The sequence below is a fragment of the Antechinus flavipes genome, chromosome 1, assembly GCF_016432865.1.
Source record: "Antechinus flavipes isolate AdamAnt ecotype Samford, QLD, Australia chromosome 1, AdamAnt_v2, whole genome shotgun sequence".
NCBI classification, from domain to species: Eukaryota; Metazoa; Chordata; class Mammalia; order Dasyuromorphia; family Dasyuridae; genus Antechinus; species Antechinus flavipes.
The window spans coordinates 309,527,949-309,672,127 of record NC_067398.1 but is presented as its reverse complement, the minus strand read 5'-3'; the positions used below and the strand labels follow the sequence as shown (position 1 = coordinate 309,672,127).

General features: G+C 37.2%; 1 protein-coding gene across 1 annotated transcript; it reads left to right on the top strand.

The window, feature by feature from the left end:
- Window positions 1-24,223: 24,223 nt before the first annotated feature.
- Window positions 24,224-120,203, top strand: SCNN1B (sodium channel epithelial 1 subunit beta). Its single transcript, XM_051964806.1, has 13 exons — window positions 24,224-24,351; window positions 81,485-81,827; window positions 83,661-83,943; window positions 89,166-89,356; window positions 94,379-94,482; window positions 96,668-96,831; window positions 99,406-99,513; window positions 109,328-109,445; window positions 110,850-110,925; window positions 111,302-111,359; window positions 113,968-114,029; window positions 115,350-115,425; window positions 115,915-120,203. Exons 2-13 carry the CDS (start codon window positions 81,517-81,519, stop codon window positions 116,302-116,304), a joined length of 1,941 nt encoding a protein of 646 aa, XP_051820766.1. The 5' UTR covers window positions 24,224-24,351; window positions 81,485-81,516; the 3' UTR covers window positions 116,305-120,203.
- Window positions 120,204-144,179: the final 23,976 nt, after the last annotated feature.

Genomic DNA, 144,179 nt, shown 5'->3' with positions numbered 1-144,179 from the left:
TCTCCTAATTCCACTCCAATTCTCTTTCCCCTATATAATTTCCAAAGGACAGCCCATCATCATTACACTGAACATGAAGATGAAGCACTGAACATAACACAAATAAAATCCAGCCTCTCTCTCCTTTTGCCATATTGGCAAACTCCCATATAAAAATTAGACCCTTACCTGTTGTCAATAATATAAAGGTCCTTTTCAGTCTGAACCACTGGTTGTTAGGGTAAAGGTATTCCAAATCTATATCATATCTATCAGAAAGGGGGAAAGATCTGATAATTAAGTGGGAACCAATGAAAAAACAATCTTAAAAAGAAGTCTAGTGGAGAAAGTACTGAGTTATGAGCCAGAACACTGGTTTTCTAAGCCCAGTTCTGGTAATGATTGTGCGACCTTGGGCTCCTTACTTAATCTTCACAAGCTCTATTTTATGTATGAAGGTATATAGGAGTCAAGAAGACTGGGTTCAAGTCCCAGATCTCTTACTTTCTGTATCATCTTGAGCAAATTACCATCTATGAGCCTCAGTTTCCTCCTATGTAAAACAAAAAGATGGATTTTATCACTTCTAAGATCTTTCCTAGCTCAAAATCTATAATCCTATCAGTATTGTTTCTATTTCTATCTGGGGAAAAAAGAAAACAGCTCAGGCCACATGAAGGGATAGTAACTCAGTTCTTTGAGCCAGATTCTCATCAATGGAACACAGAAAATAAATGGAGTTAGAGTGAGTAATATAACTAAGCTCTTCAAAGAGAGTCTTGGGACTGAGACTGAAACAAAATCTAGAAGTTTCTCAATTTTTGTTGCTCCTCTTCTTGAGAATTGCTTTTGGGTTTGTTTGTTGTTGTTATTTTTAATATTTTTCGATCCTTCGGTAACTCTATTCAGGGGAGAATATTGCAAATTCAGAAAGGTCATGAATTTTGGCAATTAGGAGAACAATTTTAGTTGGATCATGAGTCAAGGATAACACAAAGGTTGAGAACCTGGAAAACTAAAAGGATAGTAGTATCCTCAAGAGAAAAAGGAAATTTTAGAAAGATTTATGAGAAAAGATAATGAAATAATCATGGAGGTTACAACCCATTCATGTCTGATTATGTTGTGCAATTTACTCTAACTCATTGAAAACAGATCAGGCTCTATTTCACTCACTAGCCATTGCTCCCACTTACAAAGGATGGCCCACTGAGGGGCTCCTGTTGTATCTGTAAGTAATCAATAAGAAAATGTATGGGCAAATTGAATTAGAGCACATCAGGGGTTTCCCATGACACCACTAAAGATGTTACAGCCAAGGGCTGATGTCCAGACTAGAAGAGGAAAGGTTTGGGACCTGCTTGAGGGGAAGAGTGAAACATGGTTGCACAATAATAGTTAAGGCACATTCCATAACTGTTGGAGGCAAATAACAAGAAAGGTAGGTGCAACCCATTTTCATAGCACAGGTCACTAGGGACACACAATCCCAGTTTTAGAGACCAATGTCCTAAGCAATTTTCTTAGACTAAAAGTTGCAGAGAAGATACTAATTTGCACCTGTAGATGAAGATCTCTCTTTGGGAATTTTCTACACCAAAAAAAAATCATGCTTTTAAACACATCTCCAAATGTTTAATATCAAAGATGGATAAGGAATGAATACAAATATACAAGACTAAAAGCTTTAACAATGATTAACAACCAAATGAAATACAAAGCATTTCAAAATTCTTAGTGCCATCTTAAGCTTTAATAAAACTGTATGAAGACCTTTGAAATACTCTACAAACTTTAAATCACTAATGAGTAATAATAAAAATACAAATTAAAACAACTAGTTTTTATTTTGCACTCAACAAATTTGCAAAGATGACAAAAGATAGGAACAATTTATATGGAAGGATAAAAATAGTGAATTAAGATAGAATTAGAGTTGGTCCAACTATTCTAGAAAGTCATTTGAAATTATGTGAAAAAAAAGTGACTAAAATCTCTCTACCTTTGGACAGCAAGATTCTATTGTTAGGTATATCCCCAAGGAAGTCTATGGCAAAAAGGAAAGTCCCTACAAACAAAATATTTATAGTAGCACTTTTTTGTAGTGGAAAATATCTAGAAATAATGTTAATGTCTATCAATTGTGGAATGGCTAAAAAAAATGTGGTGCATGAATGTAATGAAATATCATTTCTCTATAAGAAATTATGACTTTAAAGAATATAGAGAAACATGGGAAAACACATGAATCGATGTAAAGTACACAGAACCAGGAAAGCAATGTACATACACATCAATTATATCAATATAAATAAAAACCAATAATTTAAAAAGTAAAAAGTAGATGCTGCATAATTATAGTGACCAAGCTTGAACTCCAAAGAAGAAATATAGGAATGTGCCTCCTCTTTTTTTTCAGGGACAGGGATCTATACTTATAGAAAAGTATATTTAATGTCAGAATTGATTGATATGATGATTGACTTTACTGACATCCCCCCTTTTTTAAATTCTTTTTTTTAATTTTAATTTTATTTTATTTAATAATAACTTTGTATTGACAGAATCCATGCCAGGGTAATTTTTTACAACATTATCCCTTGCACTCGCTTATGTTTCGTTTTTTCCCCTCCCTCCCTCCACCCCCCCCCAAGATGACAAGCAGTCCTATATATGTTAAATATGTTGCAGTATATCCTAGATACAATACATATTTGCAGAACCGAACAGTTCTCCTGTTGCACAGGGAGAATTGGATTCAGAAGGTAAAAATAACTCGAGAAGAAAATAAAAAATGCAAATAGTTCACATTCGTTTCCCAATGTTCCTTCTTTGGGTGTAGCTGTTTCTGTCCATCATTTATCCATTGAAACTCAGTTAGGCCTCTTTGTCATAGAAATCCACTTCCATCAGAATACATCCTCATACAATATCGTTGTCGAAGTGTATAATGATCTCCTGGTTCTGCTCATCTCACTTAGCATCAGTCCATGTAGGTCTCTCCAAGCCTCTCTGTATTCATCCTGCTGGTCATTCCTTACAGAGCAATAATATTCCATAACATTCATATACCACAATACTTTTTAAAATTCTTGTAAATAAATGATGGTAGTCTAGGTGGAGAGAAAGAAATATATTGAAAAATAAAGTGACATAAAAACAAAAAAATTAACTTTAAAAATTCAGTTGTCTATCAACACTGGTACAAAGTTTCCATTCTTTCATTGTCAATCAGTCAATAAATATTTATTATGTGCATATAAATGCAAAGAAAAGCAAAAAAAATTTTTTCGCATCTTTAAGGAGCTCACCTCACAATGGAAGAGAAGTGCAAAAACAAACAAAACAAAACAAAAAAATCCACTCCTCAATCATACACACACATACACACACACACACACACACATACATACATACACACACAATATATATATACAGCAATACATAATCTCAGAGGGAAGTCACTAGCAAAACTCCTTAGTGTCTGGCATATAGTAAGTTCTTAATAAATGTATATTTTCTAAATGATTAACATGAGGGGAAGGAGAACAAGAAATGGGAAAAAGCTTCTTGAAGTAGGTAGAATTTGAGCCGAATTTTAAAGATAGCCAAAGAAGCCAGGAAGGATAAAAAAAGAAAGAACAATCCAGCTATGAGGAATATCCAGTGGGAAAAAACACAAAGTCACAATCCATAGATGGATTGCAGCTGGAAGAACAAAAAGTAGGTGGATCATGCAATTTGTAGGCAGGAGTAAAGCTACATGCAGATCTCCGAAGGCTGGAGCCAGAAGGCAAGAAGCAGGAGACCATGGAGCAGTCAGACCAGAAAGTAGGGCTGTCGGCGATCAGTTTAAGATTATCAATCATGCTTTTTTCTATTAGAATGGGGATATAATAAATCCACATCCACATGTACATCCAGAGAGAGAACTATGAACACTGAATAAAGATCTATGGATCAAAGCATAATACTTTCACCTTTGTTTGTCTGTTTGCTTGTTTTCTTTCTCATGTTTTTTTTTTCTTTTTGTTCTGATTTTTCTTGTACAACCTGACAAATATGGAAATATGTTTAAAAGAACTGCATATATTTAACCTATATCAGATTACTTGCTGCTTTGGGGAAGGGAGAGGTTAAAAATAAGGGAGGGAGAAAAATTTGGAACACAAAGTTTTGCAAAAATGAAGGTTGAAAACTATCTTTACATATATTTGGAAAAATAAAATACTATTGAAAAAAATTTTTACAACAAGAATTGTCATGCCTCCTAAGCAGCCAAAAACTCTTAGAAGGAGAAGATTCTTCAAATTTCCATAACTCAAGTCCTTTCCCACCAACCCAATGAATTCCTTGAGATCAGGGACCATGTCTTTTCCATTGCTGGCTCACTCAAGCATAGCCACAGGGCTGGGCACTCAATGTGTTGATTGATGAATGAACTTCTGGGTTCTCTGTCTTTCTGACCACAATCTTGGGCAGATAGCAACATGTTTGCAAGCAAACATAACAAAAGGCAGGAGAAAGGCAAGTGCAAAGTTATTTGTACTATGAATCTAGAACCAAGGTTGTGTAAGTGCCAACACCTGCATACTCAGTTCCTTTGGGGAACCAGCATGGATGGATCATAGGATTTAGTGGTAAAAAGGGACTTCAAAAATTTTCTTTCAGCCAGATGAAGAAACTGAGTTCCAGAGAGATGAAATGGCTGTCATCTAGGGATTTATCTAAACCTTTTTTTAAACCTATTGAAATTTTCAATTCAATTTTCAATGATCAAATTGATCAATTCAATATTGATAAATTCAATTTTCAATTTCAATTTCTTCTTTGGAGGAACAAGGGCATTCTTTTTAATATTCCAAATCTTTGGTTCCAGGAAGTAATTGGTGTAGGAGGGAGATGGGATCAGGAAGCATATGTGGCACTAATTGAGACTTGTGACAGATAATTATGATGCTGACCTCATTAGGGCCCAATTCTTTTTGGAACTCATCATGAAAGTGTCATCTAGCCAGGTTGCAGTTACTTTGGAGTAAGGGTAACCCCTTCGTCAAAGTCCTCCAGGATGTATTCGAGGCTGAGTAGGGAATTGTCAGTTCCCCAAATCTGAATCGAGTCTAATATTGTAAACTCAGAATTCAGAGCTTGGCGTTCTCACCATTGGGCCAGTGGGAGCCAAATCCAGACTGCTGTCTGAGGCAAGTTCTTGGAGTCAACCTCCCATTAAATTGTTAATTAGTAACTCAGTCAAGTGGAGAGAAAAAAGGCAGGGAACTTCAGTTGAAATCTCACCTTTTCCATTCACTTCCTGCGTGACCTTAGTTCTTAATCACTTATCATTTCTGGTGGTGGGCTTAGTGACCTCTAAATTTGTTTCCAGCTCAGAATCTATAAACATATAAAATTGGATGATGTCTCATGGATTGGATTTTAGTGAGGCAAAGTTACACAAAGTCATTAGCCTCCCTCTGTCTTCCAGAGACGTTGAATTCCAATGGCAAGACAAAGGGCAGGATGACCCTCGATGTCTCTGACCAAGCTCTAAGCACTCCACAGTCCCGTTTAGTCACCTTCATAGCCATCTGAACAAATTGTCTTCATCTGCCTATTCCACATAAAGAAGTCTTTCTGTACTTGGGAAAGACCCCTGCCTAACTCACAGATGGGTGTTAGGTCTGTAAGTTACCCTCAGTATAGTTTAGCCCCTTGGATAAGATGATAACTGGAATGTGGCCACTGTGCATGGTACAGCTTCTTGGAATGATGGGTGAGAGTTGGGTGACTGGTGTGATACCAAAGATGAATAAGCAACCCTGAAAAGAGTTTCACAAGCCTTCATACCAGACATGTGAGTCCTTTTGAACACCCCATTCACCCCAGGAGATTGACTATCAGGGCAAGATTCAACAAATAGACTCATTTAATAGGAAATGTAGATATTAGAGGAAATAATATGTAATCTGTCTGGAGAGCTAGGCTGGACCCAGTTTGTGAAAGGCTTTAAATGCTACAGAAAAGTTTGTATTTTGTCATAGAAAAAATAGGGAGCCATTGAAATTTCTCGAGTGGGGTAGTAACATGAATAGACTCATGCAAGAATACAATATAGAAACAATTAGGGAAAGCTCCAGAAATAGTTAAATGATCTGTTCTCAAGGAGGAATCCATTTAGCTGTTATTCGATCTGTAGTCAAGAAAGGATTCTCTATTTAATTTTAATGGATGATAAAAATGTTTTATTGTTTTTTAATTACCTTGAACTGCTATACTTTAATAGAAGATCCAACAAAAAAGTCCTGAGAAGATGAGAAAGAGATATTGTTATTATCTTAAATAAGAGGTGTGATCTCTAAAAGACCTTCTACCTCCAAAATCTATTATCTTAGTATTCATAAAAAAAATAGATTGCAAAAGGAAAAGATGGTCTTACGTGAAATGTGAGAGGGGACTTGGCATTGGATTGGGTCATTCTGTTTCCTGGTTAATGAGGGGAAATCCATTGTAGAAAATACTTTTTATCTTGAATATTGAATGAAGCATGGATTTTCACACATGACATATATATATATGTGTGTGTGTGTGTATATATATATATATATATATTTGTTTCACATTACTTCACTTAAGTTATAAAGGAGAGTCCTATTGAAGTAATAGTGATATATAAAGATGTCATGGTTTCTTTGAGAAAAGACAATGAGGCATTATTATGCTGTGGAGAAGAAGAGGCAGCCTTCAGAGCTCTAAAGAGTGAGATTTTTTTGTAGTGGCTAGAAACTGAAAACTGAGTGGATGCCCATCAGTTGGAGAATGACTGAATAAATTGTATATGAATATTATGGAATATTAGTGTTCTGGAGGAAATGACCAGCAGGATGATTCAGAAAAATCTGGAGAGACTTGTGTGAACTGATGCTGAGTGAAATGAGCAGACCCAGGAAATCATAATACACTTCAACAATACTATATGATGATCAATTCTGATGGACGTGACTCTCTTCAATAATGAGATGATCCAAACCAGTTCCAATTATTCAGTAATGAAGAGAATCAGCTACACCCAGAGAGAGAACTACGGGAAATGAGTGGGGACCACAACATAGCATTTCCATTTTTTCTGTTATTGTTTTTGCTTGCATTTTTGTTTTCCTTCTCAGGTTATTTTCACCTTCTTTCTAAATCCAATTTTTCTTGTGCAGCAAGCTAACTGTATAAATATGTATACATATATTGTATTTCACATATACTTTAACATATTTAACATGTATTAGACTACCTGCCATCTAGGGGAAGAGGTGGGGGGAAGGAAGGGAAAAATTGGAAGAGGAAGGTTTTGCAAGTGTCAGTGTTGAAAAACTACCCATGCATATGTTTTGTAAATAAAAAGCTATAATAAACAATTTTTTAAAAAGAGTGAGATTCTGCCCTCCTGAAGCTCTGTGTCCCAAGAAGACTCCTAAGGACAAGAAAATTCACTTTAAGGTGAAAATGATGACATCTCAAGAAACCCAAAATTCATAAGGTCAAATACAAGAGGCAACAAACTCATTCAGATTTATCTTAGAAAGTCAGAGAATTGGTGATAATCCTACTCCAGAAAAGTTGGGCATGAAAGAAGAAGATGGAATTGAAGTTTATCACAAACAGAGAGGAGGTCATTCAACAGTTTAACTTTCCTGTTTTTTTTCTTCTCCATTAAGCCTTTTCTATTTTTAAACAATAGTTCTTTTGTAATGTGGTATTTGAAACTGGTATTCTATCTCTGTGCGGCTCACTTTCAAAGTCTGGTATTTTGAATTCTGGTATTTATCTTAAACTATCATGTTTTCATTCTAGTGAACCCTTGTGAACCTTCAGCTCTCTTTCCTATATCCTTATCATCTTTGTTTTTAATATGCATATGTGCCACATTCATTAAGTAGACTTGATGGTGTTAAAATCTGCTTGAGTGAGTGTTCTAAATGACTTGCATATTGACCTGGACTTCAGTTCTATCATTGCTTCACTTCTGGATTATAAATTTCAGCAAGTGATGAAAGCTTTTCAGAGAACTGAACTATTGGGGGGGGGGGGAGGAAAGGGGGAGGAGGGAAAAGTACCTTTTATATAAATCTGGTAGTCTGGACCAGAAAGAAGTATCAGGCTGGAAATGACTGGAAATGACAATGATTCAAGAAGTTATTAAATGCCTACTCTGTGCCAGGCACTAAACATTAGGGATTTAAAGAAAAGCAAAAATTCCTGTCCTAAAAAGATCACAGCCTCGTGTGGGAGTCATCATAAAAACAACTAACTCAAACAAGATGTGTGCAGGATAAATTGGAGATCATCTTCCAGAAGGAAAGCACTAAAATTAGGGGGAAAAGAGAGAGGTGGGACTTTAGCTGAGCCAGGAGGTGGAGGTGGGGAGAAAGGAAGTTTCAGTCATGGGGAGCCAGTGAAAATGTAGAAAGGCAGAGATGGAGTGTCCTATAGGAGGTATGTGGAACGGAGTAAGACATAAGAAGGCTAGACAGTTAGGAAGGGGCTGGGACATTAAAGGCTTTAAAAAACAAATAGAGGATTTTATATTTCATACTAGAATAGGAAGCCACTAGACTTCATTAAATAGAGGAGCAACATGGTCAGGCCTGAGCTTTAGGAAGATTCACTTTGAGATTTGAATAGTGGATGGAGCAGAGTAGTTACAGACTTGAGTCAAAAAGACTCATAAGGCAATTGCATTAGGACAGGGGTGAGGTGATGATCACCAGGGTGGTGGCAGTGTCCAAGGAGAGAAAGGAGCATCAAGGGATATTTTTGAACATAGAATCCACTAGGCCTGGCAACAAGTTGCATATTAAGGATGAGAGAATGAGGAGTTAAGGAAGAAGTCCAGTTTGGAAGCCTGGGTGACTGGAAGGATGATGGTACCCTGGATAGTAATAGGGAAAATACGAAGAGGAGAGGACTTGGGAGGAAAGATAATGAATTCCATTTGGGATATGTTGAATTTAAGATATTCTATAAAACATCTAGTTCTAGATATTCAATAGATGGAAATGTGAAATTGGAAGTCAAGGAGAAAAGTTGGGGCTCGATAAATAGATCTGAGTTATCTGCACTGTGATGAAAATTGACTGCATAGGAGCTGATGAGATCAGTAAATATGTCCAAATGGGTGAGGTTCATATGTGACTTGGGGAGGGGAGGTTCTATTATAGAATAGCACCATTTTGAGGGGAGCAGAGATTGGGCCATAATGGAAGCAGGCATTATGAACCCTAGACAACAATGAGTCAGAAGAATCAAGTGAGACTTGATTAAAATAGACTGAATGTTTAACTACTATTTAACCTGTGAAGGCAACTAGAATTTTTAATGTATATTTCATCATTTTACATTAGCATATTATTTCTTTTTTTTCTTTTAAATAATATTTTATTTTTCCAATTACACAGAAAAAGTTTCTAGCATTCATTCTCTAAATAAAATTTAAATTCCAAATTTTCTTCTTCTTTTTCTCCTCTGCCTCTTTCCTTTTCTCCTTCCTCCCTAAGAAATAATGTAATTTGATATAGGTTATATATGTACAATTATGTAAAACATATTTCCATATTAGTTTTGTGGAAGAAGAAACATATGAAAAATAAAGAAAATGAAAATAGTATGCTTCAATCCACATTCAGACTCCATCAGTTTTTTCTAGGGATGTGGATAGAATTTTCCATCATGAGTCTTTTGAAATTTTCTTGGATCTCCAATTGGATCATCAATTGATGATTAATCATCATCAAATGTCTTAGAAGAGCTAAGAAGAATAATTGATGATTGTGCAATGTTGTGTTATTATGTACAATGTTCTCTTGGTTCTGCTCACTTCACTCAACATCAGTTCATGTAAGGCTTTCCAGATTTTTCTAAAATTAGTATGCTCATCATTTCTTATTATACAATAGGACTCTCTATTGCATTCATTTACCACAACTTTTCAATTATTCTCTAATCAATGGACAACATATTATTTCTGAATCAGATAACTGATTCTGGAATCCGAGGATATGGCTTCAAATTTGCCTTTGTTCTTTTTGAAAGGTCATACAGCACATGCTCCAAGTGAGAGCATGTGTCACTTAACCCACTTGGGCTTCAGTTTTCTTTTGTGTAAAATATGGAATTTGAATTAGATGATATATAGCTCTAGATCTAAAATTCTATGAGCTGATAGTGGGTTTTTTTTTCCCAATCTGAATAAATCCTAGAAAATATACCATTATGGTTTAGAATGGTTGGCGCCAGGAGTAAGAAAGGAAATGAGTGGATACTAAACTAAGCACCAAGGAATCAGTATCAGAAGAATGGGGGAAAATATCTAGAGAATGAATGTGACAAATCTCCAATTCAATTGGCTCCAATTCAAAAGGCATTTTTTGAGGCATAGCTTTTACAAAGGTCTTCATAGGCTAGAGATGGCATATCCAGCTCAAAAATCAACAAGAACACCAGTCTGTCTAAAACACAGAATTCATGAAAGAAGAAGGATATGAAATTAATTTGGGGAACTAGGCTGAAACCAGGCTGTCAATGACTTTAATCCTCTTCTTATATTTTATTTTAGAGGCAATAGAGAGACATTAAACTTTCTTTAAGCAAAGAAAAACAAACACAGGAAAAGAGAAAAATGATTAACACTTTTTGCAGGTAACGATAGTTTGCTCAGAGAACCCTAAAAAATAATCTTAAAATAGGCTCAAAACAAGTAACAATATCAGCAAAGTTGCACTATATAAAATAAATCCAATAAAATAAAATAAAATAAAAACTGATGGAGTCTGAATGTGGATCATCAGCATTTCTATGTAATATTCAAAAAACTGCCTTAAGCAAAGAAGTAACTGGATCAGATTCATTCATTCAGTCAGTCTTTATGAAGACTATTTTGGGTAGAAATAGTAAAGAATGGTTGAAGAAGGAAGATACTGGATGCAAAGATAATAATCAGAAGACCTTTGCAATAGTCCTATCTTGGAATAATAAGGGCCTGAATTAATGGTGATGTGGTGGCAGTAGAGGGAAGAAGGAAACCTATGAGAGAAAAAATTTGGAGAAAGAATTGATGACTTAACAAATGATTGAATATGGAGATTAAGGGAGGGGAGAAAGTTAAGGATGACTCAAAGATGGAAAATCCAGGTGACTAGAACAATGACGTTCTCAACAGAAACAGGAATATTTTGAGGAGGACTGGATTTAAAATGAGAAGATAATGACTTCTGCACCAAGGGAATCAGGAAAAATCCAAAGCTATAGTCAAGAGACTTGCCCCATACCTGGAATTGAGAGATCAGTGATTAATGAGATTTAGAAAGCTTCATTTGGGTCAAGGTCATGGTCCCTTATACCAGTTACAAAAAGGATTTGATGCCTCAAAAAGAAAATCATGCTTCAGCTAGAACTGAGGCTGGATCCTTCCAGTTTGACAGTTCTGGTCTGATGTTTCTCCCACCTTATGCTAAGTCCTTTTACTGAACATGGTTTGTGATGTTAATCCACTATTTCGGAGTCAACAAAATATAAAGAAAACAAAGCTTAAAGAAAACAGGTGGGTTTGGGAACACCTGGTGTTTGGGGCTAGGAGTCAGATTCAAGGTGAAGTGGTTTTGAGGACTGAGGTTTTTACTTTTTCCCACCATCAATTGTTACATGAGTAGCATACTCACGGTCCTATGAGCAAAGTCAGAAAGAAATGGCATTTTCTGAGACAAGGTTGAGGTGGAATTAAGAGAGTGGGGGAAGGGAAGGGGAAAACCACAGGTAGGCTTCTCTCTAATCCATATCCTTCAGCTGTATTTTTAGCAGGAGGCTTCTGCTTAGGCAATAAGCAACTCTAAATGGAAGGACAAGACAGGAGGATGCCATGTCAGCTTAAGGTCACTTTCAGGGTCCACTGACTCCAAATTACCTGCTAAGCTGCTTTATCCATCTTCTCGTCACTAGCAATTCAGAGAAAGGACTCTATAGAAGCCTAAAGAATTCTTATGAGAGGAAGGTGGAGTTAACTGTTTCTCATAAATACTGTTCTCTTGGGTGATTACTGTTTAAAGGGAGGATCAGAGAGAAATGTGCTGGTCTTTGCAGCATGTCACTAGAATATGCTTCACATTCCTAATGCTACCTACTATACCTGACCCTCAATACCAGTACAGCAAAGGACTATCCTAGCCCTTCCCCCTCCTAATAGGTCTTTTGCCAAGAGCCAGTCCAATATGTGTAGTGAGAGAAAAAGGATGAGCAGAAGACCTCACTGGTGTGGGAAGGGCGATTCACAGTGATTCAGGACATCAGTGAAGAAAGGGGTCAGTTCAGCTGTCCATCTCTCTTTCCATTCAAAGAGCATTTATTAAGTGTTTTATGTTAGGTGCTAGGGATTAAAGAAAAATATGGAAAAAATGTCCTTACTTCAGGGCCCTTAAGGTGTTGTTATTATTCATCCTTCATTTTTGAACAGAACCAGTAACATCAGAAGTGAAATCTCTTCTTACAAGTGAATTGGATTTAGGGGAGGCAGAGTTGCTCAAAGTTATCAGCCTCATTCTCTTGCACAGACAATGAAGTCCAGTGGCAGGACAAAAGTTCAATGACTGGCAATGCCCTGGGGTGCAGTGGATGGCTTTGGCATCTTTGAAAAAGATCAAGCTCTCAGAGCCTGCTTCTGCCATCTTTGTGCCATTGAAACAATTGTTCTCATCTGCCCATTCTGCCTGGGCAAATCTCTATGTGCTTGGGGACAACTCTATGTGCTGCCTAACTCATACCTGGATTTGAGGTCTGTTGGCTACCCTTAATCCCTGCACATGCTACAACTTCTTGGAACCAAAGGGGAGAGCATTTGTATCCAGCCAGCCACAATCCTACCATCTGGAAATATAAATATAAAGAATAAAAGGTTCTACTCCCAAGGTTGGACAATAAAACACTAGGCCCAGCCTCAGCAACTTACTAGCTATGTGACCCTAGGCAGGTCACTTAATCCTGTTTGCCTTAACCAGTTTCCTCATTTTCTGTCAAGAAAACCCCAAATTGGATCACAAAGAATCAGATACAACTGAACAGGTTTCAAGGAACGTAAGGGAGAGGCATCAAGTACAAAAATAAATAAAAAGTTAATAAATATAAATGGGGGAGGCCATTAGCAAAGAGGATTTTATTATATATGTATAATATGTACTACATATTACACATACATCTACACATATATTATATACCCATATAATACACATGCATATTACATGTACATATGTATTACATGCACACATATTATATATTACATAAATGCAAATATGTAATGTATTCTAATGTGTTTGTGTGTATATATACAAATATATACACATATATACATACAGACATACGTTACTTGGTCCATTTCACAGGTGAGGAATTAAGGAACCCAAGATCAAAATTAGTGCGTGTCAAAGCTGGGACTCCCCAAATTCAGATGTTCTGACTCAAAGGTTAAATAGTTACTTAATGGTTCATTTAAAAATTACTCCTAGGTTTACAAAGCACTTTAGAATACATTATCTCTTTTGTTCCTGGGTGAGCTGTTCAAGTGTTATTGTTATCCTAATTTTACATAGGAGGTAACTAAGTCCCATGATGCTCAGTGACTTGATCAACATTCCACAGATAATAACTAAAGGAAACTTCTCTGAGATCAAACCCTGCCGGACATAGGCCATTTAGGTGCCATTTAAGTCTCCAGAGAATAGAATTCTCAGTAATGTTTCTCCATGTCAACTGGGACTTGCTGTTAAACATGCGGTTTTGCTAGATGCCTGTCAGTTTTGTTTCAAACCTGCTGAGACTTGTCTGCTAAGAAAATCACAAAGAGTTCGTTGGTTACCACCAGAAGGAGTTTTGCCTAACAGAGGGTTATAATATTTTTTTTTTTGGGGGGGGGGGGAATCTTCCACTCTTGGAGGTCAAGAGTTACAAAAGATAATTATAAGTTATAACAAAGAATGCAAACAGGAAGTGTCACAAGATGCAAAGGGCTTCCTCCCACGTGGACTTAAGAGCCTGTGCTCTAAATAGAAAAAGGTGGAGAGACAATTCCATTAATAATACCACCTACAAAATGTAGTAGCAGTATCAGGAAATCCCTGATTTGCTGGACAGGGGAACTTCCCATGAAACTGAATATGTATTCTGGATCCTTGAGAGATGTCTCAGTCTAGCCAATCACAGGTTCCCCAAATTCATAATTTTTGATGCAGAATATTCCTTACTCCTCTCAAGAAGAGGAATAAAGGAGAAAGGGGGATTTGTTAGAGAGAATTCTAGAGGGAAAAGTTCTGAGGGAATATAAGTTCTTCTTGCCCAAGGTAGAATAACTCCTCGAGGATGCTGAAAAGAGGATTCATACTCCAGGTATGACTTGGGATAGAATAATACTTGAAGGTCATGTTTTAGTCCTGATATTCCCTGATTTCATAAGAGTAGTTATTGTTGAGCATCCTTCATTTTTAGAGAGGATCAATGACATCACAGGGTGATGTTTTGACTTGCTTGTGAATTGGGTTTAAATGAGACAGAGCTCATTTAAATCCAATTCACAAGCAAGTCAAAAGACTAGAGATAGATAGCAGGACAAAAATCAAGATGACTAGCAATGGCCTCAGGATGCAGTGGACAGCCTTGAAATTGATATCTGATGCAGTGTCTACTTCCTTCAGTAGCCTTCATCGCCCTTGGAACAAATTGTTCTCATCCTCCCATTCTGCCAGGGAAAGACTAAGTAAATTAGCATTCACTCAGGGTCCTGCAATGGCCTATCTCCATCTGTTCTTCAGATCTTTAGTAACCATCCACTAGAGACACAGTCGAGCCTTGAGCTCCCCTTCTTCATCAAACAACTTTCTTGATCTTTCCCATTTCAGTCTTGACCCAGGAAATCAAGGAACTGGGCTTCTGGGACTCTAGGAAATCCCCATAGAACACTATGAAATTTTACTTTTGGAAGTCTGCTGACAATTACAAAATCTCTATTGTATAGCATCTCTAAAGCATGCTCTACTCTTTTACAAATGTTCATAACCATATTCCTATTGCATTAAAATGGCATTATTGTTATGCTAAATAACAAGGCATCCATCAAGTTGGCAAAAATGACAAATCAAGAAAGAATCATAAATAGGCACATATAAACAGGGCTGGTAGAATTGCATAATGGTCAGGAGTTTGGGGTCTTTTTTTTGAGGGGGGAGGTTAAAGAAGACCTGAGTTCAACTCTGACTTCATATAATTACTAGTTATGTGACCTTGGATAAGTCACTTAACTCATTTTTACTTCAATTTCCTCATGTGTAAAATGGGGCTAGAAATAGCACCTACCTCCCAAGACTGTTGTCAGAATCAAATGAGATAATAACTGTAAAGTCCTTAGTACAATGCCTGGCACATAGTAGGCATCGTGTAAATATTAACTATTATTAAATGCCTCCCCCATGACCACACAGATAATAAAAACAAAACTGTGATGTAAAGCCAGCTGATCTCACTCCCAATACAGATTTCTTTTCATCAAGCCACAAAAGCTCTGGGTTAACATTATAGGATTTAGAACTTACAGTAGAATAAGATCATAGGATTTAGAATTGAAAAAGAACTTAGAAATCACCTAAACCAAGGGTTCTTAACCCAGAAATTCACAAAGAGATTTCAGAGGGTCTGTGAACTTGAAGTATATTCTCCAGTTATTTAAAAGTATCATTCTTAAAGGATCCATGACACAAAAGAAGTTTAAAAACCTCTGATCTAGACCAGCTTTTTATTTTATAGATAAGAAAACTGATCTCCAGAGCATGGAAATGATTTTCCCAGGTGACAGTAGCAAAGTTGGGATTCTGACCTAACCCTTTTAACTCGAAATATAAAAAGATATAAAATAATACAAAGCAAAGAAATAATACAAACAAGAATAACAGCAAACATACTGATTATGACTATATAAAAAGGTAAAATGCACACACAAATTTAGGAATAAATAGACAAAAAAGAATGGAAGGGGATCATATGTTCTACAGTAATTTACATATTAAAATTCATTTTCAAAAAGTTGTTCAATCGTGTTCAACTTTCTGGGACACTATTTCAGGTTTTCTTGCCAGAGATAGTGTAATGATTTGCCATTTCCTTCTCCAGCTCATTTTACAGATGAGGAAACTGAGGCAAACAGGATTACATGATTTCCCCACAGTCATATTGCTAATAAGTATCTGAGAACAAATTTGAACTCAGGTCCTGGTGCTCCTAACTCCAGGTCTGGCACTCTGTTCATTGAGCTATTTAGCTGCCCTCCAAAAATATAGCTTAAAATATATGATTAACTGATTTTATGGTCATGTAAAGTTAAGTTCAGAAAAAAAATAAAATTATTTTCATTCAAAGAACAAAAAAGAAACCCAGATACCTTGAAGGCAGATTCTTCCCCACAAATCTACCCACTCCCTTGACAAGGTCAACAACCACTGGACTTTCTTCAAACTGCCTAGTTGAGTCTCTGAGGCAGACTTAATCATAGTTATGAGGTTTCAGGTCAGAAATCTGGCCAGATCTAGTTAGGTGAAAGATAATACAGTTCTAAAAAGAGGACTATGGGGAATGTGGATCACAAAGTGGTATTTTTGCCTTTTATGTTGTTGTTTGCTTGCTTTTTTTTTCTTTCTCATTTTTCCTTTTTGATCTGATTTTTCTTGTGCAGCATGATAAATGTGAAAATATATAGAGAAGAATTGTACATGTTTAACATATATTGGATTACTTGTTGTCTAGGGGAAGGGGGAAAGGGAGAAAGAAAAATTTGGAACACATGGTTGAATGTTTCCATGAATTTTGAAAATAAAAGCTATTATTAAAAAGTATGAAACAAATAAACTTAATTTCATTTAAAAAAAGAAAGATAATGCAGCTAAAAGAAAAAACTCAACTTCCCTCAGCATTCAGCTATCTCAGAGAGACCTGGGCCTTGGGCCCTGGGCCCTGGGTGAAAGTGAACCACACCTACATTCTTTAAGTCTCCACCACAGACAGCAAACTAAGAAGGAAACAGAAAATCACTCAGTAGAACTAGGGACCCAGATTCTACCTCCCATTTTCACTGTAAGGAAACCTTAAGAATAACAAACCTGCCACATTCATTAATACTGCAGTAAAAAATAGCACTACCTTTAAAGCTAGAAATGAAGATTGGAATCCTGGCTCTGCTACTTTGTGTCTTCTTTAGTCATAGTTTAGTCAAATTTCTTTGTGCCTTATTTTCTCAACTATAAAAAGGAAACATTAAATCAGTGGAGTCAAATCTTACAAAAAGATCACTGTGAGCTTTATATATTGACTTTGTTTTAAAATGTAGCATTATATGTGTTTTATATACATGTTTATATATATATTGAATATGTGTGTATATTAATAGTATAAATATGTATATCTTTTACTATTGTATAAATATGTATATATTATACTATACAATATATATGAGTATATATACGGTGTATATTTATGTATATATAGTATATATATCTACATTTTATTGTATCTTAATTATATTATCTATTGTTTTATTTTGTTGATTTGATTAAATATGTCCCAATAATATTTTAATGCTGTTCAGTAGCATTTAGATATATTGTGGGTCACCTTTCTAGCTTTATATCTCACACTTCTCAAATTCTTCCATTTACATAGCATTTCTATAATTGCCCTAAGATTTACAAAGGATTATACTAAACTCATCTCATTTGATCCTCACAAAGACCCTGTGAGGTAAAGGTGAATGCTATTATTATCCTTATTATAGAGATGAGGAAACTGAGGCTAAAGCAGATTAAATGATTGTCCAGAGTCACAAAGCTAATAATTCATCTGAGGCTAGATTTTTAACTTGAGTCTTCCTGACCCCAAGTCCAACACTCTATCTACTGTACTACCTCAAGTCAAGAATTCAGGACAGTGGAGGTAGGATAATAGATCCAGATCTGGAAGGGACCTCATCTCTCCCCCACATTTTTTTCTTTAAAGCCATATCTTACACATTAGCATCCTTTCATCTGTACATTGAGGATTTCTGTTGTAAACATTTTTCTTTAAAAAGTATTTTTTCTCCAAATACATGTAAAGATAGTTTTCAGCATTCACCTTTGCAAAATCTTGTTTTCCAAATTTTCCTCCCTCTCCCTCCCTTCCCTCTCCCCAAGACAGCAAGCAACCCAAGATAAGTTAAACATGTGCAATTCTTCTAAATGTATTTCCATATTTGTCATATTGCAAAGGAAATTAAGCTCAAAAGCAAAAAATTAAAATAAAAAAAACACAAGAAAGAAAAAACAGGCAAACCAACAACAACAACCCAAAAAAGGGGAAAATACTTTACTTTGATCCCCATTCAGTCTCCATAGTTCTCTCTCTGGATGCAGATGGCACTTACTATTGGAATTGCCTTGAATCATCATGTTGTTGAGAAGAGCCAAGACCATCACAGTTAATCGTCACATAATCTTATTGCTATTACATATAACATTCTCTTGGTTCTGCTCACTTCACTTAGCATGAGTTTATATAAGTCTTTTCAGGCTTTTCTGAAATCACTTTCATTTCTTTTCATCATTTCTTATAGAACAATAATATTCAATTACATTCATATACAACAACTTATTCAGTCATTCCCCAATTTATGTGCATATGCTCATTTCCCAGTTCCTTGTCACTCTAAAATCGTTACCACCTTTTACAGATGAGGTGGGAAAATGATGTCCACCATCATACAGGAAGCTTCCAAGGCCTTATTTTAATCTAAGTCCTCTGACTCCAAAGTCAATGATCTTTGAAAGAAGTGGGAAAGTATAGATGAGTTCTTGTCCTTTGAGCTAAAAGCGATAGTGGTTTGTTCTCTGGAGGGTCTGGACCCATATAGTTTTCTTCCTGAGAATGAAAGTTAAATTTGGCCAGTGTTTGAGAGGAGTTTACAACTCAGGCCAGACTCTCAGGGAAATAGAAAGTAGAAACCAGTTGAAAGGAGAAGAATAATGGGGAAGTAGAGAGGGAAATGTTTAATAAAGCAATTGGGTACTCCAGAGGTTTTATAAAACCTAGAATATGAAACTTTGACCTCAATTTTAAGCTGGCAGTAGTTTCAGTAGAAGACCATAAGGCTGGGCTGCTTGCATTAATCGCAGGGAAGACTTTGATATAGGGCAAGATGCCAGGAATTTGGTTGGGAAGACAGATGACAGTCCTTAGAATCAAGAGGAGACACTCAGACTGAGGGCTCTATGCCAGCAGTTCTGGCTATAGCTAGTACAAGGATCTACTTATTGTGTGTCCATGGGTTGGTAGATGAGGCAGAGATGATGGGGAAAAGGTAGAGGTGGAAAAGACTGTGACCAACATGATTATCTGAACGATAATCTTCCTGAAGATTTCTTTTTTTTTTTTTTTCTGGAAGAAGTAAATTCAGAAAGCTTCCAAAACCTACCCCAATCTTCTTTTTGCTAATACCCAATCTAAATTCCATTGTTCCATTCACTTTGCTTACAACTCCCAGCACAATTGGCTTCTTTTATGTAGCCAACAAGGAGGATGAACAACAACCTCCACCCAAAATTAGGAAATCCCAGCTAGTTTTCCATCTAGTCTGACATCTTTGGGAGGCTCACTCCCAGGGAAGGTATAGTCCCATTGACTGAGCACACCACCTACTGAAAATGTGAGAACAGGAATTGCATTATGACTTAGCAACATGCAACATGACATATAGAGTATTAATCAATTGATCCCTCAGTAAATATTTATTATACATGATACTGTGCTAAAGTGCTAAGAATCCAAAGAAAGGCAAAATCAGTCCCCACCCTTAAGACACTTCTATTCTAATAAAGGAAATGACATAAAACTAGGTACACACAAAAGTCATAGAGTATGTTCAGGGTCTACAGTATGTTTAGTATTTACAAGGAAGGAAGATGATCTTAAAGGGAAGGCTCTGGGAGTTGGGAACATTTGAGTTACTCTTGAAAGAAGCCAGGGATTCTAAAAGGAGAAGGAAGAAAAATATTTCAGAAGTGTAATACAGTCAATATAAAAGCATGGAAAACAACCTGTTATGAGAACAGCATTGGATAGAAATAATAGAATACAGGAAGACTGATAACGGTAGAATAGGGTCAGCTTGTGAAGGACTTCAATGCCAATCAAAGTACTTAATATCCTGGGGATTAGAAAAAGCCACTGGAATTTAGTTGGGTAACATGAGTAGAGTTCTGTTTTAGGAAAATCTCTTTGGGAACTGTGGAAGATCAATTGGAGTGGGCAGAAAAGAGACAAGGAGACCAAACAAAGCTATCAGAGTAGTTCACAAAGGAAACGAAAGGTCTTAACAAGAATGGTGTCTGAATAAATGGAAAGAATCAGGATCTTAACAAAGATATGTTTTGGAGTACAAACAAGATTTGTTTGCTGATTATGTCAAGTGAATTGAAAGTGAGGAGTCGAAGTTGACAACAAGATGGCACAGAATATCACACTTAGAAATGAATGACCTTAGAAGTCTCTTAGTCCAATCCCTCAATTAATAGAGGAATACCTTCTAGAGAACCCCCTCCCAAGTCTTTGGATACTTCCAATGCCAGATTAAAATTTACAAGGCATCACCACTTTTGAACAGCTCTAAATATTAGCAGGTTCATATGCATGCATGTATGCATGCAAACACACATGGGCATGCAACCCACATACACAAATACATGTGTGTACATGCATGTATGCATCCACATATATACACATCTTACACATACATATTAGAGAGATACTGTTATATAAATAATACACATGGTGTATGAAATCTGCCTCCTTGTAGCTCCATTGATGCTAGTGCCCTTTGGAATGACAGAATTCTAATCTATTCAATTCTAATCTCTTTTCTACATGATAACCCTTTAAATATTTGAAGAAAGCTAGTAGTTCCCCATTACTTCTTATCTTTTCCAGGTTAAATATCTCCAGGTCCTGCATCTCTTTGCTGTAATTCATAATTTTCAGATTTCTTTCCCATTCCAAGCATGCTTCAATTTTTTCAAGTGTGACTCTCAAAAATGAACACCATATTAAAGATGAGGTCAACCCAGGGCAATTAGTTCATTTTAAGATTGTTGAAAGAGGGGAAACTACCAAATAATTTTTATACTTATTTAAAAAAAACTCACAGACATTATCATGACCACCACCACCTCCCCCCCAAAAAAAGCCCAATTAATAGGATTGGCTAATTTCTTTTAGAAACTGGTGGGATAAATTGCCAAATTATTATTCCTAGAAGACAATGCAGCCACGTTACTCTCCTAGTTTAAAAAATCTTCAGTGGCAACCTATTTTCCCTAGGATAAAAAACAGAATCTTCAGATTGGCATTTTAAAAACTGTCGCAGTGCTATTCCTGCCTTACCAATATTTACTATTATTCCTCTTCACACACTCCATTCTCATCAAATTGATTCACTATTTATTGTATATGACATCCAAATTCCTATTTCTTTGTCTTTACTGAGCTTTTCCCCATGGTTGGAATGTCCTCCCTCTTCACCTCTGCTTATTAGAATCCTTCAGGTGCCACCTTTGGTCTTTGCTAATTACATCAGGTGAAATGAAAGTGAGGAGTCAAGAATGACATCAAGGTGGCACAAAATATTACACTTGGAAATTAATGACTTAAAGATCAATTAGTCCAATCTCTCAATTAGTAGAGGAATTCTTTCTATAGAACCTATCACCACCCCAAATTTTTGACTACTTCCAATGTCAAGGAATTATTTTACAAGGCTAATTTTTTTACATTTGTTTTTAAATTTTAAGTTCCACATTCTCTCCCTTCCTCCCCACAGGCAGCCCCCTTTAAGAAGATATATGTGAAGTTAGACAAAATATTTCCATGAAAATCATATTGTGAAAGAAAACATAGATCTTCACCCCCCCCCAAAAAAAAACCCTCAAGAAAAAAAAAAAAAGCATGCTTCAAACTGCATAACTGTATTCAGGCACAATTAGTTCTTTCTGTGGGTATGGATAACATTTTTCAACATAAGTCTGTTGAGGTCTAGATTTGGGGTACCTAAATGAGATTAGGGTTTAGTTGAGGTCTAGTGGCAGGTTCAGGGTATAGGGCGCCAAATGGAGCTCCCCTGCAATCCCCCTGGATTCGGCACAAGGATACAGCAGTAAATGGGGTCTAGTAGCAGCGCAAGTCCCCAATAAAAGCATTTATTGGCCTGAGAGCTAGATTGATAAAAGAGGTTTATTATTGGGAAAGCAAGGTTAAACTATAGGCGAAGATAGAGATAAGGAGGGCACCGGACAGAGGGTCCAGTGGACAGAGGGTCCTCACATGGCTAGTATGTTTGGAATCACTGCAAAGCGTCTCCCTTTTACAATGGGAGATTTTAGCTCGAAAGGCTTTTGGGTGTAGCCCCAAAGTTGGCTCAGATCTGGGTGGGCTGGGACAGGTCTGGATCTTCTATTGGAATTCAAAGGGACCAGGATTTGTGAGTTAAAGGGTAATTCACATTAACTGGGGTGGGGGTGGGGGTAGGAATCAAAAATAGGAATCTTTCCCACATCAAGTCCTTCAGAACAGTCACAAATGATTGTATTGTTGAGAATAGCAAAGCCATTCACAGCTGCTCATTCCACAACATTGCTTTTACTTTGTACACAGTACATTTCACTTTGCTTGACTTCATGGAGGACTTTCCAGGTTTTTCTGAGAGCATCCTGCTCTTCATTTCCCATTGAACAAGAATATTCCATCATAATCACATACAATTTATTTTCCATTTCCCAAATGATGCATATCCCCTCAGTTTCTAATTCTTTTGCCTTGAGAAGAGAGCTGCTATAGCTATTTTTTATACATATAGGTTCTTTTCCTTTTTTAAAAAAAAAAATCTCTTTTGGGATTCATGCCCAGTAGTAATTACCCCAATTGTTAATTCTTTCTCTAGGCTTCAATTTTCCCTGCATTCTATTTATTTATGTATATATTGTATCCCCTCAGCAAAATGTAAACTTGTTTGAGGACAGGAAGTGGTTTGCCTTGCCTTCTGTACCCTATACAATGCCTTGTGTGTAATAGTTGCCCCAAAAAATGATTATTGAATTGAAAAACCCAAGTTCCATGTAGCCTGTGTTCTTTCTGGTAAAGACAGCTACCTCAGTTCTTAATGATGTTTGTTCCACTCTTTCCAGATGAAAGATAAATTCTTCATGAAGCCAACCAGAAATGGGTTTGTATTGCTTTTTGTCTTACTTTTGTCAGTTCTGCCTTCAAGCACCCACCCGGCCTTCTCTTCCTATAGACCCAAGCTGCTAAAACCACCCTCCCTCTCCCCCCCCCCCCAAACCTTGCCCTAAACAAGCACGGTGTCCCGAAGTGCTCCTTCACGGAACTGACACACCCTGCAAAGGGACAGGTCTGCTGGGCACGGTAGAAATGGGAAAGTAGGTGAAGACAACAGCCAAGTCCAGAGGGCCCAGAAATAATGTAAAGGACACAGTACTTCGCAAGTTCTAGGGAACGGGCCAAAACAAAGTTATATAAAATGGCCAGTCCCGGGCCACTCCTCGCTTCTCACCCCAAGCTGGAACCCTAGTGTGAGTTATGAAGCCCAGGCTCCCACTCCACATCTCCTTTGGCTGAGATAGGACCATTAGAAAGTTAGGAACTGAAATTTTGCGGGAAAGTTATATGCAAAACAGCCTCTGGCCATTCTAACCCGACCTGACTGGCCTATACCCCAAGTGCCGAGCCCCGGAGGTCCGATCTTGGGTTGCAAAGGCCACAGGGTGGATCGTTCTCGGGTTAGGGGAGCAGAGCCAAAACCTCAGTTTGCAGGCGGGCCGAGCCCAGGCAGGGCCAGGGCGGAGTGGGCTGAGCAGGGGAGGAAGAATGGCCCGCCATCCGGGTCCAGAACTCCCTTAGGCAATCTTCTGGGATCCCACGGCCAGATCAGGAATTCCCAGTCCCGGCCAGAAGACAACACGCAGCTGACCCGCGGCGAGGTGAGTTGTGAAGCGAGCTTTAGCTACACGGCTCCCCAGCTCCCTCCCTCCCAGGGTTTCCTCGCGTGGCCGCTGCCGGGCGCACACGCGCCCACGCCCTCCTCGGTCTCCCCCGCCCCCGCGCTCCCCGCCTCCGCCTCCTTTTCTGCCTTCCCCTGTCTGTCCCGGGACAGCTGTGGAGCCGGCTAAGGTTGCAGGTAGGGTGCCGAGCTAGCCCAGCCTGCCGCCTGCCGTCTGACACCCGCCCAGGCGCATCCTCTCCCGAGCTGCCGCCGCTGCCGCACAGGTAAGGTGGATCTCAGTCTGACGGATACCCAACTAGACTCTGGCACCCTTGTAGCTTCCAGGGAACGTTGGGGACTGGGACATCTAAATCCCGACCGGGTGCGAAGAGAGGAAGTGAGGGACGAAGGAGGAACTCAAGCCTTCCCGAAGGGAATCTGTCCCTGGGAAAGCTCAGGCACCAGAGTGCAGTGAAGCGCAGGGAAGGGAGTATGGGTGCTCCGAAGGGAGAAAGTCAGTGGAAAGGAAGTCATATCTGTGTTCCAATACCATTTCAACCCTAATTACCTGGCTCAGCCCCTGCCCTATTCTATGCCTCAGTTTCCCTAGTTGTGAATAGCGTGTGATCACTTGCCTGACGGTTTGCCTTATTGATATCTTGTGAAGTTAACCAAATTTCATGGAGAAAAACGCAAGAGAGAAATGGGAGTGAAAAGAATTCTACCCATCCGAATAATCTGCCCTCTGGACTTCACTTAACCCAGTCAATTCAAGTGTCCACAATGTCTGGGGTGGAGAGGCGGGGAAGGTGGGGAGAGTACAAGAGTTCCATTCTGTTGAAATTCACCAATTGCCTTTGCCCAACTATCCTTGGAAATCATAAATTCTTGCATTAAATAGTCAGTAGTAAAATTCAAGAGGTAGGATACAGGAGACAGCTATGAACATATATTTCCGGAGATGCTTAGAAGAGCATACCCCACTCCACTCGAACGCGTGCGCGTGCTTGCGCGGGCACACACACACACACACACACACACACACATACACACAACTTAGATTGTATGTGTGTGAGTCTGATGTTCTAGCTTGGGAGAGGTAGAGAATTGCCTCAATATTCTGTTTGGGTTCCTGAAATTGGATATTTTTTTAAATATAGATATAGATATTGTAGATTAAACCAAGGTCGTGGGGGTAGTTTTGACCATAAGACATAGCCTTGACTTGAAAAAATAACAGGATGTGTTGTACTTTTATAACTTCTTGGAAGTCACTTCAAAGACCACTAGCACAGAGCTTCTTATGCTTTTTCTTACTAACGATCCCTTTTTGCCAAAGAAATTTTTATATGGCCTCTAGATATGTAAGTATATAAAATAGATATATGAATCAAACATTTACTGATAATAAATCATAAATAAATCAGTTACCAGACTTCTTATGGGATCAGGAATCACAACTTAAGAAGCTGGGAATTTTGATAAGTACCCCAATTCCAGCCTCTCACATTAATTCTTTTATTTGTCCACACATCATTTCTATATAGAGCATTCTCCTTTAAAAAAAGATGAGGGAGGGAGGGTAAATTGAGACAGAAAATTTATCAAGTGAGCAGCAAAATAAGTTCTTCAGCCCAAATATTAAAACATCAGAAATGCTATTCTGGTTCATCCATATGAGCCATCATACTGTCTAGAATTCTGCTTGACCTGGAAGTAGAACTCTTTGGAGAGAGCAGGTCAAATGGGCCTTAGTTTCCTCTACTGGAAAATGATTGGATTAGTCTAGAATCCTAGACTAATAATATAAATTTATAATAATATAAATAATATAAATTTTTATTTATAAGGGCTCCTACATGTCTGAAAAACTAGGATTTTGTGTATTGTTTGTTCTTATCATTAAACTCTAATTGGAAGAATGGGGTATAGGCATAGGGACCAAATCTGTTATTTTTTTAGTAAAAAGGATCCTGAAATTCAACAAGGCTTTACTAAACACTTACTGTGTATTAGGCACTGTGCTAAGCCTTGAGAATACAAAGAAAACCTCCTTCCCCCCCCCCCCAAAAAAAAAGGCCTCAAGGAACTCACATTTTAATAGTGAGTAGAAAGCGTAGAAAAAAATTCTGTATGTGCAAGATATAGACAGTGTAAATCAGAGGTAATCTCAGGGGGAAGATACTAGTATCAAGAACTGAGGAAAGTGTTTTATTGCTGAAGGTGGGACTTCAGCTGAGATATGAAGGAAGCCAGGAGGTGGAGCTGAGGAAAGAGGATTCCACAACTGTCAGTGAAAATGCAAAATCAGGAGATAGAATACCTTGTGTAAGGAACAGCAGAGGTAGCCAGTGTCATTGTTTTGTAGAGTTAGTATGTAAAAAGGAGCAAAGTATAAGAAGATTGGAGAAGAAAGGTGCAAGTTGTAAAAAGCTTTAAAAGCCAAACAGAGAGTTTTATCTTGGAGGTAATAGGGAACCACTAGAATTTACTGGCTAAGAAAATGACTTGTGTTAAAGGAAAAAATTACTTGTCAGCTGTGGAGAAGATGAATTGTTGGGGAGGGACTTGAGGAAGAAAGCTATTACAGTTGTCTAGGCAAGAAGTGATTCGGCTCTGTGCCAGTATGATAGTAGTTGTCAAAGACAAGGAGTCACAAGTAAAAAAAACTCCATCCATCAATGTAGTTCAGCACCTTCTTGGGCAGCTTATTGCCAGAGTACTAGTTGCCTAGAGCATTGAGAGATTAAGTCATGATGATAGTCAATATGTGCCAGTCTTCCTAGTTTCAAAGATTGCCTCTTTCCACTATTCTGGATCATTCATGACATTTAACTTTGCCAATTGACCCATTACAAAACCTGCCATTCATTTTCAAAACTATTTCTGTTACTAGTTATCTTTCAGCCTACCAACATGTCATGGGATAACAAGTTCTACAAATTTACCATTTACTGGGTGAACTAGGATTATTTTTGGTCTTAAATTCATCTGTCTCTCAAACTACTAGGGTTTCTTGCACTCTGACTCTTCCCCTTCCCAAAGTGCTAGGCACTGCATCTTCTTCATGCATATCTCTGCTTATTTGTAAAACTCAAAGCAAATCCAGCTTTTCCTCTTCTTTAGACTCACACATCCTAAAAGTAAGGGAAGGTATGGAAATTTAAACATACCTAGAAACATAAATAATAACCAGTGCTTTTTCCAAGGACCAGAACCACTGTTTCTGTTCTAAGGATTAATGTCTCCCTTGTGGAAACAAGCTTCTGAAAAAAAAAAGTATCTGAGTAGGTCTTTTTGATGAAGGTTTTTATAGATATAAGAAGTTGGAGTTGGGGAACTATGGAATAGGAAGTTTTAAATTCCTTTACCTTAATTGTGCAATCTGTTTTTAAAAGACAAAAGGTTTATTTTATCATTTGTTTTTATACCATCGTCATCCCCCCACAATGTAGCAAAGAAAAATATTTAAGAAGCTTAGGAATGTGTCTTCCTCCATGTTAATTGCTAAAAACTCTTTTCTTTGCTTAAAAAGCCTTTATGGATTTAGCCCACTGTTAATAGAGTAGTAAAATCTTTGCCCCTTATCTTAAGGAAAGACATTTAAACAAAATAATCAATCAATAAACTTTTACTAACATGCCAGATATCATGCTAAATGCTGAAGATACAAAAAAGGCAAAAGAAAGTCAATATGTCATATTTCACATCCAAAGCCCACTCCCTCTTTAATAAGGATAGAGAGATATTGTCTTCAATTCTCCTGACCAAAACTGAGCTTGCTATAAATGCATTTTATAATCCTTATGCATGTTATTTTCTTGATTCTGTCCATCTCACTCTTCATCAATTTATATAAGTTTTGCTATACTCAATCCATCATTTCCTAATGATATTCTATTCATTTATCTACCACATTTGGTTTAACTATTCTCCAATTCACTTACATTCTCTTCAAGCATTTTTAAGTGTTAACTGCGGGCCAGATACTGTGCAACAAAACTGTAATAATCTCTGCTCTCAAAGACTCTTATGTTCTCTTGGAGATCTGTCATCAATGGATACCTAGTTTATAATTCTTTTTCTGCCACCATGAAAGAAAATGTGCGGCCAGACTAGCACAGTGATCTTTAGGCTCAGCCCAACAGTCTAATTATCTGTGCCAGACCTTTAGAGAGTAAATTAGTTTGTCCCAAGGTGGGATGAATGGAACAACCAAGGCTCATTTGAAAATCTTGGTCAGCTGAGACCTGAGTTCATCTTTGTACTGGTACCATCTATAAAAAAATATTATTCTTTGGAGTGGTCCCTTTCCTGAAAACAGAACTCTTTAGACTCAAAGGCTAGGGTGTTGGGTATTATCTTTAACAGGGAATGACACACCCCAGCATTTGCTAGCTGGAAAAACCTGTGCTCCTGGGTTGGAGAGAAGGGATGATACTATTTAGGGAAGAGATTCACACAAGTTGATTGTCATCTTCCATATATATATATATCTACAGTCCTTCCCCCTTCTTTCTTTTTGCTGCACATTATGTCTTAATTTTTGTCTTGCCACTGGACTTCCATGACTGGAAGAGAGTGAGACTGATAATTTTGTGCATCTCTAGGTCACTTACATCCAGTTCACACGCCCCTTTAGATATTACCCTGTGGTCTTTGAATGTCTTTGAAACACCACTCAATGAGGACATGAGTGAATGTGTGTCTGCTTTGAAAAGAATAGGTTTTATACATCGCAAGCCTTTGTTTACTTTCTGAACTCTTATAAGTATAGCTCTGCTTAGTAATAGGCCTCCTCCCAAAAATATCCCCAGGCTTATTATCACCTTGACTTTATTATGCTAATAATTTACACCACAGAGATGTTCCAGTAGGGAAACATTTGGTTCTGACAAATTCCAACCCGCTGATCTTGAGAAGCTGGGGCAAAAATTTGTCTCCTCTTCTCTTCTAGTCACTGAGATGCTCCCTTGGGTTTCTAAAGATAATTGTGGTTTCTAAATTGTTTATTTCTTCTTCGTAGCCCCATCACTTTGCCCAGTGCTTTGCATTAGGCACAGCAAGCAATCAACAAGCATTTATTTAACACTTAGCAAGTATTCAGTACTATCCTAGGCACAAAGAAAAAGAATTCTGATTAACTTTGCCTTCTCAACCTCTAAGATGCCTCATTCTCAGTGACTCTATAACATGATGAGTTCTTTTTAGAACCTCCACTTTAAGGTTCTGTTTTGAGTCAGCCCAGGTCAGCCCTCTGTTCACTCCTTTACTCCTCTCCTATCATGCTCAGTTCTGACTCTCCAGACTTCTCCTCCATTCCCCTTTACTGGTACATTCTGCTTTTCACTTCTTTGTCTTCCCTCATTTGAATGTAAGCTTCTTAAAGGCAGGAACTTTGTTTTTTGCCATCTCCAGGACTTAGAACAGTACCTGACACATAGCAAGCATTTAAAATATTGATTGATTGAAATAGGTCTGCCTTTCAGAATCTTATATTTTCTCACACATTTAATAACCCTTAGTTGAATCTAAATAAATTGAATTATGGGTTTATTTAAATTTGTCATTTTAATGGACACAAGAGAGTCTAGAGCCAGGAATGGCTTTAGTCAAAAATCTGATGATAAGCTGCATGATGGATATGAAACTAAGTTTCTTTTTTCCTTCACCTTCCTTCATCTTGACACTCCACACTCTCAGAGACAGCCAAGCCAACAGCCCTCTGAGTAACAATTATCATTTTTAAATTTCCTATATGCAAAATTCTGGAAGGTTCACAAAGATAATTTTTTTTCAAAAATCCTAGCCTTCCATGAGTTTAGATTTTAATCCACTGGTATCAAACTCAAATAGAAATGGAGGCCACTAATTTATATATAAGGATCCCCATGGGCCACATGATAACTTAGTTTTAAATGCAATATTATCTATGTTTATTGTATTTTTACTCATTTTGTCAATATTTCCCAATTCCATTTAATCTGGCTTGGTTGTACTCAATATAGTAGGCTGTGTGTTTCCTATCTTTAATCTATTAGCATATATGATACATATAAAATAGATAAAATTTCCAATTTAACTTCTATATAGCTTATTTGTATATAGTTATTTGCATGTTGTCTCCCCCATTAGATGGTGATATCCTTAAGAAGATTTTTACCTTTCTTTATATCGCCAGGACTTAATATAGTATCTGGTATATAGTAGGTACAATATTGATTTAGTATTAAATGCGTAAGAGTACAAAATCCTGAGAGTTTCAGGAAGGAAAGATAATTTCCAGTTGTGAGGGCAGGGGAGGCTTGATAAAAGAAGTGGTAGTATAGCTGGGATTTGAAGGATGGGTAAGATTTCAACAAGTTTGGAAACATTCCAAGAGGAGTAGGAGCATGAACAAAAACTCAGGTGGAAATTTTCAGACAGTCACTGATCCAGTTTAGCTAGAGCCTAGATATAAAAAGTAAGGCTAGAAAGATAAATTAGAGTCAAATTATGGAGAACCTTTAATACTGGGCTAAGGATTTTGGATTTTACTACTTTTTTACTTTCTACTGAAGACACTGGAAGCCACTAGAAGTTGGTTAGTTTTTTTCTATTTTTTAACATTTTTATTTGAAGTTTTAAGTTCCAAATTCTCTCTCTCCCTCTCTCCCTTCCCACCTCCCCTTGTGGGTAGACAATCAGGTTATACATGTTCAATTATGTAAAATGTATCCATATTAGTCATTTTGTACAAGAATACACACACACAAAAATGTAAAAATGTGAAAATGGTGAAAAATAACATGCTTCAGTCTGTATGCAATCAATATCAGTTCTTTCTCTGGAGGCAGATAGTATGATTTATCATTAGTCCTTTATGATTGTCTTGGATCATTGTATTGCTAAAAATAGCTAGGTCATTCACAATTCTTCATTAAAAATACTGTTATTACTGCATCCAATGTTTTCCTGTTTCTTTTCATCAGTTCATATAAATCTTTCAAAAATCACCCTGCTTGTCATTTCTTATAACAATACTATTCTGTTACAATCATAAACATACAGCTTGTTTAGCTATTCTCCAATTGATGGGCATTTCTTCAATTTTCAGTTTTTAACTACCACAAAAAGAACTACTATAAATAGTTTTGTATACATTGGAATTTTTCCCTTTTTAAGGATGTCTTTGAGATATAGAATTAGTGCATTTTTAGCATTTTTTTGTGTGTCCCAGTTTTCCCATATCTCCTTCAACACCCAACATTTTCCTTTTTTATCATATTAGTCAATCTGATAGATGTGATGTGATATCTCAGAGTTGTTTTAATTTGCATTTTTCTAATCAATAATGATTTGAAGCATTTTTGCATGTGACTGTAGATACAGACTATAGATAGATATGTATGTATATACATTTATATTTTAAATATTTTTATTTCCCCCAGTTACATATAAGACAATTTTACATTTGTTTTTTAAAATCTTGCATTCCAGATTCTCTCCCTTCCTTTCTACTCTTACCTCCCATTAAAAAGGCACATATGAAGTTATGCAAAACATTTCCAGAAAAGTCATATTGTGAAAGAAAACATAAATTCCATCCTCTCAAAAAATAACCCTCCAGAAAAATAAATTTAAAAGAAATATGTTTCAATCTTCATTCAGACACAATCACTTCTTTCTCTGGGTATAGATAGCATTTTTCATCAAAAGTCCTTCAGAGTAGTTATAGATCATTGTGTTGCTGAGAATAGTAAAGTCATTCACAGCTGATCATCCCCCAACATTGCTATTACTTTGTGCACAGTACATTTTGCTTTGTTTGACTTCATGGAGGACTTTCCAGATTTTTCTGAGAGCATCCTGCTCATCATTTCCCATAGAACAAGAATATTCCATCATAATCATACGACACAATTTATTCATCCTTTCCCAGTTAATGGGCATACCTCCCGTTTTCAATTATTTGCTCTGAGAAGAGAGCTGCTATAAATATTTTTGTATATATTGGTTCTTTTCCTTTTTTTATTTCCTTTGAGATTCATGCCTAGTAGTGATAGTATTAGATCAAAGGATAGGTATTATTTTATAGTCCTTTGGGCATAGTTCATATCTTTTAATCATTTATCAATTGGGGAATGGCTTTTATATATATATAAAATGTGAATTGTCTTCTGTTTTTTTCATTCTTTTTATTTTGTTTTATTGTTTCTGGATTTCTCATAAAGTTATGAGTTTTCACTTGCTCAATTCTAATTTTCAAGGCATTATTTTCCTCAGTGAGTCTTTGTACCTCCTTTTCCACTTGGACAACTTTGCTTTTTAAGGCATTCTTCTCATTAGCTTTTTATATTTCCTTTTGTACCACTCTCAATTCTTTTCCCAATTTTTCCTTTATCTTTCTTACTTGATTTTCAAAATCCTTTTTTAACACTCTCATTCTTATTTTTTTTTTGGGGGGGGGGGCTTTGTATGTAGGAACTTTGACTTTGTTATCTTCTTCTGAGTGTGTGTTTTGATCTCTCTTGTATTCATAGTAACTTTCTATTGTCAGAGTCTTTTCCTGTTTGCTTATTTTCCTAGCCTATTACTTGGCTTGTTAAAGTAGGCTCCATTTCCAGGGCAGAGGATGTGATGTCCCAAGCTTCAGGGGTTTGATGCAACTGTTTTCAGAGATTCTTCTAGGGAACTGACCACAAATACTCTTTTCACCCTGGAACTATGAGGAGGGTCCCCCCTCCATTGTAACTGTAAGATCTAGTGTGCTAAAGCAACATAGTTGTTCCTCAGTGCTGGTAGAGAGACCTCCTGTGAGCTAAGGGCTCTAGAATCTGTAGTCACCACTATTGCTTGTACCCACTCCTGGTTTGTTGGTTTCCCAGTTTCCCAAGGCCCTCTCACCCTACTGACAAATACTTTCCAAGTAATCTTTTTTTGTCTCTGAGTTAAGAGCTGTAGAAATTGCCAATACTCCTGCTAATTCAGGAGCTCCAAGGCCCATTTCTGCTTTGCTGGTGCCCAGGTGGGGCTGGACCTGAGCTGCCCTGCACTCAGACAACACACTAGTCTTCCACCTTAGTGCTACACATCTTTTCTGCTGACATTGTAAGTTGTTTTCAACTGGAAAATCATTCACCATCTTGATTCCTTGTGAAAACTGCCTGTTCAGATCCTTTGACCATTTATCAATTGGGAAATGATTTGTATTTTTATAAATTCCAGAAAACTAATAAAAAAACTCTGCAACAAGTATCTCTAATAAAGGCCCCAAACCCTCTAAATTTTTCCAGTATTCTGCTTTCCTTATGATTTCAATTACATTGGTTTTGTTTGTTCAAAACTTTAATTTTATATAAGCAAAATGATCAATTTTACATTTTGTGATGCTTTCTATCTCTTCTTTGATCATAAATTCTTTTCTCACCCATAAATTTGACAGATAGGCTATTCCATACTCTCTTAATTGCTTATGGTATCATCTTTTAGATATAAATTATGTGCCCATTTTGATCTTATCTTGGTATGGGGTATAATATGTTCATCTATACCTAGTTTCTGCCACAGTGAGATTCTAATTTTCCCAGAAGTTTTTGTCAAATAATGAGTTTTTGTTCCAGAAGCATGGATCTTTGTGTTTATTATATACCAAATTACTTTGGTCATTTACTATAAAGTACTTTGTACCTAATCTATTCCTGTGATTCACCACTCTATTTTTTAGCCAGTTCTAGATTATTTTGGTAATTATCACTTTATAATACAATTTGAGATCAAGTATGGCTAGACTACAGAGATTTAATCTCTTAATAATAATAATAATAATAATAGAGATCATAGTGGGTATCCTTGGTTCACTCCTGATTTTATTGTAAAGGCTTCTAGCTTATCCTCATTACAGAGAATGATTAATGATGTTTTTAAATAAGTAGTATTTATCATTTTAAGGTAAGATCCATTTATTCCTATGTTTTCTAGCATTTTTTAATAAGAATGGGTGTTATATTTTGTCAAAGGCTTTTAAAAAAATATCCTTGAGCTTTTGTTCTTCCAGATCAATTTTGTTGTTATTTTTTCTAGCTCTATAAAATAATTTTTGATAGTTTGATTGATATGGAACTGAAAAAATAGATGCATTTAGGTAGAATTATCACTTTTATTATATTGGCTTAGCCTATCCATAAATAATTAATATTTTTTCAATTGTTTAGATTTGACTTTATTCATATTAAAAGTGTTTTATAGTTGTATTCATTTACTTCCTGGGTTTGTTTTGACAGGTAGGCTTCCAAGTGTTTTACATTGTCTACCATTATTTTAAATAGACTTTATTTAACTCTTGCTCCTGGACTTGGTTGGCAATATGTAGAAATGCTGATTTATGTGAGCTTATTTTTTATCTTTCAACTTTGTTAAAATTGTTAATAAGTTCAAGTAGTTTTTTCAGTTGATTCTCTAGGATTTTCTAAGTATAACATTATATCATCTTCAAATAGTGATAATTTTATTTCTTCATTGCTTATTCTAGTTCTTTTAATTTCCTTTTCTTATTGCTGTAGCTAACATTTCTAGCACAATATTAAATAATAGAGATGATAGTGGGCATCTTTGCTTTACTCCTGATTGAATTGTAAAGGCTTCTAGCTTATCCCCATTACAGAGAATGTTTGCTAATGCTTTTAGATAAATAATACTTATCATTTTAAGGCAAGCTCCATTTATTCGTATGTTTTCTAGCATTTTTAATAGGAATGAGTGCTGTATTTTGTCAGAGGTTTTTTCTGCATCTGTTGATATAATCATATGATTTTTGTTGGTTTTGTTATTGATATGTCCATTATATTGATGATTGTCCTAATATTGAACAAGCCCTACATTCCTGGTATGAATCCTTCCTGGTCATACTATATGTTGTAATCTCTTTGCTGGAATTTTATTTAAAAATTTTGCATCAATATGCATTAGAGAAATTGATATATAATTTTCATTTTATATATTGATTCTTTCTGGGTTAGGTATCAGCACTATATTTGTGTTATACAAGGAATTTTGTAGGACTCCTTTACTATTTTTCCAAATATTTTATATACTATTGGGATTAATTGTTCTTTAAATATTTGATAGAATTTCTTTATGAAACCATCTGGTGCTGGGGATTTTTTTCTTAGAAAGTTCATTGATGACTTTTTCAGTTTCTTTTTTTTTAAGATTCAATTATTTAAATATTTTTAATAATTTATATTTTAGATTGTCAAATTTATTTGGCATATTATTGAGCAAAACAGTTCCTAAGGAGTATCTTTATTTTTTCTTCACTGGTGGTGAATTCATCCTTTTCATTTTTGATACTAGTAATTTGGTTTTCTTTTTTCCTTTTTAATCAAATTAACCAATATTTTATATATATATTTTTCATAAAGCCAGTTTCTACTTTTATTAGTTCAATGGTTTTCTTTCAATTTTATAATCCTTTTATTTTCAGGATTTCTAATTTGATATTTAAATAGGTATTTTTTTCTAGTTTTTTTTTGTTGTTGTTGTTACATGCCCAATTCATTGATCTGCCTTTTCTCTGTTTTATTAATGAACAATTAGAGGTATAAATTTTCCCCTAAGTACCACTTTGGTTGCACTCATAAATTTTGATGTTTTCTCACTGTTGTCATTTTCTTTAATGAAATTATTGATTGTCCAATTTGTTCTTTGACCCACTTGGTTTTATAGGATTATTTAATTTCCATTTAATTTTTATCTCTTTCCATTGTCCATTTTGTGATTTTTATTGCAATAATTTTGCATTATGATCTGAAAAGACTTGGTAATATATGTTTATTATTGATAGGATTTCATTGTCTATGGTATCTTTCAGCAAGATATAGTTTCTTTATCTCTTTTTAGATCTATTTTTGCTGTGTTTTGACTGAGATCATTACTACCCTGCTTTTGTTGCTTTGGCAAAAGCATAATGGATTCTGTTTCAGCCCCTTACCTCTATCCTGTGTGCATCTCTCTGTTTTAAATGTGTTCCTTCTTAATAACATATTGTAGGTTTTGATTTTCAATCTATTCTGCCATCCACTTTTGTTTTATGAATGAGTTTATCCTATTCACATTTATAGTTATGATAACTGTGTATTTCCCTCCACATTATTTTTCACTTGTTTATCCCCCTCTGTCTCTTTCTACTTCTGATCACTGTTTTCTCCAATATACCCTCTCTTTTATCAGTACTCTCCCCTCTTCTATTATTCCTATCCCTTTTTTACTTCCTTATAGATTAAGATGGGTTTTCATTTCCAACTAAGTGTGTATATTATTCCTACCAATTTTGATGAAAGAAAGATTTAAGTTTTGTTCACTTCCCTCCATCTTCCCTTTATTATAATAGTTCTTTCATGCCAATTTATATGGGATAATTTACTCCATTCAATCTTTCCCCTCCTTTTTCTTTCTCAATCCCTTATTTTGTTTTTTTGGAGTATCATACTTTCAAAGTCCCCCTATATCTACACCCTCTGTCTACATATACTCCTGCTAATTGCTCTTATAGTAATATAGTATAGTAAGAAATATAAATATTACCATATAGAACTATAAACAGTTGAGCCTAATTTAATATTTTATCTTTTCTTTCTTGTTTCTTTTTATGTTTCCCTTGAGACTTGTATTTAGAGGTCAAAATTTTATTCAGTATGGAATTTAATTAGAAATGCTTGAAAGTCTTCTGTTTCTTTAAATACCCATTTTTCCCCATGAAAGATTATATTCACTTTTTCTTTATAGGTGATTCTTGGTTGTAATCCTTATTCCCTTGCCTTCCAGGATATTGCATTCCAAGCCCTCTGCTTCTTTAATGTAGAAGTTGCCAAACCTTTGTAGTCCTGACTACTTCTACAATTTTTGTATTGTGTCTTTTTGGCTTCTTGCAATGCTTTCTCCTTGATCTGTAAACTCTGGAATTTGGTTATGCTGCACCTAGGAGTTTTCAGTTTAGGATCTCTTTCAGGCATTTACTAATAGATTCTTTCAATTTCTATTTTGTCCTCAGGTTCTAATATATCAGGGCAGTTTTCTTCAATAATTTTTTGAAAGATGTCCAGGATCTTTTTTTATCATGGCTTTCAGGTAGTCCAGTAATTTTTATATTATCTCTTTTAGATTTGTTTTCTAGGTGAGTTGCTTTTTCAATGAAAAATTTCACATTTTTTCCTTTTTTAAATTTTGTTTTATTATATCTTGATGTCTCATAGAGTCATTAGTTGCTATTTGTTCGATTCTAATTTTTAAGAAATGATTTTCTCCAGCGAGCTATTGTATTTTCTTTTTTCATTTGACCAATTCTATTTTTAGGAGTTATTTTCCATTTTTTATATTTTATTAAATTTTATTAAAATTATATATATAATTTTTATATATCTTTTCCCATGCTATTGACTCTTTGTTCATGATTCCCTTGCATTACTCTCATTTCTTTTCCCAGTTTTTCCTCTACTTTTCTAATTTACTTCTTAAAATTCTTTTTAAGCTTTTCCAAGAATTCTTTTTGGGCTTGCAACCAGATTAGATATTTCTTTGAGATTTCACATGTAGCCATTTTGATACTGTTGTCCTCTTCTTAGTTTATGCCTTTGTCCTTCTTATCATCATAAGTAACTTTCTATAGAGAAGCTCTATTTTGTTGTTTTTTTTTGCTCTTTTTTTTTTGTCTTTTTGGGTGATTTGGTATTTTTATGTGAGAGCTGGGCTCTGGTCCTGCATTGCCCCAAACTTTTTGTGCTGAAGCTCTGTATCTTACTGGAGGACTTAACTACTTGTTTTCTCTGGAGAACAGGCTTCTTTCTGGCTTACAGTAAGAAGTGGGGTGTCCTTATTATCCTCCCCTGGGTGGAGGATTTAGCTGCTGGCTTGGTTCATGTATGGGGCTTTGCTGCTAGATTGCTACAGTTAAAAAAAAAAAAAAAAAAAAAAAAAAGGCCTTTCCCTTGGAGGAAGGATCTTGTTGCTGGTCTTCATCAGGAGTGGGGACCTTGCTTCTGGGTTGCTATAAAATAGGGTCTCTCTGCTAGAAGGCTCCAGGGATGCAGTCTTATTGATGGCCATCCCTGAAGCATACTGGTCAACAATAGGGTCAAGTTCTCAATAGTGGCTTCTGCTGGAAGTGGAGTTGCTGGGGAAGGGCCTTGCTATGCTTCACGGAGTACACACTTGTCAAGGTTTGAAGGAGGGCAGGGTTTCATTGATGGATTATCCAAGGATTGGAGCCTTATTGCAGGCTCCTCCCATCACAGTGCGACAGACCTTTCCTCCAGGGCTGATAAGTTATTTCCCTGTTCCTAGACTAATTCTGAGGAGGTTTTCTAGTTGTTTGGAGGGGAATTTGAGAGGATTTCAAAGGTTCCTTTCTTGCTCCACCATCATGGTACTAAAACTCCCATTAAAGATTTTTAAGTAAGGAAATGACATGATCAGACTTGGGCATTAGGAAAATTAATCTGTCAGCAATGTATAAGATGGATTAGATGGAGGTAGTGAGACCAGTTAGCCCAGATGAATGATAATGAGGGCATGAACTAAGATCATGTCAGTGAAAATGTGAAGGAGGAAATGGATGGAATCAACAAGACTTAGGAACCAAAAACAGCACTGGAATCGGAGTTTGGGTTCCTGAGAAGATGGTGATATCAGTAGCAGAAAGAAGGAAGTCAAGCAAGTTTCAGAGGAAAGAGGAGCACAAATTTAGTAGTACATGTTGAGCTTGAGGAGATTCAGATGAATGTGGTGGAAGGATGGAAAGCATGGTCAAGGCTGTGTGTGGGTCAGAAATCATTTAATAAAAAAGCTGGAGAGATCTCTAGAAGCAAAGCAAAGTTTATTATATGTTCTAGCAAGAGTCGGGCGTCCCATCCATTGAGCAGACAATTGAAGGGAGGAAGCACCATAAGGGGCAGGGTCAATACTTTTTTAATCCCTAACGCAAATTCTCCCTCTCACCACTGACCCTCATCCTTATTGGCTGAGGATCTTACATTCTAAACGCGGGAACTATCCAAGAAATTGAACTTGACCAATAAGTACATAGTTGCCCATATTTGGCTGAAACAGGGAGGATAACAAGAAGGGGGCTTAAATATGCCCTTAGGGGAATGACAGGGAAGGGATAGCAGGGAGGAGACTTTAAGTATGCCCTTAGGGGGATAACAGGGAGGAGACTTTTAAGTATGCCCTTAGGGGGATAACAGGGAGGAGACTTTAAGTATGCCCTTGATGTTTAAAGTCCTTCAGGCCTACTCAAACTTTGAAATAGATGAAGCCTTACTCGATTTTCACAACTGTCTTGAAAGATCTCACTTTTTCTCGTTCAGTCCCCCCTCTTATTTATACACTGAGATCTCTTCAAATTCTTGTAGCATAACTTCACATTCTCTATCGAATTCCTCATCCCCTTCTGGTTCCTGTCGGTCTCCTTGGACCACTGGCTCCCACTCTTGTCCTTTTAACACTATCAACCTAACAGACCCTTCAGCTTTCTCTTCCAACCTAATCATTCTAGATAATGAGGTTTGGACTATTCTGGTTATCAATCGGATCAAACAAGGTATGCAGATAGGGAGTAATATAACACTACTGATCACTGTGAGGCCAAACCAAAGGAGCTGCTTCTACCAGCTTCCCTCGAACCAGGACTACCAAGAAGTATTGAACGGTGAGATCCAAGTCTGTACAGGAACATGAGCAAGTTTCCTGATGTTCTTAATGACTTCTTTTACTAGATTTCCATTGTCATCAATCTTTATACAACATGTTGATAAATTCAGTTTCGCACAAACTCCCCCTTCCTCAAATAATCCAGCACAAGTCTATGTTGTAAAACAGTTTCTCTAGTTTGAGTAGCTTGGTCAGCCAAAAGATCTAGTGCCTCAGCTGCTGGTGATAATTTCTACAACTGCTTGAAGCCTAATTATCCTGTTCAACATATATATTGGGGTTCTATATCCCCAACTTCCATCTTGAGCCCAGGTGACTGGCCCATACTCTTTAACTATTCTTTCTGGAGGCCAGGTGTCACTCCAACCATTTGCATCTCCAGTCTGAGTAATGGAGGTATCTAAACCCCATTTCTCTCTTGCCAAATCATCATACAACTGAATCCCTAAATATTGGTTTGCCTGTTCTGGAAGAAAGAAAAATTTTGGTCTTATTAGTCCAATATAGCAAATCTCTGTCCAATTAAGAGGTAGGTGATTATAAGCAGTTAAACCACAGATCCAATAATGACCCATTAGAATAGATTGTTCCCTCGAAAATATGTCTGAACTATTCCTTGTAAAAGGGTAATATTGCTGGTCTCTCATCCCTAGGGGACCTTCCCTTATAAAGGTGACATACTGACATTTCCATAAACCCTGCTCCTTCCTCCAACTACAATTGGCAACTGGTCATTGACCTATTAGGTTAGAGGTACTCCAAAATGTGGGAAACAAGAGTCCCCCAGGTGTCCCTGGGGTGACATTGTACCAACCCCATTGATGTCTAGACAGGTAAAAACTTAGTTTTCCAAATCCTTGCCGCCTCCCTCGTATCTCCTAGAGACAGAGCAGACAAAAGAAAGCCTTTTGTCAATCTGCAGCAATTCCTAAGGAATTGTCCAAACCGACAACTGCAATATCCACTTGACAACTGCAGTGTCCACTACAAGATAAGGAAAGAAAAAGTCTTTTACCTTGTCCAGAGTTAAGTCCACTCACAGCTTCAAACTTTGCCCTGTTTAACAAATCTTATCTTCTGTCAATGGCCACTGATATTTCTCTTCTAAGTTCCAGAAATCAGTCCCATTATAAATTTGGGATCAGTTACTAAGGATCCAGGATGAGCTTAAGGAGATAGGTACCCATGGCCATTAGTTCAATTGTTGGGATCCACCACAGAACCAACAATTTGATAAGTTAAAAGTTTTCCCTATATTCTGCATGAGTAGGAGGAGCTGGTTCTCATCTCTGGAAGGTAAAGGTCTGGTTTCTATGGTTTCTATGGCTATCATGAGGAAATAGGCAAACCCAAAGCTCAGGGAAAGCCCCATGAGGGTCAACTATTATTTCACTGTGGGGGTTAAAGTGAAATTCCTAAAGGAAAATATATCAGCTCCCAAGCAGGCAAAGAGACCCAAAGTAACTAGGGTAAGAAAGGAAAAGTCATACAATTACAACGCACTGGATTCAGAATTTGTGTCCCATTCAGTGGAGGTCCCCTCCTCAAATGTAATTTGAGGTCTCCCCATCTTCAACTGTCCACTCGGATAAAAGTGGCATCACAAGTCCTTTCGTTATGGTGTGATGTGTCCAGCCTCGCTCCGGGTGCGAATTGCAGTGTCCGAGGTTAGTATCACCTGGTAGGGTCTGTCCCAGCACCGAGTCAGCTTCTCATCCTTCCAGGAAGGGATCAACAGCCAATCTCCACCTGAATTCTATGAACAGGGAAACCTAGAGGAGTCTGAGCTATTAACCTTTTTGTTGAAGTTCTTGTAAATGTCATAGCAATGACTTAACATATCTCTTAAGAAATAAATCCTTTGTCTCTAAGATAGGTCCCAGTTTCCCATAGGATAAGCCTGGAGAGGATGACTGTACAATAATTCATAAGGTGAAAGCCCAATTTCTCTACATGGCTTGATTCTGATTCTGATCAGAGCAAGAGGAAGACATTTAGTCCAAGGTAGTTGGGTCTCTAAACATAATCTAGTCCTTTCTACTTTCCCAGAAGAGGGAGGATGCCAAGGGATGTGGCGATCCCAAGTGATTTCTAAAGTCCCAATCACATTCTGCAACACCTGGGCAGAAAAATGTGTTCCCTGATCCGAGTCTATCCTTTTCACTATTCCATATCTAGGAATAATTTGTTCTAATAAGACCTTACTGTCGAGGCAGTTGCTCGGGCTGAGGGGAATGCCTCCACCCATGGGGTCAGATGGTCCACTATGACCAGCAAGTATTTGAGGCGACCCACTGGTGGCAGCTCAGTGAAGTCCACCTTGATGCTTTGGAATGGTCTGATTCCCAGAGGTCGACCCCCTTTTGGGATCTGGCGTTGAGCAGCCTTGTTAGTTCTTCGACAAAAGAGACAGCCGTCCACCAGTTGTCGGGCCATAGTATAGGCCAGGGGTAACATACCTTGTCAGCACAGCATCACACAGGTTTTGGATATCCCAGAGACTGCCCTGGTGCAGTTGCTGAAGGACCTGCCTCATACTTGCTTTGGTCAGTACCTGTCTGCCATCAGGTAAGAGCCATCGTCCTTCCGAGTTCCTAACTGCTCCGAGAGTCGGCTTTCTCTTTTTCCTTCTGGGTAAAACTGGGAGAGGGTAGACTCTGGGGAAGTACAGGTATCAGAGCCATCATATGAGAAATCTCCTGGTCTCCAGCTCCCTTGGCCTCCTCATCTGCTAATCTATTTCCCCTTGCCTCAAAAGAATTTCCCATCTGATATCCCTTTATATGTATTACTGCTACATTCCTAGGGGCCAGAATGTTTTCCAGTACCTCTCTAACTTTACTATTCTTCACCTTTACTATTTACAAATCCTCTTTCCTCCCAAATTCTTCCAAATACATGCACCACACCCCAAGCATATTTCGAATCAGCATATATATTCCCATCTTGGTCCCTCAATAACTTCAAGGCTTGATTTAAGGCATACAATTCACAGGTTTTGGCCGACCAATGGGCAGGCAGACTGCCCCTGGTAACAGTGGAAGTCCTATCTCCATCCACAATAGCAAACCCATTTTTCCTTTTCCCATCTACCACTCTAGAGGATCCATCTATAAACCAATTTACTCCCCCAAGTATTGGTGATTATTGTAAATCCTCTTACTTTCATTTGAAAATCAATTAACTCTAAACAACAATATTCCTCTGCAGGGGTGGTTCTGTTCCAGGGGACAGGAGGCAGGATTAAGATTATCAACATTCTGAAATCTGTGACCTATTTCTCAGCCCTCTGATTTAATAGAGTTCTTACTTGGTGTGGGACACTTACTATAACACTGCCTCCAAAAGTGAGCTTCCTACTCTCTTCTACCAAGAGAGTGGTAACAGTTACTGCTTGTACACAGGTCAGCCATCCTTCGGCTATTGGATCTAATACTTTAGAAAGTAAAGCCACTGGTCAGGAGCCTTTGCTCCAGCAATGCAACATGGGCAGCTGACCCTATAAGCCTTCTTCCCTTCACTTAGAGTGAATTCCCCTTCATTTCATTTTCTCCGCATATTTAATGGGGAATTGTTTGGGTGTCAAAAGTTCTCTTCCCATATAGCCCCCCCATGATCATGCAAAACATGAAAAAGGCATCTAATGACAATATAGACAATGGACAATATGATAAGTAAGTCAGGGGCCTAGGATTGGGGTTCCAGAGATAGCCCTGCCTTCCATCAACACACAATGTAAAAGGCTCTAGGCCTAAACCTTAGCCTAATCAGGACGATGAGATTCCCAGCTTTCTCAAAAGGCAAGGTGGGAGTGGCCCCAAGTACTTGGGCAAAGTAAACCTTTAGATAAAGAAACTCTAGCCCCAGGAAGTAAAAAGGTTAAAAGATTAATAGCAGCATCCAAAGTCTGGCTGCAAATCAAAACATCTATTTAAGGCAGTTTTACTTCAGGTAACTATCCTTAAGTTTTAACCTTTCCACCTTATGACCTATGCAGTTATACCTGAATTCAAAACTCCCAGCAAATATTAGCTGCAGTCCCAAAAGATTTTATCTCCTACAGCAATTATCATTAATCAAGGACTTCAGATGAACCTAGTTCTCACAGTAAAGGGTTTACAGCTTATACAGCTATCTTTCTTATCTAAGTAGATAGTTCTAAGTTTAACATTACACAGATCATTTTCCCTTTGAAATACTAAAATACAAAGAAAAAAATTCTAAATTGCATGTTGTCTATCCCGTTTCCACATAAAAGAAACTTTTAGATCTTTCAAATTTAACATTAATACTCTCTTCATTCTAAAACAAAATTAAATTTTTGGAAACAGCCCTATCAAATTATCAGATCAGATTAAAATCCTGCTCTAGATTTTTTATTATATCCCTTAAACAAGGAGACTATTATGCATGTAAATAACCATTATAATTTGCTTTAGACAGATGGAATCTTAGTAGAAATAAATCACTTTCAGATAACTTACAGTTACAACAAACTTCTTAGAGCAGACTTGAAAAATAAAAATAAAACATTCAGTTATTAACACCATATAAATGTAGATTGTTCCTTTAAACAGTAGAAGCAATTGCTATCCGAACCAGCAAGGTGTTACAGCCACCATACTTAATGGGGAAGGGGGATTAAATCACCTGACAAGGTCTCTCTGCACGTAGCCACTCTTCCCCCATTCCACCATGCTTCCCAACCCTAACTTATCACAGCTAACTTTTTTAGGGTGCCATTTCCCCAGGATCCAATCTGCCAACTCAAGACAGGCCCCAGCCTCATGGGATATATATATCTCCTTTTCCCTTGGGAAATGGCAGATTCACTAGGGAATTGTGCCTTTTTCTTTGCCATTTCTGGAGAGCTATTTTCCTTTCTTTTTCTCTCACACCATCTCTTCCTGTCCCATCTCTCTCTCTCCTTCCAAGGCTTAAACCTTCTCCGACATATGTTAAACACTCCCAAACCAATACTAGATGCTCCATTTAAACTATTAATTGCTTTTGCAAATCAATCTTTCTTGTCCCTCGTCTTTAATCAAAACATATATATATATTTTAAACTTAAAACTTCAAGGTTCACAAATAACTGAACCAAATTTCATAAAACTTATACATGCCCAACAGAGATGATAATTTTTTTTTTAAAGGCATAGCTCAGTTACAAATTACCCAATACCTCTAGAAAACAACACAGCATCTAATTAGGGAGATACAACTCCAACCTCCCCTAAGGTAAACTACCTGCATTTTGTTTTAATAACCTATATTTTAACTTAAAATCCCAAACACGGCTTTAAATTCCCAATAATATAAAACTACTTTCACCATCATATTTAAAATAATGAATTTCACCAAACATCAGTTTCTTTCCCTTGGTCCAACGTGGCCCTGTTTGGGGCAATTGCACCTACCCAAACTGATTACTCAGGAGTCACTCCAAATGATGTACAGAAAGAATTTATTAGAATCTCGAGAAGCGGACTGTCCTGGCCTGTGGGCCCGAAAGAATAGCAAAGATACCCACAGGAGGAGAGTCATTCACGTGAAGATGCTTACGACTTTTATACATTTCAGACAAAGAACTCCCCAAATCCCACCCTTTACAGGCTGTGATTGGTTACATAAACCTTTATCCCCCTATTTGGTCAGTGGAATGCAGTGAAAAAGGTGATATATAGCTTTGGCCACTTAATTCCTTCTTTGGACAATGGAATGCAGTCCAGGTCTCATCTAAAATCACGTGACTGGGCCTATAGGCCTGATCTACTTCAGTTAACAGATCAATATATGCTTAATCTGTAAGTTCTTCACCTTTCCACACAGCCCTACTACAGATCAGGACACGTGGGAGGGAAAGGAAAGAAGCCACCTTTTTCACTCTCTCGATCCCACATACTTGCCAGATGTATAGGGTAATTGTGCTTCTAATTGGGATCTGTATTTCTGGTCAGCTGAAACTACTCTTGCAGCTGGAGGGTTTCTCCTGTCCCACTCCTTCATAGCTGCACCTCTAATTAGTCCCCTCTCCTCTTGTGAGAAGAGAGAATTCAAAATAGATTTAAGTTCTCCTCCCGGCCCTGAGGGCCCTTGGAGAGGCTGATGGAATTAAATCCTGTCCTTCTCTTTCAGGTACAAATTCAGTCGTTGGCACACCCAGTCTTCAATAGTGCCTTCACCAATATCTTTGTCACCCCAGACAAAACAACAATACCTTATCATCTTTTTCTTTTTCCTTATATATTTTGGCAGTTCATTCCATTTACTTAATTTATCTCCCAAGGGACTATCTACTGGTATTTTCTGATCATTTTTCTCATTTCTCTCCACGAGGGCTGGCTGGGACTGGGCCACACCCATTGAATTTGGATGGAATCTAAATTCCAAAATGCCCAAACAAGCCAATTGTCGCCAGTTGACTCCAGTCACCCTAGAAGGTCTAGCCAAGCCTATCCTGTCCAGAGACCCCTCCAGAGTTTATGATTCAAGGGCCTCACAGAGGGCTTATCTTATCCTGTCCAGAGACCCAGAGGTTAAGACTCCAGATCTCACAGGGTCCTGTCCAGAGACTCCTCCAGAGTTTAAGACTCAAGGGTCTCACGGGGGGCTTACCTCTGGGTTGTTGCACAGCAAATTGCTTGTCCTCCACTGACTGGTTGGGATGTTTACTGCTGAGTTTCTCTCGCTTTGTTTTGCTCTGAGTTTCTCCACTTCGGGCCCACTTTACCTTGGGGAGTAAGGAGAAGCCTTGGACGCTGGTGGGCTGCCTAAATCACGGCAGAGCAGCACACCGCTAGCACCCCAAAGGTTCACCTACTCACCACAAGTAGTGTTATCCCAGACAAGCCCCCAAAACTGTGTGGGTCAGAAATCATTTAATAAAAAAGACTGGAGAGATCTCTAGAAGCAAAGCAAAGTTTATTATAGGTTCTCCTGAGAATCGGGCTTCCCACCCATTGAGCAGACAATCGAAGGGAGGAAGCACCATAAGGGGCAAGGTCAATGCTTTTTTAATCCCTAACGCAAATTCCCCCTCCCACCACTGACCCTCATCCTTATTGGCTGAGGATCTTACATTCTAAACGAGGGAACTACCCAAGAAATTGAACTTGACCAATAAGTACATAGTTGCCCATATTTGGCTGAAATAGGAAGGATAACAAGAAGGGGACTTAAGTATGCCCTTAGGGGGATAACAGGGAGGAGACTTTAAGTATGTCCTTAGGAGGATGGCAGGGAGGAGACACTTTAAGTATGCCTTTGACTTAATGCTTAAAGTCTTTCAGGCCTACTCAAGCTTTGAAATAGATGAAGCCTTATTTGATTTTCACAACTGTCTTGAAAGATCTCACCTTATCTCCTTCAGCTGGGACTGGAGATTCTGGAGCCATAGTCGTAGAAGTGAGGATTGAAGCTGTGGAAGTGATGAGATCATCAAGAGTGGGAATCTCAGAGAGGAGGAACAAACAACCTTAAGGAAAACTTGTACTAAGGCATGAGGCACTGAAGTGGTGGTGGGGATGGTCCAAAAGGCAAGAGAAAAACAACAACAACAACAACAAAATGGTATCTTGGAAACTAAAAGAGAAGGAGGTGTCAGTTGACAAAGAAATTGAGGAAGATGAGGACTTTGAAAAGTCCACTAGACTTGTTTGTTTAATCATTGGAATGATAGCTGCAGAAACTAGACTTATCTGGACCAAGTGGATAGATGGTGAGGAAATAGATGCATAACCTACCCTTTCAAGAAATTGGCCTTGAAAGAAAGGCAGATGGAAAGAGAGCAATTTAAAAGATAACAGGATCAAAAAATGGGGTTTTGGGGGGTTTTTTTGTTTTGTTTTGCTTTGCTTTATTTGCTTTATTTTGGTTTAGGAGAGATTTGAATATAGAGGTAAGAGAGAAAATACTGTACAAGGAAAAGAGAGGATGTAAATACAGGTGGATAATAGAATTGGGTCCCCAAGGATACAGGAGGATGGACATAGAATCTATGGCACCAGAAAAGGGGTTAACCTTTGCCAAAAAGAAGGTCACCTCTTCCTCTGAGAAACGAGGGGAAAAGAAGCTTTGAGGAGAGGACAAGAGAAATTGAAGAAGCCATGATTTTACTAAATCTTATCTATCTATTGTGAGGAATATTGGGATTGGGAGTGAGGGAAATTAAAAGCTGGGAACAGATACCATGGGGAATGTGATGAGTTCCTTACAAGAGTCAATCATTAAATAGTCATTAGAGATTTATTATGTACTTGTTATAATATAAGCACTATGCTGAGAGCTGGGGATGAATAAAAGGATTCTAAAGCATTGGAGAAGATTTGCTGAGAACAAACTGATCAAGACAGTTGGGACCATTTAAAAACACATCTGGGTTAGGATCTCTGGGCTCTACTTTGGAATTATGTACTTGGTCTGTCCTAGCCCACACCTGTCCTCAAATGGAATTGTACTAGTTTCTTTAGTATGGGAGGATTTTTACATAGGTTTCACCTTATTGTAGGACTTCTGGAGTAGAAAAAAACATGAAGAAAAAGGAAACAAAGTACAGTTATCCCTTCTACATTACAACTTTCCCCATCACAGTTTTGACATACCATAGGTCAGCATAAGAAATTAAATGTGAATTTGGGGGGAGGGGGAGAATGGGGAGTTTTGCTGAAGTTACAGATTATGTATAAAGGCCAGCATACCACACAGAGCCTATGACCAAATTTTACAATAAGGTATTGTAAACATCACATAAAAGAAAAAAGAAAAAATTATTTGGTATGAAGGGAAGGCCAAAAAAATTTTATGCAAATTTTCTAGATTGGAGGGGATGCCATGCCCCTAACTTTTGAGATGTGGAAGGGATAATTGTCCAATCAATCTTCAACAATTCTTTCATTTAACTTTTATGATTTTATTGTTAACTTTATTTTCACACACATTTGTGACTGTGCACAATAAAGGGGAAAATGAGAGGTAGGATACATTGGAAGTTTGTGGAAAGGTTGCTATCTTATTAGATGCTTCCCTGGTCTTGTTTACCCTCCAATGGGAGAATAAAAAGCTCTCCTGTGAATTCATTACATATTTTCATTGCCTTAAAACCCAAATTTTGTATTGTAGTGTGCTATCAAAGCATACTACACTACATCATGCTATATTGTAGCATATATATACATACATATATGGTGCAAGTCCTTTAGGTTCTAAGTCCAAGTGTACAAAGTTACTGATGAAGCTTAGGGGGAAATAAAAGTGTTAGATAAACTTTATGCTGAAATGTCTGTTGCTATTGTCAGTCTTGAGTTTGGTATTAACTAAATGATAATTTATTATATAGTACAATGTTCTGACATTACCATCTGACACAATAGAAAGGTAAGGTTCAGGGTTAAAAATTTTACACATTGTGTTTGCTGTATAGTATTTATGTTACTATAGTTTTCATGTGTTCTTGGACAGACTTCAAGATAGAAGGATCTGTCAGACACAACAAAATATTTTGCGTTATAAAAAGTGAATATCGTCTGAAATCGATGTTTATTTTTTATTGAGATGTTAGCACAAAAGTAACAATTCTAGGGAATTATTAATCAAAAAAGTTTTCCATGTTAGCAATTTTATTTTATAAATTACATTTTATGGGTTATTTCGTAGTTAACTGTTAGAAAAAGTGCATATTATCAGAACTGATGTTTTGTTATAAAGAATTGTATGTAGAAAAGGATATTTTCAGCAAGCTCTAGTGAAAGATGGTCGGTTTTGATGGTTGCAGGAACCTAACATACTATTTCTCATGGGTTCAATGTCAACATTTGCTTTTTAAAATTTTGTGCCACTTTTTAAAAACATTACCCCCCAACCCTCGAAAATTGGGATTTGTATCATCAGCAAACATATCACCAAAATGTCAGGAGTAGAGAGAGAGAGAGAGGATCCTCCTAATGTTTTGATGGACCTTCATAGCAAATTTATAGTAGGAAGTGGATGAAAGAGAATAGGCTGGGCAGACATAAATTCCATCCAATTCAACATGTTCCTGCTGTTTGCCAGGTATTGTGCTAAATGTTGGGATTAAATACAAAGACAAAAAAGAAATAGTCTTTGCTCTCAAAAGAACTTGCATTCTTCTGGTGGCTGGGGAATAACAAATGCAAGGGTAAGGAAACCCAAAATATGTACAAAGTAAATACAAAGTAATTTGGTGCCTTCCCTTCCTCAATTATGAAAAGGTTTGTGTATAGGAGTCTATACACAAAGCATTAGAAATAAATTTTAAAGGGAGCTAAAGATTCTTAAGTGAGGAGGCAGAGCATTCCAGACATAGAGGACAGACTATGCAAAGAGTCAAAGAAAAAATATTAACACCATCCTCTGAGTTACAGCCACAGATCTGCCCAAAACATTTTGAAATTAAACATTATTCTAAATGCAAGCATTTCTAGCTTAAGAATCTTAGTCCCCCAAAGACATCTCCACCCCAAGACAATTTGAGGTTACATAGGAATCTTGAAGGGGAAGAAACATAATATGTTAAAATACCATTGAGGGGTCAACATTTTAGATCAACAATCCCTTAATCTTCTGGTAAAACTCTTTGATTCCTTCCTTGACCACTCCCCTCAAGAACTAAAAGGGTTTCCTTCCTATGATCAAAATCCTAATCCTTTCTGAATGGAGAAGAAGGCAGTGCCCTTAGATGGATAGAGGCACTAACCCTTTTAGGGAATGAGGAAGGCCACCAGATGAACTAGATGAGCAGTACTTTTTTTTTTTCTCCTGTTAGGTTATGAAGTCATTTTCACTATTATAAATGCACAAATTAAAAATAAAGGACATATAAAGGAAGATACTATCTTTATCCAGAGAAAGAATTGATAAATAGAAGAAAACACACACACACATTTCTACATGTATCTAATGGTAGCCATTTCTAGGGTGGAAAAGGGAAGGACAAAAGGGGAAAAAAAGAAATTTACATGTTAACTTTGTTACATATTTGGAGGGAATTGCAAATTATACAGGGCAGATTTACAGTTAGACATGGACAATCATCTTTTTATTAAACTGCCTTGTGGAAATACTTGTTTTGTTCCATGAACTGAAAATAAATTAATTTTTAAAATTATTTTTTAAAGTTAGTTTACCAACCTAAATCCACATTATCTGGGACTTTTGATTTTGTTCTTGACCTCCTAAACAACCTTGACCTCCTTCCCTTTTCCTAAAGGGAAAAGTCTGAAAAAGGACTTTAATCCAGAGAAATATATAATTCTGGGACAAGTAGGTGGTACTGGAATCAGAAGGACCTAAGTTCAAATATTCCCTCAGACTCTTGACACTTTACCAGCTTCATTATCCTGGACAAGTCACTTAACCATAAGTGCCTTGCCAAAAAAAAAAATAATAATAATTAAATACTTTAAAAAGAAATTTATATTTCTTATCATTGATTGAACTAAAAAAGTGGTTTTTAGTATATTTCCACAAAAGGCACAAAGTCAGAAAATGGAATGTTGTATTTAATAGCTTCTAGGCCAGTTTGAATGAAGCATTTGAGCCAAAGAAGTTCAGGAAGGGAAACAATATGAGATGAATCTGGAAAGCTGGGTTTAAAGTAGGTTGTGAAGGACGTTAATAGTACACGGAAGAGTTGTGTCTTATTCTAGAACTCTTGAAATTTCATAAGCAGGCAACAGACAAAGTCAGGCCTATATTTTAAGAAAATCAATATGGCAACTTGTGGCAGGATGGCTAAGAGAAAAAAATAAATAAAAAGGAAGGAAACCAATTAAGAGGCTATTGTAATAGTCCTGTTGAGGGGTCCAGATGAAGACCTGAATTAGGGTGATCTGCTGGGAGAGTATGAAAAGGAATTAGATGTGACTGGTGAAAAGGGTTGAAGCAGAGTGTAGGATGTCTCTGATTGTTACAAATCAGGGAGCTTGGAAATAATGTGTTATCCTCAAAAGGGAGGGGGAAAAAAGAAAGAAAGAAGGAAGGAAGCAAGAAAGGAAGGAAGGAAGGAAGGGAGAGAGGGAAGAAAGAAGTTTTAGTTGGAAAACAGCCAATTCACTGAAGAGCTGACCATGGCAGTTAACCTGGAGTATAGTCATTGTTGTCACAGACAACATGTCTGTGAAGCTGTAACTGTCTAAAAGGAGTCCAGCAGTTAAAAGGTGGAGTGGTGAACAATACTGGGTGAAGATAATAGTGTGTAGACAAACTGATGATTTGGCTATCAAGAAGAAAATGGACTTCTTCCTTCCTTCCTTCTTCACTCCCTTTCTTCCTTCTTTCTTTTCTTCCTTTCTTTTCCTTCCTTCTCTAGATCTTTGATCCTATGAATTCAGTATTAAAAAGAAATTTCCTCCCTGGGCATCCTGTCTGGTCCACTGAATGTGGCTTAGATTTAACCCTGGCAGTAAGCCCTCCTTCTCTTACCTAGGCTTCTTGGTGTGCCTATCCCATACCTATAATTCAAGGGCTAAGCTAGAATTGTACCAGTTTTCTACTTTGGGATACTTGAGGAGTCACACATAGCATTTACCTTATATTTGGACTCCCAGGAAAGAAGAGGATTTGGGGAAGGTTTTGGGGAAGGAAAGGAGTTACCTATCTGTCATGGTCACATTCTGACCCTAGTATCTTCATGGCTCCTACCTCTTCCTCCCATCCTCTTCACACAGAATTTCTCCTATCTGCTAACTAAAGACCTAAGTTCCACTTCCAAGCTTACCTCTTTTACTAGGGGTGTTCTGTAATGACAGATAAGTTTGTTGATTTATTATTTTCTGGAGGCTTTGGTTCACCCTTAAAATGCAAATAACCTCCTCTACCTTCTCTACAACTGAGACCTTGATAGGAGAGTAAATGTTACTGTCCTCTCAACCTTTCTTCTTTCTTTTCCTGATTTCATTGAGTTGACCTTTTGGAAAGAGATCTTGGCCAACATTTCCCCAGGGGATATATTAGAACAAAAGTGTTACCAGGGCTCTGTATTGTTCTGGGCTTCTATTGTAAGAGGGTAAACACACAACCTTACTGCTGGAGCAGATCTGAGGAAGATTAAGCTGATTTTACTCAGCTCTAAAGATTTACAAGTTTCTAGTCCAAGCAATAAGGTTTCTCTTCCATTGTATTTCCTTAGATGCAATACCTTGACTCAGAAGAGAAATTTTATGACTTTAACCCTTCTTTTTCCATCCTGAATAAGCTAGAACCAATAAATAGATGTGTGTGAAAGTAGCCTTGTAGCAGAACAGTGGACCTGAGGGTAGTAAAACCTGAGTTCAAATGTGACTTCAGATACTTATTAGCTATATGGCATTAAGTAAGTCACTTAATTTTTGTCTGCCTCAGTTTCCTCAACTGTAAATTGAAGATAATAACAGGACAGAGTTGGTGTGAGGATAAAATGAGGTAATATTCATAAAATACTTTACAAAACATTACATAAATGCTAGTTATTATTATTAAACCCATGAGTTAGAATAGAGAAAGAGAACTAGGGTACATCTTAAGAGCTATCATTCTCAAAGACTTAACAAACAATCATCAGTCCTCTCCAATGACTCTGAAGGAGAGAATGAGACTGCTGATTTTGCACAGCTCTGCCTCACTTAAATCCAATTCACTTGCAAGTCAAGACATCCCCCTCCTGATGTCATTGGTCTCTTCAAGAGCAAAGGACAAACAACAATAATCTGGGAAACCCTAGATCCCTGGATTTCAAGGTTCTATTCTTCCTAAATTATCCTGTTTTCCCCTTTGGTTCAGTTGGTTAGGCTTATATAAACTCTTACACTGAGTTCTGACATAGAATTTTTACAAAGCTCAGAGGTTATAGATAGGAGAGAGAATGTGCTTGGTTTTTTTTGTTTGTTTGTTTGTTTGTTTTTTTAGTCATGGACCTCTGTACCAGATACTTTTCAGGCACATCAAGAAATAGATTTTCCCCGGTGCCAAAGTACAAGATTGTAGGGACACAGAACTATCTCTTAACAAGAATTATGACATAAGTGTGGAACTTGAAACAGGCTGCTCTGGAGGAAATTTCTTGTCCTTAGAAAAACTAAGATCAGGAATTCATTTTGTTTTTGTTTTTGTTTTATTGACTACCTTCCCTTCATAAAAAGACCTTCTGATAACCACTGGAAATTTCGGGTTAGTTGGAGAGTAGGAGATGGGAGGAAGGACAAAGTTGGAAAGACAAAACGTAAACCTTCAGATTTTAGTTCAATTTGAAGACTTGGTGTTTGGGTGGGAGAGCTTTCTGAATGAAGGAATCCCCTGAGTTAGATGAGATAAGAATTTATGTGTAATGGTGCAATTCATATGTTAAGGTCCCCATCCTCTCCCTCAAAAGGGCAGAGTAAAACTGCCAATTGGCAACCTCCCAACAGAATGATTCAACCTGGTTTGTTTGTTTCTTGGTGAGAACGGTGTCTCACCTCAGAGAGGGGTACCTAGATCATAACAACATAAAGTAAGTGTAAATAGGAGGTGAGGGCGAAGGGAAGAGAAAAAATACAGATACTTACTTTAGGTCTAACAATAATCTTGATAAAAGTTAACATTTTAAAAATACCACACCTGTAAGACAGGTATTAGGTATTATGATGGCCCTTTTACAGATGGGAAAATTGAGGCTCAGAGAGTGAAGTGACTTAGCTGTGGTCACATAATTAGAAGTCATAAAGTTTTAATAGCTCTATAGATGTAAATGACCTTAAAGATCCTCAAGTCCAACTCCCTCATTTTATGGATGAGAAAACTGATGCTCAGTGATATGAGGTAACATGGCTTTGGCCATACAACTAGTCATCTTTAATTTTCGGAGTTAACCTTGGAAGGAACAGTAGATACCATCTGGTTTGAGTCCTTCCCTTTATAGGTACAAAAACTAAGAGAATTTAAGGGACTTGCCCAAGCTCACTTTGGGGAAAAGTAGCAGGATCCAGATTTGAACACTCCAAATTCTATAGTCCTGCTTGTCCTATGTGTCTCTCTGTGTGTCTTTCTGTCTCTATCTTTCTTTGTGTCTCTCTCCATGTCTCTTTCTCTGCCTCTGTCTCTCTGTCTCTGACCTCTGTCCCTCTGTGTGTATCTCTCTCTGTCTCTGTCTCTCTCTCTGCCCTCTTTCTTTGTGTGTCTCTATCTTTCTCTCTGTTTCTCATCTCTCTGTCCCTTTTATATGTCTGTCTGTTTTTCTGTCTCTATCTCTCTCTGTCTCTCTCTATGTCTCTAACTCTCTGTGTCTCTGTCTCTCTCTCTGTCTCTGTCTCTGTCTCTCTGCGTGTGTGTGTGTGTGTGTGTGTGTGTGTGTGTGTGTGTGTCTTTATTCTCTTCTACTTTCCTCCCTTCTTTCCTTCCTCTCAGGAAATATTAGATGTAGGACTCAAATCTTATTTCCAAGTCTAGTGCCTATCCACTGTAGCAGAGCTTCTTAAACTTTTTCCACTCAATCCTTTTTCACCTGAGAAATTTTCATATGACCTCAGGTATATAGACATATAAAATAAGTATACAAAGCAAACATTTACTGATAATAAATCATAATTTGGCAACACCCCACATTCAGTGATGAATTCCCATCTGGGGTCATGAACCACAGTTTAAAAAGCTGGGCACTGTACTGCATTTTCCTTTGTGGTCTCTAAAAGGAAAAGTGCATATACAACATTGATAGTCAACAGAATTTTTAAATTTTCAATCAAGAAGAATACAAATTCAGTTTCAGTTTCCTATAAGTCTTTTTTCAGAAAAGCAACAAAATCAAAGAAAATTCATACTCTGTTCTTATTGGTTATACATGGAAGTAAAGTAGTTCTCATTCTTAAGAATTATCTGCTTTTACAACATGTAAATGATATTAATAAACATTAAAAACAGGATATGAGTGATAAATGGTAGAGAGAATTAGAATAGTATATGTATGTGTGTACAGATACATACATGTGTATTTATATATACATATGTATTCAATTAAATATTAAAAAATATATTTAACATGTTATATAAATATAAAAAGAATTCAAACAGGATGTAAACAATTTTCTTTTTGTGCATTCCAGCAAATTACAAGAACCCTATTAAAACCAAGATGGAGTTACTTTGGTTCAAAATGAGTTGATTCTATTTTATTCTTAGAGGTCAAAAAGAGACTCAAGGGCTTCGCACAAAGGAGAAAAGAATTAGTACTAAAAGCCCTTTGGGACAATGATAGGTAAAAGGCAGGTATAGCTTTATCTATAAAAAAGCCTTAAAACTTTTTCTACTCATAACCCCTTTTTGCCCAAGAGGTTTTTATGCAACCTTGAGGATATAGGTATGAATAATAGGTATACAAATCAAACATTTACTGATGACAAATCATAAAGAAATTTATTTTAAAACAATTCTTTGGTAGACATATACTTTTACCATTTATTAAAGATAAAATACATTTGCATACTAATAAAATGGATGTATTTATTTATTTTTACATATGGAATTAAATCTTGGTGAAACATTTGATATCTTTTACCATTGCCAAATTTTTCACAACCCTCACATTCATATGGGATTACATTCCACATTTAAGAAGCTTTGGTCTCCAGTATGCTCCACTCTGCAGGCCCTATTGAGGACTTTCTTATGATAGTTTCTGTCACAAGCCAACTAGATACCTAAAGTGATCTCTGGCTTGAGGGAATCCCCTCAGGTGCTGCACGTTGATTTTGAAAGTGCTCCTACTGAAATTACCTCTGCTCCTATACTCAGAATTCATGCAAGCCAGGAATTCCCACCCAGGTTTGGGAAAGCTGCCAGACCCTGGGTTTCTGAGGACAACTGCCGTCCAGATAGATTCCAGCCACTCTGAAATCCATTTCCCCAATCTGGACGGGAAAGCACATATCAGTTTTGCATATGAACAATCAATCTTGTTTGCTCTACTAAAAAAAGCAAAATGACTTGTGATATTCAGTTTCTCTTTCAACAAATGATGATGTTATTCATTTCTAAGATCTCTGGTTCCCTATCATGCTCTCTCCACTTTTGGCAATGGAGAGGAAGAGAATGGAAAATTTTGGTCTCTGATTCTGCTTGTTTAACATTTGTTTTAGTACAACCCAGTATGAGGCTCCTTATTTTTACTTGGTTAGTTAACCACTGTACTTTCCTTTTGTAAGAATAGATTTTAATCTCCCCAACAAAAGATGCAAAGCCAGATGACAGCTTTCCAAATACTTCAGGTATTTTGCCTTGTTCTGAACTCTGCATCCTTGTGCTATTACATACAAATTCCCATCACCAGATAGTCTCTCACCAATATTTCTCTACAAGGGGAGATTTTGGACAGGGGCAGGAGGGCTAGTAGTGTGTGTGGGTGGGGGTGACGGGGGAGTGACTTTCCTTCAAGAGAGTTTTCCTTATAGTCCAAAATCTAAGAAAAGATTGGTAAGGGCAATTTTAATCAGACCCAAATCCTGGCATTTCCAAATGCATTTCAGCTTAGCCACTTGATTCTCTCCCTAACCCTTAGCCCAGTCCAGGGAATGCAGTACCTTGAGCCAGGATCCAGGATCATATGATAGAATTGAAACACAGGGTACAAAGGAACAGAAAAGCAGGCACTTGAAGGTAAGACTTAGGAAGTAAAAAGGATTTTCATTTAAGAAAAAAATTAGAAAACTTTTACTTTTTTTCTTTTTCTCTCTTGAATTTTGCCTTTTAGTTTATCATTTGGGTATGAATGGACATGTGTGTATATACATATACATACACATACATACCTATATGTACATATACATCTAAACATATCTACATATTCAAAATCAAATTGAGTTTTGCTGATGGTTCCTCAAAGCAAGATACATACACATACATGTGCTCACACATATACACATGTTTACCTGTATATATATATATATATATATATATATAATATGTAAAATATTAAAATTCCTGTGATAGCTTTATGTCCTTACAACCTTGTACTTTGGCACCCTGGTGGTCATTAGAGAATATTTCACTTTTTATTGTGTCTATACAGTATCTGACACAAGGATCTAGAGATGGGCAAAATCACATTCTCTTTCCTCTCCACAGTATCTCATTTCTATGAGGTTTATTTATGTTGGAACCTGGTATAAGAATCCACCTAGCTATCAATTGGACTGAAGGGATAATTAAGGAGAACAGACCCTGAAATTTAGGAATCCAGAGTTTTCTAACATCTCCTAGAAACACTAATTGTGTGTGTATGTGTGTATTATTAAGTATATGTGTATATATCTTTAAGAAATCAGCAAAAAATCTCACCTTAAACTGGGGTAAACAAATCTTCCTAAAATACAAATTTAGTGCCCACTTGTATTCAGAGAAGGGAGGCTGCCCAAGGGGCTTCATCATTATCCCCTGTCATCCTGTACAAGTTTTACAGTTTGGGAGATGCTACAAGGAAATAAGCCAGTTTTTCAGCTTTAATGGCCCTGCCAGTTTAAAGTATATTTTACTTGTTTTAGGTAGATTAATGAAAACTCACTGGCTAGACAGCTGAAAAATAGCAGGGACAGAGTGTTTCATTCCAAAGTGGTCAGACTAAAATAAAAGTATATGGATTTATTATCCTTCTAGCTTTGGCTGTGGCAATGAACCTGGTATAATGAGGGGAGTGTCTTCTTTGCTTTCTAGTTCCTCAAATGGGTACATTTCTAGCCCACTCCAGAGATGCAATTTGCCAAGTGGGAGAGGGAGATCCTTGGGCCTAGGATGTACAGTAGACTGACGGAATCCCCTGAGTACTACGCTTCCAAACTAAATGATTTTTTCCCTCACTAATCCTCAATTTCTTAGTAAAAGTGAAAAGTTCTATTGGATAACTTCTAAGGTTCCCTTCTAACTTGAAATTTTTGCTATGTGATGAATGAATTTTCATAATGGGCTCTAGAATTAGCTTATCTAGGAGCAGGAAGAATCTGAGTCTGGATTTAAAGATTGGGGAAAATGTCCCTGAGTTACATCCCTTAAACCACACACACACACACACACACACACACACACACACACACGCATGCACAGATCTTGATGGGAATGACTGGGAAATAAACACAAGACATATTTCTTTTGGCTATAAAATTCTGTACCCATCCACCCTTCAACCCCCTCACAATGGCCTGGACATTCTGTATACATATCTAGAGTATAGCTAAGCTAACAGCTGTGAAGAAAACCAGAGACCAAAGCCATGGTAACAAATTCAATTCAATTTTATTCTATTTAACAATAAATAGATGTAATATAGCTAGAATTGTGATAAACCCTAGGGATTTGATGGTATATCCCTTGCCCTCAAGGAACTCTGAATTTAAAAAAAAATTGTGTTTTAGGAGAAAGTGAGATAAGTGTAAAGGAGGGGTCCAGGTAACATGCCATGAGAAATTTGAAGGAAAGATTGCTTTTACATGGATTGTAATTCTAGAAGTGCACCCCAAGTCTCCATCATTAAGAATGACCTTCATACAGACAGCTCCACTCCAATGAGTCTAAACTAAAACATAGGAAGGAAGAAAGGAAGAGAAGAAGGAAGAAAGGAAGGAAAGGGAGGGAGGGAGGGAAGGAGAAAGAGAAGGAGGGAGGGAGGGAGGAAGGGAGGAAGGAAGGAAGAGAGGGAGGAAGGAAGAGAAGGGGGAAGGAAGGGAGGGAGAAAGGGAGGAAGGAGGAAGGAAGAAAGAAAGGAAGGAAGAAAGGAAAGAAGGAAGGGAGGAAGAAAGGAAGGAAGAAAGGAAGGAAGGAAGGGAAAAGGAAGGAAGGAAGGAAGGAAGGAAGGAAGGAAGGAAGGAAGGAAGTCCATCTTCCTCATGGAAGCCAAATCATTAGCTTGCTTCCAGTTTATAACCACACTACCATCTTTACCCAATATTGTTCACCACTACACCCTCACTCTGCACTTTTAACTTCTAGACAGATACAGCCTAAATAATGGATCATTCATATCAGTGACTACACCCCAGCTTAACTGCCAAAGTCAGCTCTTCAGTGGACTCTGTGGTCCATTTAAAACAGGGGCTGGTAACTAATTTTTCTCTTTTTCTCCCTTTCTCTCTTCCCCCACCATAGGAAACAATGAGTAACACAGAATGGTTGCAGTGTGAACATTGTCTATTTCATTGCATTATCTTTTCCCAGAATCTATCTGTCTTCTGAATATCCCTGCCTCTGTCAAGGGTACCACCATCCCTCCAGCTTTCCAGATTCTTAATTTTTAATGGCACCTATAAAAACTCATACCTGCACACAACTTGAAAAGGAGGATTTGCTGGCCTGTTTAATCTCCCCAACAAAAACTACAAAGCCAGTTTCAGTGGGTTTTTAATCTATTGATTAAAAACAAAAGTTCAACAGCTTTTGCTTTGTTTACAAAAACAATTGGTTGACTTCAAGGAAGATTTAAGTTTATTAGCCTATTAGTTTTCAACAAAAAAACCTTTGCATATTTGGTGAATGAGTCTGAAAATGAGAATCTTTATTTAATAAATACAGTCAATGATATGATCCTTCCATTTGTAGCTATGTATTTTTGTGAGATATATTTTCAGTTATGAGTGATACTAAAACTAGGTATGGAAATAAACTGAACTTACAAACAGGCTTTCAAATATGTTCAATGTTTTCAAAAATAATGGAGCATGTTCAATCATATTGTCACTAAGATAGTGATTTTTAAGTATAATAATATCAGTAATGTTAATTGTCAATGTGAATATTAATCTATATCAAATAATATATAATTGTATTACATATCAAAATACTTATTATTTTAAAAATTTGTATTTATTTTAACAGACAGTTGGGGTTAGTTGACTTGCCCAGGGTCATACAGAGTGTTTGAAGTTGGATTTGAACTTGGGTCCTCCTCATCCCAGGGCCTGTGCTCTACCACTGTGCTATCTAGCTGCCCCAATAAATATCATGCATTAAAAGGGAGTATTTTTGCCCCTTTATAAAATCTTTGAAATATTGTTTCATCTTTATCTCTTCCTCTTAAATTTTTGTTTTATAATATGTATTATTATTTCAATAGAATGGATATGTAGATTATAAATATATTACATGTATAAATTTTGGGGTACATGTTCATATATTTTTTAACTGACAAAAATTACATAATCCAAAATGTTTGTAGACTACTGTTCTAGGCAAGAGGTAATAAGAACCTGAACAAGGTGATATTATGAGTGGAGAGAAATGGCGTAAGTAAGATATGCTGTAGACTTGAAATGTCTTGGCAATTAATGGGATATGCAGAGGAAAGGGAGAGGGAATCATAACTCTGTGATATAACCTCAGGATGACTAGAAGCATGGTGCCCTCAGCCAGATTCCACAGGGAATCCGGGAGGCAAGGTGAGCAAGAAGGGGAAGCTGGTGAGTTCTGTTTGACACAAATATGGGGAAAGCATAGGAAAGAAAGTTGCTTTTTCTTCTCTTTCTCTTTTGGAAGACTGTCCATGCTTGTGGATCAGTGCTCTCTATTTATCCACTGTTTGTCCTCACCTCTAGCACCAAAGACTCTTGACCTCGGGCAGTTCAATCCAGATATCTCCAAGGAGGGGGAGAAATAGGAATATATGAAATAGGAAGATATTTCAGGGACCTCTAGAAAGAGGTTGATGTAGCATACTCCACAGTTAAGTCAATTGAGCCAATAGAGGAGGAGACAGATAAGATGAAGTTAGAATGAGGGCTCTAGATGGGTAAGGAGGAGTCTTATTAGCAGGTAGAGAGTTAGGAGTCCTAGGGGAGGAGTCAAAGTTAGGAATGAGGAAAGAAGGAGAGAGGGCTGGGAAAATTCAGGGTCAAGTGCCTCCTTGTTCCCCCTCTTTGGAGAGGGAAGGGAAGGAGATTGTGTATGTATCGGTGGAGGTGGGGCAAAGAGAGGTAGATTAAAGAGGAAAAAAACATTCAAGGGATCATATAACTATATTCAACCATATAACAGCATAGCTCTGGATCCAGCATTAAGAAGGGAAGCAGCATCTTGTATTGGAAAGCACAGAAATGATATTCTGCTGGACTAAGGTAGCCAGGGGCCACAGTAGATAGAGCACCAAGCTTGGGGTTAGAAAGGCCCAAGTTCAAATCCAGCCTCAGATATTTACCAGCTATGACACTTAAGTTCTGCCTACCTCAGTTTACCCAACTGTGAAATGGTGATGATAATACTACCTACTTCATATGGGGGTTATAAAGATCAAATAAAATAATATCCAGAAAGTACTTAGCATGGTCCCTGGCACTTAATAGGTCTTTAATAAATGCTTGTTTCCTTTGCCAAGAGCCAAGAGAGTTAATTGAGTTCTAGTCTGAATTTTGCTATTGACTAGCTAGATGGCAAAGGCAAGACCCATCTTCTCCTTAAGCTTCTCTTTCATCATCTGTAAAATGAGGGTATTGGAAAACATAATTACTGGAAAAAATAACTACAACACAAACAAGATGGCAGCCATTCCAAACTTTATGGAGTAAGCCAATTTCCCTCAAGCCAAGCACCCTCCCACTTGCCTCACCAGGAACACTCTACCATTTGTTTGTTAGCTTAATAGCAGAATTTTTTCATAATAAAACTCATGCTTAGAGTTCTATGATTACTTGTAGTGGAGAGTGAATGGACAAAGCTAATTAAATTCAAAACCCATGTATGCACAATCCTATCTTTCCCCACAACAGACATATAGTCTGACTATATAAGGAATCCCTGGCAAAAGCACTATCTGAAGGAAATTTTGTGATTTGTCCTTGTTTGAGGCACTAAGGTCTGCTGATAGCAACCAATATGTTCCAGGCATATATGAGTCATAGATGACACAAAGAGAAAAGCAAACAGTTCTGACCCTCAAGTAGCTCACTTTTTACTGAAATCATGCTTATGTTCCACTTTTTTTATTTTAAGTTAAACTTTAAACTTTACGTTTTTAAATTTGTTTTAAATTTTTTTCAATTAATAAGCACTTATTTCTTCTGCCTCCAAAATTGAACTTAATATCTTTTCCCCCAAACTCCCTCTTCTTCCTACCTTCCGCATTACTTTGGAGGACACTTCTCTCCTCTCAGTCACTCAGGCTCAAAATGTAGGTGTCATCATTGACTTCCCACTCTCCTCTGCCCCCATATTCAATCTGTTGCCAAATCCTATCATCTTCACCTTGATAACATCTCTTCTATCTGCCCCCTTTTTTCCTCTGAGGTCTTTATCACCTTAAACCTGGACTGCAACAGTAGCTTCTGGATCTCACATCTGGACTGCAACAAAAGCTTCTGGGTCCAAACCTGGACTACATCAATAGCTTCTGGGTCTCAGTCTCTACTTAGCCATAGAAATATCTTTTTAAAGTATGTGTGACTATCAAAAATTCCTTCCCCTCCTTTAATAATCTCCAGTGGCTCCCTGTTACTTCCAGTAATATACAAATTCTTCTATTTATTTAAAGCCCTTCCCAACTTGAATCCTCCCTATCTTTCCAGCCTTTTTACACTTTTAATCCTCTTTGAGTATTGTGATCTAGTGACATTTTCTAGTATTATTTCTCTTGCCTAGAACTTTCTACCTTCTAGCTTTCCAGACTTCCTTCAGACCTCTGCTACATGAAGCCTTTTCTAGTCTCCCTTAATTTTAGTGCCTTCTCGAATCTGAGATGATCTCTAATTTATTTTTACAGTTTGAATATATTTCTTTATATGTTGTCTCCCCCATTTAATTTCTGAGATTCTTGAGGGCTGGGGCTGATTTTGCCTTTCTTTGTATCTCCAGTGATTGATCCCATGTCTGCGATGAACTTGACTCTTACTGGAAAAAAGAAAAACAAAACCTTTACATTTTACTTTAAATCCACATCACACATTTTTTTCATAGTGCTTTTACATGTATTATCATATTTGATTCTCCTCACAACTTTGTGAAAGAGCCAAGATAGTTATCATTATGCCCATCTTACAGATGAGGAAGGTAAGTCTCAAGGAGTCTAAATGATCAGCCAAGAACACAGACCTGAGAATCAGCTGAAATGGAACTACAACCTTAATCTGTCTTCTCCCTTGCTTCCTGGCTCTGATTTAGATCCTCTGCCTACTAATCTTCACACTAAAAGACTTCTTTAGATTGCTTTTTTCTCTTCCTAAATAACCTGCTACAAATAAAAGTAAAACAATTACCAAGTCAAATTTCAGGACAAATTCATCACAGCTCCTTACATACATTTTCTCTAGTTATCCTCCATGTCTGGAATGCTCTCCCTCATCTGCACCCAACCTCTGGCTTCCTTTAAGTAGCAACTAAAATCCCACCTTTTCCAATCTCTCTTAATTCCAGGGTTTTCTTTTTTTTGAACCATTTCCTGTTTTTCCTATATATAATTTGTTTTGTATATATTTCTTTCCATGCTGTCTTTCTCATTAGATTGTAAATTCCTAGGTTTAGGACTTCCTTTTGCCTCTTTCTGATTTGGGTGTTTGGGTTTTTTTTTTTTTCAAGATTTTCATTTCTTTTATTAATTATTTGGAGCACTCTCTTTTTTCAGGTTATTAATGATATGTAAAGATGATTTTCAGCATTCATTTTTGTAAGACTCTGTGTTCCAGTTTTTCTCTCTTACATTCCCCCTCTTCAAAGCAACAAGTAATCTGCTATCGGTTAAATATATTTTTGTCTTTTTGTATGCACTGAGCTTAGCACTGTGCCTGGCAATAGGAGATGAATAAGAAATGTTTATTGATTGATTGGATTGATTCCAGCTTTATTGGGACAAGAACAGCAAAGTGATGCTCTTTCTAAGTCTAAGGCTGTAAAGGAGGCTAAACTCTGGAGGAATTTGCTGGAGGTCACCTTCCAAGTCAGCCAAGGCCAGCTAGGACCGCTCTGGACTAGAATGATCCCTTGGTGCTTTCCCTTCGTCATTGCCCTGGTCCAAAGTGCACTCCATAGGCTAGGCTAGACCCAGACTGGGAGGCATCAAGGCCAAGACAGCTTTAGCTGAGTGCCTGTTCCAAGACATTTAGTGAGAACCACAGGGCTTGAGCCCGCATGTTTAACCAGGTTTCAGATTAAGCGTTATTTGATTCTCTCCTTTTTTAGGTCTTAAGTATGATTTATGGCCTTTGAAAGTCTAGGATTGGTCAAATCTCAGCTGCTAAGTCATTTCTGCAGAGGCAGCCTTCTCCTTTGTTCCTTGTCAGCTCATAAATCTTTTTCCAGTTTGCTTGTGGATTAAGGAAGTGGATTGAAGGAGGCAATTCTGGGAAGAAGAACAAAGGAGATTAGCCTAGTCTAATCCAGCCCAGGAAATGCATCTGCTCCCAAACAACAACAAGATATTACATTTATAGAGTGCCTTAAAGTTTGCAACATAGTTTACAAATATTATCTCACTTGCTCCTCATAATAACCCTGTGTGGCAACTACTCTATTACTCTCATTTTTACAGATGATGAAACTGAGGCAAACAGGGTGAGTTGCTCAGATTCACTAGATTAATATCTGAGGGAAAATTTGAATTCAGAGCTTCTTGACTTCCCTGGAGCTCCCAAGGAACAGACCAACCAAATTATACTATTCTTAGAATTTTACTTTAACCAAGATGAGTATTTGGGCATCCAGTATCTAGGATGGTACCTAGCACTTATTAATTTGACTTGACTCATTTTCTAGCATGTTCATCCATTTGTTTTTTTTAAATCCCAAACATTAGCTTTTTCCCCTACTCACTTTGCCCTTTCCCTCACCCCAACCCCAACAATCTGGTTGAAAGACCATAAATTGCTCAATTCAGAAAATTGAAGAAAAAACTTCCAGACTTGGATCCAAGAGACTTAGGTTAAAATCTAAACTTCAAGTCTTACTAGGTATGTGACCTTGGACTAAATTATTCAATGCCCTTGGGCCTCAGTTCCCTCATGAAAATGAGGCTAATATATATACTGCTTACCTTATGGGATTGTTGTGCAAGTAAGTGGAAAATTGATGGTGGTGGTCCATTTTTCAAAGGAAACTTTATTACAGGGAGGGTGACAAATAGTTGATCTCTAACTCTACTATAGACAAAAGAGTTTAGGATGAAGCCTGAATTTAGGTTAGATGTAAAGAGCGATTTTCTGACAGTGATGAAAGGGCTATGTTTTCGATGGTGGCCACAGAATTTTATTCTCAGGTCAGCTCTGGAAGCAAAGTAGGTTCTTTTCTGTGAAAGTTGTCTTCATGTGTGAAGGGAGGTAGCCTGGTATAATGAAAGAGATTTTTCAAATCCCAATCTTTTCCACTTATTCCCCAAGTGCCAGCAATCTCTTTGCCTGAGTTTCTACTTCTGTAAATTGAGGATGAATTAGAGAGTCCCTTCAGTCTCTGTATCTATGATCCTAAAGAGGGAAAGATAAAGACCAGATGATCTGTGGCTGAGGTGACAATTCAGAATGTTTCTATTCGAATATATTTGGAAGCCTATAAAGTGTTTTGTACCTGCTTCCTTTTTACCTTCATCTTCTCTCTCTGACACTCCCAATCTTCTCATTTAATTTAACAAACATATTAAGTTTTCTATGTGAAAGGTACTTTGTTGCTACACAAAGGCAAAAAAAAAAAAAAAAAAACTAAACAGAGCCTGCCCTCAAAAAAAAACTTATATTCTAATGAATGTAAGCTCTTTCCTTTCCACTTGTCTCTTTCTTGTCCAAAGCCCAGTATGGCAGATGATAGAAAATATTGGATGAGAATAGTATTGGGGTTCCCTTTTTTTCTCAGTGTCTGCTCCACCTGTCCTATGTTCTGCTAAGATAATTTTGCAAATACACCTATAAAATGACCGACTTGTTCACTTCTCTCTCTCTCTCTCTCTCTCTCTCTCTCTCTCTCTCTCTCTCTCTCTCTCTCTCTTTCTCTCTGTCCATCTTTCACCCCCTCTCCCAAAAGGACAACTAGTAAAGATTTGAGGGGGGTCCTAGTTTCACTTCCAACAGCATCAAGTAACTATTCCAACCTCCCAATAATTTTAGCTTTACCATCCTTTTTTGAGTTTTATTTTGCCAAGAAAAGCAACATTTGTGTTTGTAAGGTATGTTGTATTATTACCCACACCTCTCCATAGTCTGGCAGAAGAAACATTTCTCAGGACCCTCTGGAAAGGAAATTGGGCCCCAGCAGGATGAGCAAAAGAAGGAAGGTATAAGCAACATTTACTCATTTGCTGTCACTGCTTTCCACCCATTCTTGACAGATGAGTAGCCAGTTGAAAGGCTATGGTACAGCTGTATACACCAGTGTTACGTTGATTCTAGGGTTCCAGGTTCAGCCATAAAGTTGTCTCTCCAATGGGATGAAATGAATTGGCTTCTGTGGGAGAGATTTGTTCCCAGGTAATTGTGATTACACTTGATAAGGACTAATATGAGCATTAAGGAGAACAAACAAGGCTTTAAAATTATGTCAACACATGGCTCTTTTCCCTCACAGAGGTGATTCAGGCCAGTACCAATGGTCTTGTGATGGAGAAAGCCATCTGCACCCAGAGAGGGCACTGGAGGGACTGAGTGTGGATCACAACATGGCATTTTCACTTTTTTGTTGTTATTTGTTTCCATTTTGTTTTGTTTTTTCATTTTTTTCCTTTTTGATCTTATTTTTCTTGTGCAGCATGATAATTGTGGAAATATGTACAGAAGAATTGCACATGTTTAACATTGGATTACTTGTTGTCTTAGGGGAAGAAGTGGGGGGAAGAGAGGGAGAAAAAATTTGAAACACAAGGTTTTTCAGGATTGAATGTTGAAAACTATGCATATGTTTTGAAAATAAAAAGCTTTAAAAAATAAAAAATGTCAACAACAGAGAAAAGAGAAAAGAAAAAGATGGAAATCAGTCAGAGAACAATAGTAAGAATTCGTGTAGCCTCTAGTGAAATCCAGGAGCAAGTTGGGTACTTACTATAAACGATGCAAACATTCTTTCTTCAAGTCAATATCTAGAAAATGTGGAAACATTTTACAGATGAAGAACCTGAAGCAGATAGTGGTTAAATGGCTTTCCCAGGGCTATATGGATAGTATCTAAAATTTGATTTGAGTTTAGTTGAATTTGAATTTAAATCTTCACTATTCCAGGTCCAGCTTTTCTTCTGACTTCATTACCTAGATACCTCTTTATCTCTTTGACTCTGTTTCTTCATCTATGCAATTAAGAAGTTTAGATGAGCTTGAAAGGCCTCTTCTGCCTCTAAACCAATGATCAATCAATAAGTATTCATTGACTACCTACTATCTTTTTTTTTAAGTGCAATTTTTCTATACATATTTCCACAATTATCATTGTAAATAAGAAAAATAAGATCAAAAAGGAAACCTGCTGTGGCTGTGTACAGTTTTCTCTTGGTTTTACTCCATCAGTTCATGTCTCTTCAGGCCTTTCTGAAATCATCTGCTGATCATTTCTTAGAGAAAAATAATATTCCATAACATTTATATACCTTAACTTATTCAGCCATTCCCCAACTGATGGGCATCCACTCAGTTTCAAGTTTCTTGTCACCACAAAAAGGACTGCTACAAACATTTTTGAGTGCCTATCATCTGCCAGATTCTGTGCTGGGCCCTGGAGACACAAAGATGAAGATGAAGATGAAGATAGAAGGAGGAGGAGGAGGAGGAGGAGGAGGAGGAGGAGGAGGAGGAGGAGGAGGAGGAGAGGAGGAGGAGAAGGAGAAGAAGAAGAAGAAGAAGAAGAAGAAGAAGAAGAAGAAGAAGAAGAAGAAGAAGAAGAAGAAGAAGAAGAAGTTTTATGACTCTATGATCTTGTCTGATCCTTTCATTTTGCAGTTGAGCAAACTAGAACCTCAGAAGTAAGATCACTTGCTTATTCTCACACCATGAATACATACTTCAGAACCCAGGACCCCTCATGGCCAGACCAGTGTTCTTTGTACTTAATATATGAAACAAGCTTGTAGCTAGCTAGCTAGCCTCTTGCCTTACTTTTTTTGCGACTGAGTAATAAAAAGTGAAACAAGGGGAGGGAAAGAAAATAGTGAAATGAGGAATAGGGATGATGGGAGGAACACTGCACTTGAGGACGTCATTTGGCTTCTATATTCAGGAACTCCTCTGTAAAGGGGACGGATGGGGCACCAGCATCTACCTTTTTTATGTCATAGCTCTATTATGAGGATCAAATGAGATAATGGATGTGAAAGGGTTTTGTGACTATTAATCACTATATAAATATGAGCTATTATTGTTTACATAAGGTGAGTATTAAGAACCCTAACTTGTTTGGTTTCCTTCCCTTTGGTATCTCCACTTCACAAGGGAGTTTTGCAGGTTTGGTGGGTTGGTTGATTTTTTTGGATGGACCCGTGATTTCTTTGGTAGAGATAACTTCTGGGAAATGAATTCTTTCTGCTACTACAAATCTATATTTGTTTTATAAGGAACAGTCCTAGAAAGCTGCTTGGGAACAATGAGAAAATAAAGGATTTGCCCTGTGGACTCAGCCAGTATGTGTCAAGGAATTTTAACCCAGCATTTCCTAGTTTTTAGTCTAGCTCTCTTTCTCCTAAACCACACTCCCTCTCTTTCACAAGAGTATGCAGCCCATTAAAAGCAACCCTAAAAAGGGATAAGCCTGTTTTTTCTCTGTTTCTTATATTTGTTGCTATCTCTGTCTTCTACCCTAGTCAGGCCCTCATCACCTTTCACCTGGACCATTACTGTAGCTTTATAATCAGACTCTCTGCCTCCAGTTTTTCCTTCTCCAATCTACATTTCACATAGCTGCCAAACTGATTTTGTTAAAAGACAGGTCTGATTACGGCACTTTTCTGCTCAAGAAACTTCAATGACTCCTTATCACTTTAAGAATTTCAGTGAATTCCCTTTCACCTTTAGGATCGAATGCCATTTCTTCCATTTGACGTTTAAATCCTTTTACCCCGTTCACATGCTCTCCAGTCTAGCCAGACCATGCTATTTGCTGCCTCATCATGTGCTATTCCAACCACCCATAGCTATCCTTTGCACATGTCTCCTGGACATTGTCTGGAATATAATCCCTGCTCACATGAGCCTCAGAATCCCTTGTCTTTCCCAGCTCAACTTCAGTATCGTTGCTTATTTGAGAACAAGCTGTTACTGCCTTCCCTGCCCCCCACCGAAAAAATACATTGAAATTACAAATATTTGTATTCATTTTTATGCTTATATACTATTTCCTCAATATCTTTAAGTGTAGAGATTCTCCCTTTTTTTCCTTAATATCTTCAGCACTTACACAATGCCTAATTGGCATTTACATGCTTGTTCATAGAATGGAAGAAATTTTTCACACTTAAACTGACTCAGTCATTCAGGAATAGGTCATTTAGTTTATGAAGTATGTAAAGCCTTTTGCTCTCCCATATTGCTTCTGACTTTCTGGATCATAATGTCCCCATCAGAAAAGGGGAGATAGCAATCTTCAAGAAACATGGTTAAATAGATCTTATATTAACTATAAGATATCTACAGATATCTTCCGAATTATTTCACCCCCAGGCGCCTGGGGAACATGAGGTGGGGAGAGTGTCTCACAATTCGTCACTGGGCTTTGCTTACATCTGAACAGTAACTGTACTGCAAAGAAAGACAGATTTGCTTCCCCAAATGAACATTTCATGTTGATAACATAAAAGCAAACTCCTGATCCTCAAACCTTGACTCATTGTATTGGAACACAAGTCAAATATGTAGAGAACCAGGTCATTTACTCAGTCTTGCACAATCATCTGAGGCCTCAGACCAGAGAAGACAAAGGCCAAGAGGGTCCCTTTTTGAGACAATACATACAGCTTAAGAAATTTGTGACTATACCACAAAGTATAGATACCCTTCAACCTAGAAATCTTATTTGGCCAACAGGGAAACAAGGAAGCAAAAGCAGTTTGGTACTCTGCGCCACATATCCAGGCAGGTCCAACAGAATTTGCATGCTAGATTTTGGCCAAATGAATTGAGTGTGCATTTTTGGTTTTTTTCCTCAATAGTCTTTTTTCCTAAATACTACATGTAAAGATAAGTTTTCAACATGCATTTTTGTAAGACTTTGTGTTCCAAATTTTTCTCCCTTGTTTCCCTTACCTCCCACCTCCCCAAGACAGCAAGCAATCTTATATAGGCTCCACACATATAATCCCTTTAAAAATATTTCCATATTTGTCATGTTGTGCAAGAAAAATCAGACCAAAAGGAAAAAACCTGAGCAAGAAAAAGCAAACAAGCAAAACAAAAGGTGAAAATAATGTTTCAATCCACATTCATTCTCCATAAATCTTTCTGGATACTGATGACATTTTAACTTGCTGAAATTTTCCTTAATTGGGATGGATGTAGAAGGTAGAAGAGGAGTTTTAAACCTTCTTTACTTTCAAAGCATGCTGGCATCTAGCTATATAGAAAACCACGGGGCAGAGTCATTAGGCATCTCCATACTATACAAGACAGTGTGCATTTAAAGTGAGAAGAGAAGACAAGGTGTCTCTGAGTCACCAATAACAGTTTTTTTTCTGACACAAATTTTTTTTCCTCTTTTCCTGACACAATAAAATTAAGAGGTAAGAAGTAAACACGTCTAAGCATTTGTGCATATCTACCAGCTCCCAAGAAATAACCTGACTCTACTGGTCTCTTTTTACCATTCATTCAGCATTCCTAGAAATCTTAGGTCCCCTGTAATATTTAGTAACGCTACAAAATATATCCAGTAGTATTCCAGGATAGTGTTTCCTAATAGTTTCCAGTTTATGATATATTTTTGTGAACCTTTACACAGAGAAGCAGTCTGGCATCATTAAGTTTCTGGTGATGAGATTGTATCTGCTCATGGGCCCTAAAACTAATTCCGTCTTGCTTAAATGACTTAATACTAGCCTGTCACATGTCAAGAAGCCTTTGTAAGACTGGATCACTCACTAGTATGTTCAGCCAATCAACAGACATTTATTAATCACTTAATTTATGCTGGGCACTGTGCTGAAAATAGAAAAGATAAGAACAAACTTTCCTCAAGAAGTTTGCATTCCAATGGGAATAATGGCATGCAAATTGCTATGTATATAAGATATATGCAGATAGAGGGAACAGACTCTGAGAGGGTGAGGCACTGGGAATTGGAAGGATTAGGAAAGATCTTTTGGAGGAAGTGGGATTTGAGTTGAATTTTGAAGGAAACCAAGGAAACAGAGGCAGAAATTAGGGGTAGAGCTTTGGAAGGCAGTCAATGAAAAGGCACTGATGGAATATGAATTATAGTGTTCAATGAACTACAAATAGACTATTGTAGTTGGATTAAGAATCATGTGAAGGGGAACAAAGTATTTACAAAATATCAAAATGAAGGGTTCATAAAATTTATGTCTGATTTATTTGACTATGTTTTCTGTTTTTCTTTTAAATTGGGAGGGAAAGAAAATAAGTGCTTGTTAATTGAAAAGTTTGAAATTCTGAATTTTTTAAAAGACAAGATTCATAGTTAGAAGGGATGGTGGACATCATTTAATCCAACCCCCTCACTTACAGATTGAGGAAACTGAGTTAGCAATTAATAGAGAGGGTTTTAGAAAGAGCAAATTTTCAAAACTCAGTTTTTTCTGAACTGGTTTTATTTTCTGTATTTGGGAAACTGAATGACCTGAGTGGTTTGTCTTCTTCTCATATCTGAAGACCACTTCTGTGGTCTTCTGCTAAAGTCTTCATTATAGGTTTCCTTCTGGAAATCTATGGCAATAATTGTGATGTGATTGGATGGCCCCTTCTGGGTATAGTGGTACTACAGACAACAAGCTACCCTCACCTAAGCCAAACACATAATTATCCCTCAGTTGCAGTGGTTAAATACTCTGGGCTTTCCAAAATACACAAGATTACATTGGAGTATGAAGGTGGTTCTAGGACTGATTGCCATAAGTAATTTTAGTTCTTTTATCTGTAAAATGGGTAGATTGGGCTGGATGATTTCCAAGTCATGAAATTCTATGAGTTTGTCTTCTCTTGTGAGTTTAAGAAAACAGTGCTCAGAGAGTCTCACTCTGGACTTTTGCTGTAGGTCTATGCTGTGTTCTAGGTGATATGTTCTAACATTATTAAGGAAAAAATGGATGAGAAATCAGGATATCTGAGTTCAAGTCTTAGGTTTGGTGCTTACTTAGTGATCTTGTATAAGTCATATACCCTCTCTGAGTCTCGGAGTCCCATTGTAAAATGAGGGGCTTGGATGATATGGACTTCTAAGTTGACTTAGAGGAATATTGGGGTATATTGCACATATTATCAGACACAGTTGTGATTTTGCCAGACTGCTTTTTCTTTACCTTTTTTTTTTTTTGCTATAAGGGATGACTCATTGAATAGAGAAAGGAACAGAAACATTCAGAAATGAAGCAATGTTAAAGACTAAAGATATTAATAAAAGCAAGATTTTGCAAATAAATATGAAGCCTAAACAATGAATTTCACCATCAATGTCTGTAGCTAGAGCAAAAAATCTCCCAGCCTCTCTTCAAAAGATCCTTTCTATTGTCAAGTAGGCAATGGCATCCATGTTAATGGTGATGGCTTCTTACACACACTGCATCTTCAAAACTGGATCAACACACAAACCCAAGTGGCTACTCAAGGGAAAGCAAACTTTATCCAATCCTTGAGGCAAGACAGGTTCCTTCTATTTTGTTACAATGGCAATGGATAAAGTATACATTATTGTTGACAAAACATTCCAACTTCCCCCAGGTTGGATAAATTTCAGCACCCTTGGGGAATAAGGGAACTTGCTAGAGAGGAGGGCATCCACCTTAAAGTTTGACTAATCCTTTCTCCTTCAGATCACATCATTATGTTTTATCTTGTTAAATTAGTGAAAGATGCCACATGTTGTAAATAATTAGGACATTCCATATCATTATCATCAAGGATAATTGCAATATCAGAGTTCCAACCTGTGGACTGGAATTCTGTAATGGAAATGGGGAGTTTTCTGTTAAGAAGAAAAATAGCACTATTAAAAAATGATGTTGTTCAGTCTGTGACGAACTAACTCTAAAAATTGTCACATCTAATATCTCATGAAGAAAGCCTTCCATTTAATCTGGCACCCACTATCCATGTTAGTTGAGTTTATGGAAAAGAGTCCCAAATTAGTCATCCTAAGAATTGAATTGAAATCTCAACTCTGCTAGTTACAGTTGTGTGATCTTATGCGGATCATTTTACTTCTCGTTTTCAGCTTTCTCAACTACAAAATAAGATCACAGAATCATAAAATTGAGAATTCAGATGCATCTTAGTGACTATCTAATCTAATCCATATACAAAAGGATTCCCCATTTTCATATACCCAACAAATTATCAACTAAAGGAAATAGCTTAGATGGTAGAGTAGATAGAAAGCTACACTGATAGTCAGAAAAGACCAAGTTTAAATCCTGAGTTTAAACCAACTTATTAGTTGATCTTGGGGAAAATTGCTAACATTTTATTCATTAGATTCAGATTCCTCATCTGTAAAATAAAAATAGTATTAGCACCTCCCCCAGAAGGTTATTGTGAGAATCCAGTGAGATAACATATGGAAGGAGTTTTGTAGTGCCGCTGTTGTTATTATTATCCATTCCAGTTTTAAATCCTGTGTTCTTCAGATGACCATATTTTAATCATTTTATGGATCTTGTCACTCTCTGCCCTTCTTCCCTCAGCTGCCCCATGGCTCCACTTGTTTCCTAAGCCATAATTGTTTCTGAATGGAAATAGAACATAACCATAACTTCTTTGTAAAATAGACCAGATCAGAGAAAGTAGTGAATAATTCTGCCAAGGGGGGCAGACCAGGAGGTGGCAGCATCAAGGGAATACAAATGCATATATCTTGGCAATATGAAATAGTGGAAAGAACACTGAATTTGTACTAAGAAGTCCTGGCTTAAGTCCCATTTTTGTCACTTTCTTGCTGTTTGATATCAGGTAGGTTACTTAACCTATCATGATGATGAAGATGAGGATGAGGATGATGGTGATTTATATTGTACTCTGAGACTTGCAAAGTGCTTTGCAAATATTACCTCATTTTATCCTCACAGCAACATTGAGAGCTAGATACTATTATAATCTCTTTATATTAGATATGTGCATATCTAATATAAATTATAAACTGAGGCAAAGATTAAATGACTTGTCTAACATCACATAGCTAGGAAATATCTGAATTCAGATTTTTAATTCTGCTCTTCCTTACTCCTGGTCCAGCTCTATCTCTGCTGTTCCACCTAATTAGTTGCTTATGAACCTCAGTTATTTCATCTATAAAATAGGGATGATTATATCTGTCATACTTATCGCACAGAAATTCCAAAATGCAGGATATTCCAAAAGTCTTACTTACTCTAAACTAGGCACCATGCTAAGCACTTCACAAATATCTCATTGCAGTCTGAAACACAAGGCTATGCAAAGGTCAATGTTGTCAAATTATCTGGCATATGTTTCGAAAATAAAAAGCTTTATTTAAAAAAAAAGAACCATAAGATCAGGGCCTTAGAGATACAGGGCTTTAGAGATAATAAAGTACAAATCTTTCATTTTACAAAGGAGGAAACTGAGGCGCAGAAAGATCAAATGATTTTCCCTAGGTCACAAAAATAATAGGAAATAGGACTAGCATTTGAAACTAGATTTGTGGAGTTCCATTTTTTTACACAATGCAATAAGTATGGTTATGGATATTTTAGCAGTATTCATTCATTCAAGATATATCTATATCTATATATGTATAGGTATAGATATAGATGTCCTTTGCTTATTTGCTTTGATGAGGAAAATTGCTAACTAGGTGCTCCTTATATTGATGAAATCACAGGTCTAATTTAAAAAGGAAAAGCAATTAAAAGTATTTCATTTCATCCTCACTATAACCCTACAGGGTAGGTACTGTTATTATCCCCACTTTACATATGAGGAAACTGAGGAAGTCAAGGTTAAGTGATTTGCCCAATAACCTACATCTAGGAAGTGTCTGAGGAGGGATTTGAACTCAATTCTTCCTAAGTCTTTCTGAGTGTACAATATTACATCCACTCTACCACCTTACTGCCTGCCTTAGGAAGACTATGCGAAAAAAACACAGCTATCCTTCTTTCCCTTTCCTCCATTTTGAAGAGGCCCTAAAGCACTAATTAGTGTCTCGTCATGTAGTCTGTTCACCTAGCAGTCTTTCAACTCAAATATGATCTGGCGGGTTTTGTTGGCCAACAGGGAGTGAGGAAGTCAGTCTCTTTCCATGTTTGCCTCTGACTCATTGTGTGACTCTGGGCAAGTCACTTTAGATTCTAACTTCCCTATCTGTGAAATGGGGATAATTACACCTTTACCTACCTACTTTAAAAGAATGCCATGAGAATGAGTGAGATCATGTCTATAAAGTGATCTCATATCTTGGAGAAAGGTTGAAACCCTGATTAATAGAAACCTTCAATTAAATAGAATTTTTCCTGAGCTCTGCTTTTAGGGAAAAGGTATTTGGCTTATTTATTTATTTACATGGGGTGGGAGAGGATAGGACTGATAGTGGAGAAAAGATTATTATCATCATTATTACTAATAATGATGATAACTGCCATTGATTAAAAAGGTTTGTTGAGGTCAATTCCCTAATTTTTTAGATGAAAGGCCTAAGAGACATTATGGGATTTGCCCAAGGCCACACAGGTGGAGTCAGTTTCTGACTCCATATCCCAGGTTCTTTCCCTAGTTAGTCAACAAGCTTTTTTTTTTTTTTTTTTTTAGAACATATTTCCACATTAGTTGTGTTGTGAAAGAAAAACAAAATCTTTTGAAAAAAAAAAAAACCCTTACCTTTTATAAACACACTCACCCTTTTGTAGAAAACACACAAAAAACACACAAAATTGAAAATAGTATACTTTGAAATCTTCATTCAGACACCATCAGTTCTTTATCTAGGTATGGATGGCATTTTCTATCAAGAGTCTTTTGGGATCATCTTAGATTACTGTATTGCTGAGAAGAGCTAAGTAAATAACAGATGATCATCACACAGTAATACTGTTACTGTGTACAGTGTTCTTCTGGTTCTGCTCACTTTACTCAGAATCAGTGCATATAAATATTTCTAGGTTTTATTGAAATCTGTCTGCCCATCATTTCTTATAGCACAAGAGTACTCTATTACATTCATATACCACAACTTGACCAGCCATTCCCCAATTCATGGGCACTCCTTCCATTTTCAATTCTTTGCCTCCATAAAAAGCACTGCTATAAATATTGCTGCTATAAATATTGTTATATGTGTAGGTCCTTTTCTTTTTTTATTATTTGTTTAGAATACAGATCTAATAGTAGTAGTATTTCCAGATCAAAAGATAGCTTTATAGTCCTTTGGGTATAATTCCAATTTGCTCTCCACAATGGTTGGATCAGTTCACAACTCCACCAACAATGCATTAGTGTCCCAATTTGTTCACATCTTCTCCAACACTTATAATTTTTCCTGAGGTGTTACCTCAGTTATATCAATTTGCATTTCTGTCATCTATAGTGATTTAAAGCATTTTTTCATAAGACTATAGGTAGCTTTGCTTTCTTCATCTGAAAAAAAAAATGCCTCCAACAAGCATTTATTTTTTTCTCAATTGTATTTTATTTTTCTGAACATCTGTAAAGATAGTTTTCAACATTCAATTTTATAACACCTTGTGTTCCAAAATTTTCTCCCTTTCTCCCTTATCTCCCTTCTATCCAAGACAGCAAACAATCCGATATAGGTTAAATATATGCAATCGTTTTAAACACATTTCCAAATTTGCTGTGCAAGAAAAATTAGAGTAAAAGGAAAAAAACCATAAGAAAGATAAAACAAATGAACAAACAAAAAAGGTGAAAATTCTATGTTTTGATCCATATTCAGTCTCCATAGGTCTCTCACTGGATATGGCATCTTCCATCCCAAGTCTATTGGAATTGTGTTGAATCACCATATTGTTGAGAAGAACCAAGTCCATCATAGCTGATCATCACATAATCCCAACAAGCATTTATTAAGCAACTACTGTGTGCTAAATGGGGAAACAAGAAAGACAAAAACATAGTTCATGCTATCCAAGGAGTTCACTGTATCACATTTCTCAAAGAAAAACTGAAATAAAAAAGATTTTCAGGTGGACCCCCAGTTAACCATGTTCTCCAAATTCAGTTCTCCAAAGGTCCTCTTCCCTGATAATCTTGGTTATGGTTTAATATCAACACAACAAACTTGAATGAAAATTTACATGACCCATGTCTAGAGATAGCTAGATGATTCAGTGGTTTAGAATGGTAGGTCTGGGGTCAAGAAGTACAAATTTCGTCTCAGATATTTACAAGTGTATGACCATGGGCAAGTCACTTAACCTGTTTCCCCAACTCTAAAATGGGGATAATAATAATCACAGTATTGTTGTAGAGATATTTGTAAAGTGCTTAGCACAGTACCTGGCATGTATTTGACTATGTAAATGCTTATTCCCATCCCCTTCTCTAATGTGATGCATTTTTTTGGTAGAAGTCAGAGTTTATCAAAGAATTTGATAATCTTATGTGATCTTTTTCTTCTTTAAAATATATAATATAAGATGATTCTCTCTGGGAGAAGGTAGGTTTCTTGAGGAGGTTTTCTTGGAAGCAGCTTTAGTATCAGTTGAAAGTAATAATCACCTCAAAATGCAGCCAAGTGATAAAAATTCAGATCTTTTATTGCCTCCAGTATAGCCCGGTTAGCTTAGAGTCCTAGAGACCTATCTCTCCAACAATCTTAGATGAAGTTTAAAGAATTTTTCTTTTGTTCTTACTGTGGCCTATAACAGCTTATCCCAAAACAAATACCAGGGTTCAAAGAAGAGTAAAATTGGGGGCAGCTAGGTGTCACAGTGGATAGAGCACCAGCCCTGAAGTCAGGAGGACCTGAGTTCAAACGTGGTCTCAGACACTTAACACTTCCTAGCTATGTGACCCTGGGCAAGTCACTTAACTCCAATTGGCTCAGAAAAAAAAAAAAAAAACTATATTGAAGGAGTCTATTATCCAATGTCCTTTTCACTAAAGGAACATGAAAAAAATTGCTTGTTTAGTACTAGGAAAATGTCTGTCTGTCTTTGGTCAATGTTTTCTTAGATTTAAAAATGAAAACTACATTATACTATATTTCTTTCTTTTTTTACCCAAGGATCTTAAAGTGAAATTCAACATTTAGTTATAGTAATCTCATCTTAATAGCCTAGAAGCTTCTCTCCTCTTTGCTTCCTTAAGTGGTATTGATTCTGTTCTTATCCCTCTTACCTTATTATATTTAATCTGTTTATATTCTTATTGCCTTTTGTATGTCATCAGTATACATTCCTAAAAATAATAATATATATTTATATTAAAAATAAATAAATTATATACACACACACACACACACATATATATATAATTAAAATATAAAAATAAATTAACATACCAAAAAAGTGACCTGGTACCATTTTGTAACCATTGTTTAGTCATTACATATTGAATGATGCTTCAATTTCTCAATTTGATATTCAAGTCCTCCTATAATCTAGTCCTAACCTGCCTTTCCAGACGTATAATATCCCTTAAGATAATTGACATTCCATACCCCTTACCATTTCCCATAATCATCCAGTCCTTTCCTACCTTCAAGTTTTTGTTCATATCTAAGAGATGTCCTTTTCAACCTTCTTTTTATCTTTCTTATCTCTGCCTGTTGAAATCTTTCTCCCCATCAAGACCCTATTCAGAGTAACTCTGGAGTTCTCCAGCCTTCCTGGACCATTTTATTAATCTGAATGGGGTCTGGGGAGAGAATAAGCTCCCTTTCTTAAATGTCTCATAGCATTCAGTAATTTAAATTATAATTATGTAACATGCATCTGAAAAATGAAAGGTCTTTCAAAGTCTCTTCTATCTCTAAATATGATTCTATGACCATGCCTTGATTGGTAAACTGAGTCAGGAGATTGACTTGCTCTCTGAAGTCCAGTATTGAAAAGTAGATAGTATATAATAAATGCCTTATGGAATTAGCTTTCAGTTTCCAACTACCACCCTCCCCGCTGAGCTATCTGTATTCTTCCCTTGTCACCATATACTACCTGATAGCATCTTCCCAACTAGACTCTGGAGCACAAAGATTGTGTCTTTTATATCTTGATATCTTCAGGACCCAGTTCTTCATAGGCATTCAATAAATCTTTTCTAATGATGGTGTTAATAAAGTTAGTCTGCAAGCCTGGATCAAGTCTGAGGACTTCCTGTAATCTGGCTTTAATCTGTTCCCATTTCTTTCCTAATCTGAAGGACAAAGAAAGGTCACTACTAGTCTAATGTGAAGGATGGTGGTCATTCCAAGAAACTAAATTCCCATTTGGGTTTAGACCTATAGAAGTAACTGAACCAGTCAGCTTTAGGACTAAGAGAATCCCAACATGTCTAGATGAGCCAGGCCTGAACCCAATCTAGATCCTACTTAAAAGATGACAGTAAGGGATAGAAAGCCAAAAAAGCATTCTCTTAGACCATCTACCCCAAGACATTTGCTGTTTTGACAAAAGTCACAAAGAAACCAAGTCAGGAAAAGAGCACAGTACTCCCATCACTAAGACTCCTAGACTAGACCAGTGAACTTGATCCAGACATGCTTCTGATATTTAAAGTATGAGTCCTAAAAAAGGCAGCAGGGTAGCAAAGAACTGGACAAATTAAGTGGGTGTCCATTGATTGGGCAATGAGTAGTTGAACAAAGTGTGATATATGAGAAATATCATCATTCAACAATAAATTATAAATATGAGTAATTTAATGAAATGTGGTAAAATTTATAAAAAACCAGTGTGCCAAATAAATGAAAAGAACCTTAAAAGGAATGTAAACCTAGAGTAATTGAAAAACTAACAACAATTCCAAAGGACAGACAATGAAATAGATCTGCTTCCTCTTTATAAAGAATGGGAAACAACCATGGCAAAATGTTGTATATATGGTCAGATATGGTCATTATATTGTTTTTTTTATTTATAAAATAAAGCTCATGTAATAAATTCTTAGTTACAAGAGAGGATTCCATTATTATGGTTATGGTGGGAAGAATATGCAGAAATAACTGTGATGTAAAACAAAAAAGTGGTGGTGGTAGTAATAATAGTAAAGTAATAGGATTTACGGAGCACTTTCCTTCCTGTGCATATGGCAATGCAAAGATTATCATCCTCATTTTACAGATAAGTTAACTAAGAAAGAAAATTACGTGTCATATTCATACTACTAGTAGTAGACATCATACCTGGGACTCAAAGCCAGCTCCCTCCTAAATACAAATCTCATACAATTCTGTCACTCTATCTGAGTGCCTTTATGGTCGCATGACTTAGAGATACAGCATGCAAAGCATTCAATCAATCATCAATATTTATTAGGCACCTGTTGTGTACTAGGCACTGTCAATTGAGAAACAAAAGTGAAACGGTCCTTCCTTTCTGGGAGCTGACATTCTATGGGAAGAGATCACCTAAGAATACTTGAAAACACATTCAGTCTTGAAGGGCTGTCATTCTTATGGGAAAAGACCAAAAAACTATTGACAGAAATGCTGAAATTAATTTTGTGCTTTTCTTTTCCTCTCTTCCCCATCCCTCAGATCCCAGGGGATCTCATGAAGAAGCATCCAACATGCATCTGAAAAAATATCTGGTGAAATGTTTGCACCGCCTTCAGAAAGGGCCAGGCTATACCTACAAGGAGCTTCTGATCTGGTACTGTGACAACACCAACACTCATGGACCCAAACGCATCATCTGTGAGGGGCCCAAGAAGCAGGTGATGTGGTTTATCCTCACCTTGCTGTTTGCCTCCCTGGTCTTGTGGCAGTGGAGCAACTTCATTCAGACTTACCTCAGCTGGGAGGTCAGCGTGACCCTCGCCATCGGCTTCAAAACTATGGAATTCCCAGCGGTCACAATCTGCAATGCCAGCCCTTTCCGGTGGGTTTTATGTAGACAACCCAGTAGAGAATTCTAGTGGCAAAGGGATGAAAAAAAAAATCAAGGGGTGGGAAAATGTCAGGGTGGGGAACTCCAGGAATATTCAGTATTCACAATGGAACCCTAGAGGGAGATGCTGAAGTGGAGAGATGATACAGTAGACAAACAGTAGGGAATTCTGGGGGCTTTTCCCCCAAACATATGGGAAAAATTTTTGGTTTTGCCCAAAAAAAGTGAGATTTAAAGGATCATTTCATAGCTTGAATGAAGTCTTGCCAAAATCTGGTCATCCTCCTCTTCCTGCTCAAGATGGTTGCTAAATGGATAAAGAGGATATCTCAAAAGTGCATAGTTTAATCACTTGTAAGATTTAATAAATGAAAACTATTCTAAGGCTTTTGGGATATCTGGTATAAGGATCTTTTCTGAGGGAAAGGAGATTCTGAATCTCTAATATTAACCAATTTCTAAAATCAAGTTCAGTCTTATAGCTAACTTAGGTTTTTCCTCATCTTTGGAACTGTTTGTCCTCAGAAAAGATAGTTACAGAAAGGTGGATGGCATAATATAATTGAATTTGGAGTCTAAACCTAAGTTCCAATCTCACCTCTGGTTCTTAATCCCCACATAGCATAGGTAAACCCAGAATTCAAGTTTTCTCATAAGTAAATCAATTACTGGACATGGTCAATAGGAGAATTTGTTTTGTTCAGCTATGCATATTTATTACAAGAGTTCTGTTTTAGTTTTCCACTATTGTGGGAAAGGAGGGATGGAGAGAGGAAAAAAAGATAAATGCTTGATAAGTAAAAATGAAATAAAATCAGAATCTTGGACTAGGTGATATCTAGGTTCCTTATAGCTCTAAATTTATGTTTCTCTGATCTTTTCTGTATAATCTGTACAGACTTATAGATCATATAAACAGTAATAACTTAGATTTACAAAGCACTTTGTGAACATCTCATCTGCCCCGTTACATAGGAGAAAACTGAGGCCTCAGGGAGTCATTCCCCTTTCCATTTGTCTTCATCTTCCTTCATCTATATTCACTTTTAGCAGGGTTCACATTTATGGAACAAATTATGTGTGTAATTTTAGATTTCAATCTCATAAACTTCTTAAAAAACCTGGGCTGCTCACCAGGGTGCTAGTCTCATCCCCTGCAAAAAGTACCCAGAACAGAGCCATATGACCCTATGTTGAGGAGAACACAGATCTAGCATTGGTTGTGTCCCCTCTGACAAAGTTTCCCTTATGTCCTTTGTCTTGTCTTCATGTAAGATCTATATGGGTAGGGCTGGGGCAGGTGTAGATAACACCTGGGAGGAGTTCCTCAAATTTCTCCTCCCTCAACATGCACACCAAAGGGCGGTGTCTGGTTTGTACAAACAAAATCTTGAGCTGTAAGATTTTTATAACCTGTCTGCCAGGCTGGCTTGTTTGCCCTGTTCATCACCTCAGGACCCCAGCAGTCAAGCAGAACAGCCAACTGCAGATCTTTCTGGTTCCAACCTGTGATGGATGGCACAGCCACCAGCTTGTGCCTATGTCTCCATGCCCACCTGAAGGATCAGGGAGGTGAGGAGGGAGGTTCCCTCTCTTTGGTGGTTTTAATGTCAGCAATTTAAACCTCCCTAGTGCTTCCCCCTCCCCCTCCCAGCCTCCTGTGTTATATTAAGTCATCAATCAGGACAGTAGCCCCATCACTCTGGTTTTGTTGCCATCCTCCAGGAGGTCAGGATGATGTAGCTACAAGCTATTTAATTGAGTCATCCCGGGTACACCAGGCAACTGCTCCCTTCACCCTCATGACATACCTTATTCCTTTAGGTATTCTAAGGTAAAGCATCTTCTGAAGGATCTGGATGACCTGATGGAAGCTGCTCTAGAGACTATTCTAACACTCGAGTCTGGTCCTGGCCGTGTTAATTACACAGAAAGTCTGAACTTGACCATCTGGAACCACACACCCCTGGTGGTAATTGATAAACGAGACCCCGACCACCCTGTCATCTTGGACCTTTTTGCCTTTGGTCATAATAATTCTAAGGCAATCTCCCCATCTCCACATGGGAACTGCGATGCCCAAAAGTGCAGAGTCGCCATGAGGCTGGTAAGTGACCACCAGGAAGCATCGCCAAATGCTTCCTCCAGGACGACTACCCAGTGAGTGAGAACTTAGGCTGAAGGAACTGGGGACATTTATCCTGGACAAGAGACAACTGGGTAAGGGATTGAACAAGATAGTCATCTTCCATATCGAAGAGTGGTCTTGAGGAAAAAGGATCAACTTAATTCTGCTCAGACCCCAGAGGGAAGAAATGGGAACAGTGGGTTAAAATGACAGTGGCAGATTTCAGCTCAACATAAGGAAATATTTCTTATCAGAAAGCAATTTTATTAAATAGTGGACATAATAAAAAGAGCTGATACTTCAAGATAATAATTATAATAACTAATATTTGCATAGGACCTACTTACTATGTGCTAAGCATTGTGCTAAGTGTTTTACAATTCTTATCTCATTTGACCCTCAAACAACCCAGAGAGATAGGTGCTATTATTAACCCCCATTTTATAGATGAAGAAACATAGAGATGAAGTGAACTTGCCCACGTTTTCATAACTAATGAACAACTGAGGCTGGATTTTAACTCAGATCTTCCTGACTCAGGTCCAGCACTCTATCCACTGTGCCACCTGCCTGCCAATAGTACATTATGTCATTCTGCAAATAGTTTCACCAGCTGCCTTAAGAGTCAGCTTTCACTGAGGGCCGGATTTGTTTAGTCATGTCGCAGCAGGAATTCTTGGTTAGGCATGAGTTGGACTCGAGGACAAGAACATCTGAGATTCTATGACTTTGTTTCTTTCAAACCCTATATAGTTACTGAGAGAAGAAAAAGCAGATGCCAACAATCAAGTGTGACCATTTATTGAGCCACTAGTTGGCACAGTGAATAGAGAGAGCCAAGCCTGGAGTTAGGAAAACCTGGATTTACATCCAGCCTCAGATTCTTATCTGCCAGGGTTGTTGTTAAGATCAGATGAGATCATAAAGCACTTAATACGGTACCTGGCACATAGTAAATATTAATAAATGTTAGGTTTATCTTTTTATTGTTGATATTTTAACAACATCAGTATCAAAATAAAATCCACAAAATTAGAGTTTGATAGTCAGAAGGGACTTCAGCAGCCTCCAATGAAAGTGATCCCACCAGAATATACCTGACAGGAGATCATCTGGCCTCTGCTTATCTAAGTCTTCCATGGTGGCTAGACCCAAAAGTTCAAGGTAGTCCACTCTATTTGGGAACAGTCCAAACCAATAGCAATTTTTTCCCTGACATCAAGCCTCAGTTTACCTCTTTACATCTTCTTTTACAAGCTCACCAGTATGTTAAATGCTACAGATAACATAATAAGCCCTCTAGAGGAAGAAAGAGAGTGGTCCTCTCTTTTTGTCAACAAGTATTTATCTTTTTTATTAAGCTTTTTATTTTCAAAACTTAGAAAATTTTCAACATCCACCCTTGCAAAACCTTGTGTTCCGAATTTTTTTCCTCTCTTCTCCCAATCCTCCCCTAGATGCCAAGTAATCCAATATATGTTAAACATGTGCAATTTTTCTATACATATTTCTACAATTATCATCCTACACAAGAAAAATCAGATCAAAAATGAGGGAAAAAAACAAGAAAGAAAAAAAATGCAAGTAAACAACAAGAAAAGTGAAAATACTATGTTGTGAACCACACTCAGTTCCCACTGTCCTTTCTCTGGGTGCAGATGGCTCTCTTCTCACAAGATCATTAGAACTGGCCTGAATCACCTCACTCAACAAGTATTTATTGATTATCAATCCATTGTCTAGATTAAGAATAATTTGGGAGAAAGAAATGAGAAAGAGATGATGCCAGCCCCCTACAAGGAAATAAATGCCCAATCTCTGTTATATTAAGGGCATTAGGCCCAATGTCACATACTGAAAGTGAATGTGCAGGATAGACTAGACCCTATCATTTGGTGGAGAGGGAGGATGGAATACCCTTTTCTGGGTCAAAATCAGTCATTTTGGGAACTAAAGGCAGTGGTCATTTCCCCCAGCTAACTCAGGATCCTTCACACTGGAGTTTCTGTTTGGTGAAGAACAATTTGTTCCCAGTATCATTCCACAAGCTTGTAAGCCCATGATCAATATAAAAGGAGAATGTCAAACCCAGGACCTTGGAATTCACTGAGCTCTTTGTCTCTCTTTAAGTCTGAGAAATGGGAGGGAAGAAAGCCTCTAACTAGCACCTTCCTATCTCACACAAATGAGAATTTGGCTTCTAAAGATTTCTGTTTCCTGTAGCTGATTCTCCTAATCTCTCTCCCATTCTGCTACTCAATGAATTATGTGCATTTACTGAGCTCCTGCTACCTGCTGGGCATTGTGTGCGGAAGCACCTGGAAATGCAAAGATACAAGTGAAAGTTCTTACATCTCAAGGAGCTTACTTTGTAACTCACATGAATTGTTGGCCAGCATTAGGCATAGCCAAGATATTAGTGCCAGTTTTAGTCCTGATACTTTGTGTAACCTTGGAACAGTCATAAATAATAGCTAATATTTGTATAACACTTTAGAGGGTTGCAAAATGCTTTACAAATATTAACTTATTTTATCCTCTCAACAATCCTGTGAAATTAGTGCTGTTATTGTCCTCATTTTATAGATCGAGAAACTGAGGTAGGCAGAAGTAAAGTGAGTATTCTAGGGTTACACAGCTAGTAAGTATATGATACTGGCTTTTATCCTGTCTCCAAATCCAGTTCTCTGTACAATGCACCTCATAGCTTTTTTGGTGCCGGTTTCTTGATCTGGGAATGGAGGGGAAGACTTCAACCCCACTCTGTAGCACAGAGGATCTGATCCTATGGACTGAGATCTGCTGATAATGGTTTTCAAAGCTTAGGAGGAAGAACAGTCTGTTGCACCACTACATATCCACCATGGGAATGGCTTCCCTGAGACCAACCCTTCTGAAAATAGTGTGGCAATCTTGGTCAAATGCCTAAGGGTTACAAAGGCATATGAAAACTTTCCCTGCAAATCCTGGCAAATGGATCTAAGATTATATGGATGATAATTTAATTATACATACAGTCTTTTGGAGTGAGGGAGGGGAGTCCTGGGTTATCTCATATCCTAAGGGAATTCCCACAATTAATACAAGCAGACCCATGTTCCCACCTCATAGAGATTGCACAAAAGTAATCAGCCAGGATTAAAGGATCATGGATTTAGACGTCAGAGAGACCTTAAAGGTTAACTAGTCCAACCCCTTTATTTTACAGATAAGAAAATTGAGGCTCAAAAAGGTGAGAGTCTTGCCCAAAGTTCCCAGTACTTAGATTTAAACCCAAGTCTTCTGACTGCATTTCTATGTCCGCTATATCGTTCTGGCATGAAAGGTCTGTTTGTGTGTAAAACTGAGAAGCTCAGCCTTCTGCCATCAGTAGAACACACATCTCTAGCTCTGGAACAACAAGGCTGTGTTGGTTAAGCCCCTCAGTGGACACAGCTGTTCAGGTGCACATTGTTCAATGATTGACAATGTTGTGAGGCACAACAAGAAGAAGAAAAGGTGGAAAGCAAGCTGATAATTTTGGATATCCCAGGACATTCGCAAAATCCTCTAAGACCTTGAATGAGTCATTTTAAACTTAGATGCTAAAGCAGCTTTTCAAGAAAAAGGAAAGGATCTTGGTTCTTGCTGCTTCCTTGGGACTGGAGCTAAGTTAGATGTCAGTTATCTTTCAGAAGATGAAATCACCCTAGCAAGGTGACAAGGGTTAACCAGAGGTTGACACAGGAGCAAAAGCTCTTGGATCTGCCACAGAGTCAGCAGGAATACTCCCTCTTAGTAAACATTCACTAAGCACCTACTATGTTTCAGGCACTGTGCTAAGTACTGGGGATACAAAGAAAGTCAAAACATAGCCCTTATCCCCAAGGAGCTTACATTCTAATGGTTTCAAATCACGTAAAAACATCTGTAGGCTCTGATGCTTCTCAGAATCTCCCACCCATCTGTCAAAAACAGATCTAATTCTGCTATAGATTAAAACTGTGATGGACCAGGAAAACTAGGAAAGGCAGGGATGAAGATGGGGAAAGCGATGTGTATATTAAAGATGAGATGAAAACAGACTTCCCACATTAGCAAGGGTCTACTTGGTGGGGAAGTACATTCAGAGAACTTAACTGGGACTTGAGCAGACTGATAGTGAAACATGCTTTCTTTCAGCAGAAGATGGAGAACTATAAGTAAAGAATGAGGCAGGTCTTTTCAGACATAGCCAATGTGTTTGTTTGTTTCTTTGATCTAATTTATTATAAGCAAAGTTCTTAGTAGCAGTAGGAATCATTGAGAAGAAATACTTTTTTTTTTTAAAATAAGCAACATTTTTAAAAAGAAATCAGGTAATTAGGACAAATAGCAGGGAAAAGGACCACTCTTTTTTTCTGATTCATAAAGAAAAGTAACAGCCCCCAGGCATGGAGGAGACGAAAGGAAGGAAGGAAGGAAGGAAAGGGACTGGAAGAGAAGAAAGAAAAGAAGGGAGAAAGAAATGGAGAGAGGGAGAGAGAAAGGAAGGAAGAAGGGGAAAAGAGAGTGAAGGAAGAAGGAAGTAAGGAGGAAGGGAGGGATGAAAGGAAAGGAAAGCATTTATGAAATACTTACTCTGTGCGAAATATTATACTAAGCAAGCCAGTCCCTTCTCTCGTGAACATATATTCTAACAGAGGGAGATAACACATATAGGAGATTTGGCAGCCAATCAAATAGAAATATCTTTAAAGTGTAGCGGCAAGGCAGAAAGTAATACATCTTCTTTCATATCATTTCCACTAGTAAAACCTTATCCATTTCCAATACTGAACCATTTGTCTCAAGGGAATAGTCAAGATTGCTGCTTGGTCCTATGGAAGAAGGGGAGGCAGGATTAAGGTGGAGATATCAGAGACAGACAAGAAGTGGAGAGAATCTTATTTTCAGGAGGCAATGTGGGGACAGAAGTAGTCATACTGCCTTAGCATTTATCTTGAAGGAGTCCTAAAACAAAGCCCATAAGATGATATAGCTGGAAGACTCCTTAAAGAGTAAACTGTCTTATCCAGAAGAATGTAGATTTCATTATCTCCTAAATTAGACTATTGTCCATAGCACTCCTACATAGTGACCTGAGTGATGGGGGTTGGGAGAGGAAGACCTCAATTTGGAGGGTGACACCCTAAAATGTCAGTTCTGGTTCAGCACTGCCTGGATTTTTCCCCCATCCATAGTGCAGTCAAAATGGCACCATATGCACCTATCGGAACTTCACCAGTGCTGCCCAGGCAATGAAAGAATGGTACATCCTGCAGTCCACCAGCATCCTCTCTCAGGTGCCTCTGAAAGAGAGGATCCAGATGGGCTACCCAGCAAAGCAGATGATCCTGGCCTGCCTATTTGGGGCAGAACCTTGCAATCACAGGTATGAACACTTCTCTTTTTCTTCAGTCATCAACTCCTCCTCCTCTTCTTTCTCTCTTTCTTCTCTTCCTTTTCTTCCTCCTCCTCTTCTGTCTTCTCTTTCCTGCCTTCTTCTTCCCCCTCCTTTTCCTCTTCGTCCTTTCTCTTCTTCTTCTTTTCCCTCCTCCTCCTCCTCCTCTTCCTCCCCTCCTGAGACCCAAACAAGCTAAGTGACTTGTCCCTAATCATACTACAATAAATGTCAGAGCCAGGATTTGAACGAGGAGAGCAAAGTCTCTCCTGACTCCAGACCTAATATGACTCTTTCTGCTACACAAATGCTTACAATGTGCAAGGCATTAATGACATGAAGATGAAATACGGCACTATCCCTGCCTTCCAGAAGTCTATATTCTACAGGGGGAGATACACATACCCAGGTATCAGGCAGACTATGAGAAGGGCGAAAGAGAGAGCTCGACAATGTGCTCAAGGACAATTTGAACAGGTTCAGATCATCCTTCTCCTGGGACCATCAAAGAAACCTAAATATTGCCAGTTTCTTCAAATGATACCTCTTTAACATTATTTCAAATTCCATCACCATGATACTCATCCCCATATTTTTACATATGAGAAAACTGGCACCTAGAGAAACTAAATGATTTATCTAAAGTCACTCAAGTCATGAGTGGTAGAAATAGCATCTGAACCCCATTCCTCTGGTTGCAGCATTTTTTCCACTATTCCACACTACAGGACTGTGGCTAAATCCTCTAATCTACTCAACCTAGGGTGTGCCTCAAGCCCTTATCTATTAATAGGTTGTGAGATCTATTGATGGAGGGAGTTCCTCACAGTTCCCTGTGGTTGCAGTAATAGTTGATAAAATTCCAAGATCCACCTCTGTTAGGACTTACAAAGTATTTTGTTTACATTTTCTTATTTGGTCCTCACTTGTAAGACAAGTCAATTTTTTAGAAATTTTTCAGAAGAGAAAACTGAGGATCAAACAGATTGAGTGACTTGTTCATGATCACCTGGCTAGGAGATGCCAGACACAGGACTAAGACCACTTAAGGACTCTCCCGACTACATGTCCAACACACTTTCCACTGTACTAAAATGCATCCCTAAAGAAGTTTTGATACCATCTTAATGAGGTTTTCTCTAAAAGCTCCTTTTGTTACTAGATCTATCAGAAATCAAATAGACTAATCATTCTGTCATTATTAATATCTTTTGTGAGTAATCCAGTGTGTCAATCAGCATCCCCCAGTCAGCTGAAAGCCAAGCAGCGTATTCAAGTTATGTCAATATTTCCTCTTGCTAGTGTCTTTTTGCTTTTTCCTTGATTTGGAAATTAACTCAAGAACATCAAGTCTCTTTTTTCTCTTTCCTCAGTTTAATCTTCTGTTGAGTTACATGTTTATCTATTGTATATGCCAGTTGAATGTAAGCTCCTTGAGGGCAGAGTCATTGTCTTTCTGTGTATCCTCAGAATCTCAATGTAATGTGCATTGTAGGTACCTAATGAATGTTTGTGGGATTAAATTGGATGAAGTTTGTTTCAATCTTGTTAAAGGCAGAACAAGGAGAAGAATGGAGAAGAGTATGGTATAGTGTATAAAATTCTGGACCTGAAGTCACAAAGACCTAGATGCAAATCCACTCATTAAGTATGCAACACTGACCAAGTTACTTAGCCTATTCTTGCCTCAATTACCTCATCTGTAAAATAGGGATAATAATAACTGTCCTTCCTATTAACAGGATGAAATGAGATAATATATATCAAGGGTTTCACCCACACTAAAGACCTGGATTCAGATCCTGCCTAAATCACATACTAGCTGTGAGCTTGGACAAATTACTTAATTTCTGTATGTCCCAGTTTTTATGTATAAATGGAGATAATAAATGCATCTATCTCACTGGGTTTTATGAAGATCAAATGAGGTAATATATAAGCATGAAAACTTCACTAAGACTTTTCTTAAAACTTTCACTAAGACCCAAGCATTAATAGCTTAAAACTGCACTACATTTTGGGACCCCAAAGCTATAATAGGTTTTTAAGTTTTAATAGCTTAAAACTGCACTAAGTTTTGGGACACCTACTATGTAAAATGTTTGTAAAATGTAAAATGCAAATCTTAATGGGCCATATAAATGCTAGATAGTTTTATTGAATGTTAGTCATTACAATTGTTTATCTAAAGAAACACCTGAGAGCCATGGAATATCCACACCTTTACCATTTGGGGGAATTCTGTTTTCCTTTTCTCAACTATTTTTCAGTTTCTTCTCAAACCTTTCCCACCTGCTAACTATCAAGACAATTCCAAAGGTATTGTACTGTGGAATGAGGATGGGCTTTAGTCATAGGATCATAGATTTATTACTGGAAGGAATAATAGACATAATCTCTTCTTACCAACAAGAAACGGCCAGACAAGTTAAATACTTTCTCAGTCACATAGCTAATAAGAACCTGAAATGAGATTTGAACCTAGGATTTCAGGCTTCTGAGTTCAGTTCCCTATTCATTGTACTACTCATTGCTTCTCAGGTCATAGACCTAGATTTAAGTTTCATACTTATTAATTGTAGGATCTTGGCCATATCACTGAAGTTCTCAGTTTCCTCATTAGGAGAGTGTTGGACTAGAGAGTCCTTCCAGCTCTGTAATTAGAGCCTAAGTGCCACTAAACATAACAACCAGAAGACAGATCTCAGAGAGACATTTTTTTTTCCTGATTTATCTTATTGTTCCCTCCCCTTTTTGTTTTTGGCACCTTGAATTGTTCCATGGGTGTCCCGGAAGCTGCCTTTGCTTCAATAAACTGAATTATCAATGAACAAATAGTATGTATTTGGCCAAAGTGGGGAGCAAAGCAGAGATTGCAGACTTAACCTGGGGTGGTGATGTAGGCCCGCCCTGCCTCTCTTTCCACAATATTGTTTCCCCAGGACTTCGGTTCAGCACTGGGAACAGTGTGTCCCTGGGAAGGGAGAACACCCAGAAGGTGTGTTTTCTCCATCAAGGAAGAGCCTGGCTCCAATTCATTTTGCCAACCCTAGTCCCTCTGGTCCTTCCTCTCTGCATTGGGATCCTTGTCTGTGTTAGGATACCGAGTCAACAGCACTCTTGGTTTGCAGATTGGAGGCCTATTTTGGCCCAGGGTCTATATTGAGCCTGGAGATTGTCTACCCCCAAGTGGTGACCCCTTGAGAACTCCCCAACATCCTGCCCTCTTTCCAGGTCCTACCTGAGTAGACCCAGCAAACACCTCCTTCCTGTCATCGCCATTCACATGTCCCCAGTGCTATGACAAACATAAACACAAGGAAGAGAGGAAGCTTTGTTTGACCACGACAGATATTGTATTTCAATTTCCTCTATTTGCCTGGGTTCCCAAAGTCTTTTTTCCCAGCCCCTTTTTCTTAAATCTGTTCCCTTTGACAAAATGTGTTGACGATATTTCAGCTTTTACCAAGACCACAGTCACAAAGGATTGCCATCTTCCAGAAAAGTGCCTCAAGGAAGGGAAGCTAAAACTAACCAGCCATGTAGCTCTCAAGGTAGTTGCTGCCTGTGATAATGAAAAGTCAATTGTTTTTAGAAATCAGTATAATGATCAAGGAATATGCTTAGCATATAGTAGTCACAGGTGAAGTCCCTGCTTTACACTGGATGTTTTCCTGAGCATGTCCTCCCCTTCTACTAAACACAGGAGGGCTGAGCGTAAACTGTAGTTGGATTGGATTCAAATAGGTATTAGGAACAACTATATAACTATGCAGGTTTGAGGCTATGAAATTCTGTTGGTAATGAGGGCAAATGAATTGGACATAGAATTGGGAGATCTGGTTTCCAATTGTGGCTCTGTATTTCAATAGATTATCTGGAGCAATCTACTGCCCCGTAATTTTCTCATTTTTTAAAGAGATTTGGAGTAGATGGTCATATGTTTCCTTCCAGTTTTATGATTGTTACCAAAAGAGATGGTAGACAATGTTCATTCCTGAGGAACAGGTAATAAAATGTGTTCTTCTTTCTCAGTAGAAGGGTTAAAACCCACAAGATCAGAATGGTGCATATTTTGTCTAATATAGTTATCTCTCGGGTGTCTTTGCATAAGTTTATTCTTTGTTGCAAGGGTAGGATTCAGGCGATCTCTGTCTGATTTGTGGCTGGGATGGAAGGAGAAATATCCCCAAAAGGACTATGATGCATTTAAAAATCTTATTTAAGAACAAACCCAAAGGACAAGGAGGAGAGTGAAGAAGTTATATAATCTCTTCTGGAGATTTTAAAGAACTCTATATGAGTTAGTGGGGCAACCAAATAGAATCAGGAAGATTCATCTTTATGAAGTCAAATCAGTTTTCAGACACTTACTAGCTGTGTTATCCCAGGCAAGACACTTAACCCAGTTTGTCTCAGTTCCTCATCTGTCAAATGAGTTAGAGAAGGAAATGGTAGACCACCTTTGTTATCTTTGCCAAGAAAACCCCAAAAGGGGTCATGAAGAATTGGATGTGACTAAACAACATCTAAGTTAATGTAGTAATGAATACACTCTTCTAAACCAAAACTTCTTAAACTGTGGGTCACAACTCCATATGGGGTCATGTAACTCAATGTGGGGGTCACAAAATTGTGACATTATCAGCAAATGTTTGACTTGTATAACTTTTACGTACTTGATTACATGGGATTGTATAGAAATTTCTTGGGCAAAAAGGAGTTGCAAGTGGAAAAGTTTAAGAAATCCTGTTCTACTCCATCCCCCTGACCTATGACTTTAGATTTGGCAATGAAGAAGAGGAAAAATTCTGTTCCAATTGAATCAGATGAGGTGGTCCAGGATTGAAGAGTAAGCAAATTTAGGTGCCAGCAGTGATACCAAAAACTGATACCAAAACCTATCCTGGGTATTTTAGTGTCTGTGGTACATACCAATAAAATGTATTTTTAAAAACACTTAAAAATATATCTATCATGTAGCCACTATCACTAATAAACACTTTTTTTTAGGAACTTCACTCCAGTATTTCACCCAGACTATGGCAACTGCTATGTCTTCAACTGGGGCATGAAGGAAAAAGCCCTGCTTTCCTCCAACCCTGGAACTGAGTTCGGTAAGTTGTACAAAAAGGCAAATGCAGGATAGTCATGTATCAGAATCTTGACTTTTCAAATCTGATATGACCCAACAGCCATTTGTTAAGTGCCTGATTTGTACTAGACATTCAAAAGCATTTCCTACAACAGTATAAAGGACCACAGTGCAATTATTTAGAGAAATCCCAGATTCTTTCATGACATAGCATCTGGTATTACCTACATAGGTCCTTCTCATCTCCAGTCTATCCCCATATTATTAGCATTCTCTCAATGTTGAAAAAATACTGTATCAATTTTTTCAATAGGGTTTTATTTTTCATTTATTTCTCAAGAGAATCAAGAGATAGGAAAATGGAGGCCATCTGGACTGAAAGATTACGAGGTGATTTATTGAGTGCTTCTTGTATGCCAGGGACTGTGCTAGGTACAAAAGTGGATCAAAAAATTTAAAAAGTAAAACCATTCTGGTCTTCAAATGGGAAATTTGCCTATTTCCTAAAAGAAGCACTCTAGAATACTGGAATATTACATTCAGAGTCAGGAAAGACTTGAGTTCAAATAGGCACGCAGACATTTTACTAGCTGTGTCGTCTTTGGACAATTTTTGAAGCCTTATTTTACTGACCTGTAAAATAATAATAGTAGTAGCTGACTCAGAGTTTTTGTGAGGGACAAACAAGAAAAAGTACATAAAGTTCCTTGTAAACCTTAAAGTGCTGTATAACTGGCATCTATTTATTATTAGTAGTAGTAGTATTCCAAGCCTAGGGATCCATCCAAATGTAGTGCCTTGATCTCCTAGCATCTTTGAAAGGATGCCAACTTGAAGCAAAAGAAGAATCTTGTTTTTAACACAACTGGGGTCCTGGGCTTCAAAGGGTATGGCAGTAGGGATTGTCAAAGTAGAACAAATGGATGTGACATATTGAGAAATCTTTTCAGGAGCCATCTCTGAAATAAGATAAGGTTAGAGCAGGAACTCAAAGCCAGATCCCTAGGTAGCATATTTATCACTTAAAGGAATTTTTCTGTTCCTAAAAGATTTGTGTATTAGAGTCTTGTGATATTAGTCATTTAAAACATACCTGCAGATGTTTGCCACTTAATGCAACCTTGCAATATGACGAAAGGATTATTAGACAAGGGATCTGAGTTTGAGTTTCTGCTCTGCTCTGTCATTGTGACATTGCAAGATTGTAGCAAGTCCTTTCACTTTTCTGGACCTTGATTACCACTTCAGTAAAACTGAACATTGAATACAATGATTCTTTTTTTTTTTAAATGTATTTTTTTAAAAACTTAAATGCAAAAATAAGAGAAAAAAACCAAATAGAAAAAGAAAGACAGGGGGGAAAAATATTGTCATGTATCCAGCAGAACATCTGGGAGAATTCAAAATATGTAACAATAAATTTTCATTTCATGAAAGCATATATAATTATAGAAAATACTGTATTTATAACTGTTATTTTCTTTGCTTCTTTATTCTTTTTTCCCCTTTCTTCTCTCTCACCTTCCCAAAGCAGGGTACAGTTAAACATGGATATAGTCATATATACATACATACACGCATATATACACAATACACATACACACACATACATATATGTGCATATATAAATACATATACATGCAACGAAAATATAAACATACACATACAACTAAAATAACATTAATATAGCGGACATGTAATGTGTTGATTTCTCTATTGAATCTTTTTAAAAATTTGACTTTGCCTGAGATTATTACTACCCCTTTTTTTTTCTAATAAATTCTACTCCTAGTCATTATTATTATATGTGAGATATCACTAATTTCCTATCCCTGATAACTCTTCTACTTTATTTCTATAAATATGATGATTCTTCACATTTCTTCCAGCTCTAAAATTCCAAAATTCTATAATTCCATGTAAAGAAAAGTGTGACCTGCTAACTTATTTGTGTTAAATCTGTTCCACACCCCCTCTCCCCCCCCCCCCCAGGGGAACCTAGCTTGTTTTAGCTTCTTGACTGGGCCTTTCTTGTCTGCCTTTCCAGGATGGGTAAAGGAAAAGGGAAGAGAGGAAGGAGGGAAGATAAGCAGTTTTTATTCTATAGCCATCCATCCATGGACTCATAAATTGCCCCTGCTGCTGAAATGTTCATCCTAGACCAGCCTCAAACCTTGACCCTCATTCTTCACAATTTCCCCCTGCAGGCCTGAAATTAATCCTGGACATCGACCAGCAGGATTACGTCCACTACCTCACCTCCACGGCTGGCGTCAGACTGATGCTCCATGAGCAAAAGGCCTACCCTTTTCTCAAAGATGGGGGAATCTACGCCATGCCAGGAACAGAGACTTCCATTGGCGTGCTGGTGGTATGTATATAGATCTTTTTGCCCCATTAGCCCGGAGACAAAAGCACTGATCTCAGGTACACAGCCACAGACTGAACCTGAAGTGGATGAGCCAGGCTCCTGCTCAGAAAGCAAGAGGGCTTTGTAGAATGGGAGTGAGTAAATAGCCTCCTGATCACAGTCGGCACTATTTGCAGAAGGGCATTGTATACTTGGGCTTTTTAAAGTCCCTTTCCCTATTCTCTCTCCCCCCAGAGCTTCACTATTTTGCTGAGTCCTAGGAGGGCTCTTATTCCATTACAGCCACAGTCACATCTGGTCTTTGTCTTCCTGCAGCGCTGGCCCCTCGTCACCCACAAACAGAGCAAATGTGCCTTCAGTCAATACTATATTTAGTGTAATCCTTGTGCCTGACATGAACCATTCTGGTTTGGGCTAGTTTGGTTTTCCAAAGACAGAAGTTCCCAAAGGCTTCTCTCCTGAGCTTTGAAGCTTGGATGAACCTTGTTCCCCCTCTCTACCCCAAAACTACTCTTCAGTATTAGAATGTGAGCACCCTCAGAACAGGGGTGCGTGTTTTTACTTTTCTTTGTATCCCTGGAGCTTATCCCAGTGCACAATGATATTGTTTGATCTTCATTTTTGACAAGGACAAATGACATTACAAGCAATGTCTTGACTTGTGTGTGAATTGGACTTAAGTGAGGCAGTTACACAAAATCATCACTATCACTCTCTCTCTTCCTGAGTCATCAAAGTCCAGTGGAAGGACAAAAGTCAAGACAACTAGCAATGGCCTGGATGGCCCTGGTGTCTTCGGTACTTGATTACCTTATCTATTTCCACTAAGAACATTTCTGTGGTTCTCCATTAAGTGGTTATTGTTAAACAAGAAGTTGGTCAATGAGCATCTTTTAAACACTTAGTCCATGCTGGGGAATAGTCAAAAAGCACATATATATATATATATATATATACATATATATATATATATATTTTATTAAGTGAGAGATGAATTAGAGAAGAGGTTGTTTTACCTTTTTTGTGATGTGAACCTTTTTGGCAGTTCAGTGACGCCTATGAATTCCAGCTCAGAAAAATGTTTTTAAATGTAGAAAATACAGGAATTTAAAATTATACATCTAACATTTTTTTAAAAAACTAATTTTATTGAAATGCAGTTATCAAAATATAAAATTACTTTTGGTTGTATCTGGGTGTGTGTCTGTATGAGAGAGACAGAGATGAGAGAGACAGAGACAAGAAAATGAAAAGAGAGGACAATGATATTGTATGAGGACATATTTTGATGGAAGTGGATTTCTTTGACAAAGAGACCTAACTGAGTTTCAATTGGTAAATGACGGACAGAAGCAGCTACACCCAAAGAAAGAACACTGGGAAACGAATGTGAACTATCTGCATTTTTGTCTTTCTTCCCGGGTTATTTATACCTTCTGAATCCAATTCTCCCTGTGCAACAAGAGAACTGTTCGGTTCTGCAAACATATATTGTATCTAGGATATACTGCAACATATCCAACATATATAGGACTGCTTGCCATCTAGGGGAGGGGGTGGAGAGAGGGAGGGGAAAAATCGGAACAGAAACGAGTGCAAGGGATAATGTTGTAAAAAAAAAAAAAAATTACCCTGGCATGGATTCTGTCAATATAAAGTAATTATTAAATAAAAATTAAAAAAAAAAAAGAAAATGAAAAGAGAGAGGAGAGAAAAGAGATAGAGAAAGAGAGGAGAGATAGAGACAAAGACAGAGAGAGATAAGAGAGATAGAGAAAAAGAGGGAGAAAGAGAAAAACACACAGAGAGACAGAGACAGAGATACTGAAGTTAGAAGATAAGTAGCTCAAACATTGATTCTTTTGTTATGACCTCAGACGAGTCACTTCCACTCTATGAACAACAGATTTCCCTTTCTGTAAAACAGGTTTTGGACTAAGTAATCTCTGAAATGCCTCCCAAATGTCTGGGATTCTGATTCTATGGACTTCTAAAACAAAAGCAAATAGCTCCAGAGAGAGGGCTTCTTGGAGTTCTGGGAAATTGGGGAGCGGAGAATGGCCTAACATTTTCAACTTTCTGACTTTTATGGGTATGCTGGTAAATTTGGAGTTACTGCTTAAAAGGTTCTTAAAGTAATTTGAATAGCTAGGAACTCTCTAAAGTTGTAAGTTCCTTTGATCATTCATTCATTCATTCAACATCCACTTATTAAGTGGCTATTGCCTCAGTCAAACCTGTTAAAGATCTTAGCTTAAAAGGGCCAAGATCTCCCATTTCATTCAGGGCCATCTCCAGCCATCCTGATGTATATCTGGCCACTGGACCCAGATGGCTCTGGAAGAAAAAATGAGGCAGGTGACTTTGTGCAGCCTTCCCTCATGTAAATCCAATTCACTTGAGTATCAGGGTATCACCTTCTTCATGTCATGGTCCTTTTCGAAGAACAACAATGTTAAGCACTTACTGTACACTGGGCAGTGTGTCAGGTGCTGTATTACAAAGACAAAAACAAAAGTCTCCATCCCCAAGGAGTTTACATTTTCCTTAAATCATACCCTATTTGGGTTTCAGGATAAACTGGAGCGGATAGGCGAGCCCTATAGCCAGTGTACCATCAATGGATCCGATGTTCAGGTCCTCAACCTCTACAATGAATTTAACACCTCCTACTCAATACAGGTAAGGAATTTAAATAATCAAGTCTGCTCACTTTGAGATCTAGTATATTGTCTTTATTGCACAGAGAACAGTTATTAGTGATAAGGTATCTAAGTAAAATAAAATTCTGATTATACTTAATTATACAGTAACTACTCACTGATAAGTATTTCAATCTGAAGATAGAACTTTGGGTTATAGAGGTCAATTAATGATCTAGAAAGAGAAATGCTGGTACTGATTATCCAATAGAGTATGGTATCACTGACACTAAAATGTTGCTGGGCTCCAGCTTTCCAATCGACTCTCCAGATATCCTCCTTAAATCTTCAACTATCAATATCATGCTTTTAGGGGATACAGTAGAGTCTCAGCAAGCTGGATGTGGAATAAAAGTTGGGGAAATGGTTATAAAATCTATATACACCATAGATTCAGATGTGAAAAGGATTATAGAGGCTGTTCAGTTCAACCTTCTCATTTTACAGATGAGGAAACTGAGACCTAATTTGCCTAGAGCCACAAAGGCAGCAAGTGGCAGAATCCATCTTCAAACAACTTAAACTAATTCCATATCCAATACTCTCTACTAGGCCATACTTTCTCTCCATCTATTGTAATTTCTCCTTGAAAATGAATCCCCTCTATATAATCTCCAAATAGTCATTCAGCCATCACTTGAAGATCTTTTTTAGTGGCACGAAATTCACTACCAAGTGAGGCAACCCATACCCTCCCCAGGTAACTTTGTCAGGAAGGTTTTTCTTTTGCTGGGCCAAATTATTCCATTCCCCCACTTCTAATTTTGCCTCCCAGAACCAAGAAGAGCAAATCCAATCCCTCTTGTACAAGACAGCCCTTTAGTCAATGTATTGAGATTTGTTTTTCAGAGTTTTGTTTTTCCTTTTCCTTTTCCAGTGGTGAAGGGGAGGAATGTGGGGAAGAATAAATGATTGCTTATTGATTTTAAATTTTTAACTTAATTTTCAAAAATTAGAAAGAAAGAGCAATGAATTTGAATCAGAAAATCTGGGTTTGAATTTTATCTCTGCTACTTACTGTGTGATGTCAGGAAAGTTTTTTTTTTCTTTTTCTTTTTCTTTTTTTTAAAAATGGTCTGTGATTTCATTGATGGAGGGAACCCCCTGATGAGGAAACTCCCTCTTGCCATATAGATCAGCAATAACTCTATACCTGAGTAGATCAGGGTACTGAGAGGTTAAGTGACTTGCTCAAGATCACAAAGCCAATATGGAACTTGAATTCAGGTTTTCCCAATTCCAAGACTAGCTCCCTGTTCGCTACACCAAAGCTTTTTAAACTTCACTTGCAATCCTTTTTGCCTGAAAAAATTTTATACAACTTGAGGTATGTATATTTATAAAACAAATTTGATTTATACAAATCAAACACTTATTGATAATAAATCATAATTTCATGATCCCCACTTTCACTTATGTGAATCCATATGGAGTCATAAACCATAGATTAAGAATCTTCACACTAATTTTCTTTCATTGTTGATGATATTTTGCTTTGGAGTTAGTTTTGTTTTTTTTTTTGTTTTTGTTTTTGTTTTTTTTTTTGAGTTAGTTTTGTTTTGTTGGTGGTGATGGTGGTGAGGTTTTTTTTGAGGCAATAAGGAGTAAGTGACTTTCTCAGAGCCATGCAGCTACATCTGAGACCAGATTTAAAATCAGGTCCTCCTGACTCCAGGACCAGTATGTCCTGGAGGGATTTGTATGCAAATGTTCGTATGGAACATTTCTGAGTTTCAATTTCCTCATTTTATTAAATGAGGGAAGTAGATTGAATTATTTCTCAAATTCCTTCCAATTCTAAAACCATCTTATTGTCCTTCTCCAGGCTAACCATCTCTAGTTATTTCTGCTTATCTTGGTATCATTTGCATGGTTTCCACCCATTCTAGAAACACTCAACTTTTCAATGTCCTTCCTAAAAGGAGGTGTCAAAAACCAAACACAGTACTCCTTGTGGTTTGCCTAGAGCAAAGAAGGACAGTGGGACTATCACCTCCCTCATTCTGACACTGGATTTTCCCCAAATGCAGCCTGAGATTGTATTAGCTTTTCTTGATAGAGGAATATCATTTTGAAAGTGAGAACTTTACAGGGAAATGAACTGCATTTCAGGGGAGTGTGTTCTGTCTTACCTATAGTCCCACCTACCAAGAGCCTGAATGATTTCATTTATCAAGGATATAATAAACAAGATCCATGATTTGGGTGTGGGTTGGACTAAGTGACTCCAGAAATTCCTCACAATTCTAAGTCTGTGATTCTATGCCACCCACTCTTCTGTCATCTGCAGATTTATTAAGAATGCCATCTATGTCTTCATCAAAGCCTTTAATAAAATTGTTCAACAGAAAAGAACCAAGAATAGAACTCACTGATACTCATTTTTAAAAGTCCCCCCAGGTAGACATAAGTTTTATTTCTTACTACTCTCTGGGCTTATTATTAACAGTTCCAAATTACCTAGTCCCCACAACTCCATTTTAATTTATATTTATTTTAATTTTCCAATTACATATAAAACATTCTTATATTTGTTTTTAGAACATTGAGTTCCAAATCCTCTCCCTTTCTTTCCCCTCATTCCACCATGTCTTCACATGTTTTATACAAAACATTTTTATAAGTCATGTTGCAAAAGAAAACATAATTTCTCCCCCCACAAAAAAAAAATCTTTAAAAAATAAAGTTTTAAAAGTATGCTTCATTCTGTATTCAGACAAATCAATTCTTTCTCTGGATATGAATAGTATTTTTCATCCTAAATCCTTCAGAATAATCTCTGATTATTGTACTACTGAGAATAGCAGTCATTCACAGCTGATCATTCCACAACATTGTACATAGTACATTTCATTTTGCAAAAGCTTATGAAGGACTTTACAGGTTTTTCTGAGAGCATCCTGCTCCTTATTTCCCAAAGAACAATAATACTCCATTATAATCACATACCACAAATTATTCAGTCATTCCCCAATTGATTGGCATCCCCTCAACTTCCAATTCTTTGTACTGATAAAAGACCTGCTATAAATACTTTTTGTACACATAGGTCCTTTTCTTTATAATCTTTTTGAGGATTCATGCCTAGTAGTAATGTTGTTATTTCAAAGGATATGCATGATTTTTTAACCCTTTGGGCATAGTTCATATCTTTTGATCATTTATCAATTGGGGAATAGTTCTTACTTTTTATAAATATGACTCAATTCCCCATACATTTGAGAAGAGACCTTCATCAGAGAAATTTGCCTCAAAATTCTTTTCACAATTACTAGTGCTATTCTCCTTCTCCCATTAATTGTTCTCTCTCTCCTTTCATCCTGACTCTCCTCAAAAGTATTTTGTTTCTGACTACCCCCTCCCTCAGTATGCCTTCTCTTCCCTATTCCCGTCCCTTTCTATTTTTCTGCAGCTATAGATATCATCTAATATTTAAATTAAGTCATTTATTGTTTTTGTAATGTCACTTTAGCATATTCTATATTATTCTATGTTATGTGTTACCTACTGTTTTTCCTAACCTATACATAGTATACCAAGTTTTACAGATCATTTTTCATTGTGCATTTTATTGTTTTTCTAAAAACTTCCTAAATGAATTTTTGGAGAAACCAATCATTTTCCTGTTGGATTTTTCTTTCTATGACCATATCTACTAAGGCCAATATAAGCATTCTCAAATACCAGATTCTTTAATAAGTCACAGCCAAATAAATTTCCTGCTTAGTGAATTAGCCTGTGTGCTCTCCGTAAAACATCCATGTATGCAATTCCTTCAAAAGTACATAAGTGGCCCCACTAATGTCCCTAAACTTTTGGAAATATTGAATCTTGGGATTTTTTTTTTACGAGCTTCACAATCACATTAATAGATAGATAAATAAAATTTACTTTGAAACTTAAAAAAAAAAAATTCATCTCCTGGTGAGTTGAACATTCTCTTAATTAAGGAGTTACTAAGCAGGAGTGTCCTACTTCTTATTCCTCCCTTCACTCAAGGCCATTATTGCTATGAGAGTAGAATGTGGAAGTAACAGGGGTTTCAGCTGTAAGCTCTGAATCCCATCCTCCTTGGTTGGTCCAAGTAACAAAATATGAACTCAAACCCTTACAATAAAATTCTTTTGTCCAAGAACCCAGACTGGCCTGAGTTCATCTCTGAGGAATCCTCATTCTCCCTAAGGAACTGACAGTGTTTTCTTTGAGCACATTGTCCCCTGAAAAAGCAGAAACACTCACCATCTATGAATTCAGTCTGGTTTTGTCATGTGTCCCATTGTTGTTTTCATGACCTGTTCAGGATGGCAAGAATTTAGGACAGGTAGGGATTTGCTCCTAACAGGTTTGAGAATATGGGACAGGGGGTACAATCATAAAGGGGAAAGTATTCTGTAATTAATTCCTAAGTCCTAATTATTTGTTACAAAGGACTCCAAAATTGAAAGGCAAGTTGACCTTTTAGAATGACATTCAAGAATCCAACTCTTGTTTCAAAAAAGTTATTCTTCTTACCTAATCTAAATCCTTCTTTCCATATTTAACTTGATTCCACTTGTTTGCTTCTCCTAAATTAAAAGTATGCTTGGTAATAAATCTATTTTGGGGAACCATTCCTATGAATGAAAAAGCATTCATTAAGTAATTACTATTTTCAAGGCATTGGGATTAAATAGAAAATCAAGAAAACCCTTGCTCTCAAAGAACACATTCTAATTGGGGAAGATAATATATAAAGAAGAATATGGCCATAGGCACATGTCAAAGACTAGGGATTCTTAGGACATGTTGGAAAATCAGGTGACAATGCCCATGAGTCTAAAGGGTATATCAATAGAACAGATGGTGAGGAGCAGTGGTCTTCCATCTTCCTAGAAGAACTTTTATGGTACAGCCATACTCCTGAAACTTCTTTATGGGATCCTGCCTCCAAAATGAAAAACAGGAATTGTCTCTTGACAATCATATATGTATACAATTATACCATACCAACGTTTCACTTGGACTAGAGGAAGGCAATTTGAATAGCTATGGACCTTAAGATTTTGCCGTGTGATCATTATTTAAAGGAATTAGGGACATTAGCCTGGAGAAGAGAAGAGTTGAGGGAATGGACATGACTATCTTCATGTTGAAAGAATGTTGAAGGATTAGTCCTGTTTTTCTAGGTCTCAGAAAATATGAATGGAAGTTGTAGAGAGAAAGATTTAGAGTGGATTAAAAAAAAACAAAATAACAACAACACTTCCTAATAACTGGAACTGTGCAAAAATGGAATGGACTGCCTAGGAGAGTAGAATGACTAAAAAGCATCAGAAGAAGATTGTTTAGAAACTTCTAGGAAATGTTAGAGAGAGGTTAAATATTTTTAGTCAGATATGGGTTGGGCTGCCTACCTTCTGAGGTTCTTTAATTGTGTAAGTTGCATCATGGTGGGAGTTTCTCCATTCTTCCTTTCTCTTATGAAACTGGAAACTGGCACCCCATCCCTTCTGAATGGAAAAAGTATTGTTTTCCTTAGGCAAAACAGCATACAGGGAGGGGGGCAGAATTGAAATTCAGTACCCTTGCCTTAGTCCATAGAACTTCCTGCCTCCCCATCCCTCTCCAACAAAGTTCTTTTGAGGAGCATTTTTGGAGCTCAGTGTGGATATTTCCCCTCCTTTGCCTTAGTCACAGGAAATAATCCTTTTATAATCAGCATGGGATCTTTTCTTGACACCTGCCAGACAGATTCATCAGCTAAGGAAACTTCCCCACCCCTGTACATTGGCTCAGCATATTTTTGATTGGGTTTTTGTTTTTGTTTTTTTGGCTCTTGAACATATTCATTCTTGGTCCTAGAGGGACCAAAGAGCTAACCAGCTTGTTAGATGTCTGTGGCCTACTGAGGTCTATCTGTTGGTCCTATCTGTCTCTCCACAGAACAACCATGTGGGGTACCAGTGATGCTTAAGAAACAAAAGTCCCTAAGAGGCATGCATTTTGGGAAATGCGGAGTGAGCTACTAAAGGACAGAATAGAATGGAAACAAGAATTAAACTAGTTACCTTCTCACATCCCTTCTCACTCTAAGATTCTGTGAGAAATCAGTAAGAGGAAGTTCCTGAACAATCAGATTGGACATTCAGTGGTCACGTTGGTGATAGATTTTATTTAATTCTCTCAATTCTCTCTACTGACCCAGCCCTGGACCTGAGTTAGAAATCCAAGTATTTGTTGCAGTGTGTGGAAATACATTCAGGGCCTTGAATGAAAGGCTAAAGAGTCTGTACTTTATTCAATAGGAGGCAGAGCATCATTTAAGACTTTTGAATAGAATAATTACATCATCAGTTGTATTTATTAAGATATTTCAAAGACCCATGATTTTGTTGGTATGGAAAACCAATCAGCATAGACAACATACCACCTTATTGGATGATTCTCATTCATTGCTATGGCCAAATAATTTGTCATACAGTGGTCATACTCCCCACAAAATTGAAAATCTCCAAACTTAGGCTAATCCTCAGATAATAGAGACATGCCAGTGGAGCTGTTGCTAGGAACAGTAATCCACATTTATAAAGCACCTTACAGTCTGTAAAGCCCTTTCCTCATAAATATCTGGGAGGTAGGTACAACTATTCTTATCTTCATTTTCCAGGTGAGTAAACTAAGGTTTAGATAAGTGAGGTATATATGTATGTGTGTATGTGTATGTATGCACACACATACATAATATACATATACATGTGTGTTTACATATATATGTATATAAACTCCTGTCAGTTTACACAACTATTAAATGATGAAGAGAGGATTCAAACCCAGGCCTTCTGGCTCCCAGTCCAATGTTCTTTCCACCATGATATCCAAGAAAAATAATCTTGTCTTTTGTTTATATAATGGATTGGGAGGGAAATGCAATGTGAAGACTAGTTAGGAAACTATTATAATACTTCAGGTGAGCATTTTGTTCATTAAAAACTTATTATTGAAGGTAAAAAAGTGAAATGCCTAGTTCAAGACAGACTCCTCTAGAATTCTTTGATGGGTTAGTTTTAAAGCATAGGCTAAGAGTCAATCATTCCAGGCTACATTTTTAATTTTTAATTGCTAAGGATGTCTAGAGAATTCTTAGATTAGTCCAGTTCTTCTCAACCCTTGACTTTGTCTAGGTTGTTTGAGATCTTTTCCCTAGGATTAACAAGTTCATTTCCAAATGTCCAAAACCCCAGGGAACCTTCCCTAGATCCAGAGTTATACAAGGCTTTGAGTTCAAAAATGGGTTTTAGTTGCTCATTAGTCACTACATTCAGATTCCGGGGAGAAATATGGCCTCATTGGGAAAGGGATATGATTGACTCTCCCCTGGGCTTTGCAGTAGAAATATTCTTCAGCGAACCTATAAAGGACATTTTGTTACATTAGAAAGAACAGTAGTTCTGGAGCTAGAAAAACTGGGTTCAAATTATGTCCACTACCATTATCTCTCAGATCTGTTCATGTTCTGATAAGGGTGCTGGACGAGGAGACAGGAGGACTGAACATTAGTTATTCTGCTGACTCAAATTGTTCCATGACCTTGCAAGTTCCTTTATTTTTCTGTGTCATGTCTTCAATCCTCTGCCTTTCCCTTGTCCTCTCCCTCCCATCTTCTCTACTTGTCTGGTGGGCAGGGACTGTTTCGTTGTTTTTATTGTCAAGGCTGTGCACAGGTCAGATTCAGAAGCTTAGTAACAGTACTCTGTTTCTGGGAAGAAAGGTGCTGTATCCTAATGGCAATGACATTGGGATCATTTGAAGATTATTTTTGAGAAAAGGGTCATAGAAACCCAAAACAAAACCTAAAGGGTAGTTCCACCTAAACAGAGCAGTTCAACCAGCTGGCCTGGCCCAGCCAGAAGGCCACATGCTGACCCAATGACCAAGGTTAAAAAAAAAAAAAAAAAAGCTAGATTAGCTTCTTAACTCAATTTTACAAATATGTATTAAACACCTATTTGGTAGGCTGGTATCAGAAACAGGAAACTGTGGATCAGAACCCATATCCAACACTGTGATTCTGGGGAAATCCATTCTTGGGATTTCTAGGCAACTTTCTAAGACTATAAGTTGAAAAGCAAATGTCCAATTAATAAATGGAATTCTTCAATAAAATCACCAGCCTGGTGCCCCAAAAGACATAGGATACTGTACTAAAAACTAGTAATACAAAAATGTCCAAAAAAAGTCAAAAGTCCTCAAAGTACTTGTGATCTGCAATCTAATTGGGAGAACTATGGAATAAAATGTAGAAGTAATAAGGACATAAGAGTAACATGAAAGATTTGAAAGAGAAAAGATCGCTTCTAGCTGAGGTAATTAGAGAAGACTTCATGAAGAAGGTGGCGCCTCAGCTGGGCTTTGAAAGAAAAAATTTCAAAAGACAGAATTGTAGGAGATTATTCCACGCAAGAGGGACAAAGTGTACAAAGGCATGGAGATAGTGAGTAAAGGCAGATTGATAAGAATGGTTTTCTCATGTGTTCTATTATTGCTTTTCTGTCTGTGGGCCTATCTTTCTGCTCCATAAGAATTTGGGTCACTTATGTACTTTTGAAACACCCAATAGGCTATCCCATTTGGTTAGAATACTAAGTAACCAGAGGGATTAAGTCTAGAAACTAGAGTCATATTATAAAGGGCCAAAGAATACTAAACTGAAAGTTTTTGTTCTTTCCTAAAGAGACAAAGGCCACTGAAGTTTTTAAAATAAGGGTTCTTAAACTTTTTGTGTGTCATAGACACCTCTGCAAGCATAGTAAAAATGAATTCATTCTCAAAATATTTTTCAATTATTTTCAATTAACCGATATTTATTTTATTTCTCTTTAATGTTTCTTCTCACCCATTAGAGGGAAAAAATAAGGAAAAAAAAACCTTGTAAAAATATTCATAGTCAAACAAAAATAAACAGATCCAATTGGCTATGTCCAAAAATATATGCCTTATTTTGAATCCTGAGTCTATCACCTCTCTGTTATGAGGCAAATAGTATTCCGTATCATTAGTCCTATGGAATAATGTTTGATCATTGAAAAAAAACTTGTTTGTTTTTATAGTGTTGTTATGGTTGTAGTATAAATTGTTCTCTCTATACTCTGTGTTAGTTCATATAAATCTTCTTAGGCTTCTCAGAAACCATCTTCTTCACCATTTCTTACGGAGTAAAAGTATTGCATTATATCCATCTGCCATAATTTGTTTAGCCATTACCCAACTGATGGGCAAAGTAATATTTTTAAATACATAAAATGAAACACATGTATTACCGAGGAAATCTATTATATTGAAATTCAGTCATCAAAATATTTTGAGAAACAGAGATATTCACAGACTCCAGGTTAAGTCTTTATTTCATCTAGTAAAGAAAGTCCTTATGTTGACTTAAATTGATCAAACTGGAGCTCTAGCCTAATTCTGTTTCAAATCAATTCAAAATACATGTACTATGCATTGTCCCACAGGTTTAGATAAAAGGGTGATATGGTCCGGCTTATGCGTAATAAAATTAGCCTGACAGCAATATAAAATATAGAAAGAAAGCTGTAGAGATGAGATGCAGGGAGACAGGTTAGGAGGATATGGCAGGAAATGATGATGACCCAAAGATAGTGGGAATAGATGTAGAAAGTTAAATGGATGAGTTAAAAGGAACCCCCAGGAAGGGTTAGCTCTGAAATCAGAGTGCAGGAAGCCTTTCTCCTGGCCAGTGCTCACTTCAGGAAGGAATGGGTTGGTTTTCATCTCCATCCTTGTAACTTTCCCAGGCCTGCCTTCGATCCTGCTTCCAAGAACACATGATTCACAACTGCTCCTGCGGTCATTACCTGTATCCCCTTCCTAAGGGGGAAAAATATTGCAACAACCAAGACTTTCCTGACTGGGGTAAGTGTTTGAACTCCAGATGATACCTCTAGAGCAGGTGTTGAAAGATCCCTTCTTAAGTAGCAGATTGGGTCTCAGAGGCTTCTATGTTCTTAATTAGAGAAAGAGGTCCTTATGTTGACTCAAATGGATCCAACTGAAAATCAATTCTGATACAGTTTTAAATTAATTCAAAATCCGTGTACTGTTTGTACTGTGCTAGGCACAAGAACACACAAGTGAATAATACATTTGGGCCCAGCCTTCTTGCCAAAGAACTAACAAAATGGATAAAGTAAAGTAAAAAAGACTTGGTTTCAGTTTCCATCTCTGATACTTTTTATCTTTTACCTTTTATGCCTTTTTTTTATTGCCAACGCCATAGGCAAGATTCAGAAGATTAGTTCTCACAAGGTTGTGGTAATCAGATTTTACCTGTATTTCTAGGACAGAATCCAGCAAATAAGTATCCAAAGGAAAAGAAGGAAGGCATCTCTATGTGGCTGTGTTAGTAGGGGGCTATATGCTAAAATATAGATAATATCCCATTGTATTTATGAACCCATCAAAATAGTTATTATCTTCAGTGATGTAAATTTCAGGCTGTCCATCCCTACTCAAACAAATTGTCAAAGTGATCAAGATAAACAGTAATTCAACTCAGTTCTAAAGCCAGTTTGAACTTGCTCAGGGCAGCCCTAGGCCCTCCTTGGGAAAAGCAGTTGCTTTCAAGGACATTCTGTATGGGAATCAGCAAACTAGACTAAGCTGGATCTCACCTCTCAGGACTTACCTACACTTCTTATATCTTAAATAACTGACCTCTTCTTATTCTTAAAAACTATTGTTACATATATTGGACTACTTTCTATCTAGGGGAGGGGGTGGGGGAAGTGGGGGAGAAAAGAATTATCCATGCATATATGTTTTGAAAAATAAAAAGCTTTAATAAAGAAAACCCTATTAAAAAAAACTTGTTGCTGGGAATAATCTAAGAGACATAGATAATAAAGTCAAGTGAGGGACCTGGGTTCAAATATAGTAACAACTGTGTGACCTTGGCAAAATGGGAATAATGGGGATAATGATTGTAAACTTTAAACATAAATGTCACTTGCTATTATAGTTTTTCAGTTTAGTGTTAACTGCCTCTCAACCCCTCTGCAAAATCATTCCCATCAGTCCATCCATCATCACAAATTTATTAAGTGCCTACAATGTGCCAGCCTTGGTACAGCAAAGAAACTAAAGCTACAAAGACAAAAATTAAAGAAATCCTGCATATGAGTGTGTGCACATACAGAATAAAATCAAAATAAACACAAAGAATTTTAGTAGAAAAGAAGCTAAAAGTTGAGGACCCCTAGGAAGTCTTCCCTATTTCTCCCTAATTACTCAATGATGCATTTGGTTTGTGTTAAACAGCATACTGTTACTCAGCCCTTCGAATGAGTGTGGAACATAGAGAAAACTGCATCAGCCTCTGTAAGGAGTCCTGCAAGTGAGTACCTCTTAGGAGTATGAGAGGAGGGGTGAAGACTTGAAAATTACTCCATTCCTATACTAAGGAAAAGCATTTTACTTGAAAATTCTATTCAACAAACATTTGTTTTGTATCTGTTGTGTACCAAGGATGGTATGAGATGCTGGGAGAGATATAAAATTTAGTTAATAGTCCCTGCCCCCATGACTAGCTTATGGTCTAAGGGGAATAATTAAAATTCTGAATAATACATGGCAAGTGCCTAAGAGAGGCATAAACAATGTGTTGTCTGAGGACTGATTTGGGAGAGAGGGGAGGGAACATGGAGACATTAATGATTAGGGGGGATTGGAGAATATTTCTTGAATCCACCAGTGTCCTTTTTCTCTTGCAGTGATACACAGTACAAGATGACTATCTCCATGGCTGACTGGCCATCTGAGGCCTCTGAGGTAAAGGAATTAGATTTGTTAGGCTCTGGTTTGAGTCTGTGTATCCCTCTCCCTGGCTCCTGGGGTATCATTTAACCTTCTTGTATTTAATGATTTATACATTATAATGATGCTTTTTTGGGGGGAAGTTTTTAAAAATTATAGCTTTTGGACCTGTATGTGCCAAAATGTTTGTGGCAGCCCTGTTTGTAGTGGCTAGAAGCTGGAAAATGAATGGATGCCCATCAATTGGAGAATGGCTGGGTAAATTGTGGTATATGAACGTTATGGAATATTATTGTTCTGTAAGAAATGACCAGCAGGATGAATACAGAGAGGCTTGGAGAGACTTACATGAACTGATGCTAAGTGAAATGAGCAGAACCAGGAGATCATTATATACTTCAACAATGATACTGTATGAGTATGTATTCTGATGGAAGTGGATCTCTTTGATAAAGAGAACTAATTCAGTTTCAATTGATTAAAGATGGGCAGAAGCAGCTACACCCAAAGAAAGAACACTGGGAAATGAATATAAACTGCTTGCATTTTTGTTTTTCTTCCCGGGTTATTTATACCTTCTGAATCCAATTCTCCCTGTGCAACAAGAGAACTGTTCGGTTCTGCACACATATATTGTATCTAGGATATACCGTAATCTATTCAACATGTAAAGGACTGCTTGCCATCTGGAGGAGGGGGTGGAGGGAGGGAGGGGAAAAATCAGAACCGAAGTGAGCATGAGGGATAATGCTGTAAAAAATTACCCAGGCATGGGTTCTATCAATAAAAAGTTATTAAAAATAAATAAATAAAAATAATAGCCTTTTATTTTTCTAAATACATGCAAAGATAGTCTTCAACATTCACTTTTGCAAAACTTTGTGTTCCAAATTTTTATCCTTTCCACCCTAGATAACAAGCAATCCAATATAGGTTAAATGTGCAATTCTTCTATACATATTTCTAAATTCATGATGATGCACAAGAAAAATCAGATTAAAAGTGAAAAAAATGAGAAAGAAAATAAACAAACAACAAAAAGAGAGATGAAAATACTATATTTTGATTAACATTCAGTCTTCATAGTTCTCTCTGGATGCAGATGACTCTTTCCATCACGTCTATTGAAATTGCCTTGAATCACTTCATTGTTGAAAAGAGCCAAGTCCACAGTTGATCATCATATAATCTTGTTGTTGCTGTATAATGTTCTCCTAGTTCTGCTCACTTCATTTAACATTAGTTCATCTAAGGTTTTCCAGGCTTTTCTGAAATCATCCCGTTGAATAGTTCTCATAAATAAAATCAAACAATTAAAATTCTAATTACTTTAACACACCCTAACTTATTTACCCAATCCCCATCTGATGGGCATCCATTCAGTTTCCAATTCCTTGCCACCACAAAAAGGGTTGCTACAAATATTTTTTGCACGTGTGGGTCCTATCTTTAAAATGATCTCTTTGGATTACAGATCCAGTAGAGATCAAAGGATATACACAGTTTAATAACCCTTTGGACATAGTGATAGTGACACTCTTTAAGAAAGGTTTGAATAAAAAAAAATAATCCTCTAGAGAATTAGAGATTCATGTGGGTTTTTTGTTTATTTTGTTCTTTTTTTTTTATAAGGGAAAGAAATGGAGAAGTCCAAAGATGGGAAAAGGCTTGAAGGGGTTGATCAGTTAGTGATGTTTCTCCTCTCTCTTTTATTCATTCTCTTTGTTTTTCTCTTTTTTTTCTTTCCTATTCTTACTATCTGTGTGATCCTGGAAACTTGACTTGTCTACCTTAACCCACTGGAAAAGGAAATAGGAAATCATTCCAGTATCTTTGCCAAAAAATCCCAGGGGCAGTACTGGTGTGATATGGTTTATGGAGGTCATAAAAATATGGAAACAAGTGAACAACAACAAACAGCAATACCTGTAATACTTTTACTCTCTTATCTCTGCATTTCTCAATTTTCCTGGCTCCTTTCAAGTCTCCATTTCTCAGTGCCTCCCAGCTACTAATGCCTTTCCCTCCCATATTATCTTCCATCTATTCAGTATATATCTTTTATCTACCTGGTTGTTGACAGACTTTTCCCTCATTAAAATGTAAACTCCTTGATTGAATGAGGATCAGAGTATACTATTTACACATCTTTTTTGTTTAATTGCTTGCTTTTTCTTTCTCTTGGCTTTCCCCTTTTGTTCTAATTTTTCTTTCACAACATAACTAATACATAAAAATGTTTAAAAGTATTGTGCATGTATAACCTATACCAGATTGTTTGCTGTTTTGGGGAGGGGAAAAGGAAGGGAGGAAGGAAATAAAAAATTTGTAACTCAAAAATCTTACAAAAATGAATGCTGAAAACTCTCTTTACATGTCATCAGAAAAATAAAATACTATCAAATTTTTAAAAATGCAAGCTCCTTGAGGGCAGGAACTTTGTTTTTACCTCTTTCTATATTTCCATTGCTTAGCATAATTCTTGGCACTTAGTAAGCACTTATTTAAATGCTTGTCAGCTCAATGTTAAAAGGCCTGTGTCAGTGACCCTGTATGTCCCAGTCACTGTAAATATTCTTGGAAGCACTTTAAGTTTGAGGAGTCATGCTCTCTTTGGTTTCAGGACTGGATTTTCCATGTTTTGTCTTATGAACGTGATCAAACATCCAACCTGACTATAGACAGGTAAGTACTATTACTTTCAAAGAAGAATCCTAAGGATCCTAGACTCCTGAACAAAGGAGCTCCTAGCAAAATGTTATTTTAGGATCTACAAGGCATCTTCCTGGAGACATCTCCCCTCCTGACCTTTCCTCATTGCCTAAAATTCCTTCTAGTAGAGTGATTCTTTTGCATTAAAGCCGTATCTCCAGAAAACTCTCTTTAAAATGCACATATGTGAAGTGGAGGGATAAGATTAGGTCACTGCAGTAGGGAGGATATTATCTGGGTGGAGCATTGAGAATGGAGGCCATGGAACAGCTACAGATCACACATAGGTGGGTGGGTTTGAGTGGAAGACCATATACCTCCAGGAGGCAACCTGAGAATCCTGAATATCCAGAAGAGGATTCAGCACAATAAATAATTAAAGAAGGAACAACCAAGATTAATTTGATCAGAGAACAAGAGTCAGCTTTTAAGGGAGGTTAGAGACCAGCCTCCTTTTTACACTAATCATTGCTAGAACTGGACCGTCTACAGAACCTCAGCATAGTCAAGAAATCAAGAACTGAGTCTGATCCCAATAAAAAAAAGGCCACCACGGGCCTCAGCCTCCTGTGCTAGAAGCCCAAAAGAAGGGTTTGTTAGCTTAAGTCACCCTCAAGTAACTGTTGATATTTCTGCCGTTGCCACTGTTGTACATCTATAGAGGGAATGTGGCAGGACCATCCCCCTCTATCCCAAGGCTATGAAGAGGCTGTTCCTTATCCCCGTCCCAGAATTAGGATCAGGCCATAATCACTGCTTCCTATCCCACATAAGAGATAGGATGAAAGTTGCAACCAAACCTGGAATCCATAACTGACTTGATGAAGCTGGTTCAAGCTCAATTTCTTTTCCAACACAGCTTCATGAATTCCCAAGGGAAAAAACTGACAACTTTGGGTTCTGGGGAGGTCCAAAAAGAGGCTGGTCTTGTGTATGTCATCCAGGAAGTGGTACCAGTGAGAGATTTATGTTTCATGCAATTGGGGCAAGGAAGAAGGGTGTATGATGCCTAAGGCTCCAGGGATGGGCAGGGGCAACATGCTTGTTATCCTCAGTGAGCACAGCATGACGCCTCCCTCTTGGCAATGGAGCACACTGGGAGGAGCACACCATGGCAGTTAAGGAAGGCCTTCTCTGGCCCCTTCTCCAATCAATACCACCCTCGCCTCTCTTTCTATGTGGGACTTGACTATCTAAACCTTATCTAAAGGGAAAGGTCTTTCTTGCCAACCTGGTCTCTCACCAAGCACAAGGCCTGAAACCTTATAGCCATGATCACTGTCTTATCCACAGGAAAGGAATTGTCAAGCTCAACATTTACTTCCAAGAATTCAACTTTCGGACATTTGCCGAGTCAGCAGCAAACAATGTGAGTTGTGAACCCCATCCCCACCAAAGATTCTAGGGGAGTCAGAGCCCCTGGAGCCCCTGAGGAATTATGGTCACAGACACCCCCACTACTTGCCCCAGATTATTGAAATCGGGATTACATGGTCCTGTTTCTTTATTTTACAGAGGGGGAAACTGAGTCTTAAGTGACTTGAGTAAGGTCACACAGGCAAATGGCAGAACCATAGTTTAAATAGAGGTCCTTTGACTCCAAAGCCAAAACCCTCCCACTGCATCACAGTGTTACCAGATAATGAGTTTGTAAGGAGAAAAAAGGTGCATGTTAGACCTGGGCCTAGTGGGGACAAGGAAATCACTTGTAGAACATTCCCTGAGCCATTTCAAAATATCTTGCTCTAAGCCTCTGCCAGGCTTTGGCCTGCAGGAGTTGTGGGATGGAGGGATACTATAAAAGTCTGGCGAGGTTTCAGGGGGAGCCTTTGTCCTCAGGACACATCTTTCCCTCCAGGTGGTATGGTTACTCTCCAGCCTGGGTGGCCAGTTTGGGTTCTGGATGGGCGGCTCCGTACTGTGCATCATCGAGTTTGGGGAGATCATCATCGACTGTGTCTGGATCACCATCATCAAACTGGTGGCCTGGGCCAAGGGCCTGAAGCAGCGGCGGGCCCAGGCTCGCTACGAGGGTCCCCCGCCCACAGTGGCAGAGCTGGTGGAGGCCCACACCAACTTTGGCTTCCAACGTGATACTGAACGTGACACTAATCCCCCTCACGTCCCTGAGGACTACCCAGATGAGCAGGCCCTGCCCATCCCAGGCACTCCACCTCCCAACTATGATTCCCTGCGCCTACAGCCCCTCGATGTCATTGAGTCAGATAATGAGGGGGAGGCCATCTAGGCTCTGGGCTTTATCTTACAATATCCTGTGGATGGTGGGGAAGGCCAGAGTGATGTAAAAAGAAGAAAACAACTTCAAATGTTCCACTGGGGATTTTTCACTGCCTACAGCCCTCATGCTGGACAGAACAGGCTCATGGGTCATTTCCTGAATATCTTTACCCTGCTGTTGAGCCTAGCATTCACCAGCTCTCTATTCATTTACAAAGAGCCTTCATTTTTTCCTTTGTTTCACTTCCCTCATACACAAACGAGGCTGAAATTCATACCAATCTAGAGAAATCTGAGAATGTGATAAAGGATTCAAGTAATTGATGGGATCCTAGATTTAGCACTAGAAGAGTCCTTAAAGACCTTTTAGCCCAATTATCTCATTTTATGGATGAGGAAACTGAGACCTAGGGAAGTTAAGTAAATGGCATAGCTGGAATTTACCCATTGTTCTTTCTATGGCATCAAGATAATCAGACTTCTGACCCTGACATTGCAAGTGAACTCAGCTGAGAAAGCGTGAGGTAATCTGGACCCTAATCCTATGCTTTAATATAACCTTAATGTTCTGTCCTGTCAAACAGCCCTGGCCAGTAAGCCATCCTGTCATAAGAGTCATCCCTGGATTAGAAGTACCAGGCCAGAACCTAGAGGGCCCTGGAGGAAGCCCTTTTTTACCTGTCAGGGTGTTGTGTGCCCCCCAGCAAGAGGCAAAATCTCTATTCTTATTCAGTAAGTGAAAAAAGTAGAAGCTAGTAGTGATCCCATCAACTTCTGGCTGCTCTACCTCATCAGAGCACCTCTACCCAAGTTCCCAGAATCAGTTTTCTCATCCACATCCAATAACTTGTCAGTCTGGAGGGTAGATAAAGAGAGATCAGTGAGCTGTATGTATGACAACTTGTTTATTCAGAATTTTAAAAGTGATAATTTTGTGTTTCTAAAGTGACTGGTAGCTTTGTATTGGCTTAGTGAGTATGTACATGAGGTGTCCAAGGCCCTGATTTGGAGAACTTGGAGTGGTTGAAAACACATAGGATTTACAATAATAATTGAGTTTGTGCTTTGAGTTAATTTTCAGTCTACTATACTATAATGCCTTTCTTTCTTCTCTAATGAGTAAGAGGGGAAAAAGACAACAGTAACTCAAACTTTGTCCTGTGCCATTGTGATCCCAATAGGATTTGCCAGAGCAATATCTAATACTGAGAAGGCTAAATTCCTTCCTGGACTGCTTCATTCATATGGCTTCCTGCAGGCCAAAATTATGTTCAGCAAGGACATAGGGGTTTTTAAATATCATAAAGTTCCATTCATGGGGCTTATAATTCTATAATTCAGGGATTGCCCCTGAGGTAAAAAAAAAAAAAATTAATTGTTCCAAGGTTTTTAGGAACAATAACCTGACCCTATATTTCCCTACTAGCTCCCAGGGCAGGAAGAAAAGTGACAGCCTTCCTGGATGGGCTCCACTTTACAGCGTTAGCTTTCCTACTGGCACATACTAGTTAATCTCTCCTGGAAACAAATACACATCTCCCATAAAGTGCCCTGGGAGAGGGGTGCACCTGTTCACCTTGTCCCCTCCATCATCACTGATACAAACACCAGCTGGTGTGAACCAAATGGATTGGCTTAAAATGAGCCATAAAGGACAGTGCCAGGTGGAAAGGGACAACTGGAAGCTATTCTTCCCCACTGGGCAGTGTGATCCCGAAAATGCCACCTGGACCCTGAGCTCCTCCCAACATCACAGGCTAGATGATCTCCAACTAACTTCCCATTAAAACTACCTTGCCCTTTCCCCAGCGCCTAACTAGGGGAAGGAGCATATCAGAGCTTCGTCCTAGGCCAGAAAATTAAAGGATGTGGCAGCACTGTCTCCTGGTGTACTCATCCCTCTTTCCTCAAACAGCAGAGAACTTATCCTAGTGTCTTTCCCCTAGTTTCAAGGAGCACATATGTCCCCAGCAATTTTGTGTCGGGCCCTCTCCATGTTACCAGGAGTAACTTTGGCCATTTCTTCTCTCCTAAGAGAAACCAGTTCTTAAATAACATAAGAACCTCTGATATCTCTAGGACAGGCCTCTCTCTCCAATCCCCCATTTGAAATCCAAGTGAACCTTCCCATCCCCTTGCCTCAGACACAAAAATTGCTAGTTAGAGCTCTGTTTTTCTCCCCTAATCTCAGATTTGAGTGGGCTCTAGTGAGGGAATCTTATAATATAAAAGACTTTGTACACACATACACATATACACACACACACACAAATTACCTGCCCCCTCTAACAAATGGACCCCTAACCTAGCAGACGTTTCTCAAAGATGTGTCATTTATTATCACTATTGCCATCACCACCATCTCCTATTGGTGTGGAGTACTCTACTTTTCCTAGCATCACCTCACTTTGTCTTCAACAACTTTGTTAGGCAGGAATGGGATCATTATCCCACTCCCTAAAAAGATGCCCTAAGTCATATACTAGTGACAGGACTCAGGACTAGATTTATGTTGCCCAACTATGAAAATATGGATAGACTCACCTCCACTGTTGAGACCCTGCCAGTGGTAAGTCAGTGCCATCACTGAATATGTAGAAGAGGACATTGTCTTAATTACTACCTAAAGCTCTTTAAATAGAAGAGACTTGCCTCATTCACACTGGGGATGAGATTGGCTCCCACTTTTTGCATGAGTGACAGTATCAAAAGCAGAGCTAACCTGAGAATGAGAAGGATGAGGGACTTCATTTTGGGTAAAGTTTTCATTTTAACCCACCTTCTTTTTCTACAATTCTTTTTGATTCTTTCTCATTGGGGTCATCATCCAGAGCCTCAACACCCCTAGACCTTATTTTTAGACTTGACTGTTTCTTTTTAGTCTAATATCATTGTAATAGTGATCATTTCTTTACTGAATCCAAACTCAATCAACCAACAAGCCTGAGAGCATCCCTTTATATCCACAGTGAACCTCAGGAAGTGATTTTCCTGAAGTCCCCCATCCTTCTCATTCTCAGGGCCACAAAGAAAGCATTAAAAACAGCCACAGGAGAAAGAAATAGAGAAGAGAGAAATCTTGGAGTGGATGAGCCTAAAATGTGCTGCTCCAGAAGGAAAATGTAGCTCACGAAACTGAGAAAAGAATATTCTGAGTAATGGAAGGCCAAGGATGACAGGACCATAGATTTAGGGATGAAGCCCAGCCCTCTCCTTTTACAGAGGAGGAAACGAACCTCAAGTTAAATTTCTCAGAATCACATAGAGTCAGGATCTGAACCCAGTTATAGCATTCCTTCAGGGTACTACCCTGACTGTAGAGCAAAGGGATTCTTAATTTTTGATCTTTGAACATTTTTCATATTTTTATAACTATATTTCAATGTAATTGGTTTCCTTGGTGTCCTATGTATTTTATTTTAAGTACTTATTTATAGTATTTTGAGAGGGGGGGGTCCATAGACCCCCTCATACTGCCAAAGGCATTTATGACACACAAAAAGTTAAATTTGGGAATTTCTGCCAGGAAAACACGAAAGTCAAATGGTTGATCCCAATGGATCCATAGAATTTTTTTCTTGAGGTCACAGGATGATTTGAGGTTTGTCCAGAAAAAAAAAAAAAAAAGACCAGATTTCTCTGAGAATCAAAGTTACTAAGAGGTAGCATGGGTGAGAAAAGCAGAAGGATAAACCAACAGGGATGAACAAACAGTAAGGCCCAAGTATCAGACTAATCCAGCAACCTGTGGATAAAAGAAGAATGGAAACTGAGAACCTGAGAGAGATAAATTAATGCTTTAAATCTCCTTAAAGCCAAGTGAGAGGCATACTTCTAATTCACTAACGTTGCATATATAATCTGTTCCTTGAGATTCTCTCTCACTATAATAAAGAAATTTGCACATTACTGTGGTTGACTTTTCTGTACTTAAGGAGTGCTGGGACACTGTGTGGCATTGAGGAAGACATTACCCTAGAGAAGAGACCATAATACCAAGCCACGGGCCTTCAGGGGAAAAAAAATGCCTTTTTCCTATTGATTCCCAGATGGTAGCAGTAGTAAATTAACTAGGAAAAACATCACTCCGTTTTTGTTTAAAGTTGCTCCAGGGACATTATATCTTTTCCACCAAAAATCTAAGAATCCAAACAATTAAATCAGCATTTATTAACTACCTACAATCTGCAAGTCATTGTATTAAATTCTGGAAACACAAAGGAAAAAAAAAAAAAAACATGATAGGTAGAAGGGATCTTTCAAGATCAAGCCCATCTTTTTTTTTTTTTTTTTATTGTGAGGGTGGTGGGGAATCAGAGTTAAATGACTTGCTTAGGGTCACACAGCTAGTTTTAATGCATTAAATATCTGAAGTTGGATTTGAACTCAGGTCCTCATGACTTCAATGTGTGCTATCCACTGAGCCATCTAGCTGACCCTCAATTCTCTTTTTGCACATAAAAAAACTGAGGCTCATTGAGTTTAACTTCCAGGATCAATAAATTGTAAAGGCCAGAGGAGAGTCCAGTCCTGATTCCCAAGCCAGTGACCTCTACCCTTTCATGGACAGGTACTTCAGAGTCACTGGCCTGAGGTAAGTATGGATGAGGCAATGGGATTGTTTACATTGCAGATAAGAAGTGGGGATATTTCCAAAAGAGGGAGACGGAGAAAAGTCCTGTCGGCCCATAGGTAAGGAATATCAGGCTGCCTTCAAACACCTGAACCCTTACATGAATACTATTGGAAAAAATCACCACAATTTGCTATTAAATGGACAAGGCCTAGAGTTGGTCAGTGATTTCAATTTGCATAAGAGTGTTCATGTACAAAACTAGGAGTTCATATATAAAAACCTCCTCATTTTATATACAAGGAAACTGAGTCCCTAAAAACATAAAACACATGGCTGACTGTTAAACAGCCATTGTTATTCCAAGAGGACCAAAATGACATCACTGTCAGGGGCAGATACAGGAGCTCAGAAGATTGTACCCCAGTTCCAGTGAGTTTTTAATAAGTCATATGAACATTTAGAGTGGAGATGACTCTAATTTGTACTTCTTTTTTTTTTTTTTTTTTTTGGAGTTACTGCAATTCTACTTTGCTCACCTTCTCTGCTGAGGGTGCACCGTGCTGGGCAGTCCTGTGCTGATCTCCCACATCATACAATCAATTCTAAAGTTTTTCAGAGAGACTTTGAGAGTGTCCTTTTATCACTTCTGACCTCCCACATGAGCATTTGCCTTGTGTGAGTTCCATGTAAAATAAATTTAGGAAAATGTACATTTGGCCTTTGAACAAATATGGCCAGCCCATCAGAACTGAGCTTTCTGCTGTAGTCTGAATACCTGGCAGTAATTATTATGAAGTCTTTTTTCTTTTTTTGCATCTGACCTAAATCTGCCTTTCAGCAGCCTCCAACATTGCCCTCTCGGAGGCTAAGCGGAGTCTTTTCCACATGATCACCTATCGAATATCTGGCTGGAAAGTCCTGGCTCTGACATTTACTACCCGGGTGACCATGGACAAATCACCTTCCCTCTCAGCTTCCATTTCTTTGTATGTTTGTGATAATACTTAGCCTATTTGCTACATGAGAGACACGTCTCCTCTGCAGTAACCATTCAGGTCCTTAAAATTTTTCCCAGGTCCTTGAATGCCGGAGACACTTCCTTTCACCCCAAAGATTATTCCTCCCTTGAACTTTGGCCTGTTCTTGCACAGAGATTATAAGTAATCAGAAGGCGCTATAGTTATAATCTCTGTAAACCATGCTGATATAGCTGGCCCTTTTTTCCCACACACAGGACACACCAAGTGCATAAAGAATGCCTATTATTCAAACTATGATTTGCATTGGATGAATGGCCCCTAGAGCTATCTGGTCCATAATTTCTGCATGAAGACTGTTCTGGTTGAGTTCAATTTCATATCCTTGATAAGAGTTTGTCCTATATTTTCAGTTTATTTCGAATGGAAACTATAGAGAAAGAGAGGTCCAGATCGGTGATTAGATGAGCAGCTAAATGGTGCAGTAAAAAAGAGTACCAGAGCTAGAGCCGGGAATATCTGAGTTCAAATCCAGCCTCAGATACTTCCTAGTTCTGTAAACCCATACACACTTAACTCCAACTGCCACACACACACACACACACACACACACACACACAAAAATCCTAGGTTAGCAACTCATCTGTGAATTATAATCTGAGAGAGTTACTAGAGTACACAGAGAAGTTATTATGAATTGCCCATAGTCATTTAGCCAGCATATGTCAGACACATGGCTTGGATCCAGCTCTGTCTGATTCCAGAGCCACACCAGTCTACCTCAGTTTATATAGTGTTTTAAAATCTGCAAAAATATTTTTCAGTGATCTCCTTTGGACAATACAAACCAGTCTGGTAGGTAGGTATTCCAGGGATTATTATCCCCATTTTATCAAGGAGGAAACTGCAGCTGAATGAAATTAGATGATTTACCTAATATCTACCTAGCTAGTGTCACAGGTAGGATTTGAACTCAATTCTTTCCTACTCCAAGTCCAGTATTATTATCCACTAACTCTATGGCCTCTTTTTTTTTTTTAATAAAATATATATAATATATGTGTATACATATATAAAACATAACAATGGAAAATATAAAACATGGTTATATGTTACATATACATATATATCATAGAAAATTATTTCCCTATCCCCAAACAAAACTTCTACATGCAGCTTTTTCCAACAATAAAACATTTTTCAAATGATGTGACTCGTAAGCATAAAATATGCTTCACTCTTAATGGTGCTTTTGGGAAGAAGCCAAGATAGGCAAGGGGTGAACAGCATGAGCAGCAGTAGGGAGATTAAAGAGGAAAGAAAGGAGAGAGCAGAGGTGAGACTAGTCACAAACAAAACAAATTTCCACTTCAAATGGGGGTCATAAAGAAAAAGGTAAGAATTAGTGATCCGATTCTGGGTACAGGGAAGCATGAAATAGAAGCAAATTATTTATGTCACTAGTGTCGATCATATTTCTTCTCTTTTACTTCCTCCTTTGTAAAGAGAAAAGTGGGTAGCAAAGATGATGAAAAGTATAAAATGTGATGAAAGGAAATACATATTCATCAAAACAGTTGAATATGAAAGGGCTGACCACATATACAATGAAAATAGCAAAATGTAGAATCCAATTTGTTAACAAGACAGACACTTTAAATATAAAGATTCACACAGAATTAAAATTAAAGGCTAGAAAAGAATTTGTTATGCTTCAGGGGAATTTTAAAAATGCAGGGATAGTAATCATGATCTCAATCAAGGTAACAGCAAAAACATATCATTAAATGAGGAAAAAATGAGAAAATTACGTAATATATAAAGGTACGATAGACAAGGAAATAAAATCAATACTTAATAATATGTGCCCTACCTGGAGAGACTTACATGAACTGATGCTGAGTGAAATGAGCAGGACCAGGAGATCATTATATACCTCAACAATGATACTGTATAATGATCAATTCTGATGGACGTGGCCCTCTTCAACAATGAGATGAACCAAATCAGTTCCAATGGAACAGTAATGAACTGAACCAGCTACACCCAGCGAAAGAACTCTAGGAGATGACTATGAATCACTCCATAGAATCCCCAATCTCTATATTTTTGTCCACCTGCATTTTTTATTTCCTTCACAGGCTAATTGTACACTATTTCAAAGTCCGACTCTTTACACAGCAAAATAACTGTTTGGATATGTATACTATAACTTATACTTTAACATATTTAACATGTATTGGTCAACCTGCCATCTGGGGGAAGGGGTAGGAAGAAGGAGGGAAAAAGTTGGAACAAATGGATTTGTAACTGTCAATGATGAAAAATTACCCATGCATATATCTTGTAAATAAAAAGCTATAATAAAAAAAAAAATAATATGTGCCTTAATTGACATTGCAACTATTTTCTTAAAGGAAAAGTTAACAGAATTACAAAGAAAAACAAGACACCGAAATTGAAATAGTTGTAGGGATCTCAAGATACTGCTTTCAGATATAAACAAATGTAAGGGGAAAAATTCTGAATAGAACTTTAAAACGTTAGATGTGTTAAATCTCTGCTGATAGTGAATGGGAATAGAAAGGTGTATACATATTTCCTAAGTGTACATGAGACTTTTATAAAAGTTGACTATAAACTTCAAAAGCAAGTGTAGAAAAGCAGAAAAATAAACATCCTTTATTAAAAATACAATAAAAATTATGACCAATAAAGGACCTTTGAAGAAAGAATTCAAACTCAAATGGAAATTAAATAATTTAATCCTAAAGAATTAATGAGTCATAGAGAAATTATAGAAACAATAGATGATATTGTCAAAGAAAATAACGAGACAACATACACAAACTTTTGGGACTGCAGCCAAAGTAATTAATATCTCTCAACACCTTCATCAACAAATGAGAGAACAAAAATCTAAACAGTAAATTGGACCTGCAATTAAAACAAAATTAGGAAAAAAAAAAAAGGTAAACACAAAAATGAAAATTCTGAAAAATATAAGATGAATAAATTGGAAGTTAAAAAAAAAACTTCATTGATAATTAAAGTAGCTTTTTTAGGGGAAAACACTTTCTAAAATAAATAGCTAATCTGCTTTTTTAAAATAATTTACTAATGGAAAAAAGGAGAATTAACAAATAATATAAAAAGGAAATCATTAAGAAATATTTTTGGCCAAATAAATACCAATAAAATTGATCGTTTAAATTAAATGGATGAACATTTGCAAAAGTGCAAAATGCCCAGGTTAAAAGAACAAAAAAAAAAATTGTTCTTATTTTGAGAATTTAATTTAATTGAGAATTTAAATAACTTCAGAAAAAGAAATCCGAATGAGCTAGAAACTCTCAAAATATGTCTAGTACCATATATATATCCAAATGAATTCCATCAAACATGGAAAAAACAATTGATTCTAATATAACACAACTATTTGTAAAAACAGAAAAAGAAAAAATCATCCCCCTATATACAAATACAGTCCTGATGGCCTAAACCAGGGAGAAACAAAGCAGAGAAGGAAAACTGTCAAATAATGTCCTCAATAAATAACAATGCAAAAATATTTAATAAAATGTTAGCAAAAAGGTACCATATTTAAAAAGACTATATATTATGATTAGGCTGGCTATAGATCAGGAATTCAAGATTGATTCAATATTAGGAAAACCATAAATATAACAGACTATAACAAAACTAATAAAATTGCATGATTGTACCATTAGATACTGCTAAAAAGCTTAGGAACAAGTGAACCTGTTCTTATTTTGATCCATAGTATCTCTCTAAACCAAAGAGCTAACATTATGGAGAAAAATGTAATAGAAAAACTAGAGATCTTTTTAATAAGAGGCAAAGCAGATGTCTTTACATCTTTTTCACTACTATTATTTAACTCAGAAAATGCTATAATTAGAAATGTTGGCTATAGAAATTAAACAAGAAAAATATAGGCAATATGCACAAAGAGGAAATAAAACTATAGTTTTGGGTTTTTGCAGATGATATATCAGTCTACTTGAGGACCTAAACATTTGACTAAAAAAGTAACTGAATTAATTAACAACTTCACAAAGTAATAGATTATAAAATAAATGCACACACATTAAAAAAGCAGCTGAAAGATGTAGAAACACAAATTCAATTCAAAATAATTGTGGTATATGTAAAATATTGAGGAATTAATCAAAATATATACAGTAATTATGCAAAAAAAAACTCATAGAAATACAGCCCTAAATAATTAGAGTAATATTACTTATAATTAGACCATGCCAATATCATGAAAATTATAATACTACTTTAATTTACTCATCTAGTATCATCCCACTTAAGTTACCAATCAGTTACTTTGCAAAATAATAACAAATTCATCTGGCACATAGCAAACTCTTGATAAATGCTGGTAAACTGACTGAAAATTGATAGGGCTATAAGGAACCCAAAAGTTACTATAAAGCCAAATATTTAGAATTGGTCTGTAAAACATTACAATGTTGAAAGACATTTATTGAGATACCTAATACTAACAACTTGGATTATATTGATTGAAAGGAAAAGTGGATTAATAGAACTGATAGGATTCACGTTCAAGAAATAGGAGATTGTGCAGTGTAAAGTACAATGTTCAATCTCTTTTATTCATGCTTTAGTAACAATTGTTCAAAGATCCAGACATGGAAAAGACATGAAAATCCACCTAATCCAACTTCTTGTTTTATAGATGAGAAAAGTGAGGGACAACACAATTAAATAACTTATCCAAGGAAATAGCAGCTGCAAGAATGACAGGGAGAATCAGAAGCCAGGCTCTCTGACTCCAGAATCAGTACCCTTGCCCTTGTACCAAAAAGTTAAGAAAGTTGAAGAAGTAAAGGGGAGATGAGTAAACTATTAGAATAGAAAGAAATTTAAAATACATTCCATCAATTCACCTATTATTAATTATTTACTATGTGTAAAATTCTGTGTTATGTGCTAAGAATTTGAGGACAAGCAAAACCTTCCCAGTCCTTGTCTTATGACTTGCATTGGAGAATGAGGAGTTTAGGAAGACAGTATATCCCCAGATCAATTCATGCTTTGATTTAAGTAAAGTAAAGACAAAGTAATTTCAGAGAAATGAGCAAAGAAATTATGAAGGAGGGAGATACCCTGCTCCCTTCTCAAGATGTTAACATGGTGGATGTGGTAGGAATTTTTATGACCTAAACATAACTCTCAAGATAACATGCAAATCCAAAAGCTTTAAAATATATTTCCAGCTGCAAAAGCATTTAGTGAACAATTAGCCCTGATGTTTCGCATTTAATGCTGTGACCCTGGGCAAATTATTTTATCGCTGTTTGCCTCAGTTTCTATAATTGTATAATGGGGATAACATCACCTACTTTGCAGGTGATGACGATCAAGTGAGATATTTGTAAGGTACAAAGGTACTTAGCACAGTATCTCACATGAAGTAGGCACTATATAAATATTTATTCTTGGAGTAGCTAGTTAGTGCAGTGAATAGAGCACCAGCCTTGAAGTCAGGAAGACCTAAGTTCATATCTGATCTCAGAAACTTAACATTTCCTGACTGTGTGACCTTGGGCAAGTCACTTAACCCCACTTAACCCCACTTGCCTCAGCAAAATAAAATAAAATGAATTTTTATTCTCTTTTCCCTCTCCCCTCATGCAATTCACAATCCAGTACCAGCCTATCCTTCTAAGGTGATTTCACATTTTCACTCCTTCACTATTCCCCAGCCAACTGACCTATTGACTACTCCCCATAAACAATATTCATCTTCCTTCTACTTTTGCCTTTTCAGTATGTTTGTTCCTCATACCTAGAATGATTCCTCTTCATCTCTGTGTCTTAGAATACAATCCTTCTGTGTCTTGGACTGTCATCTCCTTCAAATGACCTTTTTTCCCTGATTCACTTGTTATCCAATATAAATAAAAATATAAACCAATATAAACTCCAGAAGAGTACACTAGAAATCTATGCTTGTTTTGCTACTCTTTTTGATATTCAGATCAATTTTTTTTTAATTGGAGGCAGTATGATAGTAGAAAAAGCACTGGCTTCAGAGCCAGAAAGACTTGAGCTCACATCCCACTGACCTACTGGCTAGGTGACCCTGGGCAAGTCATTTAATAATTCAATATTTTAGGTTTATGTAGCAGAGAAGGTAAAAAGTATCATTGGTAGAGGGAGTTCCTCATTGAGACAGATAATAAGAGAGCTCTTATTGTATTGCATTTGATGAATTTAAATCACCTGGACTAGATGACCTTGATTTTTGGATGCTAAAACAACTAAGTAACAGAGATAATTGTCAAGAAACTATAAGTGAGATCTGAAATAAGATAGAGAATGGAATAGATGCTCCAGGACCAAAGAGAGAGATATGTTGTCCTGATTATCAAAAAAACTATAGGCCACTGAGCTTGACACTGATTCCTGAAAAATTCTAGAGCCGATCATTAGCAGTGTCTTGTTAATATCATGAAAGGAAAATGAGAATTAATGACAAAAAGCTAGTCAAACTTTATCTTGCCAGGATAATATAGTTTCCTTTTTTAAAAAAATTAGAGCAGCTAAACTAGATTAGGAGAGCACTGTAACTATAGATTATCTGTGGAGAAATGTAGACTAGACAAAAATATAATTAGATGGATTGGGAACCGGTTGACTACTAGACTCAAAAAGCAGTCTTTTGTGGTTCCATGTCAGCTTGGAAGAAGGGCTCCAGGAGAGCACACCAGCGATCTGTGACTGACTTGCTGCTCTTTTTGGTATTCTCATCAGCAATACTTTTCTTAATTGGAGGTGGTATAGTAGGGTGGAAAGAGAGCTGGTTTCAGAGACAGAAAGATTTGAGCTCACATTTCACTTCTGACCCCCTGGCGAAGTGACCCTGGCCAAGTCATTTAATCATTCAATGTTTTAGGTTTAAGTTGCAGAGAAGGTGAAAACTGACAGTGTCACTGAGACACTAATGAAATTACAAATCCAATCCCTTCTGTATGTGATATATTCATCAAACTTGCAGATAACACAAACCTAAAATATATAAATACTGAATGATGGAGTAAAGCTCCATAAAGATTTTGAATGGATAAAACATTAGGCTGAATCTAAGAAAATAAATTCAATAGGAATAAGTGTAAAATCTTACATTTGGTTCAAAAAATCAACTTCACAAGTATAAAATGAGAATAATATGGTTAGATAAAAATATGTCTGAAAAAGATCAGGAGATTTTAATAGAACACAAGCTCAATATGAGTCAACATTATAATATGGCACCTAAAAAAGCTAGCATGAATTTGATATTCATTAACAGAAGCACAGCTGGTTGAATCCCTTTTGGGTTAGCCGGGTCTGTCATTCTGCTTTGTGGCAGATTTCTTCTCACTCTCCCCCCATGCCTCATGGTGTCTTTCTCCTTGTTATAGCTAACTAACTCTTTTAGGGGGTCAAACTCCTCTATAGAGTTAGCCTGCCAGTCAATGGTGTATTCCCACCTCATGGTGTATTATTTCTCCTGGTTAATTGGGGGTTCCACTAGGGAACTTGTCTTTTCTCTTGTTAATTGTTTTTTTTTTTTAAACCTTTCCTTGCTAACTATATGATCTCCCAAATCTATCTTATATTTACCGCTCCTTATGCCTATTTTAGCTCTTCCTTTTGTCTATAATTTCTTCTTGTAAATAAACCTATCTTTTGGCAAGAAAAGGGTCTTTGTGAATACTTCACATGTGTCCTGTGCCTTGCACTTTGTATTTGGACTAGAGATTGCATTCCCAAGTCCAAATGGCTTAATGCTGAACCTCATCACTAATGAGAATTTGGTGTAGTGGAAAAAAACAAGAGTGCTATGGAAAAGAAGCTGGCAGAATACAAGTGTAATATCGATGAAGCAATCCAACTTAAATTAGACACAGCCAAGGGCAATTCTAGTTTAGAGTACAAGCCTATTTGTGAAATACTCAGGAAATAATGGGAAACTATGAACAGTATTATCTCATAAACTGAAAAGAAGAACCTGCTGAGAGACATTGGTATGAGATCCCTATGTACTTTTTGAAGAAATGACAATGACATTTAAGATGATGTTGGAAAAAATGTCTGAACTTGAACAAATATATAGATAAGAACTTATAGGTAAGTGCTAGAGGTATTATGATTTTGAAGGTATTCTGGAATTGGCCCTTCAGGATATCTCAAAATGAATAAGATTTCCAAAGGGATAGAAAAGATCATGGAGAGTTTTATTGAAAAGATTTTGAAGGAAGACATAAGCAATTACTTATACATAATTCTGTTTTATCTCTAAAATTTTTCTGGGAGTGTTCTCTACTTTAATCGAATGTATCTTAGATGAATATATAAAGACATAGAAACAGGCTATTCTTACTAGAAAGACTATGGATCCATTGAAGCATATATGACTAGAAAAGTACTGCCTCTGAGATAGGAATCAAATACACACACAGATAATCTGACTATTATGTTATTACTTCTGAGATAAGAAAATAAATTTTAGTATATAGCACCATATCCTCTATGGGTGATTTTTGAGAAAATATGATTAAAATTATATAAAATAAAAAGGCATAAAGGTAATGTCCACACTTAGGAAATTACAGATTCATCAGAATAACATTCAAAAAAACCTGAGTCCTTGCAAGCAAAGATATTGTAGGATATAAGTCAATTGAGGGCCAGAACTCATTCACTTATTGTCTTTATATCCTCAATTCCTAGCAAAGAACTGGGGAAACATTTAACAAATATTCACCATTGACAAATGAAGTAAATATGAAATTATTATATGATTTCTGCCTTTAGGTTCCCAGTGCAGATTTTATATGAAAGAAGACATAAATATCAAATTTGTAAGGACAGTATAATGAATATAATGAAATCCTTAAATATATATAATATCTCTCCAATATTCTCCAAACAATAATCTGAATTTATGATTACGGTATGGAAAACTAGACTAAATATATGCCAACCTTGAGACATTAAAAGAGAGAGAGAGAAGCAGAGCTTCCAGAAATAAAGAAGTGATAGTCCCTCTTAGACTCTGTTCTCATCTAGAGTATTATATTTAATTCTGGTTGTTGGAGAATTGTTCAGGGGAGGGTACTCAAGATGGTGAAGGACCTTGAATCCATTTCATGGCACTGGTTGAAATAACTGATATCTAGCTTGAGGAAGAAAAGACAAAGAGGAAATAATGATTGTCTTCCAAATATTTGTAAGGTTATCATATAGAAAAGGGATTAGATTTGTTCTATTTGGCCCCAAGAGAAAGAACTAAGAGCAATCCCTAGAAGGTGAAAAGTGGCCAATTTGAAAAATGAGTAGATGCCCATCAATTTGGGAATGGTTGAACAAGTTCTGGTATATAATAATGAAATATTATTGCTCTTTTAAAAATGATGAACAAGCTGATTTTAGAAAAGCCTGGAAATATTTACATGAATTGATGCTGAGCAAAACAAGCAGAACTAGGAATACATTGTACACAATAACAGCAAGAATGTGCAATGATCAATTCTGAAAGGCTTGATTCTTCTCAGTGGTTCAGTGATCCAAAACAATCCCAATAGACTTTGGACAGAAAATGTCATCTGCATCCAGAAAAAGAATTAAGGAGACTGAATATAAAACAACACATGCTATGTTCACTTCTTTTTCTGTTGTTTTTTTATCTCTCCCATGGTTTTCCCTTTTGCTCTTATTTTTCTCTCCCAACATGATTCATAAAGTAATGTGTATTAAAAATAAATAAATTTACTGGAAAAAAAGTGGCCAATTTAAGCTTGACAACAGACAAAACTTCCTAACAGTTAGAGGTGTGTATAAGCATGATGGGCTTCCCATAAATAAAGAGGGCTGGCATGGGAAGTAGTGGATTGTCTTTTATTAAAGTTCTTCACATAAAGGCTTGTTGACTATTTATTAGATAGGTTACAGTAGAGATGGTCTTCACAGTAGTCTTGATCTATTGTCACCTGATAGAATCTCCAAAATAATTCTAATTTTTCTCTGTAGTTGAAGCTATTGTCCTCACCTCCAAGAATTTGAATTACCATAAAAGTCTTTCACTCAGTTCTACTGGGATGATTTTTATGAGAAAAATCATGACCTTCTCTGAAACATGTAAGAATAATTTATTCCAATGTTACATTGGGTGGGTAAGGTAAAAAAATTAAAATAACCAAAGAAAATGAGATGATGAGATTGTCCTTGTGTTCCTGTCATATTTGAACCTCTCACAAGAAATATACACTCAGTTTAAGACAGATGAGATTGAATGATGGGAAAGGGATGGTGTCATCCAGGCTAAACACAGGGTATACCTTTATGCAGGTTGCATAACAATGAAAATAACAGAAGAAAGGGTGTGTGTGTGTGTGTGTGTGTGTGTGTGTGTGTGTGTGTGTGTGTGTTTACAACACAAGAAAAGCTGAAACCAGAATCATTCCAATAAACCCAAGAGTCAAACCCAATAAACTGGAATGAAAAAAAAAGGAATAATAGAATCCGGGTTCTTTTTAGCATGTGCCTTATTTGTAAATTTAAAATTGTTATTTGTTCCAAGTACACATAAAAATAATTTTTATATTCAGTTTTTAAAGTTCTGAATTCTACATTTTTTCCTCTCTCCTCTTTACCTCTCATTGATAAGGTAAACAATTCGATATAGGTTAAACAAACATATGTTGTCATAAGAAATATATTTCCATATCAGTCATATTATGAAAGAAAACAGACCAAAAAAAAAAAAAGAAAAATTTTAAAAATACGATGTGATCTGCATTCAGACTCAAACAGTACTTTCTCTTGTTCTAGATTTATGCACTTTAGAGAAGGAAAAGATGAGGGGGGGTGGGAGAAGGGAAGGATAGGGTTGGAAGAAGTGGAAAAGAAAGTAAATGTGCTAAAATAATTAGAAACCAACGTAAATCTGGTGAAGTAATTTTCCTATTTACTGTGGAAGAATTGCTAAGAGTTGGATAGATTTTTGATCTCATTAATCTGAGGATTCCCTCTTCTGATGAAAATCAAACTTTATCCATTCTAGATGATTCTTGTCCATCTCCTCCCATAACTTCAACATAAGGGAATAATCCAATGTACTAGGAGTTTTCTTCAAATCCTGAAAATATCAGTGTAACATAGTGTTTTTCCTTTGAGGTACGAGAAGATTGGGATATGTTTAAGTAGTGTGTAGTCAGGCAATTTTCAGATGAAGTCATCAGTTATCTATAGTCATATTAAAAAAAAAGGTTGTAAATCACTACTGATTAGGGAAATACAAATTAAAACAACTCTGAGGAACTATCATAGAACTATCAGATTGGCTAATATGACAAAAAAGGAAAATGGCAAATGGTGGAAGGGATGTAGGGAAATTGGGACACTGATGCAATTTGTGGAGTTGTGAACTGAATCAACCATTATGGAAAACAATTTGGAACTATGCCCAGAGGATTCTAAAATTTTGCATACTCTTTGATCCATCAATACCATTACCAGGTCTATATACCAAAGAGATTTTTTAAAAAAGGAAAATGATATATATGTACAAAAATAGCTGTAGCATCTCTTTTAGTGGTGTCAAAGAACTGGAAATAAAGCACATGCCCATCAATTGGGGAAAATGACTGAACAAGTTGTGATATATGATTGTGACAGAATACCACTGTGCTATTAGAAATGACAAGCCCAATGCTCACAGAAAAACCTGAAAAGACTTACATGACCTAATGCAAAATGAAATGTGCAGAATCCGGAAAACATTATACACAGCAATCATACTATGTACGTACTGTACAATGAATAACTGTGAATGACTTAGCTATTCTCAGTAATACCATAATCTAAGACAATTCCAAAGGACGGATGATGAAAAATGATATGCATTTCCACAAAAAATAATGATGGAGTCTAAATATTAAAACATACTTTTTTTTTTAAACTTTAGTTTTGTCATTTGTGGTTTTTTTCATAAATTAATTTGAAAATATGTTTTTGTATTATTATTTTATCTTCATTGTCCATGTGTAAGAAGAGAACTATTTTTGGACACAAAAAATGATGGGGACTGAGACAGAAGAAGCCATATTATATCTAGTTACCTGCAGGGAAGCCTAGACACTCATTAGATCCCTTCAGGGAAACTTGACATGCTCCAAGGAACTCATGCCAAATGAAGATGCTGAAATGGAATAAATCCTGAGAACTTGACCTTGCTAGTACTGGAGACATCAGAAAATCAAGGAATTCCCTGAACTGAAAAGCAAACCCAAGACTACAGTGAGAAGGAACAAATTAAACCTATATCTTGTATCATATGGAGAATTGAATGACTTTCATAGGTCCCATGGGAAAGTGGGATCCAATAGAAGAAAGGATTACTTGATACCTTCCAGAAATGGGAAAAGAGTTTTCCTAAAAGTTTAGAGGCTCAGATACTTAGAAACCCTTTTCTCTATGTTTTGCCAAATTAAATCAAAAACCTGTCCTGTAGTCAATAGTTTATTATTCTGAGTCCCCTTTGGAAGAACAAATAAACCACATTTTCAGGAGGACATGAACTAAAGAGATTTTATGAAAAATTTGTAAAATATTTTATCTATACATCATGTCAACAGCAAGAAGAATAGTAGGAAGAATAGTAGGAAAATGGAGCCAGGAGGTCATCATCCTACTCTCCTCAGAAAAAGGAATGGTTAAGAGTTTTATCTATCACCACTCCACCCTTTCAAAATAACATTAATTTAAGAGATAATTTTTTAGGCTCAAGCTGTATTCCTGATCACTATCCCTTAACAAGAAAAGAATAGTCCAAGCTGGTTGTTGTAGTTCATTTGCTTCAGTCACATCTGACCCTTTGTGACCACTTTTAGTGTTTTCTTGGCAAAGATTTCCTTCTCCAGCTCATTTCACAGATGAAAAAACTGAGTCAAACAGGGTAAAGTGACTTGCCCAGGGTCACACAGCTAGAAGGTGACTGAGACCAGATTTGGACTCAGGAAGAGGAGTCCTGGTAACTCTAGATCTGGCACTCTGTGCACTCCACCAACTAGCTCTGCCTGCCCCTCCTTTTTCCTCCTCCTGGCCCACCAAGCTATATACCTTTCTTAACAAAAACTAATTATATAAAGACTACAAATAGCAAATAAACCCATTTAGTTACATTGAGGAGAAATCAGAAGGTTGCTGATGTGAATATACTAGACAATACAGAGTGAATGAACTTTCCCACTGAGAGTGAGATAGCTTAGGTCAATCAAGAATCTTAGATGTCACCCAAGGAATTCTGCAAAATTTCCAACAAAGATGGAGATAAGGACATAAAGAAAAAGCTCCCTTATATGTAGTTTCTTCCCAGAGCCTTTCTCTACCTTCCTCTCCCTAAAGAACATCTGAAATAGCATGTCTTTTCTCCCAAAGTTGGAAGCCAGAAGACCAGAACCTCTCTTCTTCCAAATTTTCACCAACTCTACTGCTCACACGGGTTGTATGTAGCACAGAATAATGCATCTCCAACTAAGAGGAGAGTTTTATGCAAATGGTTCCCTAGTTATTTATGTACATAAAGAAACACCTTTTTATAAGAACATACTCTTAAGACTCAAGTAAAATAAGGTAAGAATTGTGTAGGCAAATCCATATCTTACTTGTCCCTCAGTCCTTGGAACCTATATTATTTACTATCCATATTGGTAGGGTATTTCAATTTACTCAACTCTTTTACATGTAGAGATGGCTATACCTTTGATCTTGTCTTCACTCACAAGTGTTCCACTTTCATGTCCGTGAACTCTGAATTTCCTCTACCTCTACCTCATAATGTTTTATTTTTCCATCTTTCCATATGTTTCATTCCTTTTAAGTCTACTATTTATCATCATTGTCCTCCAGCTCCTCCATCCTTCAGCACCATCCCAGGACCTCAATATTGTTCTTTCTTCACTTTCCTTTCCCAATCTTAACCTCTTGGTGAATCAGTTCAATTCCACATTATTTTCTACTGTTGAATTGAACCTATTATCTTGAACCTATTTATTACCAATCATGCTTTTTCAAACTAAAGACACATATAAAATGTTTATAAGTTTTTGTTTGTTTTTAGTATAGTGAAAAGAAGTAAAGAATCATGATCCTTAAAATAAGGATTCTTTTCTTCTTTTTGTGTTAGACACATGATTTCATCCATATGAGAAACTTCCTGGATTATTCCCTCTATCTGCTTCCTATGTTCCTACTCATCTGATGCTGGAGCAAATCAAAACACTATACTGAACAGACCTGTTATAGATTATGTCAAGCTAATCTTAATGGGGCCCTCACTACATCAAACAAGGCAATGTTACTACTACTTTCTAATTGATTTCTCATCAAAAGTTATTACAAAATTTTTCCTAACTCTAATCAACAAAATAACCAATCATGATTTCAGAAAGGCAGTTATGAAGCATGCTACCTACTCAAGGTGCAAAATGAGACATACTTTTTTAAAGCATGACCAATGTGAGAATGTGTTTTACGTGACTATACATACTTGTTTGCCTACTTTTTTCTCCATAGAAAAAAGACAGGAGGGAAATAAAATGGATTTTTAACAAAAAAAAATTATTAAACTAGCAAACCATGTATCTTTTTGAGCACCCTACATAATTTCCTTCCCATAGCCTTTCTGTGTAATACTTTGACTCATACTTGATAGAAAAAAAAAGTCTATCACCAAGAGATCCCTTTTCTTTCTTCCTTACTTGCCACCCCATGACTTTACTCCCTACTATTTCCTCCTTTGTGCCAGTTTCTGATAATAACTTTTCTATTTGTCAAAGCCAGCCCTATTATGTGTACCTTGATACTATCCTTTAATGTTCTCCTGCAGATAGCCTCAGTCATCATTCCCACTCTCAAATTTTCAATCTCTTCCTCTTTACTGCCTCTTTCTCTGTTGCCTACAAACAACCCTGCCTCCCCATCTTCTATAAACTATTTCCTGATCTGACCATCCCCCCCAAAGCTATCCCTTTCTCTTATTTTTATCAACTAAACTTCTTGGGGAAAAAATTGACAGTGCCTCAACTTTTCTTCTAACCCTTCTACAATCTATCTTCTGACCTTATCTTTCAACCGAAACTTTTCTCTACAAAGATAATGATTTTTTATTTGTCAAATGTATTGGTCTCTTCTCAATTCTTCATTCTTCTTAACCTCTTTATAGCATTTGACCATGCTGACCATCTTGCTTTCCTTGCTCTTTTCTGGATTTTCATCAGTGTTCTTTCTTGGTTCTTCCACTTGCCTGACTGCTTCTTTTCTACTCCCAGATTTTCATCATCCATAGTGTAGTTCTCTCTCTTGGGCCCTCCTTTCTTTTCTCTAATAATATCTAAGGGTGCAGTTATCAGCTTTAGAAAGGTGACTAGCCAGTCCTACTCTCTCTCCTTTGTTCCACATCACTAGCTACCTATTGGGCGTCTTAAACTTCACATCCTAAAGGCATATCTAGTATGTCCAAAATTGAATTTATTTCCCAAAATCCTTCTTGCTGCTGAAACTCTCTATTATTGTTGAAAATTCCACCATCCTTCCAATTCCTGAGCATCAAAACCTTAATGCCATCAACTCCTTTCTCTTGTTCACTTCTCATATCCAGTCAGTAGCCAAACTATATAATTTTTTCTCTAGTACATCTCTCACATACCTCCCCTTTTTTTCCTCTTCTCATAGCCACCACCCATGTTTTCATCACCTTTTAAACTACTATAATGACTTTAAAACACCTTGGTGTTCCTGCCTCATCTATCCCCATTCCAATCCATCCTACATAAAGCTGCCAAAGTGATTTTCTTGATGTAAAGATCTGACCATATTACTCTATCCTGCTTATTATATTCCAAGAGCTCCTTATTGCCAGCAGGATTAAATATAAAGTCCTTTGTTTGGCATCTAAAGTTCTGGATAATCAGACCCCTTCCTACATTCTTAGACTTTTTACTTTCTACTTTCTTCAGTGCACTCTAAATCTAAGCATACTTGCTAATCCTGACAGGATACGTCCCACTCATCCTTGTACTACTGGCTATTCCCCATACTTGGTAAACTCTCCCTTCCACCTCATGGAATCCCTGATTTCTTTTTAGAGTTAGTTAAGGCAATACCTTTCCAAGATAGCTTTCTTGTCTGTGTTTTTAAAAAAATTTTAATAGCATTTTATTTTTGCAAATGCATACAAAGACAGTTTCCAACATTCACTTTTGCAAAACCTTGTACTCCAAATTTTCCTCCCTCTCCTTCCTCCTCCCCTCTCAAGACAGCAAACTATCCAATAAACATTAAACATGTGTAATTCTTCTAAACATATTTCCATATTCATCATACTGCACAAGAAAAATCATATCAAAAGAAAAAAAACACAAAAAGGGAAAAAACAACAAAAAAAAGGTGAAAATATGCTTTAATCCATAATTCTCTCTCTGGAAGTGGATGGAACTTTCCATCACAATTGTATTAGAATTCCCTTGAATCACCTCATTGTTGCAAAGAATCAAGTCCATCACAATTGTGATTACATAATCTTGTTGTTACTGTGTACAATGTCTTGGTTCCAGTCAATTTACTTAGCATAAGTTTATATGTCTTCTCAGGCTTTTCCGAAATCTGCCTGCTCAAAATTTCTTATCAAACAATAATATTCCATTATATTAATATAGTGTAACTTATTCAGCCATTGCTCAACTAAGGGTCTCCACTCAATTTCCAGTTCCTTATGTCTACAAAAAAGGGCTGTTACAAACATTTTTGCACATGTGGGTCCTTTTCCCTTTTTTATGCTCACTTTGGGATACAGGCTCAGTAGAGACACTATTGGATCAAAGGATATGCATGGTTTTTTAACCCTGTAGGTATAATTACAAATTGTTCTCCAGAATGATTGGATCCACCAACAATGCGTTAATGTCCCAGTTTTCCCAGATCTCCAACATTCATCATTATCTTTTTCTGTCATTTTAGCCAATCTGAAAGGTATGAAGTATTACTTCAGTGCTGTGTTAATTTGCTTTTCCCTAATCAATAGTGATTTAAAGCATTTTTCATATATCTAGAAATGGCTTTGTCTGAAAATTATCTTTTCAATATCCTTTGACCATTTCAAGATTTCTTGTTTGACATCCCTAATCCTCAGATTACCTTCTAGATACTATGTATTGATATTGTATGTTCCAGTTTATATGTTATCTTCCCCAATTGATTGTAAATGCCTTGAGGTCAGGGACAATTTCGTTTTTGTCTCTGTGTACCGCCTACTACAATGTCTTGAATATAATAGACAACGAATGCTTTTCTAACTGAAATTGTTTTACATGTTAAATTGAGTTTTATTAGAATCTTGAAGTCCCTTTAGCTTATTAAGATGGCAAGTATGATGTAATAGAGAGGGCACTAAATTTGATATCCAAGGATGTGAAATTTTTCCAATTTGTTCCAGTTTCTCTTTTTATGTTGCAGTTTTCCCACTTGTAAAATGAGGAAGTTGGGCTAAATGAACTCTAAAATCCCTTCCAGCTCTAAGTTCTACATGAGCTCTCGTAAATAAATCATGAAATGTTGTCAACTGCATTATAAGTAATCATTTTTATAATGCTGGTAATGTTGTCATTCATAGTCCCACAGGGTTTAACATTTGCTCTGTAGAGACAGACCTTCTTTCCTAGAGTTCTTAGAAAAAACCTATTCTAATCAAGGAAAAAGGATCCACTTGTACAAAAATGAGCCCTTTTTGTAGTGGCAAGAAACTGGAAACTGAATGGATGTCTATCACTTAGAGAATGGACAAATAAGTTATGGTATATGAATGTTATGGAGTATTATTGTTTTATAAGAAACGATCAGCAGCATCATTTTAGAAAGGCCTGGAGAGACTTACATGAATTGACGCTAAGTGAAATGAGTAGAATCAGGAGAACATTGTATGTAGCAACAAGATTATACGATGATCAATTCTGACAGACATGGCTCTTTTCAACAATGAGGTGATTCAGACCAGTTCCAATGATCTTGTGATGGAGAAAGCCTTCTGTGCCTGAGAGAGGACTGTGGTAACTGTGGATTGAACATAGTATTTTCATTTTTTTGTGGTCATTGTTTGCTTGCATTTTGTTTTCTTTATCATTTTTCCCCTTTTTGATCTGATTTTTCTTGTGCAGCATAATAATTGTGAAACATGTGTAGAAGAATTACATGTTTAACATATATTTGATTACTTGGCATCTAAAGGAGGGGTCGCAGGAAGGGAGAAAAAAAATTTGGAACACAAGGTTTTGCAAAGGTGAATGTTAAAAACTATGCATGTGTTTTGAAAATAAAAAACTTTATTAAAAAATTAAATAATTTTTTTGAAAAAGAAAAAAAGCCTACTCTACCTGATTTGCCTATTGATGCCCAAGTACGTTAAATCCAGCTTGGTGGCTTTGAGGAAGTAAGATGATCACTTTTCATTTGATATCATCATACTTTAATCCAAGGCTCCATTTCAAATTTCCTATGAGAGAAAATTTTTTTTTACAATAGAAAGCGAAGAAATGGTGGCTGAGCCTCCACATTCCCTGGTCCCAAGCTACCTTCAGCAAAAATGTCTGGCAAAGACAGGTTTGGGAATTAAGACTAGAAGAAGCTCCCTCTCCTAGCTAGAAAGAGGAGGTAATCATACCTTTTACTGACTAAAGAGTGATAATCCCTAAATTCATTTCATCTAATGTGAAGACTGATATGCATGTAATCAGAACTTAATTCAGGCCTATTCCTCATGATACATAAAACATGCTGTAGTGAAAGGGGAAATATATAGATCATTCACTAAATCCACAAATGTTTATGGCATATAATCATACCAAAAGCAAGCTTTTACCAATAATACCAGCATTCTATATAGACCTTGCTTTGGCTATACCTTTATATATGTCAAATAACCGATATTAACTCCTTTCTTTTTTCTTCATTTTGAATTATTCCAGTCTGCTTGTCATATTCTCCCTTCAAATGTAAATTTTTTGAGCAAGGTGTGTGCTTATTGGTTTGTTTTGTTTTTTGGAGTTTTTTTGTATCCACCGTGCCTGGTAATTGGTATGTAGTAATCAATAAATATCTAAATTATTAATTTTTCTGCCAAGAGGGGATAAGCTACCTGACTTCCTTGCCTTTCCCACCCTCAGCTAAAGGTACTAACGAAAGAAAGGAAATACAAAGGATTTAGATAATCACACAGCCAAAATCATCACTAATCCCAACCTCTCCTGCACAGACAGAACACTCCTGGGACCATTTCAAAGGCTCTGGGGATAAGATGACTTTTGAATTGCCTAAATCATTCAGGCCACAGCAGGTTGATGAGTTCTGTGGCTACTCTGAGAAGGTTACTGGAGAAGGGAATAGAAGGGAAAGCTGTAAACAGGTCAAGCAAAGGCAGTTTTTGTGCACTCACTAATGAAAACCTCGTTTTCTTCCAGGTCTTGAACCACAAAGATCCCTCTCAAAGACTAGGCCACAAGCAATGAGCAGGACCATTCAGACTAGAGGATCTAGAACTGGGCTCACTAATCCCCTTGAAGTCTGCAGAATAAGCTCCCAATTTATTCTATCTCATGGCTCTAGGGATCAAAGCTTACTGACAACTTCTACATCAAGGCACCAAAATCCTATGGCAAAACTAGGAGGCAAAAGTTGTTTTAGGGTGCAGTTAGCTGCTCCTCTGTCTAGTAAACACAGTGATTTACACTCACATCTTCTGAAGTTAAGGGGGAGGAGTCTGCAAAGAGTTCAATATCACAAGGTAGGCCTGAAGAAAAAAAAAACTTTGTGTCCTCTCTCAAGATAGAATCATCTCTAGATACCCTCAGTCTCAATGCATTGTCAGCAAGCAATTGTGATCACCTAGGTGAGGCAACCAACATTGGACCAAAAAACAAAAAAAACAAAAAAAAAACCCTTATGTCTCCATAGCTTTTCTTCAAAAGAAACCTAAGAATTTCTCCTAACTCATTTCCACAATCCCAACAAAGATGAAAAAAAGGGTAAGGGGATTTTATTTTTCATTGCACTCCAAAAAAAGCAATGAAACTGGTATAGTGGCAAAGAGTGCCTTTTTCAAGAGGTCCCCAAAAGAGGCCTAATGTTTGTGTCATTGTGATTGATGAAATTCCATTCCTGCACTCTTTTTATTCAACATTTATCCAAGTTCCATGAACAAACTCAACCATGTGCTAGGAGTTAAAAGGGTGTCTCTCAACTCATCTCCTGCAGAGGACAAAATACATCCTGAAGCAGACCCTGGAAAACCAGCCCTTCCTTTTTCTCATTTCTCAAGATAATACAGTAAAACAGAGGCAGGCCACAAGGAAGGACTCCAACCCTGTGTGAAGATAGCAGCAAGCAGGAGCTGCCATCATCAGGAAAGATTAAAACAGAAACTCTTAAACTTAGAGAAGCAGATGACAGGGGAGTCTAAAAGTAAGGAAGTACAACCAAGTAGTGCTGGGATTTTTATATGGCTCTCCATTGAACATGAGTGGGTGTGGTGGCCCAACAGATTCCTAGGGCACAGGGAAAGCTGGTTCCAGGTGAGAGTCTCCAAAACCTAGCAGGAAAAATATATACTTCTCTCAAATTATTAATCCATTATTATTAATCAATATTAATCCAATGAAAACCCACTTTCTTCAAGTTTCTCACCCTTTCTTACATTGCTATCACCTTACTGATTTCCCTTTTATTAATTTCTACTTCACCTTTCCCTCTGAACCCTCTCATCTTATTTCAAGAGTTTCATCTGAGGTTTTGTAAAATCACTACACTGGGAAGTGTGATGTTTTAGGTTTAATCTTTTCTTTACTAATGTCTCATTAGATGACTTTAGGAAAAGTATTTTATCCCATGAAAAATCATTTGATCCTAATTCCACCCCCACACTTCACAATGACTCTGAGCAACCAGTAAAGAATGGGGTTATCACAACATGAAGTAAACCTCTTTTCTGTCCCACCCCAGAAAAGAGTTCTTATACACTTATATCACTTCTCATTGAACAAACCACTTTTTTTTCCTATAATTCCTACCCCAGGGTCCTTGGGTTAAAAAAGCTTTTCTTACATCTCCTCCCATCCTCAACTGGCTGCTTCCAATAATTTCTTCCAAACCCCAACGTTTGGGTTGGACTAGTGGCTACTAGGAATGTGGGTTCTTTTACTTGTATTCCATAGCTTATTAACAACCCATCCCTAGAGTCACACCCCTAGAACCTGGAGCAGCAAGTAAGAAAAGCAACTGTATTATTCCATTTCCTAAAAGAATAGTTGTCAAGGACTACATTCATTAAATTAGGACTAGAGGAAACTATTATAATTTCTGTTTGTGCAAAGTATTTTTAAGATTGTAAAAACTATAAGGCAGACTTCAGATGAGCATTTCTTTGGGGGGAAAAAACTAATCAATTTGAGAACAAAGAGGTGGATAGAGGTAACATCTGAGCTGGAACGGGTATAAAGCTATCTATCTTTCAAATCTTACAAATAGGAAAAGAAAAAATAATAAGGTCTATCAGAACTTGGGGGGTAGTAAAATATGAGATACCTATTTGGAAGCCAAAAAAGAAAAGGAATCGGGTTAAGTACTGATGAGGGATAATCATAAACAGGTCTCCTTTAGGGAATCATGGCAGCTATCCACATGGAGATAAGCCTATGATAACAAATTAGGGACTGTAGGGGTTCTTGTGGTTAGAATCTGTACTATCGCTGTTTTTGTTGCTAGTTAAATTTTTTTTTAAGTGATAACCACCTTTATCACCAAGTAACTAAGGAAAAAAAAAGCAGATTTTCATACACACAGGCCAGAAGAAATGGGAGAATCTGGGTCCCCATAGAACAAGGATGAGATTATTTTTAGAGAAGAGTCACAGGTGAAAAGAGCTGCGATTCAGGACAATTGGAAAAAAACTAGGTAAGATTGATTTGTAGTCCCACTGCAAGTTATCTCTCTCCCTCCTCCCCCAAGCCTTCCCTTGAGCCATTTCTTTTCAAAGAATTCTAGTTGGGACACCAGAGAAATAATAGATGTTGTGATAGAGAGGACCCAGCTACCCAGATTATGTGGAAAGGAAAAGCAAGAGACCAAAATGACATTATCTGGGCATTTTTTTTTGAAAATGTGGATGGCTCAGAAAATGATGAATTATATCATGTAATCAGAAAAACTACTATAGAGGATGGAGAAAGAGAACAAGGTCAGTAAACC

Coding starts and splice junctions, on each gene's coding strand:
- SCNN1B (XM_051964806.1), top strand. CDS start 81,517: ATGCATCTGAAAAAATATCTGGTGAAATGTTTGCACCGCCTTCAGAAA. Junction 110,926..111,301: donor CTCTGTAAGGAGTCCTGCAA/GTGAGTACCTCT, acceptor TTTCTCTTGCAG/TGATACACAGTACAAGATGA. Junction 111,360..113,967: donor GGCCATCTGAGGCCTCTGAG/GTAAAGGAATTA, acceptor CTTTGGTTTCAG/GACTGGATTTTCCATGTTTT.